Genomic DNA, 144,179 nt, shown 5'->3' with positions numbered 1-144,179 from the left:
TATGAGTCGGATAAATTGCTTGTCTAAGTTCAAGTTCTCAAATTGTTAAATACATATTTTCATTGTCTAAAAGACCTTTTGTAGGAAAAGGCAAGTTTACAACTATAGCGATTAGGAATTTCTACTATACTCGGTTTATCGAAAAATCACTTGGTATCGTATGCTACGTACATAACATAAAACTAAATTTTTTTTTTAAAGATTACGTATTGGTTTTAGATATGTGGCAGTCATATTTTCCCACACTAAAAAGCAACAGTTATGGTATCTGTAAAAAAACGGACTTGAATATAAGTAGCATTACACAAATAGAAATTATGTTTTGTATGTATATATACCCCCACAAACTTTCAATAGCTTATTACTTATCTGTTCCGCAGTTTCGCCCCAAGACGTGTGTTCATTAAATATTATTCCTAGTACTCTTACATTTTCTACTATATATATTTCATTTCCACCAAGTGGAAGGATAGTCATGTAGGTACAATTTGTATTTCGTGATGTGAATAAGACGGCTTTAGTTTTATTTACATTTCTTTTTAAGGAATTTGATACCGTCAATGCATTTAGTTTATATAAATATTGATTTGCCCTGTGTATAATTTGGTCAGCGCCGTTCCCTGAACAAAAGAGAGCTGATGTTCGGCCGCCACTCTTCAACCCTTCCATCGTCTCCAGGTGCATCGTCACATCGCGCGCACGTTCGGTCACCTGTTGAGGGATCTGACCGCACAAAGATGGCTCCACCATGACCAGCTTGACGTTTTTGCCGAAATGAGCGTCACTCTTTCTTTTCTATGAGAGAGTAGCTCTAAGTGAAAAACACCTAGATCCCGCGCGCGCATGCATGAGGGCTGCAAAACGTTTGAAGACCCGGCAAAACGACTATACACACGTTCCTAGAATGTTTAGGCAGCATAAAAGTTGTAAAAAGGCACGACATTTTTGGGAAAAACATCCTCTGTGAGGAAACATGCTCCCGAAAAACATCCCCAAGGAAAACATCCTCCGGAAAAGAAACAGGGACGACAAATGAGTTGGAATATAGAAATCCAGGACTCGAATTTATTATAGCTATCCTAAAAGATCCCCCTAAAGCCAGAATTGGTGAAAAGGGGAATAGACGATGATATATATCCTTTAAAGGGCTGCTCGCAACTCAGTATTTAATCAAAAGTATTCATGTGTGAATTGTGATTTTGAATTTGAAGCGAATAATTACTTCGGCCGAAGATTTTCGAATCGAATATCGAATAGCTTCTCTAATGGCGAATTCGGGTGGTTGTTCGTCGGCGCGACAGTGCCGACGGCGCAGGCAACCAGAAACACGCCAGCAGCACACCACGTGACCCTCAGCACCCGAATACAAATGCCAGAATGTGGCGGTTTGCTTCGCGTTTTGCCCGCCTAGAGCGCTTGTTTTATTTTCTCCGCTTAACTACCGATTCGTAGGTGGGACAAGTTATATCCCATTCCATTACCGCCTTAGAGCCAAAAAAAAATTATTCCATTCGTGCTAGCACTCCTTTGTTATGATGCTGCTTCTGCCGGTTTCCCTGCTTTGTGTTTGTTGAATGCTCAAATTTCAGCAAAAGACAAATTAATTTTAGAATGAGTACTGGGAGTACTACTACAGGACCCATCACCGCTGAGGTTTGTTGGATTCTAATGGACCTCACCAACCCGACCAGAAGTGACTATTGGGAGTTATTTATTCACTTCTGTGTAGCCTTTTGAAACCACAAAGCAAAAACTGAATAGCAAGAATCGTGTTACTTGAAAAAAATCAGCACTTTATTATAGGTATCGTGAAGTACAGAGCAACATTGGTACCAACGAGGTACAGGGCCATAGAGCGATAAACCGGGGTTCCGGTCTGTACTCGAAAGTGACCCACTTCAGGCCGCTGCCATTGTGCGCAAAACTGACTACTCGTCACATGACCAAACCAAATACGTGACGTCGCAGGAAAGATGGCAGCGTCTAGGCAGCGGGTGGCCCCAGCTGGGCTGGAGCATCGGCCGGAGCTTGTCGCATGCGTTGTTCGTAGTCGTTGGTCTGAGCGAGTTGACTTGAGATGCGGGAGTCGTCACGTGAAGCTGGTCGAAAGCGACTTCGGAGTTTAGCGTGGTCTCTCACTTAGGTAAGACGTGGAAATACGAAGGAACGTTATGCATGTCGCTGGCGATCGACGGAGATATTGCTGATATTGCCGCGGAAGAGACAATCCGCCCTGCATTGCTCGGACCCAGGAAGAATGCAGCTGAGTGGCTTGAAGAAATACAGTGGTTGGCCCTCCTCATAAACTCAACACCAAGCATCACGCGACTTCCCTTTGCCACACGTCGAAATACGAACGAACGTATGCTTTTCGCTGGCGATAGACGGAGATATTCGAGAGTTTTAGTAAACCGTTTTCGTTTTCTCGCTCCGCTCTATGGGAAGCGGAGTCACCATCGTGCATGCGCGACCCGCTTTGGCATTTCAGCGTGAAGCGTCAGCTCCGCTTTCCTCGCGATTTTAGGAAGCGCGTTTCACTCTCAGCAAAGCTTCAGTAGATGGTGTTTTTTTTTTCTTGGACGGGAATTCGAAATGGGTGCTCGCCACATGAAAGCATGTTTGGGAGCGCGCTTGGCCGTTATGAATCTCGCTGCACTAAAATGGCTGCGCAGACTTTGTTTGAAACGGCGTCCTCCAGAAAAAGTTTCACGGTGGTCGGAAACCTCTGGTTGCTTCGGGAAATCGTTGGCCGCAATCCTTTCACGGCCCGTGAACGGTGGGAACAGGTGCTGCCTTGTGTAAGCCAGCGGGCTCGATTTTTTTTTTTTTTATGCAAGCAGTCGGCAAACGGAGAGATATTTAGTTATTTTACTTTAGGCAGCAAGACATTGCAAATTAGCGAAAGTGGGTGCTCCATTTCTATCTCTGCTTTTTTGTTTTCCCAATGCAATGAGTTTTTTCTTTTTATACGCTCCGCTTTGTGATAGGGTGCCTTAGTGTTTATGTACACTGCGCGACACAGTTAGCGGGAACAATAAATCATATTTTTTTATCTTTCACCTTAAATTGGAGGGTCTGGCATCAACCTATTGGTGTGGAATAAAAGGCTCGTTTGGGGCACTAATGTGAGCCACAATATTTCAGCCCTCTCAATAGCTGTCAAAGATATAAACTGAAAATAAAATCGGTATTATCGCGTCTGCATTAACAGTGCAGCGCAGTGTACGTACCTGGCTTGGGGGATGACTTGAAACCATTTTGCTTGGGTACACTTCTTTTCACTTCTTTTTGTGTGTTTTTCAAAGTGCGTTTTTCGTCTCGAGTTCCTGTCTAGTTTCAGCTTCACTTGTGCCATCGTGTCTTCTTGCAATAAAAGGCCACGCAACACAGACTACTTTCGCAATGCTGAAGTCAACAGTAACACTGTAATTCGATTAGATGCAATATTCACAGGCACATCTGAGAAGCAAGATGGCAGTCGTTAATAAATGTTGATTTATTAAAATATTTCTAGATGCCGTTCAGCCTAGTTGGGCAAGTATTTCGCTCAGCACAAAAACTTGGATATGATTCACTGTGATCAGTTTACGCATTCTAATATTGAGTCAAAAAAAAAAAAAACATATTAGACCCCTTCCATTTTGCCCATGCCCTTCGCAAGGTTCGTCCAGCTAACAAATCATGCCGTCTGCGCACATCACTGCCTGGTACTTCATGACGAGGACCCTCTTGTGACCAGAAAAGTATGGCTTCTGTTTCTTTGATCAACTGCATATGGGCGTGCTGTGCGGTCAACGAAACCCCAACAGTTGTCGAGGGGTGCTCCCTTGTCTTTGACGGCCTGATAAAAAGGAGAAAAAGGCTCTTACAACACGGCAGTATTTAAACACTACCAAAACATGTGAGATGGCACTTGTTACCCAAATAAGATAAAGCGTATTTCCATGGTAGGGTTGCAAAAAAATGTGTATGGCAAGTGGAAACATAAAAAAAAAAAAAAAGATTTAGTTGCTCTTTAATTCCGCTAAGCTCTGTGGACGTCAAACTGTGCATGCGAGGCCCGCTAAGCCGGAATTCAGAATGAAACTTCTGAAAAGCGTTCTAATCTACCATTATTGATTTAAGTCCAACGTTGTGTTCACTAAATTCTACATTGTTTATGCCTGTCTGGTTTTCATCAGACAAAATCTTGACGTGGAATATTCTTTCAACCGATTTTGGTAACTTTTTTCAAAACACCGCCCGCCAGGTAACATATTCGGCCGCCATATTTTGGGCATCGCTTTGAGTGCGAGACTTGTTACTCGAACAGAGTTCGTATCCAGGGGCGCTATGTTGCACGTATTGGACTCCCAGGAGACTAGGGAGAAGGAAGTGACGGCAACACCGCTCTTTGGATGTTGATTGGAGGAGTCGCTGATGACGGTATCCACAGAAGAAAACAAAGAAAAAGTAAGCGGAAATCGGTAAACCGGAAGCTCCACCATTAACGGACGTGACGTCAAAATGACATATGAATACTTTGCTGTTACGTCGCTTCGACAAAACGATGCAAGATGTGGTGCAACGCGTCCGCGCCGTCCCGTCGAACCATGGACTGCACCCCAATATTTGAGTTGTTATATCCGGGAGAAAAGCGCAATCGGAGCCATCGGGATGCTTTTCAACTCCCGGAGCACGTATTTCGGAAGCAGTACCGCCTGGCGAAGACAGTGCGGTGGCTGTGTGACGAACTCCGCGAGGAGCCGGAACTGCATAGACTTCGTTCGTCAAGTACTGTCATTACTGTGGAGGACCAAGTGCTGTGCGTCCTTCGGTTTTACGCTACGGGGAGCTTCTAAGGCATGGTGGCGAGCGACGAGCACATAGCACGGGATCAAGGCACAATCAGCATCGCCTTGCGGGCCGTGTCCGTCGCTATTGTGCGCCGTCTGGGGATCCAACAAGGCTGGATACACTTTCTCCAGACGGCAAGCGAGAGGGACGACTTGGAGAGGGGCTTCCAACTACTCGGCAGGATTCCGGGCGTCATCGGGTGCATCGACGGGACGATGATCAGCATCGTCGGCCCGTCCAAGTACGACCCCACCGTCACAAAGGCTGCGTATTGGTGCAGGAAGCAATACTACGCCCTTAACGCGATGGTGGTAAGTAACCTGTGAACGAAACTTGTATTGTATGACGATGTGGATGCAGGGTAGGCATAAAGGGCTGCTCATTTTTTTTCCCAACAATATAAACGTAGGTTTCACGGGGGGAGGGGGGGGGGATGATAGTGGAAGGGAGCGAGCTCGACACAGCACCCCCCCCCCCTTTTTTTTTCTCTCTTCTTCCATGTTGTACAATATGGGCTGAAACAGCGCTCCGGATGCCGCACGTAAAGCCCCTCTATCCTGGAAAAAGTGGCGCCATTCTTTGAACTAGCCGCCTCACACACTATTGGCCGGTCGTCACGTGACATCTGGCTTTCGGTTTTAAACTTCCGGTCGCCATGAATTTCCCAAGATGTTGCTACGCCGCAGATGCCGGGCTGCTGCGCCTGTAGCGTTGGCCTGTAGAAAAGTCGGCCGAAAAGCTTTTCAGTGTTCTCTCTGAACGGAAAATGAATCTCGGAGGAAGATCTTGCTTCACCGAATCGGTCGAAAAGATTTCAACCCGACGGGAGCCGCAAAGTTATGCGAGGTGAGTGCTCTGTATAAAGCTAACTAGCATGCAAGAAGACAGCTGTTTAGAGCGAGTTATGCACTCCATTCCACGGTAAACGCGAGCGATGTAATAGCGAGCACAAGATTGCCAACTTGGCATGCACGGATGCCCGTGCCGTGGAAGTAAAGGCCTCTACGCACAGTTGCGTTTGAGAGCGTTTAACTGCGTTGCGTCGAGAAACGAAAGTGATTGACCGGCACATCTGCGCTTCGTACGAAGCGTGGAATCCAATTCAAGGAATTGCTTGGCACGCGACAAAAGAAGTATGGATGTCCTGCGTCCTCGGAGACGCAACACAGTGAAACGCTCTCAAACGCAACTGTGCGTAGGGGTCTTTGGCTGTTCTGAACGGCCTGCTCCTGCTCGTGCTTGTGGCAACGGCGTCGCTCCCGGGTGCATGCGAAGTACGCGCTCTCGTCAAGTGTTGCGTACGTGCTCGCGCACCATACTTTGTTTCGCACACACAGCTTGCAACGCTGCCGCGGCTGCGGACCCGAGCTTGTGGTTGTATATTCCGTTTTAATATAAGTGCGAGCTCAGCCAGTGCGACAAGCACAAGTATGTTTTCTCTGATGACGCTCTTACTGGACGAGCGTGTGTGCTTGCCCGCTCAAAGTGCGTCCGCTCTCGTAGTGTCAGTAGGGTCTCCCTCGCTCACAGTGTTATTGAAACAAAAACGCAAGCAAATAAAACATTTGAGACCAACGCCACACTCGCGGGAGCAGCTTTGTCAGCGCAAACTTTACGTGCAGGTCTTTGGCAGGCTAACCTAGGATCAGCAGAAACGGGCGTTTGAGGTGGCGTTACATGATGTGTTCTCGACTAAAATCCGATCTCTTCACTCTATTAAAGGACCACTGCAGTATCCACCAATTCAAAACACTAATCATGCGAAACAAAGGAGAGCAAAAAATTTAGGAAAAAAAGCTCTCCCAAATATTTCTTTTTTCGTTACCTTCAACCTGGAGAGTAAACCACCACTGCAAGGGAACTGGAAATGTAGGTGGCATGTACAACATCTCACAAACCATTTTTTTATTATTTTTTTCAGTAAGACACATTATCTGTTTTACAATACAAATTCAATGCACAAACTGAAAAATTGGGATGTCTCCTTTACAAAGTGCAGTTCCATTTATTTGTTTCGGTTGACTCCCTAATGTTCTTGACGCACCCCACCACAAGGCAATGCCCACAGTACTGAAACATCCCCAGAAAAGACTGCTGCAGCAACCGTAGCTGCTCTTTAGTTTGGCTGTCCGATACTGTTTCTTGGTCGACCGAGGCACACTTACCACTTGTGCCATCTCTGTCCATTCGAGGAGTGTGTGTAGTCCGGAGGGCCCCCAGCAAGGTTCAAGCGGAGCTTTTGCCTCGGGGCAATCTGCCGCAGTGATTGCAGCTGTTGGTAAGTTTGGCAGTAGGTCAACTGAGGCTCACCTATCACTAGTGCCGTATTTGTCGATTCTAGGCGAGTGTGTCCTCCTGAGGCTTCCCAGAAAGTTCCAAGCGGTGCTGTATAGAACCTGACTTTCCCAGCTTCCCTAAGCAGCCTGGTTCGGCAACCCCTCCGCCCCTCTCCTCCTTCAGTTGCTGGTGAGTTTAGCACAATGATAGTGTTTCCAAGTCGACCGAGGCACACCTGCAACGACTGTCGTCTGTGGTCATTTATTCATTCTAGAAGTCCGTACCATCCCATGGCTGCCTGAACAAGGTCTGAGCAGCGCCCTACGGGCCCTTGCTTCTCCAGCTTGTCCTGGACAGATTGCTACAGCCACAGCTGATGAGTTTTCATTTTTGACTGCTGTTTATTTCCTGGCAGAGTGCAGACAGTTACACACTGTTACTTACATTTTATCTTATTGTCTCACTGCAAGCCACTTGACAAGACTAAATTTTTTTTTATTTTTCATGCACACTGTTTACACTTGGCATCAGGCCGTATTATCAGACTGCCAGTTTTCTGGTGTACTGATAGAATAACAAAGAGCTACAAAGCAATTCAATGCAGATAAAACTGATATTGGCGTTATGGCAGGAGTACCAGTTACAACGTGAAGAGAACAATTTACAATGTGGACTTAAGCGCTTTCTTGTTGCAGATCAACTTAAGTGTCTCGAAAAGTTAACTATGAAGAGGACTGCATGGAGTAAAGGGATCTTCGAGAAAGTTATTAAGATTCATCTTTCTTGTGTTTCCCATGGTTTCAATGTGGTACTAGGGAATCGGAGTAGCTTTTGCCTGTAGAATGCACACTTCATTGGCATCTACAGGTGTCACAGAATTCAATTACTATTTTTGTCCTTCAATGGTTATGGTGTTGTTCGTTGCCGTGTTTGTGAGTGGGGTGCGCGAGCGCCGAGGACAGGAGCGCGAGCTTAGCCCGCGCGCGCGAGGTTTTGTGGAACACTTTGCGGAGCAAGGTTGCGACGGTGTGGATGGTCGGCGCTGAGCAGATCCACGTCGGTATGGTTCTTCGAACACTGAGAAGATAGTCGACGGAGAGGGTGTGAGTGCTTGTGAGTGAGTGTTGTGCGTCACTACGACACCCAAGCCACCATGGCTTGTCGACCCCGACTGGCGACGCAACGAACCGGACCTCCACCTGCACCTTGGAACGCTGACTCGGCTCTCCCCCTCCAAAACTGTATGACAACCTCGATTTGACTTTTGATATTTTTTTTTTCTTTCCTTCTTTCGACTGTGCGTACGTCCTGTGCGCCTTTCCTTACTTTTGAATTATTTTACATAAAATACTGTTCGTATCGTCGGCATGCTTTGCTATCAATCCCTCCAGCCTTTCAGGATGTCTATCGCCAAGGTGTGGTCCTAACACCTGGACAGCGGTCCAAGTCAAATTACACATTTGTTTGTTTAAATGGGATCTTTAACATCCGAACCTGTGACAAACTGGCGTCCGCGACAGGACCTGCTGTCCACTGTGACGATCTATCCTGAGAGGAGGAGGGTGAGCGAGTGAGTTTGCCACGCCGTAGGGAGCGCGTTGTCAGGCTGACGCCGTTGCGGGAGCACACAACCCGGCTTACCGATCGGGAGCAGAGGAGAGGTTCTAGAGTCAGACTATCCAGCAAAGGGTCCGCGCGACTTCAGCCATGGAGCTCCACGAGCTAATGGCCTGCGGAAAAGAACTCGGGCTCAAGGGTTCGGCCCTGAAGGAATGGGTGGACCAAGAGAGAGAGAATACGAGAGCCGCGAGAGCGCAAGAGCAAGAGAGGAGTGTCGAAGCGGAGCACCGAACCCTAGAGCTGAGGATCAGGCTGCAAGAATTACAGAACGCGTCGCCGATCCCTGTTACCAGTAGCTCCGCCGAAAATGGGACGGGGACAACGCTATGGAAGAGTCCTCAGCGTTGGCTGCCCACCTTCGACGAGAAGAAAACGAGTAGAAAGACGACCTTGATGCCTACCTGATGCGCTTTGAGAGACTAGCGAGCGGGCAGATGTGGCCCCGCGAACACAGGGCCACTGCGCTTAGCGTATGCTTGGCAGGGGAGGCACTTGGAGTCTTTTCTAGGCTAACCCCGGAGGATTCTGTCGAATACGATAACGTAAAGAAAGCGCTCCTGCAGAGGTTTCGGTTAACTGCTGACGGCTTCCGAGACAAGTTTAGAAGTGCTAAGCCGGAAAAAGGGGAAACCGGTACACAATATGCGGCGAGGTTGTCTAGCCTGTTTGACCGTTGGGTCGACCTGTCCGGGACGGCGAAGGATTTTGCCGCCTTACGGAATTTGCTGCTCACGGAGCAGTTCGTTCGGAGCGTTCCGTCAAAAATGTCGCTTTTCTTAAGAGAAAGAAAGAGAAAACAGCTAGGCGAAATGGCTGACCTCGCAGACCGCTATCTGGAGGCCCAAGAACAGGAGCCGGCCAGGAGACAGGAGGCTACATCAGACTCTGCGGCAAGTGGATCTCGACCGACATCGAGCGGTCAACAGTACAAGGCCAGTAAACTTCTTAAGAAATGTTTTCTTTGCGGCAGAAGTGGACACCTAGCCGCACAGTGCAAAAGCAGTCAGAAACCGAGCAGTCAAGCTGGGACCTGCCGAAGTTGCGGAAAGTTCGGTCACACGTTCAGTCAATGTTGGAACCGGGACGGAGGATCTCAAGTTTCCTGTGTTCAAGCTAGCAGGGAGGAGGTGGACGCAGTATCCGGTCGTGTGAAAGGTGGCTATGTCGAGCTAAGGGACGGCACCAAGGTGCCAGTGGTAAACGCACTGTCCGGGACTTCTCGCCTGATGTGGGACATGCCTGTAGCTGCCGGAAAACTACACGGACAAGCTGTCACTGTGTTGCGTGAATATTTTTTGAAATAAGGGGTAGAGTCACAGAATTCAATAGCTACTTTTGCCCTTCAATGGTTATGTTGTAGTCCGTTCCCGTGTTTGTGAGTGGGGTGCGCGAGCGCCGAGGACAAGAGCGCGAGCTTAGCCCGCGCGCGCGAGGCTTTGTGGAACACACCGCGGAGCAAGGTTGCGACGGTGTGGATGGTCGGCGCTGAGCAGATCCGCGTCGGTATGGTGCTTCGAACACTGAGAAGATAGTCGACGGAGAGGGTGTGAGTGCTTGTGAGTGAGTGTTGTGCGTCACTACGACACCCAAGCCACCATGGCTTCTCGACTCCGACTGGCGACGCAACGAACCGGACCTCCACCTGCACCTTGGAACGCTGACTCGGCTCTCCCCCTCCAAAACTGTATGACAACCTGGATGTTCTCTGCGATCCAGTCCATGCTCTGCGAGTGCTGCCCCACGTTCTGCGCCGGCAGCCCCACGTTCTGTGCCAGCAGGACCAACCGCTCCAGGAGCTCCCCATGCCGAGCATGATCTGAAATATGATTTGCAGATTTCTTGACTTTCAACATCTCATACAGGTTACGAAGACTTTGCTGACACCAACTATTGGTAGCTTATGTGTGAAGTAAGTCTGTGTTTAATCATGTTACAGTGCTTCAGGGATTTGTCAACATTACCTATCCCTGGAATCTTTCGTCCCTTGTGTCGCGGCCTACGTTGGCGTCGAGCAGGCGCTGCTGCTTAGCCACGGCCAAAAAGGCCGCCTCGTCCCGCCGCTCCTGTCGAGAGACTCGAGGGACTCGACGAGGCAGGCTTGGTCGAACCGTAGCTTGCCGTGCTCGAGGCTGTGGCATTTCTGCAGGAAAACATAGTTTAGATTAGTAATAAGTGTGGTCGATTATGTTCATGTTGTTTACGGTTTTAGTTCCCTTTAGTCAAGTAAAGTATCTTACGCGTTGAGGTGGACGCCTCCTGATCCGCGTCCTCCTCCCCCTCCGCATCGTCCTCGAGCACCTCCCCCGCATCCTGCGAAGCTGGGTGCTCCTCTGCCGGGGCGCCCACAGACTGCACCTACATGGCACATTTATCGTTACGTGTTTGCACTGCATGCACTGTAAGATGTGCAATCTCTTATGTTTTTTATGGAATGAAATGGAGATGTGCTCCAGCTTTAGATTCTACACAGGTTTGCCCCTGTAGTAACTTTTGTAGTTTGCTGTAAAAACAATACTGCAAATGAATGACTTGAGGTAAACCTCTTGTGAGCGCCAGGCAACTAGCTGCTCCCTGTCGTGTGCGTATTGCCCTATAAGAGTTGTACATGTTGCATTCTATCGGGAAAAACAGATAAGTAGATGATTCATTGCAGCAGCTGAATGTAGCTGGTAGAGCTGCGGCTGACGCTGGGATGTACCACTCCCATTTACATGTCATTTCAATCACCTTTTATGTAAACTAACCACCTTACTACAGCTCTCATCAATGTTTCTAGGTCTCAGCAAAGTCGGGGCTGAACCCAGGAAAAATCTTTGGCAGTCAAGGATGAATTTTGAAGCTCAGACTCCTCCTCCTCTCCTGGATATGACCCTGAGCCCAGGAACTATTTACATTCACGTCCCATAGTTTTTAATAGTTATCATACGTGCAGTCCTTTGAGGGTTAGCCTGTACAGGGACAGGTCAATTTGCTCTCTGTACACCCTAGGGTTGGCGGGATTTTGAAAGGGACCGATCAATAAACCACGTGTTGCTTATATTTATCACTTTAAACAATGACAATTGTAACCCACCAATAAAACTATCAACAAATGTTCAGAAAGTTGAACCCACTTTTGGGACCACGTAGGTAACGAAGTTCCAATACTGCTTTCTTCACTTCTTTCTCAGGTAAGTTCATTGAAATTTTAATGCAATGCTTCCATTAATTTTAGAATGCAGACTTAAGCGTTCACTTCGTACACTTGCTCCACCTCCTAGAACTCTGCAGAAATAAGCAATACATGTAGATTGTTGTGCTGTTCCCTGGTCAAGTACGTACCTCCTCCTCCGGAAAGTAGGGTACACGAAACCCGGGGGCGCCCAGGGCAGAGTCTACCCCGACAATGCGCAGAATGCGGGAGTAGGTCGATGAGAGCCGCGCCCGGGAGGAGCCTCCCCTCGTTTTGCGGCTGTGAATACAAAATATATATCAATAACTCTGTCCCGAGTATTTATCTGCTGCCTAGCTTACCTCTCAGCCTCGACGACTGCGCACCGCTTGCGGGCTTTGCACACGCGGTTTGAGTTAAACCTTCGTCCACCGCTCTGTGCTGCGCGGCGGCCCGAGGTGGTTCCGGCGGCAGGTCAATTCGGCCCATCACCTTGCCTTGTCATCTCTGGTCAGGTTAGGCAAGAGGTCAGAGGCCCCACGAGCCAGGTCGCGATGTGCAAACATAAAATTGTCCATTTCTTCCTTTTGTAATGAATTGACTGGCTCGTAGGGCTTTCTCTCGCTTACCTGATCAGACATGACACACATGATTGAGGTGGTAAATTGTCGTCTGCTGTCAGTTTTCGAAAAACGCGCGCATCCGCATCCCGGAATTGTTGCCGGCAGCTTTTACATCACATAACTTCGGTTTCACTTGTCTTTTCAGTCCAACTAAAGAAAAACGTGCTAATTTTATTAGCATTCAAAGATTTTTTTTTTTATTTACGACGTTGTGTAAAATAAATTATATGTGACGGTGAGCGTCGCACTCCCTTGGCTACTGTCGGCTCGATGCAAGCACGAGAGTCGTTGGCTTGGTTCGCTCGTTTGGCTTCGTGTCTTCACGGCCGTGCATCGGAAGTGTGTCGTAGTTAATTACTGCGATGTCGTCACGGCGTCAGAAGGTGAGTTTCTGCGATGCGTGGTGTTGCTAAGATATGTTCATTCACACCTACGTCACTTCCTTCTCCCTAGTCTCCTGGGAGTCCAAAACGTGCAACATAACACACCAGCAATGACACAGCATTCATGTCTAATACATTTAGACTCGCATCCGCGACAACAATGACGCAGCTATCTTGCTCCCTAGACGCTTGGCCAAAAAAAGTCGACCTCGAAGAATAGTGGCAGCATGACATGCACTTTAAAAAAAACTGTATTCAAGTCTCTATATTTTCTAAATCTACCAAGGAAATCCAAGGCAAACATTTCCAGAGGAAATTCGAACAATTTAAAGATTTCGCTCAAACATGAATAAGTAAAGTTGAGAGGAACGGTTTCTTTGGTGCGGTTGCAAGCGCTATGCTCGTGGACAACTTTCAGTGGCATTTTCGACAGGAGGGCGCATGCACAGGTGTAATCGGCGTTCAAGCACGCGCTCCCGTGCATATGACTGCAGAGCCATAAAAAGTCCACAAAAACGCGACGACTTCACCGACACCGTGCTGGTTGCAAATTGATACTCGTTCACTTCGTTCGTTTATGTTCTTTTGTTTTACATAAAACTCAAATGGAATGGTTAACGTTTCACGCGTGGGGCGTACGCTTTACTTCTTGATTCGGTCTCTTTCAGGCTGAGGTCACGGTGAAAAACATCGACGCGTATTGAGTAAGAGCAGCCATCTTGAGATCTAAGCGATCACGCAAAGGACGCTGAGGGAAGTTCGCTCTGCAACTTCTAAAGCGGAACGCACGCTCAGTCCGCTAACTATACGCTCCAACTCGGAGCGGGCCACGCATGCGCAGTGGGGATGATGCTTCTTGCAGAGCGTAGAGCATAGGGGGCTCATAAAAGTGGCCTACTAAAACTCCCAGATTACAAACGCGCTCGTCGTGACTTGTCCTGACACTACCCATGTACACCTTGTTGTTTTTTCGTGCCGAAACAAAAGTAAAGACGTAAATTATTGGCGTATCAAAAAGAGTAACTTTTTACCAGACAGAGCAGCTGCGCTAGGAACAACAGAAACGCGAAATTTACACAAACCATGCAGGGTCTCACCAGTGAGCACAGCTCCAGCTTAGCGAGGGTCAACCACCTATGTTTGTTCATGTCAGCGAGCAGGTGGCTGAAACTCTCGTTGATGTGACTCACGATGAGGCTCATCGTTGATGTGACTCACGATGAGGCTCACAATACTGGAGAACACCGACGAGTTCCGTCCAAACGCTCATTCAAGCTCGTACAGACGGTTGGGATAGGCCAGTCGACAAAGAATTATGCAAAGCGTCTCGCCAGATCGGCAACACCCTGCGCCGATCTGACTTGTGCTGGGATTTGGAGGCCCGCTTGCAGAGCAGCCAGGTGCTTCTGGAAGCGGGATTGCCTCCTAAAGGATGTCTCCTCTGCGTTAGCAATGTCCAGCAGACCGCGTTCGGAAAGGAAGTTTCGGCGCTTTATGGCATGAGTGATACAAATGTACCATTTGTGGCAAAAATAAACGAATTTGAATTTGAATTTGAATCGATGTATCGCCAGCTTAATCTGGTTAGTAAAAGTCGCCTTCCTTGAGAACTCCGGGGATTCACCGTGCAGGTGCCTTGCTACCCTTGTGCAACACTGTACTCGTACTTCGCAAACGGGTGTACTCACAAAGCGCAAACTTCGTCCTTTCCTTTTTCTACTTTGAATATGTAAATCCGTTTCATTTTTAATTCGAGTGGAGCAGAAGCTACAAAAGCGAGTGCCAACCTTTCAGCGTCCTTGAACAGCACGCGTGTTCGTGCAATGCAAGTACCGTTTAGAGCAACATTAAAGGATTAAGTTCTTACTCAGCCACCGACTCTACCTACAAAGCCCAAGATAACACAGAGATTCTTTTTGCGATATTGAAACTTGACGCGGGTTAGATAGGGGGCCTAACTTCCAAATTAGGTTAGAAGGTGGAGTGAGGCACCATGGAATGTGTACAGAAAATCCTGCTTGGCCACGTGAGCCATTTTAGTGTGCACCCTAAATTGACCTGGGTTAATTTCTGGAAATTTATTTCGGCAGCTAAGCTGGTTCCAGGTGGGTTGTGTTTGGTTAAAAAGAACTGGCCACATACAGCTCTATTCGAATACACAAGTGCCAAAAATGTGTGGCTTGAGTCGAGCATGTTTTATGTCTCAGCACCATTTCAAGTCATGACCTGGATGTGTTTAGCATCAAATGAAAAGTCTTGCTAAGATGTCTTCCACTGTACCAGTCTCAATTTGATTAGTGAGTGTATTTTACATGCAGGATGAATAAATGATTAACCTCAAAACCCCCTTAAATATTTTTTTTTGCAGTGACAGGAAACAGTGTAAATACCAGTAGTCTTACAAGCTTTAAATCGACACTACAATGAAAGTTTGGTGCTTATTTCTTGTTCTGTACGTGTTCAAAGAAGAAATATTGCATCGGACACACGAATCTCTTGTTGGAAAAGACACAAAAAGGAATTTTAACATGACTTAAACAAGTAGCAAAGGGCACCCAGTGGATGTCGCTCTAGCCACGTTTGTAATGCCCGTCTAGGAACCTTGAAAAGTAGTGACGATGCCTGCCTCCCCTTGAACTATACATGCCTTGAGCCTGACGTCCTCTCGCCAACTCTCCTGCCACCACGAGAGAACAGGGGATGGAGGAACTCCCCTCTTACCGGGACTCTCTTTTGTGTGTCGCAGACATCGCTATTGTCCCTGTGCAAGATTATATAAGATTAACCTTCACTCAAAATTTGTAGAAAAACAGCTTTGCGACTAGTTGCGGTAGCCTGGGGATCAGTGGCCGAGTGGGTTAACGCGTCTCAGCTCGGAACGTGGACCGAATGCTTGTGCTGCAAAACTTCCTGCCCGTTTCGATCTGGTTGTGTTTCGTACCGGCACGCGTTCGTGTAATCACTACTGCGTGATGCACGCAGTAGTGACGCAGTTTTAAAGAACCCAGGTTAGCGGTTGTACTGCAGTGCCTAAATGTCTCATCTACAGCTAAGAGACAAGTCACTCGTTGAGGTGTACTAGCATCAAGGCTAACATACAAGCAACACAATTTAGTTGCGGTGCCCCGATCGCTGGCGTGCTACGGCCACTTCGGTGGCTGGAACGGCTAGGGCATCCTGTAGACGATAGCCTTGCCGCACCTTTGCTCGTCCCGAGGCAGTTTACATCACGATTGCGTTGGTACTCACATGCTCTCCGCTTCCAGACTGGTCTGTTTATAACAAAAAATACAGCCATCAGGCTCCAAATACAAACGTGCGATTGTCATTTTCGGATATTGTGGATCACACTCAGCCCATTTTTGAACACGACGGGTATATTTCAAATTTCGTTGAAGTATTCCCTTAAGAACCGGGGATGTCCTTTCACGCATGCATGAAGCTTTGCATGGGCGCTACTGAGTGACGGCACTGTGCCACACTGACACTTAATGACCTTAATATCAATATCAGCCAGTGCCTCACAGCTAAAATAAATCACTTTTACAATCTGTGAACTACACACAGACCACTGCTCCTTGCACAGATGCCACGAATAAGCACAGTACACTAAGGACACATAGTAGTGGCACACTATTGATGAGAATGTCTGCAAGCAAACATGATGTGCATGTGCACCCACAGGCGATATGAAGGTGAACGCCGGAGCGTCGACCGGTGCGTGCTATCAGCGCCATGGCGCGACTGCCGTAACGACTCACTTTCTTATCGCTCGCTTCGCCCAGATTAACCCCCCATTCACACTGGAAGCGGATCCGCGTTCGCGAAGCGGTTGCGAAGGCGGTTGTATAAAGATCCAGTGCAATTGCACGCGCATTTGATGTCATCGTGTGCGCGTGCAATTGTACTGAATCCTTATACAACCGCGTTCGCAACCGCTTTGCGAACGCGGATCCGCTTCCAGTGTGAATGAGCCCTAAGCGCTTGGATCGAGCGCTGTTCTCAGCTCTGCTGCTACTCCCTGCAGAAAGCGTGGAAGTGGGTTTCGATTTCGGCATCGCTTTTTGTTGGCGCCGTGCCCACGTCATTGTCGGCAAATGATTTGCACATTGCACATGAAATAGAGCGGACGTTGTTCGGCATAGTTTATCAGTGACTCAACCGGGTGGTTTTTTTTTTTTTTCATGAGCAAACGCTAATAACTGCAAACTCTAATAACTGTTATTTTTAAGAAACGGGAGGTATAAGTTACTTTTTGATTTGTTCCGCACCCTTCCGGTTTAACACAGATCACAAAGAAACTACTAAATCACATTGTCTACCGATAGCTGTTGGGGTTGTTAGGGGGTTTTATGGCGCAAGAGCTTCGACGGCCATACTGCGCCAAACTAGGTAAGTTAAACAAAAACATTGGTAAAAGTACTCTGACTAGACTAGAACTTGACTATAGTTTGTTTAAGATACCTGTAGTATTGAGAAAAGCTAAAAGACGTTCAAATGATATGAGAGGCTGCTCCCCTAGAACAAAGACAGGGTGAAATGGGATGTTGTACTTGAAAAACTCAGGGAAATAGGTCTTGTATTGTTGTAGAAGGCCACGGCAGAGAAACAGAAAGTGCAGAACAGATAAAGTTTCTTCACAGTGCTCGCATATTGGCGGTTCCTCACCTATAAGCAGATATTGATGGGTCAGGAACGAGTGGCCGATTCTCAACCGGCACAGGAGGACTTCATGAAGACGATTTTTATTATATGAGGTTTCCCATGCACCAAGTTCTGGTTTGGTGGCATGAAGCTTATTATTATTGGCTAACTTCCATTCAGATTGCCATAGCTGCGAGAGTGAAAATTTTATGGACGTTTTAAGGTCTTGGTAAGGTACGCGGGCATTCGATGGTAAAAGGTTCTGTGAAGAGGCGGCTAGACTGTCTGCAGCCTCGTTGCCTGCAATACCCACATGGCTCGGGATCCAGCAAAACCTGATGTCCCTCCCACCAGCGAGTCCCTGTTGAGCTCTGGCCCGTACGAGTTGAGTCAACTTATTTGTAGTTGGTGTAGCAGAACATACTGCACTAAGAACACTTTGAGGGTGCACAAATATAATGGTTTCATCACTTTGCCCCTGATTATGTAGTCAAGTGCTGCCAGAACACCATATAGTTCGGCAGTAAAAATGCTGGCAACATTCTGAAGTCGAGTAACATGGGTAAACAAATTTGAATAAACAGCGGAGCCGACATACATTGAGGTCTTGGCGCCGTCAGTGTAAAACTGGTAGTAATTTCTGTATTTTTCTTGCAGAGCTAAGAATTCCTGTTGTAGAATGAGTGGAGAAACATTATGCTTATTGAATCTTGTAAAATACAACTTGCAAGCTATAGGTTTGATATTTCATGGGGCAGTATGATATGCACTTTCTAGAAAATGAACACCCTCGCTTGGCAGGTTAAGAGAGAGACGGAGGCTCTCAAAACGAAGGCACAGGGGCCGAACAACAGTTGGTTTATGCTCGAAAGTACGATAAAACTTAGAGTCTCGAATGCTAGTGTGGGCTGGATGGCTGGGTTCTGATAACACCTTGTAGGCATAAACCAGACTTAGATACCGCCATCTTTTTTCGAGTGACATTTCATTGGAGTCAGCATACAAGCTTAAAATACATGTTCTAAAAGCAACAGTTGCAAGATGCAAACCAAGGTGATGCACAGGGTCAAGAATTTTTCAGGTAGACGGCCGAGCAGACGCGAACACAACAGACCCATAATCAAGGCGCGACCGTACTAGAAGGAAATACAAACGAAGTAGACACCTCCTATCAGAACCCCAAGACGTGTGTGAGAGGACTTTCAGAATGTTCAATGCCTGCACACATTTCTGCTTTAGCCATTTGAGGTGGGAAACAAAGCTAAGCTTACTGTCGAATATCACCCCCAGAAACTTATGCTCAGTTCTAACTTCGATGGAATTTCCATTTAACATGAGAGTGGGCTCCAACCAGAGCCGCCGCCGCAAAGAAAAGGGGACACAAATAGTTTTTTTCTGGAGTGAACTTAAAACCATTCTCGTTAGCCCATTTAGTCAATTTATTTATGGCTAGTTGTAGCTGCCTTTCACAACTAGACATATTACATGATGCTAGAGATTTGAATGTCATCAACGTATAATGAATATGATACTGAGGCAGGTATGACATGACAGAGAGAGTTAATTTTAATTGCGAAGAGGGTGACACTAAGTACTCCGCCCTGAGGAACACCATTCTCCTGGAAAAATCAATTGGATACCGTTGCGCCTAACCGCACACGAAAGAAACGTCCACTAAGATAGTTTTTTATACAACGAAGCATCCTGCCACGTACTCCATACATGAACAAGTCAAGCAGGATGCCATGTCTCCAAGTGGTATCGTAAGCTTTTTCTAAATAGAAAAAGACAGATACGCAATGATGCCTATTCACAAACGCCTCACGTACAACAGTCTCCAGCCGGACTAGATGGTCTATGGCGGAACGTCCTGATCGGCACCCACATTGATTTACATCCAAAATATTGTGTTGCTCTAGGAAATAAACAAGACGCTTATTAATCATCCTTTCAAACGTTTTCCCTAAGCAACTAGTAAGTGCAATCGGCCTGTAACTTGTAGGAAGTGAAGGATCTTTTCCAGGCTTCAGCAGCGGAATTACTTCTGCCTGCTTCCGATCGGCGGGGAAGTGTGCATTGTTCCATAGTTTATTGAAATATGTCACGAGGGCTGTGAGTGACTCCTCCGATAAATGCTGGATCATCTCATAATGTATCCGATCAGGACCAGGGGATGAACGCTTCCGGATTTCGAGAGCCATTTGAAGCTCAACCATTGTAAATGGCTGATTATATGGTGCAGACGCTCCTCCTGCCAAGCTGACTTTCATTCTTTCTGCATCTGCTTTAAACTTCAGAAACCCAACACGTGAGAGGAGTTTGAAACAGCTGCAAAATGTGCGCCCAACACGTTTGCCTGGTCATGTAGCGAGTTTCCAGAGGGAAATAGAGGGACTGTAAAGCAGTGGTATTTGCCTTCGGCCATGTGCAGTCGGTCCCACACCTCCTTTGCTGGCACGTAGCAGCTGATAGAGGACAGATAGCCTCTCCAGGACTTCCTCTTGGCCTGCTTCCTGGTCCAACGAGCTTGGGCCCTATTTCGCTGAAACTCTAGTAAATTCATGAATGTCGAATATCTGCGAAATATACCCCATGCCTTGTCCTGTTTTTTCTTAGTGTTAGAACAATCATCATTCCACCACGGTTTAAACTTTTTGGGGATGTTAGAGGAGGCCTGAGGGATGGAGCGAAAAGCGGCATTAGTGATATGTTCTGTAATGTATGTGGTGGCTTTATCATGTGTTAAGGACAAGAACATGCAAGGCTTAAGCTCTGCATTTAGGTTGAATAGACCCAGTCTGCCTTGTCAAGTTTCCAACGAGGGGTGCGTTTCATTAGGCTTGAAGCAGAAACCAGACTCTCCAGAATGACTGGAAAGTGGTCACTTCCAAAAGGATTATCCAATACTTTCCATCCAAATAAAGAAAACAATGAAGGTGATGAGATAGCAAGATCGAAAGATGTAAATGAATGGGGAGCTGCAGTGAAAAAGGTTGGCTCTCTCTTATTGATAAGGCAGAGCCCAGATGTTAATAAAAACCGCTCAAGGACCCCACCACGTGAGTCTTGACGGGCACTACTTCACAAGGGGTGGTGAGCGTTAAAATCTCCTAAAAGTAAAAAAGGATGAGGAAGCTGTGTGACAAGTCTTTGGAGATCATGAAGATGCAGCGGAGTGTTTGGTGGAATATAAATGGAGACAACAGTGATAAGGCGGTTCAAAAGAAGGCCCACAACCACTGCTTCAAGAGGTCTGGAAAGAGGAACCTGCGAGCATGCGACTCCACTTTGAACAGCCACAGCTACTCCACCTGATGCATTTGATGCAGGGCGATCCTTTCTAAAAAAACTGATGGCGACGTAACATTGAATTATGGTGATCATTAAGATGCGCGCCTCTTGTAAAGAGAGGGCAATAGGACGTAATTCGTTCATTAAAAGGTTAACGTCATCAATATTTCGTAAAAGACCGCGGCAGTTCCACTGCATAAAAGTCCCCCGCAGGGGGCACCTGTGAAAGCAGGTGTTTGGAGAGTGGCGTCTCCACGGACCCCGAGCTCCGCAGGGGGCGCCTGTACCTTAGGTGCTAGGTGCTTGGTGAGTAGCGTCACCACGGACCCTAGCCACTTTGGCGACACCACAGACCCTGAGTAAAAGTGGCTAAGACCCACCCACGTCTGGCTGTGCGTGGCGAGCCCGTGTCCAGGGAAAAGGGCATCCTGGTGGTTGAGCTGAGCCCGGGGTAGGTTTGGACCCTTCGGGGCCCCCCGGGCGAGGCAACACACCACTTTGGCCCCTGCTTCCTGTAGACGGGTGTCCTGGCTTGGCCCGACCAGGATGATTCAGTCAGTCGCCATTTCTTCTACTATCTCCTCTTTTCTTTCTCTTTCCTCCTTTCTCCTATTCTTCGTTTTCACCTTCTTTGGCGGCAAGGGCTAACCTTGGGTGGCGACAGAACACTCTCTTGATCCACACTTGGTTATAGCTTCCTAGTAGCACTGGTAGAGTAACATACTCAGACAAGCCAGACCTGTTATGATATGTTACCTATCCCCTTGTTGGACTCCGCGGTGGGTGGTGCGCTACGGATGCCGAAGTTTCTGCCCTTCATATGGGTTCCAAGCAAAAAACCTCCCCCGATCGGACCCTGAAAAGGGTCCGGACCGAAGTATTTAGCAAAGAGACATCAGTTGCTGCCCAGAATAGCTTCAGCCGCTTTCTGGTAATGCACTCAGAAAATGGAAAACCACTTGCCAAACTTTCACCGTTTCTTATTTCAAAGACTTTAGAAAACCTAATTGGTAAAAACTTCAAAGCAAAGAAACTAGCATCTGGCGACTTGCTCGTTGAGGTGGAAAACGGAGTGCAAAGTGTTGTTCTTTTAGACTTAAACAAGATCTCGGACTACAAAGTATCTGTCACCCCACATCGCACCTTGAACAGCTGCCAGGGCGTCATCTCGGAGGACGACCTGCTGGAGTCTAGCGAAGAGGAGATCTTGGAGGGCCTTTCCGGGCAGGGTGTGGTTGCTGTGCGACGCATCTTCATACGCAGAGACGGACAGGAGAGACCATCGAAGCACTTAGTCCTCACTTTTGCTTCCACTGTGCTGCCCGAGAACATCAAGGCAGGCTATCTTCACTGCAAGGTGCGCCCCTACATACCAAACCCGAGACGATGTTTCAAATGCCAACGATTTGGTCACAGCTCTGTTACCTGTCGTGGGAAAACGACATGTGCAAAGTGCGGAGCTACGGACCATCCAGCTGACACATGCGAGGGTACACTTCTCAAGTGTGTCAACTGCTCTGGTGCCCACCCCACTTACTCTCGAGCCTGCCCAAAGTTTCAGGAGGAAAAGAAAATCCTAACACTAAAAATCAAAGAAAACCTCACGTACCCTGAAGCAAGAAAGCGATTTTTCTTCCTCCAAGGAGGCACCTATGCCGAGCCGGCTGCCAGGGGGGCAGCGCCGCCACTAAAGGCAACGGTGGGCACTCAGTACAGTCTTCGCGACTTGGAGTGCTCACCCAGCCCCCCAACCACCAGCGAGGCCTCTGTGGGTTCTCAGACCCCAGCGGCCCTGCCCAAAGCCCCACGTGCCAGGACGGTTCCCCATCGTCCTGGCCCTAAGCCCCGAGTGGTGCTTGACACCACTCCCTCTCAGAGCAGCGAGGGGCCCACTCCTTCTACTTCACAGCGGGAGGAGGAGGCAATGGAGGTATCTGTTGATCCAACAGAACCACCTCCACCCGCCAAGGGAGGTACAAAGCATACCCCCGAAAAGGGGGACCAGAAGAAAAAACCTCCTCGAGTCACTGCCCCGAGTGTACCATAACTTGTGTCCACTCACAGCTGTGAACCCCACAATTTTAACTATAATTTAATTAATCTGTGATGAGTCATTTTAGTTTCATGCAGTGGAACTGTCGGGGTCTCCTTCATTATATAGATGATGTTCACTTTTTACTTAATAAGCTACGCCCCATAGCTTTAGCATTACAGGAGACCTATTTGACGTCCACACATACCCAAGTTTTACGAAACTATCACCTCTTCCGGAAAGACCGCCCAGCTTCTCATTCATCCGGTGGTGTTGCCATTGTTGTGCAGAGTGGAGTGGCATGTGCCCAGGTCCCCCTTGACACGCCCCTTGAGGCTGTGGCAGCACGGGTTCTTACGGACCGCCTCATTACTGTTGTCTCACTGTACCTTCCACCACACACCCCCGTACATATTCATGACCTCCAGAAGCTTTTAACTCAACTTCCACAACCTTTTTTAATCTTAGGTGATTTTAATGCTCATCACACCATGTGGGGCAGTGCACGAGTTGATTCTCGCGGAAAAGTGATTGAACGGTTTTTATTGTCTTCAAATTTATGTCTTTTAAATAACAATGCCCCAACCTTTTTAGTGCTGCACACAACTCTTTCACTTGCATTGATTTATCTATTTTATCACCATCATTGCTTCCTTGCTTTTCTTGGAAGGTTTTACATAATCCATTTGGCAGCGACCATTTTCCAGTCGTTTTAGAGAGTGTGGTCGATCTCCCCACACTACAAAAGCGTATGCCTAGGTGGAAACTTGACAAGGCGGACTGGGAACGTTTCAGCCTAGCTGCTACACTTGATGCTTCACTATTGGCCACTCTGTCCCCTGATGAGGCTACAACATATGTTACTCAACAGATAGTCAATGCAGCTGAGCTCTCTATCCCACGTACCTCCGGTAATTTGCCAAAAAAGTGCAAGCCATGGTGGAACAAAGACTGTTCAACCACACTTACAAGACAAAATAGAGCCTGGGATGTCTTTCGTAGGTACCCCACCGTGGACAACAAAATTGAATTTAAGAGACGAAAAGCGCAAGGTCGCTGGACAAGAAAGCAGGCAAAAAAGAAATCTTGGATGAAATATCTCTCTTCTATAAGTAGTTTTGTTACGGCTAAAGAGGTTTGGGATCGTGTACGCAAAATCAAAGGTGACTACCGGGCTTTTACCATTCCAGTATTTAATCTGCCTTTGGGGTCAGTCAAAGACGTTGCTAATGTTCTTGCGAAGCATTTTCATAGTGTATCTAGCTCTCATAATTATAGTGCTGAATTTAAACAGTTTAAATCTCGTGCAGAGAGTTGCTCTATTTTTATGGGGGGGTCTAACTCGCAGCCATATAATGGGCCCTTTACAATGTGCGAGCTAGAACAAGCTCTTGATGTAAAAAAGATGTCTGCTCCAGGGCCAGACACATTGCACTATGCTATGCTTCGAAAGTTGTCACGTGACTCGCTCAGAACACTCCTTTTTTTTTCAACTCTCTGTGGGAGAAGGCATGCTTTCCCCAGGCATGGAAGCGGGCTCACAACATACCACTCCTGAAACATGGCAAAGACGCTACGCTCCCTTCCAATTACCGACCCATTGCACTCACTAGCTGCCTGGGGAAAACATACGAGAGACTGATTAACAGACGGTTAATGTACCTTTTAGAAAAAGAGATTCTTTTTGCAAATAACCAGTGTGGCTTTCGTCGCGGACGATCTGCAGTGGATCACTTAGTCCGCCTGGAAACAATGATCCGTGAAGCTTTCGTGCATAAACAACACTGTGTCTCGGTTTTCTTTGACCTAGAAAAAGCATACGACACCACATGGAGGTATGGAATACTTAAAGACCTTTACAACTATGGTATTCGGGGCCGGATGCTGAAGTGTATAGGAGACTTTTTAACGAATAGGACATTCCGGGTTCGATTGGGCTCTACTTTGTCTGATCCATTTGTTCAAGAAAACGGAGTTCCTCAAGGGGGCATCCTCAGTGTTACCTTGTTTGCAGTCAAGATAAATTCCGTTGCCACAATTCTCCCGTCTTCCATCTCATACTCACTTTACGTAGACGATCTTCAAATCTCGTGTTCCTCCTGTAACAGTTTTACCTGTGAACGCCAGCTTCAGTTGGCTCTTAAAAAACTTGGTACTTGGGCAGATGAAAATGGATTTAGGTTTTCTCCAGAAAAAACGGTTTGTGTGCCATTCTCCTTGCGCCGTGGGCTGCCTTTGAATCCAGACCTCGAACTGAAAGCCATGCGGTTGCCTGTTAAAAATGAGCACAGGTTTCTGGGGGTGATCTTCGACAGGAAGCTTAATTTCATTTCCCACTTGAAGTGTCTGAAGGAAAAATGCCTTAAAAGTATGAACCTCTTAAAAGTATTGGCTAGGAAGGCTTGGGGATCAGATAGAATATGTCTGCTGCGCCTAAACAATTCCCTTGTGCGATCCCGTCTTGATTATGGTGCAATAGTGTATGGATCAGCGCGACAATCGGCTCTGAAAATGTTAGATCCAGTGCACCATCTTGGATTACGACTCGCCACAGGCGCTTTCCGTACATCCCCCATTCTGAGTTTATACGCCGAGTCCAACGAGTTGTCGTTGGATAAAAGACGCCAATATCTAAGTATGACATATGCCTACAAAATATTAGCTAACCCTCGCCATCCAACATATGATTCCATAAAATGTTCAAGGTTCTCTCGCCTTTTCGAAAACAAGCCCAGCATTGTACGCCCATTAAGCCTCCGCCTTGCTGACTATCATACCTCTCTTCAGATTTCTCCCGATGGAATGTCCCTACTCTCACAAGTTGACTGTATTGCTCCCTGGGAGAGACTGCCGGTTTGTTGCGATTGGTCACTTACGAAATATAATAAGCACTGTGTTACTTCAGTGGTTATACTGCAAGATTTTCAAGAGTTGCAGACAAAGTATGCTGATTATTGTCAGTTTTATACTGACGGTGCTAAGGCTCAATCCTTCACTGGATGTGCCGTATATTCTGAGAACTTTTCTCGAACGAAGCGCCTTAATTCGATCGCCAGTATCTTTACAGCAGAACTGTATGCAGTGATGTTAGCAATTGACCATATTAGACTGAAGAGAAAAGTAAGATCGATTATATATGTGGACTCTCAAAGTGTGGTCACTGCAAATAGTTCCCTCAAAGACACCAAAAATATGCTTGTACAGCTTGTGCGTACCAAAATTAATCGCGCATTGCAGAACGGACATCGTATTATACTTTGCTGGGTGCCAAGTCATGTAGGTATATGGGGTAATGAAAAAGCTGATAAGATGGCTTCTTCCTCCAGGAATCTTCGGCAGTTAGCAGCCTCGTTACCTTACCAGGATATCAAACCGGTCGTGAGGGCATCAATTTTCCAGAGATGGCAGACAGAATGGGACGAAGAGTCCAACAATAAGCTTCACTTCACCAAGCCCATTCTTGGACTGTGGGAGAGTGCCTCTTTAAAAAATCGATTTCATGAGGTATTGTTATGTCGCCTTCGCATAGGCCATTCCTATATAACCCACAAATATCTCCTCTGTGGAGAAGAACCACCCCGATGTATACACTGCGGGGATGATGTTTCCATCCTACACATTCTATGGCTCTGTTCCGGTCTTGATGAAAAACGACGGCATCATTTTCCTGAATTGTTTAGATATTGTATACCTTTTCACCCTGTTCTGTTATTAGGAAATCACCCTCTTATCCCATTTGAACGAGTGCTCAGTTTTATTTCTAGCACTGGCTTTTTACACCAGCTCTAATACCCATGATAATGACGAACAATGTCCCATTTTATCTAGAATGTGATTGAACTACCTAGTTTGGCGCAGTTTGGCCTCAGTAGCATTTTGCGCCATAAAGCCCCCAATCATCATCATCACTGCATAAAAGTAAATTTAACCATTATCCGAAAACAAAGTTTAAAAAATTAGTAGATCAGTAAAAGTAGTAAAGACCAAGTAAAAGTAAAACCTCGACTATGCCGCGCAGGGCAAAAAATAATGTACAATGTCACTTTGGAGGGGTTACTGGTTTTTTGCCCTTATGCTTAGACTTAGCTACCTGCCAGTCCATGTCGTCCTGATCAGACGCAGGCGCAGACACCTCACTGCAATCATCCATTGCCTCCGCCTCTCGGGACGAGGCTTTGGGTAGGGCTTTGGGTAGGCTTGGGGCACGGGGTTGCAGGCCCCGGCCACGGCCTGACCCAGCAGAAGAGGCAGCAGGTGTGTTGGGCAGGGCACTGCCCGAATCAACTCGTTCCTGCCCCTTTGTCACTGTAGACCGACACAAGAGCCATGCCGCTCCTTGAAAGACGACGCTCTCTCCGACGAGTGCGGGCGAGAGCGTCGACTCCTTTCCCTGGAAGGGGACCGCGGAGTGCGAACGGGTACGACAGCTGCAGCTGCCGGCCCAGCCTGAGAAGGGGGAGCGGCCTGTGCACACTCTCCACCAGAACGTTGAGGCTGCTGCCCTGAAGATGCAGGGCAGCTAGCACTCTGGCTCGAGTGGCCGGACGACCGACCTGCTGAGAGTGCATGCCCAGGGAGCTGAATCTTCAGCTTTGGCATGGGGGACTGCAGTGGCTTCCCATTGTCTGGAAAAGACGTCTGGGTTGCCACTGCCACTTTCAGTGGTGCAGGCTCCCGCAGCACCACCTCCGCGAAGCCGCCTTTTTGCAAGAACGCAAAGCGACGGCGTGCCTCTGGATACGAGCGGTTTTCCTTCACTTTCAAGGTAAGAATGGCTTTTTCATCCTTCCATGTCTTACAAGACCGGGAATATGCGGGATGGGAATTGCTGCAGTTGACACATTTGGGTCGTTAGAGCATGTATCTGTTTGATGGTCAGCCTGACTGCACTTTGCACAAGTGGCTTTGCCTTGGCAGCTCTGGGATCCATGACCAAATCTCTGACAGTTAAAACACCTGCGAGGATTCGGCACATAGGGCCGCACTCTACAGTGAAGGTACCCAGCCTTCACGGCCTCTGGCAATGTAGTAGATTCAAATGTAAGAACGATGTGCTTCGTTTTCCGCTCTTGGCCATCGCGGCGCAAGGAGATACGCCTTGCAGCTACGGGTGGTTCTCATTTGAGCCCGTTCGCATTTTTACCTTCTCGTTTTTACCTTCTCATTTCAACCCAGCGCAAAACAACTTTCGCGTTTCTCCCTTTCTCATTTAAACCGTTCTCAAAACAAACTTTCGGGTTTTGACCCTTCTCAAAACGACTTTTCTCATTTTTACCTTTCCCATTACAAATTTTCTCAAAACATACTTCCTGGTTTTGACCATTGTCAGAAAGACTTTTCTCATTTTAACCTCTCTCATTTCGAACCCAAATTAATCCAACATCATGATCTCGAGTCTTTTTGCGGTATTTATGGCGGATTCGGATTATTAATTGCCTTCGAGCCCTTGCCTGTGGCGAAGGCGACCAAAAATGTGGCAGCAGCGCATCACGTGACCCTCTCCACCGGAATGCAAAGCACAATGAACTGGCGTTTTTATTTGACTGGGTCGCGAGTGATTTCTGTTAACTTCTTCTTCGATCATTCTATGGTACCATGAGCACGCTGCATACGCCAACAACATAAATTCCGACTCTTTGAGATGTGTGAAAACAGAAGCGGCTTCAAAAACTTTTCAAAATATTGCCATTACCACAGTCCGTACTGCTGACAGAATATTAAAATATAAAATCAATGAAAGGGCAGATGTATAAATCAGTGTTGTGCTGCCCGCACGCGCGTCAAATTTTAATAAACTTCGTTTGGATCTTCGATTAACTGTTGTCACGGAGGATTGCCAGCGTCGCTTTCCATATTCTGTTTACTGTTAGTAGAGAGTTTTAGTAGATCGTTCCCATGACTCCGATAACGATACCCAATACTCCGCCACCGCCTCCCTTGCGCATGCATAGTATCGTTATCGGGGCTATCAGAACGATAAACTAAAACTCTCTAGTACCTTTTTTGGAATCCTCAGTCTTCTCATTGCACCCACCCTTCCTGAAATTGTAATGCGTGTTCAAGTTTCAAACTGCATCGCTATGCATACTTTTTTTTCAGCGGTGTAATAACTTTTTGTTACAGAGTTGTAAAATAAATTTATGTATGACGCAGCCCGTGTCTCAGAGCAAACATACCTTGCTCAGGCTGGATAAATTCTTCCAAAAATGTTGACTTTCTTTGAAACATAATTATCTTTCTCTTCCTTGTTTTTGCTATTTTGTTTCAGAGCACAAAAGGGTGCCTGTCTCGATGACTTCGTTTGCCACTCCAACCGGCTAAATTCCGCCTCAGGGAGCATTGTTTCGTTTGGTTCCATATCCCGATTCGGATGTGACGATACCGGATACAGTCTGGCAGACAAGCTGCCCGACCTCTTGGAGCTTGGGAAAACTTCTGCTGGTAAATTGCCGGTACACGCCCGAGAAGCGCAACCCGAAAAGCTTGCACCCGCCAGCCTTTGACCACGCGAACGCCCTTGCCGAAGATATGGGAAAACTTTTTTTCTGGGAAAATGACTACCCGAATTGGCCATTACAAGCAAAACACACGATTAGCACAATGATCCATCCGCTCCACACGATGACATCTTAACGACATACAGCGACAGAAGAGAAATGGAGTACCGAATCTGCGCTAGCACTTTAGAAACCACGTCACCATGTGACCACGTAGCTACGTCAACAGACTCGGGGTGGCACGCAGGCATAAGGAAAATTGTCTCATGTGCTATGCAAGAGATGGTGCCGCTTCGCTTCATCTTCAACCTTCATCCTCAACTGTTTTCCTTTCTTTCTATACCTCACTACGGTGTTCAAATGACAACGGGTTTAAATGAGAAAGGGTCGAAACGCGAAAGGTTAAAACGCGAAGGGCGTTTTGCGAATGGGTTCCGACTAGAAGGGTTCAAATGAGAATGGGTTCGAATGAGACGGGTATAAATAAGAAAGGGTCGAAACGCGAAAGGTTAAAACGAGATGGGCGTTTTGCGAACGGGTTTAAACGAGAAGGGTTCAAATAAGAATGGGTTGTTTCGAGATACACCCGCAGCTACAACGCCTTGGTCGGACAGTCCCTTAACTATTTCAATGTCTGAGGAGTCAAAGAGGTCATCCTCAGAAATAACCCCCTGGATGGTATTTAGTGTGCGGTGAGGCGTAACTGTGATTTTCTGGTCAGATATGGAACTTAAAGCAATAAGGGCAGCACTCTGCTGGCTTGATTCGATTTCAACAAGCAGGTCGCCAGAAGAAATTTTCTTGGCCTTGAATTCGTTCCAACGATAGACTCATGTACCTTAACTACGAGAGAGGGAGAAAACTTTGATAGTTGTTTTTCAGTTTCAGAATGCAGGACCAAAAACTTTGGGAACCTAGCAGGGGTAGAGGCCGTGTTGACTGTGGTTGGAACTTCGGTGAGGACCCTTTTCGGGGGCCGATCGAGAAAGGTTTTAGCACGAGAACCCATAACATGGGAAGGAAAGTTCAGTGCCCGGGTGCACCGCCCACCACGGAGCCCAACAAGGGGGTAGGTAATGTGCCATAGCAAGATGGGCTTGGCTGACACAATTACTCTACCAGTGCTGCCCGGGCACTATACCCTAGTGTGGTTGCAGGGACAGGACCTGTTTCCACTCAAGGTTGGCCCTTGCCGCCTAAGAAGGTGAAAAAGGAGGAACGAGAGTGTAGAAGAAAAGAGAAAGGAGGGAGGAAAAGTGAAAGATGGAAGACGAGAGTAGAAGAGGCGACTGACTGAATCATCCTGGTCGGGCCAAGCCAGGACACCCGTCTACGACAAGCAGGGGTCGAAGCGGTGTATTGCCTCGCCCGGGGGGCCCCGAAGGGTCCAAACATACCCCGGGCAAAGCTCAACCACCAGGGCCCCCTTTTCCCCGGACAGGGGTACGCCACGCACAGCCAGACGTGGGTGGGCGAACCCACATGGCTCGGGGTTCGTAGTGACGCCACTCACCAAGCACCTACTACAGTAGGTGCCCCCTGCGTGCGGGTATGATGGCCCACGTATCTGGGGTCCGTGGTGACGCTACTCACCAAGCACCTAGCACCTAAGGTGCAGGCGCCCCCTGCGGGGCTCGGGGTCCGTGGAGACGCCATTCTCCAAACACCTGCTTTCACAGGTGCCCCCTGCGGGGTGTCTACCGATAGCGCCTGAAAGGCTCCTTCCTCAATCCTCGCGCTTTCTGCGGGGAGTAACAGCAGAGCTGAGAACAGCGCTCCATCCAAGCGCTTAATCTCGGTAAAGCGAGCGATAAGAAAGCGAGCCGCCACGGCAGCCGCGTCATGGCGCCGATAGCACGCACCGGCCGACGGTCCGGCGTTCACCTTCATATCGCTGGCGGGTGTACCATTTCCCATATTGTTGCATTTTACAGGTAATGCAAGACCACCTTTTAGTTGGCAGCTCTCTATGATGCGTATTACTTCATTCAACCTGTTTATGATGTCTAATTATAGCATTGTCTTTGTTGCAGCCCGAATTTCGGAAGTGCATCGTGATGATTGCAACATGCATTGCTGCCAACCTTTCTGTAGATAGAGCTACAAGCCAAGCTAATTGGTCACCTTGCAGAACATTTAAGATCTGAAAACGCTCCACTTGTTTTCCTTTTTCCCTGGATGTGTCTCGAAAATATGAACATCGCAGTCTCTCAAAAACCATGTCTCGAGGTATCATCCCGGAAACAGAGTTGGTTTACAATTCCATCGTGCATCTGCAGCTACGGCAGGGCCTGATAATGAACATGGTTGTAAACCTGAGACTGGGGCAGAAAGAGAACACAACACAAGGTAGTAAAAGAGGAGGCAACGTCTCAAACTCAGCTGCAAAGTTTATTTCGAACACGCTTTATATACCCCATCTCCAACGCCGTCTCTAAAAAAAAGACAAAAAAAAAACACACATGACAAGAGGACAATGACACTTCGGTAAACCTTCTCTTATTTCTCTTGACCTTGGCTGTGGGACACTCACACAAAGGGACACATTCTAGCATAACCACCGCTACCCGGCGAACGTAGGTGAAAACACTGCTGAACACAAAGAAAGGGTTTGACCTTCAAAGGTGCGTTCCCACTTACAAATCACTCAGTCCAAAGAAACAATAATATACACTGCTACCAGCCGGAACTGGGGCCATCTCCAAAAATGAGAACGACATTGCCCTCCTACCACGAACCACATTGCCCTCCTACCACAAACCCTCCTACCACGAACCTAATGAAGAAGTTTCAGGTCGGGACTTTCAAGAACTAGTTGAGGGTATGAGCCATGGAAGTGTGAGTGCTCATGGCAGTGAGCTTACAGACAGTGAGCTCTTACGAAAATGTTGCACTGTTTATGCTGAAGCTGGAAACAGTTTCATATCCCAGCAAAAACCGTGTTTCCAACGAGGGGTGCGTTTCATTAGGCTTGAAGCAGAAACCAGACTCTCCAGAATGACTGGAAAGTGGTCACTTCCAAAAGGATTATCCAATACTTTCCATCCAAATAAAGAAAACAATGAAGGTGATGAGATAGCAAGATCGAAAGATGTAAATGAATGGGGAGCTGCTCTGAAAAAGGTTGGCTCTCTCTTATTGATAAGGCAGAGCCCAGATGTTAATAAAAACCGCTCAAGGACCCCACCACGTGAGTCTTGACGGGCACTACTTCACAAGGGGTGGTGAGCGTTAAAATCTCCTAAAAGTAAAAAAGGATGAGGAAGCTGTGTGACAAGTCTTTGGAGATCATGAAGATGCAGCGGAGTGTTTGGTGGAATATAAATGGAGACAACAGTGATAAGGCGGTTCAAAAGAAGGCCCACAACCACTGCTTCAAGAGGTCTGGAAAGAGGAACCTGCGAGCATGCGACTCCACTTTGAACAGCCACAGCTACTCCACCTGATGCATTTGATGCAGGGCGATCCTTTCTAAAAAAACTGATGGCGACGTAACATTGAATTATGGTGATCATTAAGATGCGCGCCTCTTGTAAAGAGAGGGCAATAGGACGTAATTCGTCCATTAAAAGGTTAACGTCATCAATATTTCGTAAAAGACCGCGGCAGTTCCACTGCATAAAAGTCCCCCGCAGGGGGCACCTGTGAAAGCAGGTGTTTGGAGAGTGGCGTCTCCACGGACCCCGAGCTCCGCAGGGGGCGCCTGTACCTTAGGTGCTAGGTGCTTGGTGAGTAGCGTCACCACGGACCCTAGCCACTTTGGCGACACCACAGACCCTGAGTAAAAGTGGCTAAGACCCACCCACGTCTGGCTGTGCGTGGCGAGCCCGTGTCCAGGGAAAAGGGCATCCTGGTGGTTGAGCTGAGCCCGGGGTAGGTTTGGACCCTTCGGGGCCCCCCGGGCGAGGCAACACACCACTTTGGCCCCTGCTTCCTGTAGACGGGTGTCCTGGCTTGGCCCGACCAGGATGATTCAGTCAGTCGCCATTTCTTCTACTATCTCCTCTTTTCTTTCTCTTTCCTCCTTTCTCCTATTCTTCGTTTTCACCTTCTTTGGCGGCAAGGGCTAACCTTGGGTGGCGACAGAACACTCTCTTGATCCACACTTGGTTATAGCTTCCTAGTAGCACTGGTAGAGTAACATACTCAGACAAGCCAGACCTGTTATGATATGTTACCTATCCCCTTGTTGGACTCCGCGGTGGGTGGTGCGCTACGGATGCCGAAGTTTCTGCCCTTCATATGGGTTCCAAGCAAAAAACCTCCCCCGATCGGACCCTGAAAAGGGTCCGGACCGAAGTATTTAGCAAAGAGACATCAGTTGCTGCCCAGAATAGCTTCAGCCGCTTTCTGGTAATGCACTCAGAAAATGGAAAACCACTTGCCAAACTTTCACCGTTTCTTATTTCAAAGACTTTAGAAAACCTAATTGGTAAAAACTTCAAAGCAAAGAAACTAGCATCTGGCGACTTGCTCGTTGAGGTGGAAAACGGAGTGCAAAGTGTTGTTCTTTTAGACTTAAACAAGATCTCGGACTACAAAGTATCTGTCACCCCACATCGCACCTTGAACAGCTGCCAGGGCGTCATCTCGGAGGACGACCTGCTGGAGTCTAGCGAAGAGGAGATCTTGGAGGGCCTTTCCGGGCAGGGTGTGGTTGCTGTGCGACGCATCTTCATACGCAGAGACGGACAGGAGAGACCATCGAAGCACTTAGTCCTCACTTTTGCTTCCACTGTGCTGCCCGAGAACATCAAGGCAGGCTATCTTCACTGCAAGGTGCGCCCCTACATACCAAACCCGAGACGATGTTTCAAATGCCAACGATTTGGTCACAGCTCTGTTACCTGTCGTGGGAAAACGACATGTGCAAAGTGCGGAGCTACGGACCATCCAGCTGACACATGCGAGGGTACACTTCTCAAGTGTGTCAACTGCTCTGGTGCCCACCCCACTTACTCTCGAGCCTGCCCAAAGTTTCAGGAGGAAAAGAAAATCCTAACACTAAAAATCAAAGAAAACCTCACGTACCCTGAAGCAAGAAAGCGATTTTTCTTCCTCCAAGGAGGCACCTATGCCGAGCCGGCTGCCAGGGGGGCAGCGCCGCCACTAAAGGCAACGGTGGGCACTCAGTACAGTCTTCGCGACTTGGAGTGCTCACCCAGCCCCCCAACCACCAGCGAGGCCTCTGTGGGTTCTCAGACCCCAGCGGCCCTGCCCAAAGCCCCACGTGCCAGGACGGTTCCCCATCGTCCTGGCCCTAAGCCCCGAGTGGTGCTTGACACCACTCCCTCTCAGAGCAGCGAGGGGCCCACTCCTTCTACTTCACAGCGGGAGGAGGAGGCAATGGAGGTATCTGTTGATCCAACAGAACCACCTCCACCCGCCAAGGGAGGTACAAGGCATACCCCCGAAAAGGGGGACCAGAAGAAAAAACCTCCTCGAGTCACTGCCCCGAGTGTACCATAACTTGTGTCCACTCACAGCTGTGAACCCCACAATTTTAACTATAATTTAATTAATCTGTGATGAGTCATTTTAGTTTCATGCAGTGGAACTGTCGGGGTCTCCTTCATTATATAGATGATGTTCACTTTTTACTTAATAAGCTACGCCCCATAGCTTTAGCATTACAGGAGACCTATTTGACGTCCACACATACCCAAGTTTTACGAAACTATCACCTCTTCCGGAAAGACCGCCCAGCTTCTCATTCATCCGGTGGTGTTGCCATTGTTGTGCAGAGTGGAGTGGCATGTGCCCAGGTCCCCCTTGACACGCCCCTTGAGGCTGTGGCAGCACGGGTTCTTACGGACCGCCTCATTACTGTTGTCTCACTGTACCCTCCACCACACACCCCCGTACATATTCATGACCTCCAGAAGCTTTTAACTCAACTTCCACAACCTTTTTTAATCTTAGGTGATTTTAATGCTCATCACACCATGTGGGGCAGTGCACGAGTTGATTCTCGCGGAAAAGTGATTGAACGGTTTTTATTGTCTTCAAATTTATGTCTTTTAAATAACAATGCCCCAACCTTTTTAGTGCTGCACACAACTCTTTCACTTGCATTGATTTATCTATTTTATCACCATCATTGCTTCCTTGCTTTTCTTGGAAGGTTTTACATAATCCATTTGGCAGCGACCATTTTCCAGTCGTTTTAGAGAGTGTGGTCGATCTCCCCACACTACAAAAGCGTATGCCTAGGTGGAAACTTGACAAGGCGGACTGGGAACGTTTCAGCCTAGCTGCTACACTTGATGCTTCACTATTGGCCACTCTGTCCCCTGATGAGGCTACAACATATGTTACTCAACAGATAGTCAATGCAGCTGAGCTCTCTATCCCACGTACCTCCGGTAATTTGCCAAAAAAGTGCAAGCCATGGTGGAACAAAGACTGTTCAACCACACTTACAAGACAAAATAGAGCCTGGGATGTCTTTCGTAGGTACCCCACCGTGGACAACAAAATTGAATTTAAGAGACGAAAAGCGCAAGCTCGCTGGACAAGAAAGCAGGCAAAAAAGAAATCTTGGATGAAATATCTCTCTTCTATAAGTAGTTTTGTTACGGCTAAAGAGGTTTGGGATCGTGTACGCAAAATCAAAGGTGACTACCGGGCTTTTACCATTCCAGTATTTAATCTGCCTTTGGGGTCAGTCAAAGACGTTGCTAATGTTCTTGCGAAGCATTTTCATAGTGTATCTAGCTCTCATAATTATAGTGCTGAATTTAAACAGTTTAAATCTCGTGCAGAGAGTTGCTCTATTTTTATGGGGGGGTCTAACTCGCAGCCATATAATGGGCCCTTTACAATGTGCGAGCTAGAACAAGCTCTTGATGTAAAAAAGATGTCTGCTCCAGGGCCAGACACATTGCACTATGCTATGCTTCGAAAGTTGTCACGTGACTCGCTCAGAACACTCCTTTTTTTTTCAACTCTCTGTGGGAGAAGGCATGCTTTCCCCAGGCATGGAAGCGGGCTCACATCATACCACTCCTGAAACATGGCAAAGACGCTACGCTCCCTTCCAATTACCGACCCATTGCACTCACTAGCTGCCTGGGGAAAACATACGAGAGACTGATTAACAGACGGTTAATGTACCTTTTAGAAAAAGAGAATCTTTTTGCAAATAACCAGTGTGGCTTTCGTCGCGGACGATCTGCAGTGGATCACTTAGTCCGCCTGGAAACAATGATCCGTGAAGCTTTCGTGCATAAACAACACTGTGTCTCGGTTTTCTTTGACCTAGAAAAAGCATACGACACCACATGGAGGTATGGAATACTTAAAGACCTTTACAACTATGGTATTCGGGGCCGGATGCTGAAGTGTATAGGAGACTTTTTAACGAATAGGACATTCCAGGTTCGATTGGGCTCTACTTTGTCTGATCCATTTGTTCAAGAAAACGGAGTTCCTCAAGGGGGCATCCTCAGTGTTACCTTGTTTGCAGTCAAGATAAATTCCGTTGCCACAATTCTCCCGTCTTCCATCTCATACTCACTTTACGTAGACGATCTTCAAATCTCGTGTTCCTCCTGTAACAGTTTTACCTGTGAACGCCAGCTTCAGTTGGCTCTTAAAAAACTTGGTACTTGGGCAGATGAAAATGGATTTAGGTTTTCTCCAGAAAAAACGGTTTGTGTGCCATTCTCCTTGCGCCGTGGGCTGCCTTTGAATCCAGACCTCGAACTGAAAGCCATGCGGTTGCCTGTTAAAAATGAGCACAGGTTTCTGGGGGTGATCTTCGACAGGAAGCTTAATTTCATTTCCCACTTGAAGTGTCTGAAGGAAAAATGCCTTAAAAGTATGAACCTCTTAAAAGTATTGGCTAGGAAGGCTTGGGGATCAGATAGAATATGTCTGCTGCGCCTATACAATTCCCTTGTGCGATCCCGTCTTGATTATGGTGCAATAGTGTATGGATCAGCGCGACAATCGGCTCTGAAAATGTTAGATCCAGTGCACCATCTTGGATTACGACTCGCCACAGGCGCTTTCCGTACATCCCCCATTCTGAGTTTATACGCCGAGTCCAACGAGTTGTCGTTGGATAAAAGACGCCAATATCTAAGTATGACATATGCCTACAAAATATTAGCTAACCCTCGCCATCCAACATATGATTCCATAAAATGTTCAAGGTTCTCTCGCCTTTTCGAAAACAAGCCCAGCATTGTACGCCCATTAAGCCTCCGCCTTGCTGACTATCATACCTCTCTTCAGATTTCTCCCGATGGAATGTCCCTACTCTCACAAGTTGACTGTATTGCTCCCTGGGAGAGACTGCCGGTTTGTTGCGATTGGTCACTTACGAAATATAATAAGCACTGTGTTACTTCAGTGGTTATACTGCAAGATTTTCAAGAGTTGCAGACAAAGTATGCTGATTATTGTCAGTTTTATACTGACGGTGCTAAGGCTCAATCCTTCACTGGATGTGCCGTATATTCTGAGAACTTTTCTCGAACGAAGCGCCTTAATTCGATCGCCAGTATCTTTACAGCAGAACTGTATGCAGTGATGTTAGCAATTGACCATATTAGACTGAAGAGAAAAGTAAGATCGATTATATATGTGGACTCTCAAAGTGTGGTCACTGCAAATAGTTCCCTCAAAGACACCAAAAATATGCTTGTACAGCTTGTGCGTACCAAAATTAATCGCGCATTGCAGAACGGACATCGTATTATACTTTGCTGGGTGCCAAGTCATGTAGGTATATGGGGTAATGAAAAAGCTGATAAGATGGCTTCTTCCTCCAGGAATCTTCGGCAGTTAGCAGCCTCGTTACCTTACCAGGATATCAAACCGGTCGTGAGGGCATCAATTTTCCAGAGATGGCAGACAGAATGGGACGAAGAGTCCAACAATAAGCTTCACTTCACCAAGCCCATTCTTGGACTGTGGGAGAGTGCCTCTTTAAAAAATCGATTTCATGAGGTATTGTTATGTCGCCTTCGCATAGGCCATTCCTATATAACCCACAAATATCTCCTCTGTGGAGAAGAACCACCCCGATGTATACACTGCGGGGATGATGTTTCCATCCTACACATTCTATGGCTCTGTTCCGGTCTTGATGAAAAACGACGGCATCATTTTCCTGAATTGTTTAGATATTGTATACCTTTTCACCCTGTTCTGTTATTAGGAAATCACCCTATTCCCCAATTTGAACGAGTGCACAGTATTATTTCTAGCACTGGCTTTTTACACCAGCTCTAATACCCATGATAATGACGAACAATGTCCCATTTCATCTAGAATGTGAATGAACTACCTAGTTTGGCGCACTTTGGCCTCAGTAGCATTTTGCGCCATAAAGCCCCCAATCATCATCATCACTGCATAAAAGTAAATTTAACCATTATCCGAAAACAAAGTTTAAAAAATTAGTAGATCAGTAAAAGTAGTAAAGACCAAGTAAAAGTAAAACCTCGACTATGCCGCGCAGGGCAAAAAATAATGTACAATGTCACTTTGGAGGGGTTACTGGTTTTTTGCCCTTATGCTTAGACTTAGCTACCTGCCAGTCCATGTCGTCCTGATCAGACGCAGGCGCAGACACCTCACTGCAATCATCCATTGCCTCCGCCTCTTGGGACGAGGCTTTGGGTAGGGCTTTGGGTAGGCTTGGGGCACGGGGTTGCAGGCCCCGGCCACGGCCTGACCCAGCAGAAGAGGCAGCAGGTGTGTTGGGCAGGGCACTGCCCGAATCAACTCGTTCCTGCCCCTTTGTCACTGTAGACCGACACAAGAGCCATGCCGCTCCTTGAAAGACGACGCTCTCTTCGACGAGTGCGGGCGAGAGCGTCGACTCCTTTCCCTGGAAGGGGACCGCGGAGTGCGAACGGGTACGACAGCTGCAGCTGCCGGCCCAGCCTGAGAAGGGGGAGCGGCCTGTGCACACTCTCCACCAGAACGTTGAGGCTGCTGCCCTGAAGATGCAGGGCAGCTAGCACTCTGGCTCGAGTGGCCGGACGACCGACCTGCTGAGAGTGCATGCCCAGGGAGCTGAATCTTCAGCTTTGGCATGGGGGACTGCAGTGGCTTCCCATTGTCTGGAAAAGACGTCTGGGTTGCCACTGCCACTTTCAGTGGTGCAGGCTCCCGCAGCACCACCTCCGCGAAGCCGCCTTTTTGCAAGAACGCAAAGCGACGGCGTGCCTCTGGATACGAGAGGTTTTCCTTCACTTTCAAGGTAAGAATGGCTTTTTCATCCTTCCATGTCTTACAAGACCGGGAATATGCGGGATGGGAATTGCTGCAGTTGACACATTTGGGTCGTTAGAGCATGTATCTGTTTGATGGTCAGCCTGACTGCACTTTGCACAAGTGGCTTTGCCTTGGCAGCTCTGGGATCCATGACCAAATCTCTGACAGTTAAAACACCTGCGAGGATTCGGCACATAGGGCCGCACTCTACAGTGAAGGTACCCAGCCTTCACGGCCTCTGGCAATGTAGTAGATTCAAATGTAAGAACGATGTGCTTCGTTTTCCGCTCTTGGCCATCGCGGCGCAAGGAGATACGCCTTGCAGCTACGGGTGGTTCTCATTTGAGCCCGTTCGCATTTTTACCTTCTCGTTTTTACCTTCTCATTTCAACCCAGCGCAAAACAACTTTCGCGTTTCTCCCTTTCTCATTTAAACCGTTCTCAAAACAAACTTTCGGGTTTTGACCCTTCTCAAAACGACTTTTCTCATTTTTACCTTTCCCATTACAAATTTTCTCAAAACATACTTCCTGGTTTTGACCATTGTCAGAAAGACTTTTCTCATTTTAACCTCTCTCATTTCGAACCCAAATTAATCCAACATCATGATCTCGAGTCTTTTTGCGGTATTTATGGCGAATTCGGATTATTAATTGCCTTCGAGCCCTTGCCTGTGGCGAAGGCGACCAAAAATGTGGCAGCAGCGCATCACGTGACCCTCTCCACCGGAATGCAAAGCACAATGAACTGGCGTTTTTATTTGACTGGGTCGCGAGTGATTTCTGTTAACTTCTTCTTCGATCATTCTATGGTACCATGAGCACGCTGCATACGCCAACAACATAAATTACGACTCTTTGAGATGTGTGAAAACAGAAGCGGCTTCAAAAACTTTTCAAAATATTGCCATTACCACAGTCCGTACTGCTGACAGAATATTAAAATATAAAATCAATGAAAGGGCAGATGTATAAATCAGTGTTGTGCTGCCCGCACGCGCGTCAAATTTTAATAAACTTCGTTTGGATCTTCGATTAACTGTTGTCACGGAGGATTGCCAGCGTCGCTTTCCATATTCTGTTTACTGTTAGTAGAGAGTTTTAGTAGATCGTTCCCATGACTCCGATAACGATACCCGATACTCCGCCACCGCCTCCCTTGCGCATGCATAGTATCGTTATCGGGGCTATCAGAACGATAAACTAAAACTCTCTAGTACCTTTTTTGGAATCCTCAGTCTTCTCATTGCACCCACCCTTCCTGAAATTGTAATGCGTGTTCAAGTTTCAAACTGCATCGCTAGGCATACTTTTTTTTCAGCGGTGTAATAACTTTTTGTTACAGAGTTGTAAAATAAATTTATGTATGACGCAGCCCGTGTCTCAGAGCAAACATACCTTGCTCAGGCTGGATAAATTCTTCCAAAAATGTTGACTTTCTTTGAAACATAATTATCTTTCTCTTCCTTGTTTTTGCTATTTTGTTTCAGAGCACAAAAGGGTGCCTGTCTCGATGACTTCGTTTGCCACTCCAACCGGCTAAATTCCGCCTCAGGGAGCATTGTTTCGTTTGGTTCCATATCCCGATTCGGATGTGACGATACCGGATACAGTCTGGGAAAATGACTACCCGAATTGGCCATTACAAGCAAAACACACGATTAGCACAATGATCCATCCGCTCCACACGATGACATCTTAACGACATACAGCGACAGAAGAGAAATGGAGTACCGAATCTGCGCTAGCACTTTAGAAACCACGTCACCATGTGACCACGTAGCTACGTCAACAGACTCGGGGTGGCACGCAGGCATAAGGAATATTGTCTCATGTGCTATGCAAGAGATGGTGCCGCTTCGCTTCATCTTCAACCTTCATCCTCAACTGTTTTCCTTTCTTTCTATACCTCACTACGGTGTTCAAATGACAACGGGTTTAAATGAGAAAGGGTCGAAACGCGAAAGGTTAAAACGCGAAGGGCGTTTTGCGAATGGGTTCCGACTAGAAGGGTTCAAATGAGAATGGGTTCGAATGAGACGGGTATAAATAAGAAAGGGTCGAAACGCGAAAGGTTAAAACGAGATGGGCGTTTTGCGAACGGGTTTAAACGAGAAGGGTTCAAATAAGAATGGGTTGTTTCGAGATACACCCGCAGCTACAACGCCTTGGTCGGACAGTCCCTTAACTATTTCAATGTCTGAGGAGTCAAAGAGGTCATCCTCAGAAATAACCCCCTGGATGGTATTTAGTGTGCGGTGAGGCGTAACTGTGATTTTCTGGTCAGATATGGAACTTAAAGCAATAAGGGCAGCACTCTGCTGGCTTAATTCGATTTCAACAAGCAGGTCGCCAGAAGAAATTTTCTTGGCCTTGAATTTCTTTCCAACGATAGACTCATGTACCTTAACTACGAGAAAGGGAGAAAACTTTGATGGTTGTTTTTCAGTTTCAGAATGCAGGACCAAAAACTTTGGGAACCTAGCAGGGGTAGAGGGCGTGTTGACTGTGGTTGGAACTTCGGTGAGGACCCTTTTCGGGGGCCGATCGAGAAAGGTTTTAGCACGAGAACCCATAACATGGAAAGGAAAGTTCAGTGCCCGGGTGCACCGCCCACCACGGAGCCCAACAAGGGGGTAGGTAATGTGCCATAGCAAGATGGGCTTGGCTGACACAATTACTCTACCAGTGCTGCCCGGGCACTATACCCTAGTGTGGTTGCAGGGACAGGACCTGTTTCCACTCAAGGTTGGCCCTTGCCGCCTAAGAAGGTGAAAAAGGAGGAACGAGAGTGTAGAAGAAAAGAGAAAGGAGGGAGGAAAAGTGAAAGATGGAAGACGAGAGTAGAAGAGGCGACTGACTGAATCATCCTGGTCGGGCCAAGCCAGGACACCCGTCTACGACAAGCAGGGGTCGAAGCGGTGTATTGCCTCGCCCGGGGGGCCCCGAAGGGTCCAAACATACCCCGGGCAAAGCTCAACCACCAGGGCCCCCTTTTCCCCGGACAGGGGTACGCCACGCACAGCCAGACGTGGGTGGGCGAACCCACATGGCTCGGGGTTCGTAGTGACGCCACTCACCAAGCACCTACTACAGTAGGTGCCCCCTGCGTGCGGGTATGATGGCCCACGTATCTGGGGTCCGTGGTGACGCTACTCACCAAGCACCTAGCACCTAAGGTGCAGGCGCCCCCTGCGGGGCTCGGGGTCCGTGGAGACGCCATTCTCCAAACACCTGCTTTCACAGGTGCCCCCTGCGGGGTGTCTACCGATAGCGCCTGAAAGGCTCCTTCCTCAATCCTCGCGCTTTCTGCGGGGAGTAACAGCAGAGCTGAGAACAGCGCTCCATCCAAGCGCTTAATCTCGGTAAAGCGAGCGATAAGAAAGCGAGCCGCCACGGCAGCCGCGTCATGGCGCCGATAGCACGCACCGGCCGACGGTCCGGCGTTCACCTTCATATCGCTGGCGGGTGTACCATTTCCCATATTGTTGCATTTTACAGGTAATGCAAGACCACCTTTTAGTTGGCAGCTCTCTATGATGCGTATTACTTCATTCAACCTGTTTATGATGTCTAATTATAGCATTGTCTTTGTTGCAGCCCGAATTTCGGAAGTGCATCGTGATGATTGCAACATGCATTGCTGCCAACCTTTCTGTAGATAGAGCTACAAGCCAAGCTAATTGGTCACCTTGCAGAACACTTAAGATCTGAAAACGCTCCACTTGTTTTCCTTTTTCCCTGGATGTGTCTCGAAAATATGAACATCGCAGTCTCTCAAAAACCATGTCTCGAGGTATCATCCCGGAAACAGAGTTGGTTTACGATTCCATCGTGCATCTGCAGCTACGGCAGGGCCTGATAATGAACATGGTTGTAAACCTGAGACTGGGGCAGAAAGAGAACACAACACAAGGTAGTAAAAGAGGAGGCAACGTCTCAAACTTAGCTGCAAAGTTTATTTCGAACACGCTTTATATACCCCATCTCCAACGCCGTCTCTAAAAAAAAGACAAAAAAAAAACACACATGACAAGAGGACAATGACACTTCGGTAAACCTTCTCTTATTTCTCTTGACCTTGGCTGTGGGACACTCACACAAAGGGACACATTATAGCATAACCACCGCTACCCGGCGAACGTAGGTGAAAACACTACTGAACACAAAGAAAGGGTTTGACCTTCAAAGGTGCGTTCCCACTTACAAATCACCCAGTCCAAAGAAACAATACTATACACTGCTACCAGCCGGAACTGGGGCCATCTCCAAAAATGAGAACGACATTGCCCTCCTACCACGAACCACATTGCCCTCCTACCACAAACCCTCCTACCACGAACCTAATGAAGAAGTTTCAGGTCGGGACTTTCAAGAACTAGTTGAGGGTATGAGCCATGGAAGTGTGAGTGCTCATGGCAGTGAGCTTACAGACAGTGAGCTCTTACGAAAATGTTGCACTGTTTATGCTGAAGCTGGAAACAGGTTCATATCCCAGCAAAAACCGTGCTTTACATTCAAAAAAAGATTGTAAACCTTCATTCCCTTAGCCAAGAGTGAGTCCTACAAACGCTTTCTAAGTTGTGGGGTTTTTCTATGGAGATCCCTCTACTAATAATCGCCGCCCGATCGGTATGCGCTCCGCCCGTCACCCTGGGAGTTACACACTGCAACGAGAAGACAGCGAATGGGTTTACTGTACCTCTCGGTTGCCCGTCGTCGAGAGCCGGTAGTCCGGGCCCGTCGACCCTTGTTGTCGCCCGTCGATCAGAGCTCACAGTCGGGGTCCGTGTCCAGGCCTGCGGATCGCCTTTCCCACGCCAGCGCTGCGTAGGCTGGCTGTCCCGGGCTATCAATGCCCGAGTCTCGCTGCGGAACCGCCCCGGGATCGTCATATCCCAGGTCATATGGCCCGGGCTCGCCGTTTCCGCCGGTCTTGCTCCAGACCTCGCTGGTGCACCGCTCCGGGATTCGTTATGGGCCAGGCCAGGCCTAGACCAGGCAGCTTGGCTTCGAGGTTCCTTGTCCAGCTACCAGCCTCGCTCAGCACGCAATCTCTCGCGCCAGCTCGTGACTTCTCCGCCGACCGCCTGTCACGTGCAATCTGCCTCGTCGTTCACCCTCGGCTCCCACAAAGTCCATGCCTGAAGACGCTATGAAGAGTGTGCGGGTAGGTTTTATGAATGATGAGTTAAATTCTCTAGCATCAGGGGACATGAGATCAAGGCATATGAGGCATAAACCTTTTAAAACACACCTTGAATATCTAAAACCAGCTGAGATCTCTCTTCGGATTAACAGGCAAAACTCTTGCTCAGTATTTCATAATGTTAACATCGAAGGCTCGCTCAGACAACTGATGAAAGGTGGAACCACGCAGTTTTGTGCAAATGCTAGTGCCGGGTGTTTTTTCAGATTTCACGACTTGCTCTGCATTTTAAGACAGACATCAAGACACACTAAAATAATTTTATATCAGGATGCTTTTGAGCTTGCCAACCCTTTGGGGTCCGCGAAAGGAAATTTTAAACTGCTGGGGGTTTACATGACGTTGGGCAACTTGCCACAGCATTACAAAGGTGTTGCCGATAGTGTGCAGTTAGTGCTGCTTTGTCGAGAGAAAGATCTCAAAGACTTCGGTCAAAAGCGCCTGTTTCAACCTTTAATTAATGATTTAAGTCGCCTACAGAGCTCTGGACTAGAGTTTGAAGGGAAAATATAAAAGCTGAAGCTCAATTTCATTGCAGCGGATAACTTGAAGAGCCATGCCATCGGGAGCTTTACAGAACATTTTAGTAGCACTAAATATTTTTGCAGGTTTTGATAGGTCAGTAGCGCTGAATTTCAAAAGGGTGCAGAAGTGTACTGTCCAGTCTTACAAAGCATGCCTTGCTTACCTCGAGCAAAATCTTTGTGAACGTGAGAAACATGGTATAACATGCGATTCACCCTTCAACATCCTGCAAGATTTTCATGTTTGCAAATCTGGCTTACCCCTATGTGTTTGACATGATACTCTTGAGGGGATTGACCGGTATGACTTAGCATTGTATGTCAGGTATACGCTTTGCGAAAACAAGGGGCTGGTTTATACACGAGTACTTGAACAACAGGATCGCTACTTTTAAGTACAATACAAACGACCTGAAGAACAAAGCAGCAAAACTAAACCGCAAAGTTGGCAAAATCACAAGACATGCAGTCCAAAATTGATGTTCTTAAGGCTCCTGCTTTTGTTTGCCAGCTCGAAAGTGCTAGATGCCAAGGATAGTGTATGGCAACTCACTCTTGAGCTAATGGAGCTTGTAGAGTTGGTCATGGCCCCAAAGATAACAGAGGCACAAGTTTGTTATTTAAAGGTTTTAACTGGAAGCTACCTGTACCATCGCCAGGTAAAATTTCCAGAAATCAAACTACGGCCAAAACATCATCACATGACGCACTGCAGCGATCTGATTCGAGAAATCGGCCCCTTGTGTCATGCCTGGACACTTAGGTTTGAAAGCAAACATCGCTACTTGAACGACTGCATTCGCTCCATAAGCAACTTCAAGAATATCACAAAGTCTTGAAGTGAGAGGCATCAGCTGTACCAGTCATACCTGTCATCTCGGGGGTTGTATAAAACGGATGAGCATGATTACATGAAACCCCATGATGACACATCTCAACTGCTTCACTTCCAGGCCTTTGTTTCACAAAATCCCGAAATGTTTGAAAATGTCACTTTGTGCTATAAAGTGGCTATAAAGGGCACAACCTACGCTATAACTGACTAAGTGATTCTTTCAGGCACTCGATTTGATGTATGTTTCGGACTTGGCAATTGTGGATGACAATTTAGGTCGGGTAACCTTCATACTTCGGCACGTTGCTGCAACTTGTTTACCCTATGTTTCTTGATATAAGTTGCACAAGCAGGCAGGTGAGGTTGTTCACCTGCACCCAGATCAGCTGCTCGATCCAAGGCCTCACAGACCATACATTTTGGGTCCAATTCTGTAATAAGGTTTAATTTTAGTTTTCCTGCGCTTTTGTGACTGCTTCTTGGATTGTGTCAAGGGTGCACAGCTGGTAGGATAAGTTCCCCTGCATTGATATTATAATGTTGAAATACTGTTTTATGTTTTATTGTCTGCCTTGCATCAGCCAGTGGACTGAGTTTCCCTTGATTGATATTATGATGTAAATCTTGTGATGCCTGGCTATTTCAGTGTATGCATCAGACATTGCTTTTGGGGACATGCACATTGGGGGCTGGCTGGACGGAGGCCAAGGCAGCGGGAGCCAGGAGGTCCGGGCGGCTTGCCCTCAGGGTCTGGACCGCTGCCGCCACGTTGTCCGGGAGGGGCTGTGTCTCCAGCAGGTCACTATGAAGTCGACCTGCTTCGTGGGTTTCCAGATGTATTATCGGGACCCCGCACAGCCAGCAGATGTCAGGCGCTCCCAAGACCCGTGGCGCCGCCGGCTGCGTGTGGCCACGGAACGGCAGTGGGACTTGGTGGTCGGGCTGGCCAGGCGTTGGTCTGGGTTGATGCTTCCATCGCCGGCGGGAGACCGAAATAGACCACCCCTCCTTCCTCCCACGCCGTCCACGTGGCCACGGTGTGGCAGGAGGGCCGACTCCAGGCAGGTCCCCCCGTCGTAGACGGACCCGCTCCGTGGTGCGGGAGTTCCGTCGCGGAGGGCCCTGCCTGGTGCCGCGATGTTGCTGCGGACAGCCCTACCCCGTGCCGCGCAGGCCTGCCTGCTGCCGGGCTCGCGGTACCTGCGGAGCCCGGGCGGCGTTGGCCCGCTCCACCGTTCGGCCATCCTCGGTGTTGACGCCTCCCTGGGCGGCCGCCCCGAGGGTTTGGTCGACCATACCACTGGGGTCCAGCCGCCCCGGGGCCTGGCCCGTCCGGTAAGCCTCCTTGAAGAAACCGCCCCCTGGGGCGGTTTCTTCAAGGAGACATCCTGTGTAGAAAGAACACTGTCAGAACACCGGAAAATCATCACTCTCTGTGGCCGAATGTGGCGGCGGCGGTAGTTTTCATTGACTATGTTCCCCATCGCGACGGTAATACCCCTTCAAGTCCGCGATGTGAACTAGACCCGACTCCTCATTTGTATCACACCGAGTGAGTTTATAAGTAAGGCGTGACATTCGCGTCTTTACCTCATAGGGCCCTTCCCATCTATGAGCAAGCGATGCGGCGAAACCGCTAGCCAGGACCAAGTCACCAACCTTGAATTCCAAGTGCCTATGGCTCCTGTCATACTGCGCCGCTTGCTCGATCCTTGCGGCATCAAGATTCTCTAGCATCGTGCAGCGCCCCAGACAAGCGGTTCATTAGATGTTCCGCGTACCTAGAGAGCGGGCGTCCTGGGCCCGTTTGCTCGAAGCGCTAACCGCGGCTAAAGTTAGCCGCAGTACCTAGGAGAGGGATTTTGAAATCACGTGACTGGGCTCGGTAGGGATGCGGGGAAACATGGCGGTGCCTCAGTGAGTGAGCGCCGCTCGCTTTGGAACTAATATGTCGTTGTAGCTGCAATATCGGGCGCGTTAGTCAGCAACGAATGGTGCAGGAGGCTTTCGCTTTGCCTTACCTCACTGAAACCGCAGAGCATGGGCAACGACATCGCCGCATTTTTTAGATAGTGTTTCGATTCTGAGCATTCCTAAGCCTAAATGAACGCGATAATTGTCGTCATGGCAACGTCTTTGGAAAGCGGATTGTTGATAGCACACAATAGCAGACAGCGTCCCAACAGTCCTTTTTTCTAAATTATCCAAGCATCGCGAGGAGAACGCTGGAAGTGTAATTCTACGGTCCACGCGTGCTGGCCTTCCTCTTATAAAAGATTCGAAGTAAAAAAAATCATAATAAGGCTTTAACGAACGCGCGTGCAAGGCAAAATTTGTTTTATACTTTTTGCTTTCGAGCGGTTACTGCTGCAGACGCCAGCACGCGCAACGCGTGCAACTACACTCGAATCATGCACCTCGGTGCTTGGATAATATAGAAAAAAGGACTGTTGGGACGCTGTCTGCTATTGTGTGCTATCAACAATCCGCTTCCCAAAGACGTTGCCATGCCGACAATTATCGCGTTCATTTAGGCTTAGGAATGCCCAGAATCGAAACACTATCTAAAAAATGCGGCGATTTCATTGCCCATGCTTTGCGGTAATTAAGTGAGGTAAGGCAAAGCGAAAGCCTCCTGCATTATTCGTTGCTGACTAACGCGCCCGATGCTGCAGCTACAACGACATATTAGTTCCAAAGCGAGCGGCGCTCACTCACTGAGGCACCGCCATGTTTCCCCTCATCCCTACCGAGCCCGTCACGTGATCTCAAAATCCCTCTCCTAGGTGCTGCGGCTAACTTTAGCCGCGGTTAGCGCTTCGAGCAAACGGGCCCTGGTGTTCCTTGGTAGCTCCGTAACTCGTTCTCCAGCGGAGACGGGATCTCTTTACCCAGGTTCAGAAACGCTGGCGTGAAACCAGTTGATCTGTTCACGGTATTCCGAATGGCAACGCCCATCTCAGCGATGTGCTCAACCCAGTCTCGGTGTCCCTCCGCTAGCGCGATCAGCATGCTTCTGATATTCCGATTCACAAGCTCAGTGATATTGGCTTGGGGATGGTACGGTGTTGTCCTCTTGTGCTTTAAGTTCAGCGCCAAGTAGGAGTCTACGAACACTTTACTAGTAAAATAACTAGCGTTATCACTAATGAGACACCTGGGTGTGCCGAAACGCAGGAAAGTATCTAGTAACTTTTCCCAGATCCGCTCTGAAACCAGCTTCCTCAGTGGGTACAGCTCTGCCCACTTTGAGAAATGATCGGTAATAACCACGAGGTACTGGTTTCCCCGTGGATTTCTCGGCAGTGGGCCGATGATGGCGCAAGCGACGATCTCCCACGGGTAGTGACTCTCCACCGACTGCATCAAGCCCGGAGGCTTCCCCCCTCTGGGGTTCGCTTTCTGGCAGGCTGGACAGCTGCGGGCGTATCGGAGTGCGTATTGCCTCATCCCCGGCCAGGTCGCGGCGCGGCATAACTTATGAAAAGTCTTGCTGCCACTGCCATGACCTGCCAGAGCCGAGTCGTGGTCTCATTTTAATGTGGGGTTCTTTACGGAGGTCGCTCTACTAATAATCCCCGCCCGATCGGTATGCGTTCCGCCCGTCACCCAGGGAGTTACACACTGCAACGAGAACACAGCGAATGGGTTTACTGTACCTCCAGGTTGCCCGTCGTCGAGAGCTGGTAGTCCGGGCGGGTAGTCCGCCGACCCTTGTCGCCCGTCGATCAGAGCTCAAAGTCGAAGTCCGTGTCCAGGCCTGCGGATCGCCTTTCCCACGCCAGCGCTGCGTAGGTTGGCTGTCCCGGGCTATCAATACCCGAGTCTCGCTGCGGAACCACCCCGGGATCGTCGTGGCCTAGGCCAGATGGCCAGGGCTCGCCGTTTCCACCGGTCTTGCTCAAGACCTCGCTGGTGGACCGCTCCGGGTTTGTTATGAGCCAGGCGAGGCAGCTTGGCTTCGACGTTCCTTGTCCCGCTTCCAGCCTCGCTCAGCTCACACTGTCTCACGCCAGCTCGTAACTTCTCCGCCGCCCGCCTCTCACCTGCCCTCTGCCTAATCTTTCACCCTCGGCTCCCACAACCACAAAAGAAATTAAATACTTCTATGATCCTGCTGCTGTAGTGCTTATTGGTTTGTTGTGACGGGTGAAACTGGCCAGGAAGGCTTTGCTCGCCCACACATACAGGCTGCGGAGCATATGCAAGAAATACAATACAGGATGTGTTTAGATCAACAGACATTACATGTATATGCATTTTAGTGCTTTTTGGAGCACTTGTTTTTGCAAAATGAATATGAACAGGCTTGTCAACAAAAACATAAATTTTCAAATACAAATCACAAAAAGTGTCTTGGGTTGTAATGGCATGTTCTCTGTTTTTTTTTTTTACAGGAGATGCCTGTGGTAAAATAATGGAATCAGGACCTTACAATCAAAAAATGGGAAATGTGGCTACGCTCCATGACATCAAAACATTTTGGGATGTAATGACATGTTCTCTGTTTTTTTACAGGAGATGCCTGTGGTAAAAATATAGAATCAGGACATTACAATAAAAACATGGGAAATGTGACTACGCTTCATGACATGAAAACAGTTGCGCGTGAAAAAGATATCTGTGAGTCAGAGAAAGCAAAAGTAACGTTCTCACTTTTTTATGTTTATACACCTACTCGAGACAAAAAATAATTGTGTGCATTTTATCTAAACAGGTGTTTCTTCAGGACTGGACTGAGGTAGCTGACGAAATATTCACAGAGCTACTTGCAGAGCTATCAGTTGACCAGACAATTTTTATTCCATGTGAAGATGGTCCACAAGTAATGCCATCAAACACTGCAGCAGGTGAGTTTGGCTTTCTTGCTTATGGGCTACTAGAGAGCTACCAATTTGATCAGCGAATTTTTATTGAATGCAAAGATTGGCCGCAAGTAAAGCCGTCGGCCAATGTAAGAGGCGAGTTTGGCATTCTTGCTTTTTACGAGTCTTTCAACATTTTAGAATTTTTTAAAAGCCACTTGTTGATGGCTAGGTCTGAACAAATGCCCAATAGTGAAACAGTAAAAACATTTGATGACAAAAAGTGGCATTAATGTGGTATTTATAGGATTCCTACATTTAAAAAAAAAACGGTGATGATGATGATTGATGGTGTCTTCTGTTCGCCGTATGAAGGGCTTTCACCGCTTCTAACAGGACATGCGCTTGAAGGAAGTCTATTAATAGTACCAGGATAGGGCCAAGCCTATAAAACATTTATCACTAGGCTTAATCGTTATATATTGATTAATTTATTTTCATTTACACTGTCCAATATTTTCGCATATACGAGATGTAGTTTTTTACACTGCTCTTATCTTTACAGAATTTGCCATGAAGCTTTTTTAATTGGCATCCCCCGATTGAAATATTACTAGGCTAACGGCATAATGTTGTGCATGCCGAAAGGTTGCCGTGCCTCTTGCTAACTTAAGCAATTTTAATGTTAACCAGGATTTAGAAATCTTGCCTCGACAGGTACATCCGGTTTGCAAGATTCGCTTCAGAAAGGAGCTGCTCCATCTGCAGAACTGACAGCAAACTTCAAACTCCGACTCGACTCCCTGTCAAAGGCGGCCGTCAATGCACTCGAAGCGGGCAAGCCTTTGGCACCAAAGGATCGTCTTGAGCTAGTGAGAGTAGTTATGAATGACATACTGAAGATCACTTGTAGACCACAACGAGAGCTCAGTGTAGCCAACGAAATAGTGGAAAGGTTTCCAGCATCTTTGGAAGACCATGGGATCGATGGCAAGGTTATGGGCAGAGGATTTGACCCATTATTTCAACAGCTAGAGAGCCGTGTTAAAAATATAAATGGAGGAATCAAAGCTGCATTGCTTGAGGCAGGAGACTTCCCTGTTCCAAAAAGAAGAAATGGAAGGTCTTCCTATGGTTGTGTGAACTGGCAGCATAACAGCAGTGAGGGCAATGGAGAGGAAATAAAGAACACCAAAGAGTGCATGAAACAAGAAGCGTTAAAGTTACAAGAGAGGTTGACTTGACGTTGGCCAGAGAGGCAATGGATTTAACATATGCTGAGCTGAGAACACTCATAAACTCAAAAGAACCGCTGTGTTCTACGCAGCAGTTAAAAGAAGAATGACCGCTGCTGTCTCACAAGTCACTGTATCACCAGCACATTGATAAACGTCTTGGGAAGGACTTCAAGGTAAAATTGATTAATAGCCTTTTTTATGTTACTTCGACATTTTCACAATTTCAGAAGTGTTTTGATGAAGGGCTGACCTCCTGTGCATCTCTAATGGATCACCTCACAGCCAAGCCAAGCACGGAAAATGTGCACTGGATGGCACGTGGACAAGTTGCAGAGGAGCGTGGTGATGCCAGGGCTAAGGAGAGTGTTTGTACCCATCCTGGCATGCTACTTCAAGGAGGGAACGAGGTCGCTTTCTCACATCTTTGAGGTAAGGAGCCATAGCATCTAGTTGTAAAGTATCATCATAGCCTGAAATTTGTCTTTTATAAAACTAATGTCTTCAAAATATTTTGTTATAGCTCATGCAAGCAGTCATAGCGGCAACGTACTTCATTAATGGAGACTGGCGCTCTTCAACGACCATGGCTAGTTGCCAATGATCGAACCACAAGAGCACGAGCTCAGCTCGCGCGCCTCAGAGTTCACGTGCCGGTCATGCCTACCGGTTATGCAACAACGGCATTGTTGTACTATGCAACAATGATCACTATATTACATTCCGTCCCCCTCAGCTGGGACACTTCGGTAGCGGATAACTGGACGTCGCTCTCGTGCTAATCTTCTGAGCGGCTGTTCCGGCTGTGCCGCTGGCGATGGCCCAACCTGAGGAACAGGTCTTTCTGGGTTTCGCCTCGCAGGAGATTTGTTTGTTTGTTTGTTTGTTTTTGACACAATTGTCAGGGAGGTTGGGACAAAAGGCGAAAACGAATCACCTGACTAGGTCCCAACCCCCGTTACAGCACTCAGCAGTAGGGCACAGGAAATGAATCAAAAACAGCATAAATCAAAAATAAAACAATATCTGAGAAGATAAAAATATGAGACAAAAAATTTACAATCTATTTTGATGTGAACTATACTAGGAATACACAATAGGCACATTGAAGTATACCGTAAGGTATTTTTTGAAAAGAAACATTGACGCTATTGTCTGGGCTAATTCGAATACACAATAATTTCTGTTAAGAAGATCGGTTATCTGGTAGGATATTTTTTGTGTACTGTAATTAGTTCTTATTTTAGGTTTTGAAAACTGCTGGTGTCTCAAATTGTAATTTGTTTACTTGGATAAATATGTTTCGTAAAATATTGCGGGATTCGTGTTTATTTGAGTATGAACTGAAATTGCGACCTTTAGGCAAAAAAGATTGTCTAACATTAATATTTCATGTTTAATAAAGCTAGGGGAAGTCGATTCAGTCCAAGGTAAATTATCAATTGACCTAACTGCGCGTTTTTGCAATGTAAATAATTGCTTAATATTACTTGCTGTAGTCGTCCCCCAGACCAATAAACAGTAATGCAGCCTCGAGTGACTCAGAGATATATACAGTTGTTTTTTTAACCAGGCTGGAAGAAGGTATTTTAGCTTACAAATTAAACCAACTGATTTAGAAATATCCCTTCGGAGTTCGTTCACTTGACAAGTCATGTATAGATTTTCGTGAAAACGAACACCAAGAAACTTATAGGATTCCACGCGTTCAATATTCGAGTTTCGAAAAGATATACTAATTTCGCTAGTTATGGGCTTATTTTTTGCTCTAAAAATAATGTACTTAGTCTTTGCCGTATTCAGCTCTAACTGGTTTGAGCCTAACCATAAATGAAGTTGCTCCAGCCAATTATTTGTTTCTCTTTCTATGCTATTCAAACAGCTACCAGTAAAGAATACATTCGTATCATCTGCATATAAAATGATGTAAGGTGTTTGTGGGATGTTTACTATATCATTGATGTAAACAAGGAAAAGTAATGGCCCGAGAATAGACCCCTGCGGCACACCGTACCGAATTTTCGCTAAAGGAGAGCGCATATCATTGAGGACGGTATATTGAAAACCTGAGGTCATGTAACTGCTGATCAAGTTTAGCACACTGCATCTTATTCCATACAGCGGTAGCTTTCGGAGTAGGATGTCGTGTTTTATAGAGTCAAAGGCCTTCCTGAAATCTAAAAAAACACCCAGAGTATAGCACTGATTTTCAATATTGTCTATGATTTTGTTTTTGATATTTAGCAGTGCCATTTTAGTTGATTTACCTTTTTGGAAACCATACTGGTTGTTTGTAATAATATTATGTTTATTGCAGAAATCACTTAAACGTTAGTAAATAACGCGCTCCACTACTTTAGAAAAGACCGGAAGTACTGATATTGGTCTTTAGTTATTCATATTATTCTGGGAACCACCTTTATGGATCAGAGAGACTTTCGCTATTTTCATTTTTTCTGGAAAGATACCGGTACTTAAAATAAGGTTGCAGATATGCGAAAGCGGAGTAGATATGAAAAAGGAAACTGCTTTGATTGGCTTAGAATATAGCCCATCTTCTCCACAGGCACCGCTATTCCCTAAGGATTTAATGATAGTAGTTATTTCTAGTTCAGTGGTAGGTGCCAGAAATTCTGAGTTATGTAAAGGGTATCCAACATAAGACTCACATGTAGGCGCTCTCGCTGAGGGCATAGTAGAAGAACCGGATTCTAGAAAGTGGGAATTAAATTTATCTACAAGCGACTGACCCGAGTAAGTGACCCGCTCGATTGTAAGTTCTTTTGGAGCATGTGCACGAGGCCTAGAAGCAAGTTCATTTACGGCTTGCCAGACTTTCCGCGGATTGTTATATCTTGCATTAAACTTATTTTTGTAGTATTGATATCAGCGTTGAGCTTGTTCCTCACTTTCCTAAATTCCTGTAATATTGAGATATCTCTTGTCTTGGCGAACTTATCATATAATTTATTGCGCTCTTTTATACGCTGATATAACGGACTTGAGATCCAAGGTTTTTTTTTACTTTTTATATTTTTTAAACTCTTGCCATGGAAATGACTCCTCATAACACTTTTGTAGGAGGTCCAAAAATATACCATATGATTTATTTGGTTCCATTTCAGTTACTACCGACTCCCTGTTTATATTCGATACCCTAGAATGAAACGGCTCAATTGAACTATTATCAATTCTTCTAAATGTCTCAGCCGCATTATTAGAGCTCAATTTTAAATTTACTGGACCGCCAATAAAACTAAATATCGGAAAATGGTCACTTAAATCACAAGAAAAGACACCAGCAGCCTCGGTATGACAATTTGTGGTGTTCCATGTCCAGGCGCAGCCGTTGGTGGCAGCTTGACGTCGTAGTCAACGTCAGCTTCAAGGGTGTCATCCCAGTCAAGCCAAGCCTTCCTGAGGAGATCACGATGACGGCGATGAACTTCTCGATTGGCCAGCTGGACCTTGTAGGAAACTGGTCCCGTCACTGCAACAACCTTTGCTGCTTTCCATCGTTGTCCCGTTGCAAAATTCCGGGCGTAGACGGTGTCGCCTACGTGGAACCGCTTGACCTTTGGTTGATCCGCTCCTGGATCTCTCTGGAGGTCAGGATGCAGTCTGTCCAACGGAGACCGCAGCCTCCGGCCCATCATCACCTCTCCCGGAGTCTTCTCGGTGTCCGAGTGAGGTGTCGTGTGCTGTTTAAATAAAAAAAAAAGAAAAGAAAACATAAAATCTTGCACTGTGTATCGCCTTGAGTCAGCTTCTTTGAGGCAGACTTGACTTCCCTCACCATTCTTTCTACCCAGCCATTGCTCGCAGGATGGTACGGGGCTGTGTAGATGAAACGGACAGCATTAAGTTTCAGGAACTCTTTCATTTCTGCACTTTTGAAACCCGTTCTGTTGTTTGAAACAATTACGTCGGGCAACCCATGTGTCGCGAATAGTTTCCTCAGCGCCGTAATCACTGCAGCTGATTTCGTGGACGGCATAATCTCGACTTCGGCCCAGTTAGAAAATGCGTCCACCACAATGAGGAAACTTTCACCTCGAACAGGTCCAGCGAAGTCTACGTGCAGGCGATCCAGGACTGTTCTGGCTTTATCCAAAAGTGAACAGGTGCTTTGGGATCGCTCTGCTTGTTTTCCTGGCACTGTTGGAAATGGCGGACAAGGTCCTCGATTGCTTGATCGATTTTAGTCCACCAAATGTACGCCCTGGCCGACGTTTGCATTGCTGTCATTCCTGGGTGGTTGGCATGAAGCAATTGTAGTACCTTCTTTGTGGCTTGCTCGGGAATTACCACTCCATTTCCCCACAAAATACAATCTCGATGCAAGGAAAGGTCCGTGCGTCTCACCTCAAAAGGTGCAAAAGATCCTCCCAGGGTTTCTCGTGGCCAACCAGAGAGTATCGAATGCTTGACTCTTGCCAGCGAAGGGTCTTGCTTTGTCAGCTTTTCGATGTCTCCTACTTGCAGCGAAGGGTATTCGACGGCCTCGAGGAGGAGTACGTCACCCGGTGGCACTGGCTCGTCAACATCGCTTGGTGCTGGAAGGCGGATTGACCCGTCTGCGTTGGTGTAATCGATTCCTGGTCGAAACACAAGCTTGTAGTTGTAGTGCCAGGATGCGGCCGCGCCGCTATGACTCTGATAACGCGACCGCGGCTATGTTTGTATTCTTTGTTTGGTTGACACGCGACTGTATAATAGGAACGGTTGTGGAATAAAAAGGGGCTTTTTTCGCCACCAACAAGACATGGTGTCAGAAGTGGGATCCGACAGCGGATAGCAGCGCACCAAGGAGACTGGACGCATCGAGACCAACAGCGCCATGGTATCACTTAAGTCGCCGCAACCCTTCGACTTCGACTACGCGGGCGACTGGCCGGCGTGGCTCGAACAATTCGAGGACTTTAGCTTCGCCACCGGCCTCAACAAAATGGACGAGGAAATCCAAGTAAGGACGCGTCTTTACACTATGGGAAGGAAGGCTCGAGAAATCCTCAGGTCGCTTGATATAAAAGACGCTGATTTCAAGAAGTACGCGCTAGGGAAGTCGAAGCTTCAAGGTTGTTTTGTTCACAAGAAAAACATCGTCTACGACAGCGCTTGCTTTAATAGACGAAAAAAAAGAGCACGAAGAGACAGTAGACCAGTTCATGACCGCGCTGCACAAGCAAGCCGAGAGGTGCGAATTCGGGACGATGAAGGACCGACTTATTCTCGACCGCTTTGTCGTAGGGCTCTTAGACCAACGTCTGTCCGAGACTCTGCAAATGGACCCGGAATTGACCTAAGCTACTGCGCTTGCCAAGGCAAGAACCAGCGAAACCGTCGAAACCGTTAAGAGGCAGCAAGTAGATCTCAAAGGTCCGGCGCACCCGGGAGTTAACGTCGATGCGGTTCGACAAAAAAAAAAAAAAAAAAAAAAAAACAGAAAAAGTCTCTTGCAAGAGCGAACGACAAGCAAAGTTCACGCCAAAAATTTTGCGGGTACTGGGGGCATTCCGCCCATCAAAGGAGCGACTGTCCAGCTCGTCACGAAAAGTGCTTGTTCTGTCACAGAATGGGGCATTTTGAAAAAGTCTGCCGCAACAAGAAACTAAATTCCACCAGGCTAGACGGAATCGCCGTGGAAGCGTCAGACGAAGATAAGTTCCTTGAAACGGTCCACTGCGATATCCCAAAGTCTTCCACACGCGCCCGCTTTGTCGATCTGCAGATAAACGGCTGCGGCGTGCGAGCAAAAGTTGACACTAGCGCGGAAGTAACCGTCGTCAGCGAATCTTTTCCCGGTCGACCCAAGCAGCTTATCAAAGCAGAAAATCTTCGCGGCCCAAACAGCGAATCCCTGACGACGTTAGGAAAGTTCTAAGCAGAAATCACTTGGAAAAGGAAGTCGTGCGAAGCCACAATTTACGTCGCTCAAAACCTTCGAACACCGCTCGTGGGGCTCCCAGCCATTAACGCTCTAGGTATCGTCTGATTCATGGATGAAGTTGCCGTTACAGAAGTCGACTACGTCGCAAAGTACCCGAAGCTGTTTTCCGGCATCGGCTCAATATCGGGTGAACACACGATCCGGTTGGTACCTGACGCTGTCCCAGTAGCAGTGGCAACGCCGCCGAAAGTACTCATTCCAATGAGACCAGCTGTAAAGAAGGAACTAGACAGCCTGGAAGCGGAGGGCATCATCCGCAAAGTGAGCACTCCCACGGCGTGGAGCGCCCCGATAGTACCTGTCCAGAAACCTTCGGGGGCAGTCAGGATATGCGTGGACCTAACTCATCTGAACAAGTCTGTGCGACGAGAGCGACTCGTTCTACCAACGGTAGATCAGGTGATGGGCTGCCTAGGAACCCCGAAGGTGTATTCGAAGCTGGACGCAAACTCCGGGTTCTACCAAGTGCGCCTGTCCGAAGAATGTCAAGAGCTGACGACATTTATCATGCCTTTCGGTCGCTACTGCTACAAGAGGCTCCCGTTCGGAATTACCTCAGCGCCAGAAATATTCCAAAGGAAATTCTCGGAAATTCTCGACGGGATGGAAGGCGTACAAAACTACATGAACGACATCTTGGTTTACAGGAGAGACAAGAACGAGCATGATCGTCGCTTGGAAGCGGTTCTCAAGAGGCTCCAGGCAGCCGGAGTTACGCTAAACCGGGACAAATGCAAGCTTGCAGCCTCAAGGATTCGGATTTTTGCGCATGATCTTGGATGAAAAAGGAATCTACCTGGACCCAGAGAAGGTGCGAGCCATCAAGAACCTGCCCCAGCCGAAAACTACGTCGGAAGTCATAGGATTCCTGGGGATGATGAACCACGTGGCAATGTTTCTCCCAGAAGCCTCCGTGTCGTCGGAACCTGTACGTCAACTTCTACAGAAGAACAGAGACTTCGTCTGGGATAAACCCCAGGAAGAAGCGTTCAAGAGCTCAAAGAAGCCCTCAGCTCCGATACCTGCATGGCAAGGTACGACCCGGCATACCCGACCATCCTACCGGCAGACGCTTCTTCGTACGGAATCGGCGCAGTCATCATGCAAGACCAACCCTCGGGGAGCGTAGGGCTGTAGCGTACGCGTCACGGGCATTGACGAAACCCGAGATGAGGTACTCGCAAATAGAAAAAGGAGCTCTCGCACTAACATGGGCAGCGGAGCGCTTCGACAAGTACCTGAGAGTAACATTTCTTTTCGAGACCGATCACAAGCCATCGCTTCCTCTCCTGGGCCGCGATCAGACAGACTCATTGCCACCCAGAATTCAACGCTTTAGAATGCGACTCATGTGGTATTCCTTTAACATGACGCATGTTCCAGGAAAGAGTATCGCTACGGCTGACACCTTATCCAGGTCAAGGCTCACGGATGCGGGCCACCGGGACTCCACTCTGACGGACGCCCAAGTTTCGTCGTTCGTCGTGGGTTCTTTGCAAGCACTCCCAGCGACCGAATCTCTGCTGGAAAAGCTGCGGCTGAAGCAGAAGGCAGATCCGGAGCGCGCGGCCCTGTTCAACGTATGCCAGTCGACATGGCCGCCGAAAGATAAGCTCCTTTTTCTTCTCAAGCCTTATTGGTCAGAGAGGGGCAACATAACGGTCTGCGATGGACTCTTGCTAAACCGCGTTAGGCTGATCATCCCTAGGAGCCTCCGAAAAGAGATGCTAGCGCGCGTCCACGAGGGGCATCAGGGAATCGCCCGTTGCCGCGCTAAAGCAAGGGAGTCTATCTGGTGGCCTGGCGTTAGCGCCGCATTAGGGGAAGTTGTCGCAAATTGCTCAAAGTGCGCCGAAGTACGAGTGCAATTCCACGAGCCCATGCTTCCGACGACCACACCCGAACTTCCATGGCAAGAAGTGGGCGTTGACTTATTTGAACTCAAAGGTTTTCAATACCTGGTCGTCGTCCACTACAATCCCAGATACCCCAAGCTGGCTCTGCTGGGTAGAGACACAACATCGGCTCGTGTCATCGAGCGCCTCAAAAACTTCTTTGCACGACACGGAATACCAGGGATCGTTAAGTCCGACAACGGGCCGCAGTTCTCCTCGTCCGCCTTCGAGGGGTTCTCGAGAGAGTTCGGCTTTCATCATGTAACGAGCAGTCCTCGATACCCGCAGCCCAACGGAGAAGCAGAGCGCTCGGTAAGGACACTCAAAACCCTACTAAAGAAGGCCGACGATCCTTATCTCGCCCCATTGAACTATCGAAACACACCGGGTCTGTCCGGTTGCAGTCCTGCCCAGTTGTTGATGGGGAGACGTCCACGCAGTAGAGTTCCTTGCCATCCAAGTTTGCTCGGGTCTAGAAACGTGGACCACGCAGACTGGAGACTGCGTAATGAAAGAAATCGGAGAAAACAGAAAGCAGACTTCGATAAGCGTCATTCAGCGAGGTCTCTGCCTAGCCTTTCTGCAGGTCAGCGGGTATGGCTTCCGGAAACAAGCACCGAGACGAGAGTCGTCCAGGCGTTTTCGACCCCAAGGTCCTACTGTGTAGAGAAGGACGACAACCTTCTGCGCAGAAACCGACGCCAGCTGGTTGCAGTACCAGGGGAAACAGCCGGCCAGAACGTCTCCGAGCGCCGGGTTCCGGACAAGCCAACACCGGGTAGTCAAGACGGAAGCCTTCCGTCGGCTCCATCAGATAATCAAGTTCCCGACATACCGGACGACTCCGGAGAGTCGGGGGGTGACGCCTGTCCAGAGTCCCTAACGCCAGAGGCCGGTTCCAGTCAACGCGACGCCGCCTCCGCAACAACGGCAGTCTCGCTTCGGTCGCCAAATTAAAACTCCGAAAAGGCTCGGAATTAAGTTTAATTGTTTGTGTAAGCTAGCTGACTGTAAGAACGTACGTTGTTGTGAAAAGGGAAGATATAGTGTCATTATGCGGCCGGGCCGCTATCACTCTGATAACGAGACCGCGCCTATGTTTCTATTCTTTGTTTGGTTGACACGCGACTGTATAAAAGGAACGTTTGTGGAATAAAAAGGGGCTTTTTTCGCCACCAACAAGGCAGTGGTCGTACGCTCCCAGCAGCAAGCTCCACCGCAGCATCCTCGGTGACAGGATTTGTGGCATTGGCTTCTCTGTGTCGAAAATCTCAAGAAGCGGTTTATGATCGGTCACGATCGTAAATTCTCTTCCCGAGAGATACTGGTAAAAGTGCTTAACACCATAAACTACAGCAAGCGCTTCTTTGTCAATTTGAGCGTAATTGTGCTCACTTCGCCCCAATGTCCGTGACGCATAAGCTATTGGCAGTTCTGTACCATCATCGTTCTTGTGGGAAAGAACTGCACCAACACCAGCCGGCGAAGCGTCGCACGACAAAACCAGTGGGCGCGCTGGGTCGTAGCGTACTAGCATTGTGTCGGAGCTAAGAAGCTCTTTTAGGTTCCTGTACGCTTTCCCATGCTCCTGCGTCCACGCCCATTTTCTTTCTTGGTCTAGAAGGCGATGCAATGGCTCGGCAGCTTCAGCTTTCCCTTGAAGAATTAAATCTGCTGTAAAAGTTGACCAGTTCCTAAAAAGCTTGTAGTTCTTTTTTGTTCTTTGGGCTTGGCGCACTCTTGATTGCAGTCACTTTTTCTTCACTTGGATGAATGCCAGTGGAATCAATTCTGTGGCCCAAGTATTCTATGCTTGTTTTATAGAACATGCATTTGTCTTTTTTTACCCGCAAACGCGAGTCCTGCAACCGCTGCATGACTGCCCTTAATCTTTCATCATGCTCCGCCACGGTCGAGCCCGAGATAAGAATATCGTCAAGATATACGACTACTCCCGGCATACCTGACAGTAAGCTGTCTACAATACGCTGGAACAATCCTGGTGCGACAGATATACCGATAGGATGTCGGCGAACTTTGTACAGTCCTTTCAACGTATTCATGGTGAAAACTTCTAACGACTTGTTGTCAAGTACGAGCTGCTGATAGGCCTGGGCTAGGTCTAGTTTCGTGAATACCTTACTTGACCCTAGAGTGGCAAACAACTCGGTGACAGTCGGTAGTGGACAGACGTTGCTCTTGACTGCCTTGTTAGCTGTGTTACGATAATCACCGCACAGGCGTGAAGTTCCGTTTTTCTTTCTCACCACAACGAACGGTGTGGCCCAGTCGGAGTACTGGGTCGGCTCCAGAATGCCTTGCTTCTCTAGGCGGTCTGACTCCTTGGTCACATCCTCTCGAAGGGCGAACGGCACTGGCCAACTCTTTAAAAACTTGGGTTGCAAGTCGTTGAGCTCGATGTGGATCGGAGCTCCCTTGAATCCGGGCAAATCGGTGCGAAAAACCTCGCAGAACCACGCTGTTAGCGCTTTGTCGGACGTGCTGAGGTGTCGGATGCCGTGTAACTCAATGCCTAGCGGTGGAAACCAGTTTCGTCCCATTGTTGTGCCGCGATCATGATTGGCAAAACAACCTTGCGTCCTTTAAACATGCATGACGCTTACCATTGCTTTGCCAACTGTAGGCAATGTTTGTTTTGACCAGATTAGTAACTTGGTGGGTGTGCTCTCGATGGGAATCAGTCTCTTGCCTATCTGGCGAAACGTTTTTCGCTCATGATAGAGCAAGACGCTCCAGAGTCAACTTCCATGATTACTTCTTGTGACTCAATCTTTACTGGCACTAGAAACTTTTCTTCGGTTTCGTGCACCTCGCAGATCGAACAGAGTTCGACTACTTTGTAAACGCTGTCTCCCTTTTTTGTGTCTTTTCCTTTCTTTACTGTGGCGGTCTTACTTTGGCATGCCTTTGCTATATGCCCCTTCTTCTGGCATTTGTAGCAGACGGAGTCTTCAAACTTTCACATGAAAGATTTGTGCTTACCGGTGCAACGGTGGCAGTTTCCGCTGTCTGCTTGCTTCTGAGGTTTCATAGTTGTCGCTCCAATTTCACCATCAGGGTCATCTTTACCGCTCTGTTGCCGTTGCTTTCTGATGTCTCGCTGTTGCTGCGATGTTGCCTCTACAGTGACGGCCCAGTCGTAGGCAACGTCGAACGTCAAGTTGCGTTCAGCCAAAAGCCGTTACTGCACCCTCTCGGGCGCGATGCCGCAGACGAACCTGTCTCGCATCATGATTTCAAGTGGCAGTATTCTATCTCCGAAACGCAGTCTTCTGCCAGCTTTCGGAGCGCTTTCACGTAGTCTGCAACTGTCTCGCCGGCGTGCTGGTCGCGCTTGTAGAACAGGAACCTTGCGTAGAGTTCCGATGGCCTAGGGTGCAGTTGAGCCTTGACTGCTGCCCCTATCGTGGTATAGTCGGCAGCTGTCGGTCTCGTCGGTTTCACCAAGGAGTACGTTTCTTCTCCGCAGCAACTCAGCAGGACGGCACGCTTCTGCTGAGGCGTTGTCAGACTGTTCGCCACGGAGCACATTTCGAGTCGCTCTACGTACTCGTCCCAGGAAGCATTGGTGCTGAGGCGATACTCGTTCATACCGCCCACAGCCATCCTCGGAGTCCGGGCAACGGACGCTTGCCCGTTGTCTTCGTCCGCTTCGTCGCCAATTGTTATAGCTTATGTAAGCAGAGACATAGCGGCGACGTACTTCTTTAATGGAGACTGGCGTTCTTCAACGACCATGGCTGGTTGCCGATGATCGAACCACAGGAGCACGAGCTCAGCTCGCGCACCTTAGAGTTCACGTGCCGGTCACGCCCGCCGGTCATGCAACAACGGCATTGTCGTATTATGCAACAATGATCACTATATTAGATATTGTTTTCTGTTTATTCTATTTTTAGTAAGGCTGTCTCCTTGCAGACAAAATTGATGAGCTGCCCCCCACCCCAGTCGTTGTTGCTATTGGTAAGCTTAGTTTGAGATATGTGTAAAAACTGTATGCATTAATCTTGAGCGCCTCAGTCAGACTATTTGTAAGGAGCAAAGCCACCGCTTTTCTTCATACATATTGCCTGAGATATAAGTGCATAGTTTTTCAGGAGGCGTCTTCAAAGACAATTGCTTTCTTGTAACAGAGCATCAGACAATGTTTGATGAGCCTATGCCGTTTTTGGAAGCGTTATGCCTCCTGTTTGGAACCTTTTATGTCTTGAATCTTGCCTATCCAAAGGAAGCCTCGGCCACGCTCGAGTTTATTCAACGGTGAGAAAATCTCTAAATGCCTGAAGTCCACAGGATATGCCAACATAATCTATATCACCCTTTCATTCATTGTGTTGTAATGCCCCTCATCACCACTAGCACAAACATTTGAGCTGTTTTAATTTATGCTGATGCATTTTTATAACAAATTTATAACATATGAACAGTGGTTGTCGTTAGGCAGTAACTTCCAAGGCAGGGAAACATGGTTACCTTGTAGAGCCTGTGTGTCTGTTCAGTAGTCTTTCCAGCTTAGCATATTTAGCACGATTGTAAACTGATTTGAGAGTAGAATAAAATTGTCTTCGCCTGCACCAGGCTGAGTATAAAAAGTTAGGGGGGGGGGTGTATGTTTATACAGCCTAGAACTTGGTCTGCCTCAAGGGCGACGAGTCTCCCAGCTGTAGATGAGAAATTTATCCAGTGCAGTACAAGCACTAGCCTGGGGTAACGTGCACCACGCATGGAGCAGGAATGGCATTAATGTTAGATGATGACATATCTTCTCCTAGACAAATTGTCCAAATCAACCCTGACAGGGGGTCGAAGAGAACGGGGGCAGCGAAGCGGAAGACAGTTCATTCCAAGATACTAAAACTGCTGAAGGGTCTCAAATGAAGTTTCCGCAGATATCCCTTCCGTCGCTGTTTTTTTTTTAACAGGAAGTGAAAATTTGAGTCTCTACACGTCTAACATGCCGCTACGAGTTAGACTTAAATGGGGTTGATGCCACACTTGCGAGAAGTGTAAGAAAGGGATTTGGGAATATTCAAAGCTTTCGAACGTCGAATCGAATGCCATATTTCGTTTATACATGAATCAAAGACTATTCCAAAATGTTACACATTTTCAAAATTTGAGAATGCTGCAGGATATACAAGTATGAAAAAGCAACAAAAACTACTCGCAAAACCCGACACAGAAGTTAAGAAACTGTGCGCGCACATAAACAAACTTATTTTATATCAGCTCGCTTATTTAAAAGTAGGGGCCATCCCATAATTGTAACCAAAGATCGTTGATGTGTAAAATTGAGCCCACAGAGCTAAAGATGCTTCGCTGTGATACGCTGCTGTAAACCGGTGGAGGTCAATGCACGCGCGCAATGCGAGTGCTACGGCATCAAGGCAGATGTAGCCGACATGGCATACTATTCTGCTGTGTTATGAGGAGTCTGGATCTGTTTAATTACGGCAGCAGGCATCCTGCCATTTTATGAAGTGCCCCTCGCAACTTCTTTGCGCCTTGCCCTCGTACAAAATAAATATTTGCTTGATATTTCAATTTATTATTATATAATAGTAATATTTAACCTTTGAAATAAGTGGAACTTCATGTTTCTTTCTGTTTTGTAGAGGTTTTTCAGGGCACAAGTTGGCTGATCTCTGGCAGCCTCCTACAGACATGCTTGCACTGCAGGACTACTTTGCATATCCAGTGCCAACTGTGATTTAAGCTACGGTGACCACCCGTCCCGCGACTCGCGGGACTGTCCCGCATTGAGGGCCCGTGTCCCGCGTCCCGCAAGAAATTCCCAAATCTTCAAAATGTCCAGCATTTCATACCGTCGTAAACTTCACTCCGGAACTCATGGTGCTGCCGAACAACGGGGCACGAGGAAGCGCGGGGGTCGCTGGTATCGTCTGAATCGCAATGGTACGCTCTATCGAAACATTGCGGTAAGCGACCGTCCTCCTTGCGGTAAAACCGACGCGCATGCTCTGTTGGGCCTCTCCCCATGGTGGCAAAATATTGTAAGAAAACTTGCTCACCAAAAGTTTCAATATAAGATACTGTAATTATTTTCAAATCGCTCTGTCAATGGGAAAGGGTTGCCGCTGATTTTTTTTTAGTGAAGACAGCTACACAAGGCAAAAAGTCTGCAACTCACAACGGTCAAAAAAGAACATAATGTTAAAAATTTGTGTAGGACCATGTTGATAAAAGTAATCGTTGACAGGAAACAATAAGTCGAAAAAGATTTACTGTTTCTTAATTCCATTCGGTGCATTGAGTTCTTCTACAGTCGATTTTTGTGTTTTCAACTTTGACACATCTATAACACATTAGGCATTAGAAATATACCACTGGGAGTGGAAACTATTTGAGCTTAAATGCTGAAATACAATTAGCAGGTTTATAAACCGCACAGGACATTAAATTTGTTAACGGAGTCTCGGTTCGTCCTGTGTGTGTTAAAAATCCCCCCCCCCCCCCCCCTATCCCGCGTGTCCCGCATTTCGCTAGCAGGAAGGTGGTCACCCTAATTTAAGCTATTTTCCCTTTCTTAAATTGGAACCCTGACAGTCTTGTGTATGTCTTGTTTTTCAGAAAAAACAGCTTGCTTTTCGAAACGTCAGACATTCGATGATTGATTGATCTGAACGACTCCAGTACAGAGTCAGCCGTGCTTCGGTTTTTTATGGTAAGTCAAAAGTCTGAGTTGCTACAGATTGAACATGCCTCTGAGAGGAAGGTAACACTGATCTTGCTGATGTCACTTTTTCTACAAGTGTTGTAGCAATATCGGTAACATGTAACATAGATGTCTCCAAAACCCTACTTTGAGCATGTATTAAGCCTTTTTTTCCAATACATTATTTAGCAGATTATGAGTTAACTTCGAACTGGAACTGCATGGTTCTTTTTTGTTTTGTAGAGGTTTTTCAGAGCACAAGTTGGCTGATCTCTGGCAGCCTCCTACAGACATGCTTGCACTGCAGGACTACCTTGCATATCCAGTGCCAACTGCGATTTAAACTATTCTCCCTTTCTTAAATCGGAACTCGAACAGTCTTGTGTATGTCTTGTTTTTCAGAAAAGACAGCTTGCACCTCGAAACATCAGACAGCATTTAAGGATAGAACGATTTGAACAAGTCCAGTACAGAGTCAGCTGTGCTTGTGATTTTTATGGTAAGTCAAAAGTCTGAGTTGCTACAGATTGAACATGTCTCTGAGAGGAAGGAAACGCTGATTTAATTGATGTCGCTTTTTCTACAAGTGTTGTAGCAATATCCGTTACATCTAACATAAATGCCTCCAAAACCGCACTTTGGGCATGTATTAAGCCTTTTTGCAATACATCATTTAGCAAGTTATGAGTTAACTGCAAAACGGAACTGCATGGTTCATTTTTGCTTTGTAGAGGTTTTTCAGGGCACAATTTGACTGATCTCTTGCAGCCTCCTACAGACAAGCTTGCACTGCGGACTACTTTGCATATCCAGTGCCAACTGCGATTTAATCTATTCTCTCTTTCTTAAATTGGAACTCTTACAGTCTTGTGTATGTCTTGTTTTTCAGAAAAGACAGCTTGCATCTCGAAACTTCGTGCAACGTTTGAGGATTGAACAATTTGAGAGGGGACACTACCTTGAATTGCACCTTTTTCCCAAAAAATTCATATTCAGAACTGCAGAGTTTTGGCATGTATGGATAACAAGGAACACTCTCACAAAGTCTTGTCAATGTGACTGACAAACAGTGTAAAAAAAATATTCTTTATATGTTGATGAGATGTACTGCACTGCGCAGCACTCGTCATCCACAAGTGAAAATATCTGAAAGCAATGTTAGTATATCAGAAGGAAGTTTGAGGAAGACATCATCTACACTGCTGGAAATAATTTCTGTTAAGACGCAAAAATAAATTTTTAAAACCTCGTCTTGAAACTTCAAGTGCATTTATCTCAGCTTCACTTTTGGCAGCAATCCCACCTTAATAAAACTATCGTTTCAGTATGAAACTACCGAGAGACTTAATATTTGCGGAGTATATGCAGAAATTGTATTGAGCCGGTGGTTACTATGAACTTAAATTTTGCGTTTTCATGTTCCTTTATTATGAAATATTGTAATTTGCAAAACTTGGAAAATGTCAAACAAAAAACAAAAAAAAAAACTTTCATACATTTTTATATAAAAAATGCATAGTTTCTGAAATTTCTTTTCATAGTAACCGGCAACAAGTATTCCAGTATGCATTCCACCAGAAATATATATGGTGATCAACACCTTTTCTCAACGATAGCTTCATTGAGCAGATTCCATACAAAGCTATGCTCTGGGGGTATAGTACAGTCGGCCGTAAAAAAAGATTGACACAAGTAATTCGTGGCGGCTGCGGTGAAACCGCCACACGCGGCTCTATATTTCACTATAGCACGGGGAACGAGAGTGGCCGGAACGTTCCCACTCTTGAATCGCAGGGGTACTTCGAGACAGACATAGTTATCGTTTGTAGCAATTTTTTTTTACGTGCGGTTTGCTTTCGAGGGTGACAAGTCACGCGTGAGACGACGCTTTTTTTCGTTGTAATAGACAAAGTCTTCGCAGTGATATTTATTTTATTTGCTGTTTCAAATTTGTGCGTGGAAGAAGGGAGTATTTTCCTTATAAAAACGCGAGTCTTTCAAATCGCGACAGAATCAATAAGAGAAAGTATAGAAAGCTGTAAAAAAGTTTGAACTTGATCACAGTTCAGAATAATTAGGCGCTTAAGTAATATTAGTCCAATTATGATTCCAGAAAGACAACAGGTTGGTAGTCGTGTCGATGGCAGCCGCTTCTTTATGGACCGATGCATCAGGTCCAGTTCGGTTTGCAGTCTGTGTCAGCAACCGATTGAAAAAAATTGCAGGATACGATAGATATAATTTTCGTTCAAGTCGTTCACCCCCATAATAAAACGTCCTAACTACGTTTAGGTCGCTCTGCATAGATTTTATGGCGAATGTCCTATTTTAGGAATCGCGTCTCCTTGTTCAGCTATTTCCTTCTCTTATTAAAATTATCTGGAAAAGGAAGGGGTTTCTGTCTGGCTGAACCTTTGCTCTGGCTCCTAAAATCTTTACTCTCTCGCAGTTTTTCACGCTTTGCAGGATTAATACTGAAACTCCTGCCTGAAAATACCTGGATTTACACCCTGTTCTTTTTCTCAGATATGAACCGCAGTATGCGCAGCAAGTCGCCACCAGTGGACGCCGCTCTGTGAGCGTATGGGGTGCCATCACGCATCAAGGGCTCGGGCCTTTGCAAAGAATAGAGGGAACCCTGACGGCAGACGCATACGCCGATATACTGCAGAATGTTCTGCTCCCCTTCATTCTGGAGGGCCCGTTCCCTGATGGGTGCTTCGTATTTCAGCAGGACAGGAGCGCCCCATCCATACATCCAGGTATCTTTTTTTTTTTTTACCCGAGACCGGAGCACAGGGCTATAGTTTGTCCAAAACCAATTGAAAAGTTCTGCTGCAACTAGAATTGTGAAAAATAGTAATAGTATAAAACATCGACAGCGTAACCGCGCTAATTAGCAGCAGATACACGCTGGAGTGTAAGAAAATAAGATATAAGACTGATCAAAATGCCGCGAACATATCGGCGATATATTCGCAGCACATATCACGCGGCTTCGTAATTTGATTCTTGCCTTTCGTTTAACCAAATAATTACGTAACGTTTTACAGGCTTACTGTCTTGGTAGTGCACTGTTCAAAACCTTCTCAATGCGTATTTACAAACAAACAAAAATAATGAAAGCCTAGGCAGTATAATGCACTCATATTCTGATTAAACTTGTTCATAAGATTCAGGATGGTCTTCTTTTCTTCCCGCAAATGATGCAAAATGTTATATAAAACCGATGTTGACTGCTGGGTCGCTGAAAGCAAAGCTCTGTTTCTCCAAGGCGGGTGCGGGAACTGCTGGAGGAGCTGCGCATCCAGGAGCTGCCGTGGCCGCCCAAGGGAGCGGACTTCAATGTCCTTGAGAATATTTGGGGCCTCATGAAGAGGCGGCTCGCACGGCGGCAGCTGCATGGGGCGTTTCCGGACCTTCTTTGGGAGGTTGTTCAAGAAGAATGGAGCAGACTCCAGGCCCTTCCTGATCTTGCTGGCAACCTAAACAACTCTTTGCCTGGGCGCCTTCGACACGTCGTGAGGGTCGGTGGTGCGTTTTCACGCCACTAATCCAGCGGGTCTCTATCGAGATTGTTTTTTTGCTCCTACAGCAGCAACGCCTGTATTCAGGGTTACTTCTCCATTCTTGATCGCGGATGCTGCAAACTTTCTTTTATTTTCCTAAATGCACGAGCAGTGGCTTCCTTATGTTCTGGCATATTCTACCCAGTGACCGAAGTGCTTCTAATGTGAGTGTAAACAACTTAATCTTCCCGAAGCCTTTATTTCGCGAATTTCACGATTTAAGAAAAGTTATGCAAATCTGTTATCACGTGAATAAATCACCCCATGGTGACACATATCATATCACTCCCAATCGCGAAAAGGTTGTTACCGTGAAATATTCCCGGGATCAGCATATTCCTAAATTTGTGCAATATTGAGCACTCGTAAATAAAGTCGTTTACAATACATTCTCCTGTAATAAATATTTCCGTAACTTTGGCTTGAATCTGGGTTAATATGGTCAAACAGCTCTAATATTCTTGGCATCGTAGACAGCGTTACTCTCATCTGCCAGCCTTGCCAGTTCAGCGTCAAGAAAAGGTAAATGACGGTAGGCACTGATAAAAAAAAGGATAGCGCTGTTCTCACCGAGCGAGCAAAAACAGAACACATGTGCGCAGTCACGCTGTGTTGTTTCGAAAGCGCGCTTTGGGAACGGCTCCGGTGTGTCGACGTCCCCCGTGCATCCAAGAGTGGACTAATCCGGCAATCGCAACCCCAGCGTGCTTTTACGCTATCGAAGCGCTCCGTGTCGCCTTATCGCCGGCCAGCGTATTTCCAAAACCTGGCCATTCCAGATCTGCCGCGGAGCGGCGTGCTCTCATTGGCCAGATTACCGCCGCAAAAAAAATATTGACGGCGACGCACATGCGGCGCCGGTCGCCACGTAGGAGCGTCTGCTACACTCCGGTGGATACTTTGAGAAGTATGCTGTGGTAACTTAGTAGACGCGTTGTTGTGTGGAGTACGCGTTGTTTCATCTGCCAGTGCATATCTATTGAGTTATTCCGCATATCACGCGCATAAAAGTCGGCAGCAGAAGTTTCGAGGATGCCGATGTCCACAGTATAACTGCTGCTCCCAACCTTGGCGATTCTCTACGCAAGCTCGAGTGAAGTAGGCCTCGCTGCTCTGTTCCGTAATTGAAACCGCGTAGACGTGGAGTGCTTGCAGCGCTAATGGGCAGTGCTTTTCAACCGTATTTCAAGAAGCGCGAACGAGAGCCCTGCACAGCGTGTGTGGCTGGTGTCTACGTTTTCGTGTGGCTTTTGTCAAAATAAGCCTTGTCGCCTTCCTACGCTCCCTCGTAGCGCCCGCAATGCTGTCAATCGTACTGCTCAATTAATTGGCTGTTTTTCTTGCTCTGAAACGCTATGCAGACTTTATATACACTTCAATGCTTCGCAGCTGAATGAACACTTGTCGCTGAACAAAATTGCCATGAACGGATTTTCTTCAGCAGTTTTACGAAAAAGTGTTTACTTTTTCGGCCGTATTTTGACGTTTTATTGCAGAGACTGCTTTGATTTGTACCAGTTTTAGGCTATTTTGCGCATGATTTGCGCATACCAAGTTCCGTGAAATTAAAAGGACGCGAATTGGTTTCGAGCTGTTCGTTTCTTACGCCTATCATGATTTCACATCATGTTACTTTGATCAGCACTGGAGGTGAGCTAGGACTGCTCCAATACGTCTTTTTAGCCCCAAGGGGCAGAGAATGAAGTACAATATAAAAACCCATGCAGAACTCGGTTTCAAAAGATAGGGACCTTGTCCTGGTGTCTTTTTGTTCACTGTTCCCTTCTCTGCACTTGATACATAGGTATATGACCTGCTCAGTTACCTGAGATGTCACCTGCCCTTTCAGCTTGTGGAGGTCCATGGGAATTAGAACGAAAGCATTACAGCCATCTTCAGAATTATTTGTGCATCAAATCCTGTTACCCACGGGACATTCTTGTGTGAATCTGAAGTCCATGCTATTGATAGCTTCTCCATGCTAGTGATAAACTCCAGCTACAGTCTAGTTTTGTCATCTTTATTTCGGTCCCATCAATTTCCAGCTGCTGACGTCATTACTGTGTAATGCTGAAGTTCTAAAGGCCCCATAAATTACAGGCAGATCCAGACAAGATCCAGGACACTGAGCACAACGAATGCAATGCTGCTGGTTCTTACAACCAGCGACTTATACGCACACACCCCTACCATACCCCAGGCCGAGTCCCTAATAGCCGCGTCCCACTAGAGCAACAGCAACACACGACACCAACAGACAGCCTGTTTGTCAAAGTCCGCCGTCCCACCTGGCGGACACGATGAGGAACACGGGGACAAGGAAACTTGTTTCCTAGTGGGACTGGAGTTGTCAACAAAACACTTCAAAATACAGAGACAAACAGAGTATGGCGATGCGGTTTTCGTGTTTTGCTTTTTGGGCGTAACACGCGCCGACAAACACGGTGAAAGTGGAGGCGACTACTTTATTTCTTGCTTAAAGCTTCCGCTTGTCTTCATTTGCCGTTGGCGACTTTCCAAAAACTGTCGTGACAATCGACACCCAACGTTTTCCCAACTAGAATTCCTGAATCTTTCCTTTTTTGGGTCGTTTGAAGCATTCCAGGTGAGCGCCACGGAATTTCACGTCGATTTGAGGATGTTTTTAACTTTATATCCGAATGACCGAGGGCAGGCGTTTTATGGGGGACAATCGCAGAGCGGATGACAAGTCTCTCGTTTTGCCGGAATGGCTTGCCGCAGAACTGGTGGAACGTCGTGTCCTACTTTGTGGTGAGCGGTCTTACTTTGGTCAGTCCTCGCACATGGGTGTATACATCCTGATGCAGGTACATAGACTTCGGCATCTTGAAACACCACCTTGCGCACCAAGTTTTTGCGAGCAAAACCAACCACAGCAAACTCCCTTTCGCAACACTACCACTAGCAAGCAAGCCGCGCCCGCGACCACTACGAGCAATTCAGGAATCGGAACTGCGGGAGCAGGAACGATCAGTGGCCGCCAAGGACTGAGTCACGGGAGGAATGGGAGGAAGGGTAGAAGGAGGGTTGGAAAGACAGCAACAAAAGGCACAAGCGGGCGAGAAAATTAGGTTTGTCCCCGAGAGATGTTCCTCGGTGGGACTGCTTGCTGCGCTTCAAGTTCAACGACAGACAACAACTCGTCCGTCGTCGATGGTTTGTCGGTGCTTGTCACAGGTGTTGGTCATTGCAGTGGAACCGCATCAGCAACACAAAACTTTGTGGTGTTGCCAAACAAAAATCTGTGTTTGTCACTCCAGTGGGAAGACGCTATAAGAATTTTCTACTCAAAGTACACAAATCTATGCTACCCGAAGGAAAAATCCATCAATGTAACCCTGTTTGGCAGTCAATGTTTTCTAGTGGACCGCTGACTGTGAATGACTGTACGTCAAGCATGTCTGATTGGCCAACAAGTTACTCTGACCGACAGTCAAACTCCAGTCAGGCCCCGCTTGTCGGCTTTCTGATGGTTTCCTGGTGGCATGCGGCCGCCGCGAAATGCCATCAGGATGTCTTGGTGGTGATTCTGGCTGTACATCGATTGTCTCTGACTGTACGTCAGAAAGCTTTGATGTGCAGACAGACGTACGGTCAAAGGACGTAAAGTTCGTTCGGATACCACTTTTTCGTCAAATCTATGAATACGAAAAGTAATCTATGCACGAGAAAACGATTTCGGGACGTGAGCCCATAAAACCGCTGACGTTAGAGATATGACACGCAACCGACCGACAACCTTGATCAGAAGCCCGCCGAAGCGCCGAACACGACACTTCGCACTTCGATTGGCCCATCTAGGCTTCGCCGAGCTTTCATGAACGATCGCTCTCGACTCGTTTTGTTTGCCCGCTTGCTCCAACCTGTCGATACTGCCCGGGCTCTACAATGTCTTATGTTTTAGTAGAATTTCTACTCGACAAGACCCAACCTGTTGTGAGTTCCGACGATGTAAGGGACTTTAGCGGTGTAGTTGAAGACGACAAGGTGTACCAGGTCTACTGGGCCGGTGACGCGCGAACAAAAGGATCGTTCTACGACGCGAAAGTACTCTACATGGCAGGTGAGTAGAACTGAAGTACGGCGAGTGATGTACGAGTGCTTTGCATAATATGCTGACGGCTTAACTGCATTTGCAGCCGAAGCATCTCGTATAAAACGAATAGTCAAATCGAGTTTCTATAACGGTGGCGTAGCATAGCTGTTAAGGTGTCTGATTTGTACGCATGTGGTCGCAGGTTCAATGCACGGTGGTCCTGCTTTTTTTTTTCTCGAACATTTTGTTTTATCGAGGCATTTGGCGATATTTATGGGTGCGTATAGCTTTACTCTTGTATAAATGCTGCCCTTGTTGATGAAATTCCCTTGGCAGTGGCAGTCAGACGTCATCTGATGGACCATCAGGTGACGTCTGATGGTCTATCACGTTCCACCAAGGCTGCTGACTGGCATTCAGTGTCCCAATTACGTATCTTGACGAAATTTTCAATAGGGTATACACCCTACGGGAGGCCTTTACCATAATTAGCAACACCTTCCCAGATTGACAATTATGAATGAACCCCTGGTCTCAAACCTGACAGTAGTGGAAGGCCGGCACCGCAGATGCCTGTTCTGCTGCGGCTCACTAGCATGTCGGTCGAGGGATATTCAAAGAACCCCAAATTTGTATGTTGCGACGAAAGCAACATTTTCACCCCTCTGCTTGGTCTCTTTGCTTGAACTTCTAGAACGAGCCACGCCGGGATCAAGACAATCTTCACCAGTACATGGCGGCTCCTATGACGCATCTTGTAACGCCTTCATCCCAACCGCCATTCTCCAGCAGTTATTTTAGGCACAGTCTTCAGAAGGTAATCAAATAAGCATGCACAAGCTACGTCACAGTTCCAGGTGCAGTTCAAGGTCTTGCATCCAAGAAATGTTTTTCGAGCCATTCACCACATATGTTGATAAGCACCAGTGTTGCAGGCAATCATCTGCCAAGAAACCACACTTGATCATGCAGACGCTTGCTTCCGTAGAACTCTATGGTGCAGCCTCATCCTGCCGATCATTTGGCACGTTCCCTCTGACAGTGTAGCATTTCAGATGCTTGAAGTACTGTAGACTGCATGCCTGATGGGGTGGGGAAAGAAAGACCAAGCAGTCAATCCAAGCCACTCTTGAACCTATGTCCAAAAAACGAAATTCAAACGTGGAGATATGAAACATGCTGCATGCAAGACAGATTGTAGGTCGCTATGCTTGTTCTGGGTGCGTCTTGACCAATCCATTGAGTGGGAGTGGGGGACTTGCCCTATTAAAGGGCCCTTGAAAAGAAAAATTATTTTTTCAACAATCTAGTCGGGACACGCGTAACAAAAAACAATAATTTTTGCGAAAAAAACATTTTTAGAGCAATATTGACGGCGCGAGACGCAATTTAGTCGGCAGTCAAGTCCTCACCACTTGCTTTCTTTCTCGGCATTTCAGGTGCGTGGAGGAGAGGTCGATCGCCTTCGCCTTCACGACCGAGATGGTAATTTCGGAATGACCCGTAACGTCATGAACTTCGCGCACTATTTAAATTAAATTTCTTGCAATCAATATTGCTCTAATAAACTTTTTTTTTGCATCATTTTTTTTTTAAATTTGTGTCCCAATTAGACTGTTTGAAAAAAAAACTTTTTTTTTCTTTTCGGGGTTCCTTTAAGTTAGCCACAAAGTTACTTCCCAACCAGCAAGTTATCCCTTGAAGCCCTGCTGCATGCTACCTTAGGAAGAAAGTTGAAGATGGGGAATTTGGATCGGAATGAGCAAGAATGCCTTCCAAGGGGAAAAGTATTGATGTGTATGGTCCGCCAAAGTGCTTACCCTTCTACATTTCACCAAAATATGATGAATTTATGCCTACATTACACCAAAAGTTAATTTCACTTTATAACTACCGAAACTAATAGTTCACGCGTCGCAGTACGGCCAGATTGTTCCTGTAACATTGTGCGAATAGTTGAGAGCTTCCAGTAATCGCTTTGAATAACGTGTGATTTCATTCGATTCACACACCGAACATGACTCCGTACTCGGATCTTTCGTGATATCTCTCATTCTATGTCGTATGTTCGGGCAGTCTGATCATCTCCGTTGAGTGCGCTTCTCACACCACACACTGGTGCACTGCCGAGAAGCTACACCCGTGGAGTAGGCATTGCAATTCTGCATGTGCCGCTTTGCCGCAGCGCAGCCTTGTTTAAAGGGGCACTAAAGTGCTTTTTGAGATCCTCGTTTTATTCTTATAACTCGATCTACGAGCATTAACCATCCTCAAAAAAAAAAAAATTACATTCATCTGCGGCCGATTTTCATACTAAAAAAATTGCTAAAAATTCTCGACACTTAGCGTCAGCGTAGAATGACAAATGGCGCTACCGAACCTTGGTGAATACGGTCAAACAACGGACGGCGCGTGTCGGCTACTCGCGAGCGATGGGGTCCACCATGGACAAGCTGCCGACCAGTCGTGCTCGTCCACGGGGGAACCCATCGCTTGCGAGTGGCTGACCTGCGCCGTCAATCGTTCGACCGTATTCAGCAAGGTTTGGTAGCGCCATTTGTCATTCTTCGACGATGGTAAGTGTCTGGAACTTTGATCACTTTCTTAAGATGCGAATTGGCCGTGGATAAATGTAGGTTCGGGTTTTTTAGGATGATTAGTGCTCGTAGATTCAAGTATGACCATAGAACGAAACTTTCAAAACACGCTTTAGTGCCCCATTAAAGGGATACCGAACCGAATTTTGGATTTCGCAAAGTAGGGATGCATGAGCGTTGAACAAGACGCTAGGAACTCTAAAACATGACTCGTACATCAATATCTCAAACGGATGTCCGCACTTTTGGAAAAGAAGGGCGCGATGAAGCGAGGTCTTTGACGTCATTGTCCTCCGGCAGAATTTCAGAATGAGGGGAAGCGACGTCTCTTCTCTCCTCCTCGCTTCGGTTCACTAGCTCGAAGGGACGTAGCGAGAGGAGAGGGAATGGGAATTGAAACGTGACTTGTCTCGTCAATCCTGTTCACTCGTGCACTCTTTTCCAAAAATACAGCGATTCGTTAGAGATATCACTGCATGAGTGTTGTTTTGGGGTTTTGCAGCATCCCGCCTATCCATCCAGCCTTGTTTTGTGAGCTCAAAATTTCTGTTCACTATCCCTTTAAAGACCGACGACCAGTTCGCGCTTTCCACTTTTCGCCCGCTTCCTCCTCTCCCTCCTACCCTTTCCACCCACGCCCGCCCCTCTTGGTCCCTCCTTTCCATCCTTCGCTTCCCTCGCCCGAAGGCGTGGAGAGGAAGGTCTTCTGCCTTGCAGAATCTCGAGTCTGGTCGTCGGCCTTTAAGGACAACAAAGCATGAATTAGAAAAAAATATATAATATATATGTGAAAGAGAAGGGAACTTGGTGAATGCTGATGTGATATTTACCTTGCAGTAAACTTTGCTAAATAAAAATATGGTTAGTCTATATGATAGACTATGACACCTTGAAAATATTACACACAATTGCTTCATGAGGTTAGCACACATATTTAATGATGCTTGCATATCCAAGGTGCTCATCAGTGAGTAAATAATAAAATCGTCCCCCGAGCCCGACCTGAATTTCTGAGGGTGTGCTGTGTAGTATGTCATTTATATATGTCAAGACTGACCTCAAAACAGAACAGTGAGCTACAGCCGAATATGCTGGCAGTGGGTTTGCAACATTACCATTGCTCTCCACACTTTGGCTTCAATTTGTTAGGTGGGGATCATTCCAGTTAATTAATGCTGGTTTCATCCCAAATGTTTTGATTTTGGCCACAGGTCTCCAATGTGGCACTCAGTAAGAGGCCTCATATAAGCCTACAAATCATATAAACCTGCTCTTTGTCATTTAGTGCTAATGCAATGTAATGTGCTGTTTCCTATGCTCTGTACACCACCAAGCTGACAGTGTGGTGGGAGCTACACATTCACCCGATCTATCGACCGCCTTCCTGTCGTCACCGGACCCTGCTCCCGGTACATGGATGTGGGCAAGAGCGTGATCAGATGGCAAATGATAAGCGTACAACTGGTTCAGCAAGCACGTAGCTTCCACTGCACCGTCAGCTTAGGGGTGAATGGAGTATACCAGTTATGCGACTGTACATAGGCCAGGTCAGAACCCGTGACGTCTACATTTGTGGCGATTTAGCTCTGCCCTAACCCAGGAAGGAGCCATACATCTCATTTTTCTCTGACACGATTAACAGTGGTCCCGCTGGAAGGAAATGAGATGCATTTAATTCCCTCATGAGCTACAAACAATGAAACTAAATAGCCATAAAACCTTTACCCATGACGACACACACGCAGCACCCGAAACGAAGGTGTGGAACGGCGATAGGTGATGCCATTAAATGACAAAGCAGTACAACATCATGCTTGTGTTTAATATCTGTTAAAGTGTGTGGCGGTTCTGCAATAACCCGCACATTAAATTGAGAAAACTAATTTGCAATTAGCAACATGGTTTTGTACAAATCAAATATTGTTTAGAATTTTTGTGCGACGCTTGATGTACCCAATATTTAGGTTCATCAAAATTGAGTGCTGAAAAAACATTGATTAAAAGCTTTTACGGTACCTCTCTCCTGATTCCATTTCATTGAATGACAATGACAGCACCATAGGGATTGAAGAAAGAGTGAAATCTGCCACCTTGTTGACAAATCTACCTGCTGAAGGTGGCCACGAGATTCCCTTGTCGCCACTTGGTCACTTGAATAAGCCGTTAGCTGTTGTATCTAGTTGTACTGTGGCAGCAATATAGCTGTAATGCTCATGGGGCCAGGTCTCTTTCAGATGTGCATATTCCCATCGGGGAGTAGCCCATCACCATGGCAGCTGGTATGACAAGAGTATAAATACATTAGCCAAAAAACAGTGAACCGTCAGACAAGCTAGTTTTATGCCACACAGTTCTACACATAAAAAAAAAGCTTTCAGCCTTTTCACTCCGGTGAAGAAGGATGACCAGCGAAGCTGTACGATGATGGGGCGACCTATACAATACAATACAATAAACTTAATTTTTCCAGAAGTACTGGAGGGGTCTCCAGACAAGAAGCTGCTAAAAGCAGCTTTACTGGGTCCGGGTTACCCTTATACATGGCAGCAGCTCAGACAACAAACATATAAAACACTTTACTAGGATGATAGGAAAAAGAAATCAAGGTCACATAACATTGAAGTATCAGAAAAACAAAATTAGTTATGAATAGTTGAAACAGTAAGTACGCATCTTTTTTGCCAATTGTGTAGATATTTATGTTGTTCGTCAAACATTTATTTAACACGTACGGTACTTTGTAATGCAATGATTGGAGGTTGTAATTTGTGCGGCACTGAGGAAGGAGCCAAGTGTCTACACCGGGTGTGTTTATATTACTTTCACGTTTCTCAAGTTCAGAAATCAAATACAAAAAATCTATGAATGTTGGCGATGAGAAACAAAGGGTACAGAGTAAACGATAATCATATACGCAATTTACGGGAACTATTTGATATCTAGAAAATAATGGTTCTGTATGGTCTGTATATGAGACACCCTCGATATAACGTAAAACTTTTTTTGCAATAATAGTAGATTTTGAAGGTTTGTCTTAGTTGTCGTAGCCCATACAAAATGACAGTAACTTAAATTGGACTCAAATAGTGCGTAGTAAAGTTTTAACTTAATACTGATTGGTAAAACATTATGACAGCGGGCAATAATGTCAACAACTCGGGAAAGTTTGGCAGTTAGATAGTTAACATGGCAATCCCACATCATATACTCAAAAAAAAGTACTCCTAAAATTTTATGTTGGCTAACTAACTTCATGTTAGCTGGAAATTGGCCAGATGATAATGCCAAATTATATATGTGTGCTAAGCATGGGGCGATTATATCTATTAGATATTTAGCTGGCTTTATTTGTAATTGATCAACGTCACTACTTTTGCTGTTTTTTAGTTCTAAGAATATATTACATATCTAAATTTCGTCAGTTGGATTTAGAAAAAAAGTTTGGTTGTTATGCCTTAAAAATGAAAAGGCACTAGGCCCCAAGAAGTCGACCTCAAGGACGACTTCTTGGACAACCTCAAGTACGCCGCCTAGAGGACGACGTCTAGGACGACCTCAAAAACGACGTCTAGGACGACTTCAAGAACGACTTGTAGGATGACCTTGAGGACGATGTCTAGGACGACCTCGATGACAACCTCAAAGACGACTTCTAGGACACCCTCGAGGACGACATCTAGGACGACCTCAAAGACGACTTTTAGGACGACCTCGAGAACGGCACCTAGGACGCCTAAAAAAATTCAGTCTTTCCACTCTGGTGAAAACCAGTGTGAAAACCAGAGGGCTGGAAAGGTTGCTGCCATCTATGAGCGAGGCCGGCAACCCGGTTGTCTGGTTGCCGCCGTTGCTCATAGATGGCGGGAGCTGTCCAGAGTTTTGTGTCGACATTTGTTTGGTACCGGACACAATCCTCGGGAACCTAACCCTTAACAGCTCTGCTGTAGAGAAAAGAAAGGAATGCAACATTGTTGTTACAGAACTGTTTATCTCAAGTCTCTCTTCCCTGGCTTTGAGTTGACCAAGACGCAATGTGTGCATACCTGTAAGTTCAGACGAAATGGGACAATCTACCTACTGTAAAATACCGTGCATACACCTATTCCACATTAAGCGCCCATTCCCAAATTTGTAAGATCTGAGAAAATAAGCGCAGTAAATTTAGATGTAAAATTGATGACTGGACAAGCGCCCCTCCCCCATTTCTTTGCGATTATCTCCAAAGTTTGAGTGGGCGCTTGCCCGGTATATTACGGTAAGTCGGTCTCTACAGTTTGCATTGCAAAAGCAAACCATGTTTTTATGACAGCATGTGACAAGGAGACTACAGGCATAACCTGAGGTTCTTTTTTAGAACACAAAGCAATTATGTAAAGCAACCCACATTACAGCCAGTACCGTGTCCGAGTGAGGCAAGTTAAATTCTGATTTCTCTCCTGAATGACTATAATAAAGCACAATACACCTAGCAGTGATATAGCATTTCTTTGTCAAAGGCTACCCAGCAGCACGAAGCGAGTAAGGCACAGAACTTCAGTTTTCTAAGACCGGAGAGTGAACCTCTCACAGGGGTAAATGTGCACGAAAAGCACCGCTTAGAAACGTAAAACAATGAGTGTATTGTGGGCTGGACATAGATAATACGATACATATAATTTATGATGCCACCTGAGCGTATGTACAATATCTAGACATTTGAATTTGTTGTCCAGGCAAACATGTTCCCCACTGCTTCATTCTGAGTGATGAGTGCTACTCAATAACGTCATTGCAGCGTGGCGATTTCAAATGGTGCTGTGCCATTGGCTATTTTCACACATTAGAAACGTAGTAGCAGACTTGGAAAAACTACTGTCGCAACGTATACATCCATTCAGCCCAACTAACTGACCAGATAAAATCATAACTAGGGACTTCGCAAACCATCTGAAATTTGAGTTTGAAAGGTTTCGAAAATTTCGAACTTCGTTAACGTTTTAATTTGAAAAGTTGGAAAGTGTCAAACCCTGCTGTGTTTTGAATTTGAAACATTTGAAGATGTCAAGTTTCTGAAAGATCAGGTCCGAAGATTTAATTCTCTTCACAAATTGAATTCGAAGTTTGAAATATTTGAATTTCTTTGCTACTCAAGTTAGAAAAGTTTGAAGAATTCAAATTTCAGTTTGAAGTCTTTGAACCTCAAGGAGCGAGATCAAATGCCACAATTTCAAATAAAGGTTTTAAGGATTTATCTGGAAAAAACGTGAAAGTGCTACGAAGTTAACTGAAAGCGTTGAACATGTTATTTTGTGCCCCACACACTACTTTCTTCTTGGTACAGGGTACTTATGACGATTCTTCTTATTTATCACGATTTATGAAACAAGCCTCAAATTGGTTGGACCGTTCAGCGGCAAGCCTTGAGGCGGTCTGCTGTGCATCAGGAATGGCTACCTGTTTGCAAACTGAGAGCCATACGATAGAATCCCCCCTAAATCAGATGCTGGCATAAAACAACGAAATATACAAGATGATCCGTGCAGACAAAGTCACCATGGCAAGACACCTTGCTTCACGAAAGTTTGTAATTGCTCTGGGCGTTTATTTCCAGTGGGAAGGCCCGTGGGGCGGAGAAAACACTGCGCACAGGTACAGCACTTGACACAGCTCAAGGTCAAGGAGCATGCAACCAGACAAGCTTGCAGGTCCCCTGGCCTCCCCAAAATACAGCTGATCAGGTAACCACCGGTCGTGCATCAAGCTCACTACACTACCGGTTCCTTTGCCACCTCGGTGGCTCCGAGGCAAGGTGCCGGTCTACAGACCCCAGGTGGCAGGTTCTGATCCCGGCCCAGGTGCCCGCAATTTCACAAAGGCTTATTGTGGAGAAGGCCGTGTAACCCAGCTTTCTGTTGCACGTCAAAACACCCCAGGTGATCCAAATTAATCCTCAGCTCTCCGCAGAGATGTGCCAGATGCCCGACGTTGGTTTGGCTCGTAGAACCCCCAGATATAATTTTGCGCAGCCGGTTCCTTGTGCTTTCCTTCTTCGAAAACTAAAAAAGACAAGTGAAGATATTAGTCGCTTTAAAATGCAACCGGATACTAATGATAACAGCTCAAGTGACAATCCAGTGTTCCCTCTCACGAGTCGGTGTCGCTTTATTTCAGTGCGCGCTTTTCCCCGACCAGCCACTAATACAGGGAAATCGGGCAACCTGCATTCAAAAACAGCTAAGGTTATGAACAACACCCCAGCGAAGTGCCTTGGTCGGATTGCAAACCTGCAGACAAGGGACCTGCAGGTTACTTTGGGGCCACCTACCCAGTTCTACACGGTAAAGGCTGTGCGAAAGCCGGAGAAAAAACTTTCAGGTACGAGGCCACCTGCAACCCCAAAGCAAGTCGTTGGTGGCACCATCATATCCTAGTGTTATTTATATTTCAAACCTTAAACCATTTGGGTATAAATATATTCAAATTTCTTAGTGCAAAAAATTGGGAAGTTAAAAAATAGTAGAATATTCTTTTGTAATAAGTTCAAAACTTATCGAACCTTTTGAACTCCTTGGTTCGACCTCTAAGCCTCGGGCATGAATAACGTTTGCAGCACCTCCAATCGTAACTGTCTTGAACTGTTCAAAGAGAAGGACAAGACGGAAGACGGCAGTGAGGAAGATGAAGAAATTAAACGCCATCGGAAAGCCTAATTGAATCGACGCCAAAACATAGGTTGCCATCCTGTTTCTTTGCCAGAACAATGGACCTTCTTCAGAGTTTGGCCACGATCGTGGCACACCCTCGCGGTCATCGTTTGAAACACTTTTGGGGGCTCCGTCATCCGTGCCAGCGCCTGGCGTGTCTCCCGGCCTGTGTTTATGTGTGTTCTCTTGTTCTGTCTCTTACCATTGTCTACGATACGGGCAACCTCGTTCGTCTTTATAACCTAAAAGGATACTGAACCAAAATTTGGATTTCGCAAAATAAGGCCGCAGAAACGTTGAACGGGAAGCTATGAACTCCAAAACATCACTCATACATCGATATCTCAAACGGATGGCCGTACTTTTGAAAAACAAGGGCACAATCAAGCGAAGTTTTTTACGTCATTGTTTTCCGGGAGAATTTGAGAATGAGGGGAAGCGACGTCTCTTCTCTTCTCCTCGCTTCGGTTCACCAGCTCGACAGGACGTAGCGAGGAGGAGAGGGAATGGGAATCGTGACGTGAATTGTCTCGTCAGTCGTGTTTAATCGCAAACTTCTTTTCCAGAAATATGGCGATCCCTTAGAGATACCGCTGTATGACTGATGTTTTTGGGTTTTGCAACGTCCCGCCTATCCGTCTAGCCTTGTTTTGTGAGCTCAAAATCTCGGTTCACTATCCCTTTAAAAGATGGGCAGACCACCGGCGCCGGTCCATCGGTTACTACTGTCTACTCAGATTCACTTAATCGCCACTTCGGTGTCGCGTCGTGCAAGCAACTGAAAAAGGGGTCGGCTTTCAAGGCAGTGTTATGTAAGAAAAGTAATGGTGGCCAGTTTTGATCCCAACCCAATTAGCCACCTTGGGCGGAGCCTGTGAGCTTCGTTTATGAGCCCCGGCCACTACAAAGAGCTGATTTTGCTCTCCTTACGCGTCTAAGTTATTCAAGCTTATTGCGTGCAGTCACTTCGTCGTCCCGTGTATTACACGAGCGTACGGGGCATCGCCGTACCTGGGGCCATGTAAAGAAACTTGGATAGGGTGAAAGCCAGGCGGTCTTGATATTATGAAGGTTCGCTTGCACCAACAAACAGTAAGGAACGATACGTTAACCTCTGGCGAAGTGGGCCCTGCACACAGGGGAGTTCATAGTTGGTTGCCAGGGCGTTTTGTCAGGGTTCTGTCGGCGTAAGGCTTGCATCCATTTCGCTGGCTTTAAATTTTTTGCCAATAACTCGTTTCTTTGTTTTTACTTTTAATGCAGCGTACGCCTGGAGAATGGAAAGATTTATCCACTAATACTTTACTCAAGGGAGTCATCCCGAACCAGCGCTGTCTAAGCGACTGAGCGGATGAGAGAGACCCCCAAAAATGGCGCCTTTCCATTTCCTCCCCTCTCTCAGAGTCGGTGCATACAACGGGCAGTCCGTGGGACGAATGATTGCTACAAGTTTTTTTATTTCCCTTCGAGTGCAGGCATACGAGGTCTGCAAATGCAGATATGAGACCTGCAAACGTGGGTTGGGCGTGGATAACAAAACTGACACCTGGATAAGCATGTTTTCAAGAAAGTTGGTCTGAGCTACTAGTGTCACTCGTTCATGTCACTTCATTTTTTTTTTCTGGGAAATTGAATACGATTTATATACTGGCTCAGGCGTACATAGCGGTCACACATACATAAGGGTTGCAACCTTTTTTGCCTAGCCTCGCACGTTGTCTTGTACACACCAATCTCTTGTGGAAAAAAAAATTAAAATGACAATTTGTCATTGCCTCGAAATGTGCCCTCAGCAACATGAAATCAAACGGGGCTACATCAATTTTTTTCTGTCCGTTAGAAAATCTGCAACAAATTCGCAAGCTTAATCTTATCAAGGCTCGGAGGCTGATATTTGATATTTTTATTTGATCAGCATGGTAAACATGTTCTACGAATGTTTATGTACTCATTATATCGATTATATAACTAAGGTCAGGCTTGATGCTTGATATCCAAAGGTTACATCAAATTTCTCAAATATAGGAGCATAGAGTCACTACATAAGCTAAGGGAGCAAACTTGCCAAGGGACGCAGGCCACAGACACGGTGTCCGCAGGCGACGCAGGTTCGTGTAACCAGATGGTGGGCGCCACTGTGGTGGGCGCAGCCATGACACTTTCTGAGATTGATGCGGAAGGTTTCGTACTCCAACCTTGGTTATTTATTGTGTTCGTTATATACAAACTAACACAGAACATTTAACTAAAATTTTTGTTTAGTATTTATTATAATTTGTTTAATGCCTTTTACACGTTAAATTTGTCAGCGTTTCTGCGTACGGACCGCATGTACGAACCGAAACGGAATCGACAACAAGCAACATGGCTGCGACCAGTTGCCGGTGTTCAACGTTGCTGGATTTCGTTGTAAGTTCTTACATCGCTATAATTCGACAAGATATTTTTGAAAAGTCGACATACTATAAATAAATCTATAGCATGCCGTTCTATTTAATTAGAGCTGAAAAAAAAACAGTAAGGAGTAAAGAGATTTTAATCTGAGTGGTCGCCCGCTTCAACACAACGGTATCTATTCATCATTCTTTCTCGAAGTTTTGTTGTGAATGTATCAGTGGATATTCCTTAAGGCATGGATAACGGGGCATTTTCATCACCTTAAACGTTCTCCAAAGAGGAAGTAATAAAAGCTATGGAGGTAAATGCAACGTTTGGATCGAATGGAACTGTTACGAAGGTACCCAAAGGCAAAATTCAACGAGTTGTAATTTACGGAGTGCAGAAGCCTTAGCACACCAACTACGTTGTATTTTTCAACCCGACTAACGTTTTATGTTGATGTGGATTAATTTTTCCCGACGTAGCGTCGCAAACGCGGTTGTGATTTTTTTATAACGTTTTGCACTGAATTTTAATTAGAACACGTCTGAGCGCACTGTGGTGTCCGATTCTCGTCTTTGTGTCCTTGTGTTTTGAGCGCTAAAATCTATTCCAACGTCTGAAGGGTCCGGACAAAGAGTTTATATTTTACAATTCAAAAGACGATAACATGGAAGATCACGTAAATATCGTTTATTTATGCCATTTTTTATGTTATCATGTTTCGTATTGGTAAATCACCAAGGTATTTATGCATTTCTAGAGTTTACAGAAACACAAGAAAGAAGGTCCCAACGTTAAAAAAAAAAATTGTGACTCGTAATTTGGCCTTCCTCCGCAGCAACTCGAGACGGTCACTCAGGGCTTCCCTCACTCTGTTTTCTGCAGTCACATGCAATGACCACACAAACCTCTCTTCATCATTAAAAAAAAAGAAAAAAAAAGGATGTAGGTTTGGAGATGTATTGAGCTGTTGTGCACAAGGGCATCAAACCAACAAAAAAAAAAGGCCAAAGACCAGAAGAAAAAAAAAAGAAAGACAACCTTTGTTGTGGGCAAATTGGAATCAAACAGAAACATTATAATTTGTTTCATTCCGGAGTGAAGCCAAAAAATAATCTTTGAGATTTCAAGTTCAAGGGGAAAAATTGGGCATGTGAAACATACAAGGCGGAATACCATGTTGATTTATGACAGTTTCCTCCTCGCGTCAAATGCCCTTGCACTACGTGTTTGGCAGCCTTTTCACACATTGCTGGAACCACTTTTTGAAAGTGCCTCGTACCTTCGCCTTGACAGTTGCTTCCAGCTGAATGACTGCAAAATGACATCCTCGCAGGGATTTATTCATACCACAAAGTAGGTGATAACCACGGGGCCTGGTCAGGTCACATTCATGCGTGATCAAACATCTGACTGGTCGTACAACGTGCCAGAAAGAGGTTTGTACACGATTAGATGCTAGCTGATCACGGCCTCGGATTGACCGGTGCCTGATCGGGTTTGCCCATCTTTCTGACACATCGTATGTGTCAGAAAGCCCTTACTGGGCCCCCAGTGGTTATCATTCGTTTAGCAGCATGACGAAACCCTGCGAGGATGCCGAGGATGCCATTCCGCATTCATTGATAAGCTGGAGGCAGCTGTCCAAGCATGGGTACAAGGCACTACCAAAAAGTGGTTCCAGCAGGGCTTCGAGAGGCTGCCATAGAAGTGGTGCAAGGGCATTCGGCGCCAGGGGAAGTCTGACGAGTAGATGGATATATCTATCGACCTCTAAGTGACTGGTATCTGCAGAAAAAAAATTAATTGTAAATTAATATTAACCAAAGCTTTCTTACGTCGTGAAAAGCAGCGTAACATATATACCGTAGAATACCGTGCATTCGCCTATTCCACATTAAGCGCCCATTACCAAATTTGTGAGATCTGAGAAAATATGCACAGTATTTATTTTTATTTATTTATTTCAGTACCTTCAAGGCCCAGGGGGCATTACAGAAGGGAGTGGTGGAAAACAAAAACAAACAACAGGTAGTTAATTCAGAAATTTAACAGAGAATGAAAAATGCAGACAACACAGGTTATTGAGAAAGTACATAACACTCAATGGCGGATCTGAAAGTGAAATTGTCGGTAGTCGTTATGATGGAGGCAGGCAGGTGGTTCTATTCGTTACTAGCTCTTGGAATAAATGAATCAAAAAACAATTTAGTGCGACAATGTGGGACGCCTACTTTATTATGGTGGTCCGAACGAGATGAGACGTATGATGGCTCTGAAAAGAGTTCAGTTTTGAGGTGCAAGTTATAATGATATATTTTATGAAATGGCGTGAGTCGCAATATTTTTCTGCGCAGAGAGAGGTTTGCAAGGTTCGAGGTCGCCTTCATAGAGGATACGCTAGATGAACGGGAGTAGTTTGACAACACAAAATGCGCGCTGCGATTCTATATCGATTCTAATTTATTAATAAGAAATTCCAGGCCTGGGTCCCACACCGAAGATGCATACTCGAGTTTAGAGCGGACGAGAATTTTGTAGAGGAGAAGCTTTAAAGATGATGGTGCCATAGAAAAGTTACGACGCAAATATCCAAGCATACGGTTAGCGTTATTTACTATTTGTTTGACATGCATTTGCCAAGACAGATTAGCTGTTATGTGAACCCCTAGCTATTTGTATGGCGTTACTTGTTCAAGTGCACTGCCTGAAAGTTGATAATCGTAAATGCTGCCACAAACGGTCTGATGCATAATTCTTATTACTTTACACTTGCTAGTATTCAGACGCATTTTCCAGATATCACACCAATTAGAGATTTTGTTAAGGTCAGACTGAAGCACATAGGAATTGGAACTGGCAGAAATGACTCGAAAAATGACACAGTCGTCAGTAAACAACTTGATGGATGAGTCGATAGACTTAGGAAGGTCATTAATGTAGATGAGAAAGAGAAGAGGGCCAAGTACAGACCCTTGTGGCACACCTGAAGTAACGGGGGACAAGGATGATTTGAAGTCGTTAGCAACTACAAATTGGGTTCTGTTAGACAAGAAGCTTTCAATCCATGCGAGAATGTTAGGGTCAATAGTTAATCTGCTTAATTTTAAATAGAGTAGCTGATGAGATACGAGGTCGAAAGCTTTAGAAAAGTCCAGAAATATGCAGTCAACATGAGATGCATTATCTAAAGCAGCAAAAAGTTAATCTGTAAATAAAATGAGTTGTGTCTCACAGGAGAAAGTCTTACGAAAGCCGTGCTGGCATGATGTAAAAAATGCATTACTCTCAAGGAAACTAACAAGGTTAGAATAAATTATATGCTTTAGGATTTTACAAGGAACACTACTTAAAGATATCGGTCTGTAATTAAGGGGAGAATGCGAAATTCGTGATTTAAACGAAGGTACCACCTTGCCCACCTTCCAATCGCCGGGAACAATACAGGTATCTAGGGACTGTGAAAGTTTCGACAAAATTATGGAGGAGTATACTTCGGTGTTCTTCAGAAACTTTGAGTTAATATCATCAGGTCCAGATGACGAACAAACTTTTAATTTCGGATGAAATGCATCACACCAACCCAGTCAATCAGCACAGGATTCATAGGAAAAAAGCTTGAATCAGCAACATGAGGAAGACAAACGGAAAGTAGATTCAAGAACGGCTTTGCAAGCACTTCATTAAACACAAAGCAGCATTCAAACTGAGGAATAGTCACATCATTGTCGTCGTTTAGGTATATCTTATTCTATTTCGGACCACCACCGACGTTCCAGAACTTTTAGCGTTGTTAATCAGTAACGAAGGAAGTGTGTTATTGAAAAAAATGTTAGCTTCTTTCACTGCACTTTTAAACAGAGCTGTAAATTGACGATAAGCACACCAGTTGACATGGCTCTGACTTTGTTTGGCTTTGCAATATAATCGCTTTTCTTATTTGAAAGACGCTTTAATGGAACGTTGAACCAAGCGGCTCGATGCTTGCATGAGATTACGCGTAATGGTATGTATTTTTGTACTAAATAATTCACCTTGTCCCTAAAAAGATAAACATTTATATGTGAAATCGATGACCGGACGAGCGCCCACCCCCATTTTTTGCGATTATCTCCAAAGTTTGAGTGGGCGCTTTCCCGGTATTTTATGCCACACACGTTTTTCACATTTCTGTGTGTTTCTTTCTGACATGTTCTTATAGCGTGTCAACTCAGCCAATTTATCAAAACATTAGGGTGTTCTTGAGAGCTGTCACACACATCTTAGGATATGAGAACCTTCCTCTGTTTCTGACAAGCATTTATGCTCCCACTCACAAAGACCGACTTTATAATACATGCGGATCCTTTGTCTAGAACTAAAGGCTAACATTGATCAATTGAATCCCAGTTAAATGCCTCTAAGCAGAGAGAGTGCAATGTCATGCAGTACTTCACACATTGGTGCAATAGCCGTTGGCATTTCTGCGACCCTGGTCAGCGTGGAACAAGCTTTCTCTGTGCAAAAATTAATTTTAACGGCTAAGAGGTTAGCTCAAATTTGGAATATTATTTTTGTTCCGCACAATATATTATTAGTTTTCAGCTTTGCCCTTCTAATAATTAACATTTTGGTAAAACGAAATGTAGACTGTTTCTTACTCTCTTGAATTATTTTATTACTATGTTAATGTGAACCGGTTCGAACCGGCATGAGCTTCAATTTTTTACTACTCAGCTGATTAAGACCTGAACCGTTTTCCTTGAGCCGGAATGGAAAACATTTCTCTTCGACACCCTGTTGGGCGCACATCTCCATTAATAAAAAAAATGGAATTCATGAAAAATAATGTTTAGACTAGGGAAACACAGAAAATCGACTATTTTAAAGACACTGAATATATAGTCTTGGAGTGAAAATATCTGTGTCGGGCTGTGAGGGAATATTTCGTTGGAGTTAGAATGCAGATGTCATACCAAGAGCATCTATGCCAATGTCGGAGCAGACAGCAGAGGTCATCTACTCCAACATGGCCTTTATGCCATGGCCTTCTCAGGTCCGTGACCCCTAAAATACTGGAATGCTGTCCAACGACCCCTTCCTCCTCCCTCCCCCCCTCCAGTGCTTAAAAATTATCCGGCTTTCCAAGGCTGCAGTGACCTTCCCCCCCCCCTCCCCCCCCCCCTTGGCACATCTCTGGTAGAGGCTATTACGCTATTTTCTATTATATTGTGCGTAGTTCAAAATCTTAGTTCATCATCTGAAGTATGCCTACAGCCAGTATGTGTCTTGTTGATATATGATTATGCATATGCCACAAGTTGTTTTGCCATTCATCAAGCTGTATTTTTCTCCAGGATCGACATAGCTTTTTACAGTTAAGGTGAGCTCAGATTTGCTTTACAATTATGCACCCTTCTTCTTGTCATCAAACATTTGCTGCAGTGTTTGCATCAGTGGTTGTGGAATAATTCAACCCAGTATCTGTAGCTCAAAATCCTAAATATGTGATTAATGTAAAGGTGCAAACGAGCTGTTGTACATTAAACATGATTCAAAAACCCCGAGACTGCAGGCAACGACACACACACTCGAAAGTCTCAAACACAGCTAAAATTTTGTTTTCCAAAACCTAAATAAATAAAAAAAATGAATGAAAAGGGAGAAGGGAAAACCTTAAGAACACCTCTTTCCACAAATGTGCATTCCGAAAATAAGAGAGGAGGAAGATGTCACGCAGGTCGTCATTGTCCTGCTAACTGTTGGGATGCTCATTTGCGGAAAGAGGTTTTCTTGGGGTTTTCCCTTTCTCCCTTTTTTCCCCTATTTATTTAGGGTTCGGAAAATATAATTTCAGCTTTGTTTGCGACTTTTGAGTGTGTGTGTTGTTACCTGCAGTCTGTTTTCTTTTTAATCATCCTAAATATGTCTATGAAGTGCAACTCCTGCAACAGAATAGATTGATGTCTTTCCTGTGTTGGTGTGTATAAGGGTAAAGAAAATACTTTGTTTCACACAGTGGGCGAGAAAATAATGGCAAGCTACAGCTGTATCTCTTGCCTTCCTGAAATGCCCTCTGCTGCACAACCACTTTTGCGCAGAGCATGAATTGATGCTACTTTATCATCTCAATATTGCACACATTGTCACTTTAATACATATAACTAAAACTAACATTTTTTACATAATTTTTTTTTTTTACCAGTCGCGAGCAGTCTTTGCTTTTTGCTGCCCTAGGCAGTCCTTGCATGTGCCACGTGACCTACTTCCACGTGCCCCTCCAGCAATAGGAAACATACCTACACACATATTTCCCCACCCTGACTTCTAGAGGAATTTCGGAGAGGTTTACGATAGCCTTGAACTATTAATTACATTGGTGCATTACGCCGTCAAACAGTGACAAGTGCAGAACTTTACTCTATCGTGAGCACTTCAAAAGTCAGTTAAACCAGTCCCCAGTCTCCTTGGTGTGCATTAAATGGTTTATGTGTTTCAAGCACAAGGATGATTGTTGAATGCTACAGTTCCCACTGCAGGAGAACATGCTAAGTGCAGTGGCAACATTACGGTAGAGCATGCGGAGTCCATTGGTACTTCTAAAAACTTGCACGCTGTCTGGGGCATATTTATAAACTTGTTTTTTGTTCGTTCTTTTTTTCTGGAAGGCTAAGCATGTGCACTGAGAAATGCTAACATTCAGAAGGAAATCTATCCTTGATGTCGTTCGAGTAGTTATAGTGCAAAGAATACTTTTGCCAAGATCCGCCTTAGATCGTTTTCATTATTTCAGTCTGGTGACCCTTTTGAGTTGGGGAGTTGATCCAACTCAAAAGGGTTACATAATGATAAGCTAAATAATAAGCTGAGACTGATGGTATGAATTTGCTTAATGGCTGGACTTTGAGTGAAAATGCAGTTATTAACCAACAAACTTTGCCTGGTGGCACATTTGCTTGACATGTGGCACAACAGCTGCTGCTCGGACACCACACGCAGATGAAATTTCGTTTGATTTTCTCCAATTTAGTGGAAGAGATCGGTATCTTAAATTATACTCCATTTCATAGTTAAGGCTAAAATGCCTTAATGCAGCAAACATTGAATGAACTTTGCCCGGTGGCACATTCTTCCTGCGCAAGGCACAAGAGCTGAATGAAGTTGCGCATAAAGCGAACGCCAGCGGTTAAAAATTTATTTTTCGTAGTATATTTGCTTCACCACTTCAACAAGTCAGTCACGATGGCGTCGACAATTTTCTTCCTGATGGCAGTGTCCTATCTACATCTGTATAGTCGTCATTCATCATAGTGTCGTTCGTTCTTTGCTTCTTTCCGGCTGTTTGTGTTCTTTAGTTCTGAAATGCATGTCTGTATCACAGACCTGCCTAGTGTAGCACTCTAGGCTAGGTATGTGGTGTTGCTTCCCCGCAGGGGGCACCTGTGAAAGCAGGTGTTTGGAGAGTGGCGTTTCCACGGACCCCGAGCCATGCGGGTTCGCCCGCCCACGTATGGCTGTGCATAGCTCTCCCGTGTCTGGGGAAATAGGAATGCTGGTGGTTGAGCCGAGCCCGGGGCAGGTTTGGACCCTTCGGGGCCCCCCGGGTGAGGCAATACACCGCTTCGGCCCCCGCTTCTCATAGACGGGAGTCCTGGTAAGGCCCGGCCAGGGTGATTCAGTCTAGTCGCCTTTTCTTCTACTATCCCCTCCGATCTTTCGCTTTTACCTTTCCTGGTTCTTTCACTTCCTTCTCATTTCTTTTGCTCCTTTTTCACACCTCTTTGGCGGCAAGGGCTAACCTTGGGTGGCAATGGACCTCTGTCTTGACCCACACTTGGGTATACTTTCCCGGCAGCACTGTTAGCGTAACGTTTCCAGCCAAGCCCTTCTTGTTATGGTGCGTTACCTAACCCCTTGTTGGGCTCGGTGGTGGGCGGTGCACCGCGGATTCCGAACACTCTTTGCCCTTTTATGGCGCCCCACCCCTCCAAACCCCGTTCAGGGCACGCCCTTAAAAGGCGCTGCCCCGAACAAAAAACCATCGACAAAGAATGTGATGCAGAAACATTTACTAAGTTTTTCATCGTTCATTCGCTGGATAAACAAAGACCTGTTTCCAAGCTGTCACCTTTTATTGTAGCAAAGGTGCTAGAAAACCTTGTAGGGTTTTCCTACAAGGCTAAAAAACAGAACACTGGAGACCTTCTCGTAGAAGTGAATACAAAAAAACAAAGTGACGCACTTCTTAAACTGACTACCATCGTTGACGTGAAGGTGTCAGTGAGTCCTCATCGCACACTAAATACTGCCCGTGGAGTCCTCTCTGAGGACGACTTCTTGCACACTAGTGAGGAAGAACTCGAGGGACTCCTGGGTGCCGGTGTCGTCGCCGTGAAACGCATTATGTTTAGGAAAGATGGCGAACAAATTCCTTCGAGACATGATATCCTGACGTTTGCAAGACATACCCTCCCCGAGACAGTCAAGGCAGGATACTTGAACTGCCGCATTCGCCCGTACGTCCCCAACCCCCAGCGGTGCTTCCGTTGCCAGCGTTTTGGTCATGGAACACGCAGCTGTCGAGGGAAGGAGACGTGTGCGAAGTGCGGTAGTCAAGGTCACGTTTCCAATACTTGCGAGGCGGCTGCGGCCCTCTGCGCTAATTGCGGTGGACCACATCTTGCTTATTATCGTGCATGCCCCTCTTGGAAGCTAGAAAAGGAAATTCTTACCATCAAAGTTAAAGAAAACATATCATACCCAGAAGCCAAGAAGCGGTTCTCCTTTTTGTCAAAGGGGAGTTTTGCCGAGGTGGTGCGCAGGGGCCCTGCACCACGTTCGGAGTCAAGGGCCACCCAGGTCTCTCCCGAGATCTTGGCGGCCGACCGCAGGGTTCCAGCTCCCCGACAGGAGCAGCGGCTGCTTCCTCCAGCCCCTGGTGGTAGCACGCGTGCTGCTCCTCCTTCCAGGGACTGGCCGGCAGCAGCCGCGCCGGGGAGACGGAGCGAGCTTCTCGCTCTTGCTCGCTAGAGAGGGCCCCCATACCGAAGGAGCAACATGGTGCCCATGCAGCTCCTGTGAAAGGAGGGGACCAGACGAGCTCAGACGACCCGTCGCCCAGTTCGTCTGCAACCCCCCCAGCCGGTCGTGGTCGGGGTTTGCCCCCCCCCCCCCCCCCCCGCACGCCTGGCCGGACAAGTGCAGTTCTAAAAACAACGGACACCTCTCAGGAGGTGGAGATGTCAACAGATGCTGACAATCTGTCCACTCCTGGGTCCGACCAGGACAATATGGAGTGGGAAACGCCCTCCAGTAAACCTAAAAAGAATAAGAAGCCTGTTGTCCCACCCAAATGATGATCCCAATGTCTTCCACCTAGTTTGTGTTGACTTTACAGTCTTACTTATTTTACTAAGTTTATTTTTCAGTTTTATAGTTACATACCTTTTATAGATGACTAAGTTACATTTTATGCAATGGAACTGTCGCGGTATTTTAAGAAATATTGATGATGTCAACTATTTTATGGATCAACTTCGAACCATCGCTCTCGCCTTGCAAGAAACCCATCTTAACACTAATTCTTTTAACATTTTAAGACGTCATCAGGTTTTTAGAAAAGATCGCCCCTCCTCCACCCCTTCTGGTGGTGTTGCAGTGGTCGTACAGAGGGGAGTTGCTTGTTCTCAAGTCCACCTCTGCACGCTACTGGAAGCTTTTGCAGTACGTCTCCTTCTAGACCGCCTTGTAACAATTGTTTCCTTATACTTGCCACCTAATGCTCCTTTAAACCTTAAAGAGCTTCAGGGACTTATAGGACAGCTCCCACAACCGTTTTTAATTTTGGGTGATTTTAACGCTCATCATCCTATGTGGGGTAGTACCCGTCAAGACTCCCGTGGTGGTGTGATTGAACGTCTTTTATTGTCTTCGGGGTTATGCCTTCTTAATGGGAAAGAGCCAACGTTTTTTAGTGCGGCACACAACTCATTTACATCCATCGATCTTTCTATTGCTTCACCTTCATTGCTTCCTTGCTTTTCCTGGAAGGTTCTTCATAACCCTTTTGGAAGTGATCACTATCCAGTTGTTTTAGAGAGTACCGTTTCATTGCCTAATCTTTTAAAGAGGGTCCCTAGGTGGAAATTAGACAAGGCAGACTGGGCGCTTTTTAATCTTCACTCCACATTAGATCCTTCGCTTCTTTCGTCTATGTCCCCTGAGAACGCTACACTTTATGTTACTGAGCAGATACTAAAGGCTGCTCAGCAGTTCATTCCACAAACATCTGGTAATATACACAAGAAATGTAAACCTTGGTGGAATAAGGAGTGTGCGACAACCCTGGCGGACCAAAATAGGGCGTGGGGCCGATTTCGCAGATACCCCACTCCAAGCAACCTTGTTGATTTCAAGCGACGAAACGCCAAGGCTCGTTGGACTAGGAAGCAGGCAAAGCGGAAGTCATGGATGAAGTATCTCTCCTCTTTAACCAGCTTTGTCCCAGCTAAAGAGGCCTGGGACCGATACCGGAAAGTAAATGGGGATTAGAGGTGTTTTGCCATTCCAACATTGAATGCTCCTTCTTCATCACTAAAAGATATTGGTAACATACTCGGGGAACATTTTTATAATTCGTCTAGTTCGGCCAACTACAGTGTTACCTTCGGACAGTTAAAAACTCGTGCGGAACGACAAAAGCTTGTCATGTCGGGAGTAAACTCAGCATCATATAACCAACCATTTACGCAATGCGAGCTTGAGATGGCTCTTAATGTGACAAAGCTCTCGGCCCCTGGTCCCGATGGAATTCATTATGAAATGCTGCGCCGCCTTTCTCCGGAGTCCCTTGAAAATCTTCTCCTGTTTTTTAATCTTTTGTGGGAAAAGGCATGTTTCCCTCAGACTTGGAAACATGCACACATCATCCCCCTCCTAAAGCCTAACAAAGACCCCTCACAACCATCAAGCTACCGCCCAATTACACTGACAAGCTGCCTTGGGAAAACATATGAAAGGCTTATAAACAGGAGACTGGTCTACGTTAGAAAGCCAGAGGGTCTTTGATAAAAATCAATGTGGATTCCGCCAAGGTCGATCTACCCTTGACCACTTAGTTCGCCTAGAAACTGTGATACATGAGCATTTGTAAACAGGCAGCACTGTGTTGCAGTTTTTTTCGACTTAGAAAGGGCATATGACACAGCATGGAGGTATGGGATTCTCCGAAACCTGTATGCCTGTAATAGTCGTGGCCATATGCTGCGAAGCATAAAGGAATATCTGACAGACAGGACTTTCCAAGTTCGTCTCGGCAGCCCTATCTGATTCCTTTGTTCAAGAAAATGGAGTCCCCCAAGGGGGTGTTTTAAGTGTGACGTTGTTTTTGCTAACAATGAATTCACTCGCACAACTGCTGCCACCCTCAATTTCATATTCTCTTTATGCTGATGATATACAGATTTCATCATCGTCTTGTAACCTTTCTAGTTGTGAGCGTCAGTTGCAGTTAGCCATAAACAAACTGTCCAAGTGGGCTGACGAAAATGGGTTCAAGTTCTCTGCTTCAAAAACAGTCTGTCCCTTTTTCTCTGCGACGCGGGCTGTCTTTGGATCCATCCCTAGAATTGAATGGAACTCCTGTACCTGTTAGGAAGGAGCACAAATTTCTTGGTGTAATATTTGATAGAAAGCTTAATTTTATTTCCCACCTTAAAGCGCCCAAGCAAAAATGCCTTCAGTCAACAAACCTTCTGAAAGCTTTATCTCACAAGTCTTAGGGGTCTGATAGAAAATGTATCCTACAGCTGTACAATGCCCTTGTACGATCCCGTCTTGACTATGGTGCAGTAGTGTATGGATCGGCTCGGCCCTCTGCCCTGAAGATGTTGGACTCGGTTCATCATCTCGGCTTGCGACTGGCAACAGGAGCTTTCCGGACATCCCCCGTCCTTAGTTTGTATGCAGAATCCAATGAGCTGTCCCTGAACAAACGACGTACATATCTTAGTCTAACATATGCTTACAAGATTCTGGCCGATCCTCAGCATCCGGCTTAGCCCCCACTCACAAGGTGAAGGTTCTTTCGCCTTTTTGAAAATAAATCAAGCATTGTAACACCGCTGAGCTTCCGCATTGAACATCTTCGCTCCTCGCTGCATCTTTCTCTGGACCAGGTCAGCCTCGTTCGGAAAGTGAACGGTATTCCACCTTGGAAAACACAGCGAGTTGAATCCGACTGGTCTCTCGCAAAGTTCAACAAGCACGGAATTTCCCATGCTGTAATTAAGCAAGAGTTTGGAGAACTGCAAAATAAGTATTATGGTTATCTTCATGCTTATACAGATGGTGCCAAGACTTCATCTTTCGTCGGTTCCGCCGTATACTCTGAAAGCTTCTCCAAGGTTCAACGACTTGATTGTATCGCCAGCATTTTTACTGCGGAGCTCTATGCGGTATCAATGGCGATTGAATATATTATCAATAGTAAAATACTGAGGGCAGTCCTGTTTGTTGACTCTCAAAGTGCGATTCTTGCAGTTTGCTCTCTTAAAGATACTAAAAATATGCTTGTACAACAAATTCGATATAAACTTAACTCTGCTTTGCATGGGGGTCAAAATATAAAACTTTGTTGGGTGCCCAGTTACACTGGCATTCATGGCAATGAAGAAGCCGACAAACTTGCAGGGTCTGCCGGGAACCTCCCACAATCGCTCTCCTGTCTACCCTATCAAGATATTAAACCCTTGGTGAAGTCCTCAATTCTTCATTCTTGGCAATTGGAATGGGACATGGAGTGCGATAACAAGCTTCATGTTACCAAACCTGCGTTGGGAGTCTGGGAAAGTTCTTCGTGCAAGAGCCGACTTCATGAAACGTTGTTGTGCCGCCTGAGAATTGGACACTCATTTATTACTCATAGGTATCTGCTTTCGGGAGAAGATCCACCTGTGTGTGATCAGTGTGGTGACAGGCTCACTGTTTTGCATATCTTGTGGCAGTGTCCCGGCCTTCAGCCCAAGCGCCGCATTCATTTCCCTGAATTTTTCCAATATCATATCCCATTTCATCTTGCTCTCCTTGTGGGAGAGAATCCTCTAGTCTCTTTTGAACGAGTAATGGAATTTCGTAGCAGTATTGGCCTTTTACACCGACTCTAGCCTTTTAGTCAATCTTTTGTAAAACTTTTCCTTTAATACAATGATCCTTACAATTAGTTTGGCGCAAATGGCCTCGTAGCTTTTGCGCCATTAACCCCCAAAATCTTCTTATGGGGTGTTGCTTGGAGCTATCGTTCATATTTTTTCACCCCTACCAAATTCTGCTAGCCTAGGCAGCTGCCTACTTTGCATATTGGTTAATCTGTCCCTGACCACAGTCACTTGTTTTACTCTACCACCAGGTCGCCTGCACACTGTCTTTTTGTTAGTTCAAGCGCGGCTCTATGGCTCGCAGTGCGTGCAAATGTTCATGTGCAAATTGTGCATACAACTAATTTGCAAGCACACATACTTTCCGCTGTGAACAGGAGTAGGAGAGCTTCCAGGATGTCCTCTTCACAATTTTGCAAAGGGCCGGGTAAGCAAGTTCAGTTATAAAGACAGTGGTATGTTTGATTTCCACTGGATTATCCAGCGCATGGTTAGTACTGGGATAATCGAATACATATAAAGCACCCTCACTTTTTGTAATGTGCTGTAGAGCAGGGGGGCTAGACTAGTATTTATCTTTGAGTTTTCGGTGGCTCTTCAGGTATAACTGCGTGTATTCACAGATTTCATTTTGGCTGGATAGTTTCAGAGGTTTGGTGGTCTATCTACCCTACCTGCACGTGAACTGCTATCTTAAGGTGCCACTAGAATATGGATAGTACTACCTACTACAATTAACTTGACCTGATGGCGTTACAGATTCACCACTTCACCAAAGTACGCTGCACACACACAGGCTTTCAGGAAACATTTCAGCTGTCTAAATAAAGCTGTGAAAATTGGTCATAACATACTGTGTTGTACCCTGCATACATTTCCAAAATAACATCCAATAACAAATACCTTGATGTCGACCGCTCCTATTTTTTGACACAATGGTTGTCAAGTCTTTTGGTAATGCAATCGCTGAAAATGTGTACTCATAAGACATGGGCACCTCCATGTGGTTGGGTGCATGCACATCTTCACAAGTTTCAATGTTGCGGAGAACATCAACTATTGATAAACCAATTTCACGTCAAGGTTTGGTGCAGTGCTGCGCTTCTCATAAAAAATATGAAATAAATGACATGTTTTTTGTTGAAGCAATATTTTTAATGATTGGTTTCATAGCAAAAGGTTGTTAAGAACAGTGTGGCTGTAGTCTTATCCTTTGCAGAAACACATTTACAAACATTTCAAAGAAGAGAGCAATGCAAATATATATCCTAAATGTGCATCATTCAAACCGATTATAATTGTACCATACAAATGATAACTGTACAGCTCATCCTAAAAAAAAATTCACATCTTGCAATTCCGTACATGTTGGGAATTGGAACTGCTCAATTATACATTATATAAAACATGCACACTTTTGCCACCCTAATTTTTAAAAAGATGTTCCTGCAGCTCAGATATTTGCAATACAAGCAATTCTATACTAAGAAGACAATAAGGAAAATTAACATGGCAAGCACTTTCAAAAACTAGAAAAATGTTTCCAAAACACTCTGAATCTCTTTTTCTGCATGTTTGCAGAAACAAACTTGGCATTATTAAAAAAAACACAAACAAAAAAACATAGGTTTACAGGATATTTGTTATAACTAGTTCAGTCTTTCAAAAAGCCAGAACAAAAAGTGTCGAGGATTTGAGTAAAAACTTGTCAGGACAAAAGCCCCCCGGCACGGCATTAGTGTCCCTGACCGTGGGATTTTGCACTTGTCACGTTGCGCTTGATGCTGGCACTTAGAGAATGGGCCTGTTTCCTTGCCCTCTTTGGACCAGGCTGGCTTGGTGGTCGACCGGAAGGCACTCTCTTGGAGCCTCTACTAACTCCCTTGCGACGCCTTGCAATGTTTGTCGGCTGCACGCGAATGTGCCCTCCCCTTCTAGTTGGACCAGTTATCGCTGCACTTAGGGCAAGTAGGCCGGCCACCGCCTGACTCTCGTTGTGGATCTTCCGCAATCCGATTACAACCTTTCGGAAACACCTTGCATATGTTGGGTTGCCACCAGCAACGGTCGACAGTCGCTGACACTCTTCTTCCATGGCCTGGAGGTCTTCCTGTATGTTACAACACAGCATATGGTAATCAGCTTACATCCCCATGTGAACAGAAAGGGTGTACCTCACACATGGGTATTTTGAACATAATCATTGACATGCAGTGTATTATAAGCTGAAATTTAAAAATTCTAAGAACACCTAAGCACTTCTTATGAGTTATGAACGTGAAAGCATGAATGTCGTTCTTCTGCTCCCTTAGTTCGTCTGCGACATAGTGGCGTGGATGGCCACGTTTCACCGGCCGACAGCCGAGGGCGCACTCTCGTGAAGTGGCCGCGCTGTGCCAAGCTGGGTTGTGCAACTTCTCTGAAGTTTGCCACCGCTCCCTCTTAGCGGCGGCTGGGCCGCTGCATGCGCTGCGCCACCATGGAGAGGGCTTCTCTGGTGGCGCTTTTTGTAACTACGCTGCGCAAGAGCCAATGTGAGCCTCGTTCCTTGATGACGTGTGCCAGCCAATAGGAGCCTATCCATCAGATTTTTGCTACAGACGACATTAAGGCAGGGGAGGGTGCCGTTTGGCGCGACTTCAAAGCTGAAGACATTGGTTGGTCCCATGGGACAGTTAATGCTTCCGCATTAATAATAATCCAGACAAAGGAGGAAGTGCATAAGAAAAATAAGTTAGTGAAAATATATTTTAAAATACCCAGCAATGTGCCAAAATAATTTCTCCTACATTTCTTTGCAGGCATGCTCTATTTATGTTTAGTTTACCCACTCACTGGCTAATCCTAAAATTTCAGAGCAAGAAATAAACATGATCTTGCACTCATTCTTTGTCGAGGAAGACAACGAACTTGGCGTTCTGTATCACAAACATAAAAGGACACACAAAGCTGCCAAAAAGAAATTGAGCTAAAAAGTAATTTACAAGCTACTCAAAAGACTAAGTGCAAACACAAAGTACTAGACAAATTGGAAGGGCAAAAGTGAGATAGTATTGTGGGGTCATGGCATAAAATCTCCATTTTATACTTGACTAAATAATGTGAAGGTTCACCTTCTGCTGAACCTCAAAACTTTGGCACGCCATTCTGAGTTTACCAGAAGCTCTTTTTTCACATTCTTCTTCCAGCTTTGCTCCTCTTGGTGTTTCGTTTGGACTAAATAATAATATGGAGAACCTAGTGGATAATATTCACAAGCAAGAAACTAAGGTGGGCACATTATCCAAAAAAAAAATGCTACTATTGTTTCCAGCAGTACCTTCCTCAAGGACTGTGGTTCTCAACCACTTATGTTTGGGGACCCCTTTAGGATCGGCAGAAGTGATGCGGGGCCCCATCTGCCCGGTTAGGTGGGGGGGGGGGGGTATTGGATGATTACAGTGACAAATAGGTGAACGAAGAAAACTAAATGCGTGTAAACCAACTTTCAAGCTTCAAAACGAAGGGTAATCAACCCTACCGACTTGCCACACATGGTTTGGTCTATTTGACTTCCTGAAACAGCCAGCATCAATAAAAACACAGTTTTATTGCTCGGCTTAATTAATGGTAGTGGCTACATTTTTTTCTATCCCTTGTGCACCACAGAATGCTGTAAGATGACTGCACATTTAATAGGGTGTAAATATCTACTTGCATGCAACTACATTGGCACAAAATGTAGAGGAGTGCCCCCTCAAAATTCTCGACTGCTCCAAATTATATATTAATGTGACCCTACCATAATAAATTTTCAAAGGTCCCTTAGAGAAAAGACGAAGTATTAAAAGTTCAGCTGTAGCTGTAAAAGCGAAAAGGAAAGTGTGCCGCTGGCATTTCATGAAAGTCATAAAAAATGATGTCCTTTCCCCCTCTTTCTCTTTTGCATGCTAACATAGAAATTTCTGGCGCCTGCTCAGCCCATGTAGAATTGAATTGCCAATGTTCCGTAAACAACTTACTTTTCGCATAAAAGTAATTACTGTAAACATCTCATTTTTACGAATTTCGTGACTTCAAAAATATAGTGAAAAAAAGATCCCGTAGATATGTTTCTCTATGGTAACAAATACATAACATACCAACCTGATTTGGGAAATGTCATGCCAGCAAAATATTCTCGAATATTCTCGGAAACCACATTTTGTCAAATTCGAGAAATATGGAGCTCTCAAACATAATGTTGTTTACAGTATACATCAATATGAATAATGCGCACCTGTGTGAGGGCTTCCTTGTTATCCAGATTGGATTGGAAGCTTGATGTCGATGGCTCAGCATCCAGGCTTTCTTGAAGACTGGTTGCATAACCTGAGTTGTCACTCGTGTCCGGCGTGACGGCTTCGTGGATATCTGCGTAGAAGCTTATTGGAGGTGCATTTTCCCCCAGAGCCAGCCTTCCAAGGTCACGACGGTCCCGGGGCGTCAGTACTGGGGCATTGGGCAACACCCCTCCGACAGTCCTGTGCACCACGCCTTGGTGTCTACAAAATGCCCCTTGGCCACCAGCCCGGCACGTGCACAGCCCAACGTCAGGAAACACTTCGTATGCTTTTGCATTGTCTGTTGAACTTGTCACAGTGTAGATGCCATCCCCATCAGTCAGCATTGTTGTTTCCTCGGGCATCTTTTTAAGTAGTTTCTCGTAGAAAAGATTGTGCCCGGCAACCCCGTTGTTTGCATGCTTTAAAAGTCTTCCTTGGAAGTAGGACTCCCACACATGGGCCACGAAGTCCACGAGAGCTGCGGCATTAAACGCACGAGTGCGGCAGAGCACAATGTCTTTTAGTATGCGGATGCATGCCTCAGCAAAGTTATTAGTGTTGTGGTTTCGTGTTGTTATTGACTTGCGAAACAGCAGGACCCATTCTTTCTCTTTTTGAAGGAAGTCTTGAACCCTTGCAATGTACCTTTCATGTGGTACACATTCAAGTTTTTGCTTTGCCTCAGCCAGCTTCTCGGCAGTGTCTGCGTAGAGGATCTAAAATATAACATTAGGGTAGCAGATAAAAACAGGGATGATAACTGCAAACTGTAAACAACGTGATCTGTTCGAGAAACTCGTTTTTGCAAAATGCACAACTTGAAAAGTATAGCAAATACTTAGTTATGCAAATATATCACCCCAAGGTAAACCATGGGGTATTTTCACCGTCTTATCTGGTCTCTGAAGAGGAAAAATAAAAGAATATGGAGATGAATGAACTGTTCCGATTGAATGGAATAATCGTTATTAAGCTAACAAAATACAAAACTTTTGGCTAAAGATTTTTTCTTTTAGCGGCTTCATAACTTCAATCGGTATGAATCGTTGATCTACATGTTTTTGATTATCACCCCATGGTATAGATTCCATGGAATATCACTCCCAATCGCAAAACGTTGTGCTTGCAAATATTCCAAAAGTCACACCTTTCACAACTTGTAAAATATTCGGTCCACATAGTCTGGTTATAACAAAAGCCATATGGGAAGCAAAATACTTTTCCATATAGAAAATGTGAGCACAGTTTATATACATGCCTTGTTTTATGTTTTTAAGCAAGACCTGGCATCTCCTGGTAATTACATTGGAAGCCGTTCTGAGGCACTCAAGTGAATTTGACTTCCCTCCATGTCTTCACGAAACAGCTGTAGCTAGGTAGGAATATCTAATGAAGCTAAAAGTTTTATTGTCTACTTTTTATTTTTTATATAAGGGAGAAATATACTGCAGTATTTAGCCACTTTTGCATGAAAAATATTCGGAATGATTTCAGTTATCAAGCGACACAAGCTTTTGTCCTTCGAAATTAAAAGAAATGCTAAATAAAACAGATTCCTCCTCCTTTCCGGAATAAAATGGACAGCTTTCTCCTACTCAATTAAACAAAATATACTTTAAAAAAAAGAATTTAAGTACTGCTTGTATTCCTACTCAAATAAAGTGAGGGGACACCCCCTGAATCCCTGTAAGAGCCATATTCAATCTGTCGATTATTTTCCTGGTGTTCACAGGTCCGTGCGGTGTCTGACCGGCCTTTTGTAGACAAGGCGGGGGGACTAGTTATAAAAAACCAACTGCTTCCTAAGAGGACAAACTGCCTTGTTAATGAATGTATCATACTATTCTTAAGAAATGGTATACCGTAAAATACCGGGCAAGCGCCCACTCAAAATTTTGAAATAATCGCGAGAGAATGGGGGGTGGCCACATGTCCGGTCATTAATTTTACATATAGATGTACTGTGCATATTTCCTCAGATCCTATAAATTTGGGAATGGGTGCGTAATGTGGACTGGGACGGATGCGCGGTATTCTACGTTAAGAATGAAAAATTTCAAGTGAAGTATGGTTGCTTGTAAACAAGATATACATGAAAATCTGATGCATTTAGGGATTTAACTCTTGACCTCAAGATTGAACTGTGTCAGCACTGTGTGGCCCAAACTGTAAACATTAACTGGTCTGGATACCGCGTCGTCTCCTATAGACACTCCTTAAGAAGTGTACATGTCAATGACGAAAGCTTGTTTTTGGCTAAGGTGCACTAGTATCTTAAATAACTAACCTCATCGTGTGAAATAACATAACTTATTTGCAAAGATTTCTGCTAATTTATGAGCATGGAAATGCAACAAAGCAAATATCAAGTCTGATACTTTCAATAATATTGGTAATTTGTTTTGTAAAATTGCTAGCTTCCTTGGTAAAATGAATCTACATTAGGGTTTTCTGGTGACAAAAAAACAATTAATCATCATGGTTTACTTCAGTAATTAAATAATTAAGAGTTGATTGGTTTACAAGCATATTATATAATAAAGATAGAAACTATCCATTTTGCTTTAACTATGTTTACTATGTAATAAATCATACGGTTTATGCTCAGTGAAGTTCGGTGACAAGACTCGGACTCGAGCAGGAATGCCGTTATCCTTGGTGTGACCCCATGAGACTGTCTTGCTGCCTTTGCTGGGGTTTATCTAACTGAAGTGCCTGTACGAAAAGTAGAAGAAACACATGTCCATAACACTTATTACTCACAAGAAAATTTGTCAACGTCCAAAATAACCAATGGAGAAAATTATGCGAGGAATTTCTCGGCCGCGTTGGCCAAGTTATCTCTCGTGGCCAATGTTTCATTGCAACTCTAATTGCAGTAAACAATTATAGGGTATATTACAAAGAAAGTGCAATTTCGTTTTGTATGAAACTACACCACACAAAACGGCACTCGAATACAGTATGTTGAGGTACCTCTGAACAAATTCCAGGGTTTCATGGCGCCTCCTTAAGCTACCTGATGTTGAACATGAAATATGTGCACCAAGGAGTGAGCAAACAGTGACTTCCAATTTGTCTCAAACACCAGAGACATGTCGACAAGGTGTGCAACGTGTAGAAGGTCGTCTAGAAGTGTGCCAAGATGAAAAAGCAAGATGTAACGAAATCAGAATAAGATCACACCAAAGAGACACTGTTGTAATGAGACTATCTACGATCTAGAGATAGTAATGGGGAGTCAACCAACGTACAGCCGCGATTTACTTTGCGTTAAATGAGGTGGAAAACAACAAAAAAAAACGCGTTTTTTTGTTTTTGTTTTTTACATTATTTGTTGAGCGCAGCCGGTAGCAGAGCAGTTGGGCGGCGTCACGAAAATCCGACTGACTCGCTAGCGCTTCTCAACTTCGTTCGGCGCCATTCGGCGCCACAGATCAGTGGTCGGCACTCATAGTCTACCAGGGAAGAAAAAAGTACGAGCTCAGAGCCGAGCGTCGATCGCGACTTTCGTACCAGGGAAGAAAAAAAGTACGAGCTCAGAGTCGAGCGTCGATCGCGACTTTCGTAAAGAGAAGCTCCGGTAACACTTCGGCGACTCGTCAGCTTCAAACAATGCCTGTTCGAACGAGCCCAACGAGCCTTTGCGCCGGCAAGCACGCTGGGAGCCGGGGGGCTGGAGGTTGAATATCCGAAAGAGAGAAGACGCTGGTTTCTACGTCTATTTGGCACATGAGATAACAAGATAGCGAAGCTAGCCGAGCGTGAACACTGACTGACGTTACATCGGAATACACGCAGTCGAAAGAACGCCTGCAACAGAGCACAGCCAGAGGCTTTCAACAGGGGACACGTGCGTTCAAATAAGCTGCGATTTCAAAATATCATGTCTGTTTTCTCTCCTTCTGTGTTCACTTTGATCTGTGTATACCAAAGCACTCAATGCTGCAAGCAATAAAGTCGTGTGTACGTACCTTTTGAAGCGATTGAAAGTGCGTTGGTTTGACTTGGAGCCCACAAGCAAAGTGCGCGACGTACTTGACGAACTGTCATCCGTCGGTCTCGCCGTCCCGCCGGGTCAGTCGCTGCGCAGGCGGCGTCAACGGCTCGGCCGGGCTTGGCTGGGCCGCTGGGGCCGCTGGGCTCGGACGGCGGCTCGCTGGCTCGATGGGCTACAGCGCAGGCAGCGCATGCGCGCAGGCTCGCCGGCCCACTGGGCTCGCGGCGAAGCGAACTGCCTCCGAACGTTCCAAAGCGAACTGTTTCCGAAGCTCGAGCTTTTGCACGCGCGGGTTGACAATGGAAACTTACCTTCTCAAAAAACGAGTCTGTAACGTATCGTTTGATGGCGCAAATGCACGTAGTTTTCACGTCGTTTTTTACAGTTTGGGCATCTCGCGAAACAGGCGATGAAGAGTGGTGGGTGAAATGTGCTCGCATGCGGTCGTGGATTTTGTGTATGACTTAGGATTACCCAGAAAGGTGGGTCAATATCGATAAATATGCGGGTAAGAAGCAACTACATGCACGTGACCTTTCAAGCCTATTAACCCTCATTATGTTATCGTGCGAATGGACATCGTCACGTATCGTGTTCGATTTGGGTTTCAACACAGGGAACCTAACTTTTGTTGCATTACAACAACTGCAATAAACATTTGTTTGAAAGCGATCACTCCAATAAGCACGTCGTTATTGGGCTTTCTCATTAAAAGGTAGGTCGCGGGTGTTCCAGCTAGATATTCTGAATGGTTTGGTGGTTGTCTAGCATTTCAAGCGCGCGAGGCTGTCTGTTCTGTGTGCCGTACCAGCAGCCGTACGTAGTACTTGCGCTTTCGATCCATGTGAATGTGTTTGCAACGCGGAACTTTCGTGTTTCTGTGTGCATCCACCTCCAATATCGTTCTCTCTCGTATTGCCGTATGGTAACTCCTGCTGTTTTACGGTATCATTCACGCGATGTCGAATATGTGGGCATACAGATATCCGCATGTTCCCTCACGGACGATCAGTATTGTGTTACGTTTCCTCTTAGTCCGCGGTAGATGCCGACGTAATTCATGTTGGTAACTTGGAATTCGTTCTGAGATTTATGCACGCGATATCATATTGCATTCTCCCTTGGGCCCGTGATCGACGACCGATATTTATATATCGTGTGGCCAGTGTGGCCGCACAGTATGCCCATGTCGCTCACCAATATGCACGCGATGTCATATTCTATTCCAATAACCGTAAGTTCTGTCGGGATATTGTGCTCCGATATCCTGTTGTATACCAATAACCGCAAGTTATATCGGGATATTGTGCTCCAATATCCTGTTGTATACCAATAACCCCATACTATATCGGGATATTGTGCTCCGATATGAATTCACATCGCGCGTATTGGGTTAATCGGATAACAATAAGGTTTTATTGGTTTCCACCAACCTCAGTGGAATACAATATTTCCAATAAGCCGAGTTCATATTGGCCTGTTTCAATAGGGCCCTTTGCTTTTTCGGGAATACTTCGCAGGAGCACCTTGCATTCGTCTCCCGTTAGTGTAGTGAAAGCTTGCCCCTTCTTATCGTCTTTCCAGACATCAAACCTCGCCCGAAGACTGTTAATCAGTGCTATAAATTTAGCCATGTGCTCGTTTTTTGAGGTCGGGTTTTGGACTTTGGCCTGGCAATCAAGGTCATCAAGTTCGATTACTAATGTATCTGAAAGACGATGGCAAATTTTTTATTGTCATATGCAATGTATCGGGGACGACAGCGGAGAGTTCAATATCAAAAAGAGGTGAGAACTGAACTCCGTGTTTAAGCTCATCGCAATCCGACTTCATGTTGTCGCGAGTACTAGCAATAGGTGGCGCATTTAAATGGGTGATTTCCAAGTCAATGTTTGTTCGCTCATTTGCATCAGCGATGCAAAACGGGCAGGGGAAGTTCAAAGAGGCTGACTGCAAGCCAAGCGCTAACAAATTAAACTTCAGGTCAGCGCCTAGACACACCTTCACTCTGAAAGTGAAGCCCTCCAAATAATATTTTCTTTCTTAATCATGTTATTGATTTCACTTATTAGTGATCGGAATGACTCCCTTATGGCAAAATAACACTCGTGCGTTTCGACTACTGCGAGCAAGCGATGCCACCTAGGGCTCTGCAGTTGGTTGTCGGAGCGAATGACAACAAAAGAAAGTGTCCTCCAGGACGTTTTCTTGCTGTCTTTGTAGCCGTCTCCTTCTATCTTGATTACAAGACGCTGGACACTTATAGCCGTAAGCTTTTTCTTTTCGTCTGCAGCAATTTCTTTAATTGCAGTTTCCAAGTCTCTCAAAAACGAGACTTGCGCACCTTTGGCGTTTCCTGGAGTTTTAAAAATCTCTATGTGGATGGTAAGTGTTTCTCGGTAGCTGTCGAGAAGTTTTACCGAAGGTAAGTATTTTACTGTTCTACACAGCTGCTGCCAAAATGTGTTGCTAACTGCTTGCTCGTCTAGAAGCACTGCTATATCGCGTACCATCTGCTGGTCTGAGGGATCCAGGTCACTGTAGGAAATCTTACTACAACCACCATATAACCGATTTGCTGCGTGTTGGACAGACACGCGTCCTTCATCGAGATATGTAATATAGTGAAGTAAGCCCTTTAGATCACTTACAAAGCTATCGTGAAGGTTCAACCCGAAACTGCGTAAGAAATCATTCACTGCGTCATCAATGCTGGCTCCGGCAGCTATCAGCTTCCTGCAGTCGTTTTTTTTACATCCCTCGCCCATTTTTTTTCCATAATTCAATGTTCCCTCGTGAACTTCTAGGGCAGCTTGCAGGGCCGCCTTCTCTTTTTCGAGGAGATCACATCTCTGTTTTAGTTTTTCAACTTCACGGCCAAGCTTTGAGACTACCTCCTTTACTGTGTTACTGTCATCGGCCTTATCTGCAAGTAGTTCGTGCACAGAACCACTCCCTTGATCTGGAATGAACTCGTCTTCCAGAGGAGCGACATTGACGTTTTCGGCACTTTGAATCGTAGGAGAAGGGATCGTGACTGTTATGTAGTGAGTCTTTAGCAAAAAGCTGGCCTTGCTCCGTCCTTTTTGCTTTGCGTAGGCATGTTTAACTTTCTTACAAAGCGCCTTCACCCGTTCCTCAAGACGTTGGCGGGCACCTACGTCCAGCATGTGGGGTAGCTTTTCTTCAGTCTTCCCCCGCAGGGGGCACCTGTGAAAGCAGGTGTTTGGAGAGTGGCGTCTCCACGGACCCCGAGCTCCGCAGGGGGCGCCTGCACCTTAGGTGCTAGGTGCTTGGTGAGTAGCGTCACCACGGACCCCAGCCACTTTAACGACACCACAGACCCTGAGTAAAAAGTGGCTAAGACCCACCCACGTCTGGCTGTGCGTGGCGAGCCCGTGTCCAGGGAAAAGGGCGTCCTGGTGGTTGAGCTGAGCCCTGGGTAGGTTTGGACCCTTCGGAGCCCCCCGGGCGAGGCAACACACCACTTTGGCCCCTGCTTCCTGTAGACGGGAGTCCTGGTAAGGCCCGGCCAGGATGATTCAGTCTAGTCGCCTTTTCTTCTACTATCCCCTCCAATCTCTTACCTTTACCTTTCCTGCTTCCTTTATTTCTCTCTCATTTCTCTTCCTCCTTTTTCACCCCTCTTTGGCGGCGAGGGCTAACCTTGGGTGGCAATAGACCTCTGTCTTGACCCACACTTGGGTATAGTTTCCGGGCAGCACTGTTAGCGTAACGTCTCCAGCCAAGCCCTTCTTGTTATGGTGCGTTACCTAACCCCTTGTTGGGCTCGGTGGTGGGCGGTGCACCGCGGATTCTGAACATTCTTTGCCCCTCTTATGGCACCCCTCCGTTCTAAACCCTCTGATCGGCACCTGAAAAGGGGTCGGACCGAAGTAAAACTGAATGATAAGTCTTCACCGGTACAGAACACTTTTAGCCGATTCCTTGTTATGCTCTCTGAACAAGACGAAAAACCTCTTGCGAAGTTGTCACCTTTTCTGATCGCAAAAACCCCAGAAACCCTTGTAGGCAAAAACTTCAAAGCAAAGAAGCTAGTATCTGGTGACTTGCTTGTTGAAGTGGAAAATGGCACACAGAGTGCTGCCCTCTTGGACCTAAACAAGATTTCTGAGTATAGAGTCTCCGTCACTCCTCATCGAACACTAAATAATTGCCAAGGAGTAATTTCCGAGGATGATTTGCTAGAGTCAAGTAACGAGGAGATTTTGGAAGGTCTTTCCAGTCAAGGAGTAACGGCAGTACGACGAATTCTGCTTCGTAAAGACGGAAATGAGCGACCAACAAAACATATTGTACTTACATTCTCTTCCACTGTGCTGCCCACTGTAAGGTGCGCCCATACGTCCCGAACCCGAGACGTTGCTTCAAGTGTCAACGGTTTGGTCATGGCTCTGCCACCTGCCGCGGAAAAACAACCTGCGCAAAGTGTGCATGCACAGACCACCCAACAGATACGTGTGGCAGCTCAACCCCTAAGTGCATCAACTGCACTGGTTCCCATCCTGCTTACTCGCGATCGTGTCCAAAGTTTAAAGAGGAGAAAGAAATTTTAACCTTAAAAACAAAGGAAAACTTGAGCTACCATGAGGCACGAAAACGCTTTTCGTTCCTTCAAGGAGGAACATACGCCGAGGCGGCCGTCAGGGGGACTAGGTCGCTGTCAAAGGCATCAGTGGGTACCCAGTATAGTCTTCGAGACACTGAGTGCCCACCCAGTCCCCTCACCCCTACAGAGACTTCTGTGGGATCTCAGACGCCTGAGGCCCCACAGAAGCTCACGAAGTCCAAGGCGTTTCAGCAACGCCTGGCCCCGAAGGTTCGGGTGGTGCTTGACCCCACCCGTTCCCAAGTCCGAAAGGGATCCCCTCCTTCCTCTGCACAGGGGGTGGAGGAGGCCATGGAGGTCAATGTCCCATCCACCGAGGGTAGCATGGAAACTGCCACCCCTGTGCCTTCATGCTCGAAGGCAGCCAATGTTTCCTCTGCACCCCAAAAACAATTAGCGCAGGCATCCCAGGTGCCTGCCGGCTCGTCAGGCAGAGGCCGGGCACAGCCCACTCGCCTGACCGACAATGCGAGAAAGCCGGGTCACTCTGACGAGGCAGTCTCGTTGAGGGGCCCAGAGGTATCAACGGAAGAGAAAAAAGGAAGAGGCCGGTCTAGCTTCAGATGACGACTTGCTTCCTTCGGGAGCGGAGTCCTTGTCGTCTTCCGCGGGTGAGCCTGCAGAACGACAGAAAGACAATGCTAGAAAGAAAAGAAATATTCCTCGGATTTTAGCTCCGAAAGAAAATGAGCTGAACTATATATAGGTATCTTTTTACCTTTTTTATACGTTTTTAGGGGATTTCACTAAAAGGCAGCCACACCGATATTTTTATGCACTTTTGCCCACAACTTTTTATCGATTTTAAATAATTTTTATGGGTCATCTTTCTTTTATGCAATGGAACTGTTGAGGTCTCCTACGCAACATTGATGACATTAGTTTTTTTCTTAGTGAGCTACGACCGATAGCTCTGGCTTTGCAGGAGACTCATTTGAATTCTAGCCATACAAATGTTTTACGGTCCTATCACACTTTTCGTAAAGACCGCCCATCATCTCATTCAGCCGGTGGTGTGGCAGTTGTTGTGCAGAGAGGGGTGGCATGTGCCGAGGTGCCCCTGGACACTCCGCTCGAGGCAGTGGCTGTGAGGGTTCTGATCGACCGTTTAATCACCGTTGTTTCATTGTACCTTCCGCCACAGATCACAGTGCACATGCGTGAACTTCAAAAGCTCATTGCCCAACTACCACAACCCTTTTTAATATTAGGCGATTTTAATGCTCATCACACCATGTGGGGCAGTGCACGAGTTGACTCACGTGGAGAACTCATAGAACGACTTTTATTGTCATCGAATCTTTGTCTTTTAAACACGAAATCTCCAACTTTTTTTAGTGATGCTCATAACTCCTTCACCTGCATCGATTTATCTTTATCATCGCCCTCTCTGCTTCCTTGTTTTTCTTGGAAGGTTTTAGAAAACCCATTCGGGAGCGACCACTTCCCGATTGTCGTAGAGAGCCTAGCTGCTGTTAGTACGCTTTTAGAATGTACGCCGAGATGGCGCCTTGACAAAGCGGATTGGGAACTCTTTTGCTCATCTGCAACATTTGATATTTCTTTATTATCAGTCTTGCCTCCAGATGATGCTACAGCCTATGTTACTAAGAAGATAATTGAGGCTGCAGAACAATCTATTCCTCGCACCTCTGGGAAATTACCAAAAAAGTGCAGGCCCTGGTGGACTGAAGAATGTTCCACGACAATGAAGAAACAAGACAAAGCTTGGGGCATATTTCGACGGTACCCCACCGTAAATAACAAGATTGAATTTAAAAGGCGAAAAGCTCAAGCCCGCTGGACTAGAAGGCAAGCAAAAAAGAAATCGTGGACGAAATATGTCTCCTTACTGAACAGCTTTGTCCCCGCAAAGGAGGTGTGGGACCGTTATCGCAAAATCAAAGGGGATTACCGCTGTTTTATTATCCCTCCATTGTTCAAGAATGTTCTCACATCACTGAAAGACTTAGGCAATACTCTTGGCGTTCACTTCCAGAGCGTTTCGAGTTCTGAAAACTACAGTGCCACTTTTAAACAGTTTAAAATGAAAGCAGAATGTGAGCGAATAGTTATGTCGGGGGCAACCTCTACACCATACAACCAGCCCTTTACGCTCCGTGAACTGGAGTTGGCTCTTGACATCAGGAAACAGTCTGCCCCAGGCCCTGATTTCATCCACTATGAGATGCTTCGTAGGCTGCCCCTACAACATCTGCTTAGTTTTTTCAACCTTCTCTGGGAAAAAGCTTACTTCCCTGAATCCTGGAAAAGAGCACATGTTATACCCCTCTTGAAAGCTGGCAAAGACCCCTCTCTTTGCTCGAGCTACCGCCCGATTCCCTTACGAGCTGCCTTGGTAAGACGTACGAAAGACTTATCAACAAACGGCTGGTGTTTTTTCTTGAAGAACAAAACCTATTTGATAACAATCAGTGTGGTTTCCGCCAAGGCCGGTCTACTCTAGATCACCTCGTGCGCCTCGACACAAGAATCCGGGAGGCTTTTGTAAAGAGGCAGCACTGTGTGTCTGTATTTTTTGACCTGGAGAAGGCGTACGACACGACCTGGAGATAGGGAATCATGCGAGACCTTTATGCCTGCGGAGTACGGGGCCGCATGTTGCGTTGTATAAAAGCTTTTCTGACTGGGCGGACCTTTCAGGTTCGACTAGGCACCACATTATCAGACACATTTGTTCAAGAAAATGGGGTTCCTCAGGGGGGCATCCTGACTGTCACATTATTTGTTTTAAAGATTAACACCCTAGCTCAAATACTGCCACCTTCCATTGAACACTCATTGTATGTCGACGACCTACAGATATCATTTTCCTCTTGTAATCTGTCCAGCTGTGAACGCGAGCTGCAGCTAGCAATTAATAAGATCAGTAAGTGGGCCGACGAAAATGGCTTCAGGTTTTCATCCGGAAAAACGGTGTGCGTTCCATTTTCTCTTCGACGAGGGCTGTCCCTTGAGCCAGTGTTGGAATTGAACAGAGCACCTATACCAGTTAAAGCCGAGCATAAGTTTCTGGGAGTCATATTTGATAAGAAATTGAATTTTATCTCTCACTTAAAGGAATTGGAACAAAAGTGCCTGAAATCCCTAAACATCTTGAAAATTTTGTCACATAAACTTGGGGCTCTGACAGACTATGCCTGCTACGCTTGTATAACGCTTTGGTACGATCCCGTCTTGATTATGGTGCCGTCGTGTACAACTCAGCGCGACCATCCTCCCTGAAGATGTTGGACCCAATACACCACCTTGGCTTGCGCCTTGCTACGGGTGCATTTTGGACATCGCCTGTTTTAAGCTTGTACGCGGACTCTCACCAGATGCCCCTTTCCAAGCGACGGCAGTACCTGGGCTTGAGCTATACTTCCAGGATTTTGTCTAATCCTCACCATCCAACCTTTTTTGCTCTCCAGCAATCTCAATTTGCCCGCCTTTTTGAAAATAAACCAAGCATTGTGCGGCCATTGAGCTTTCGTGTTCACAGTGATCAGTCATCTCTCGGTCTCGACCTTCATGGCATTAACCTTCTCCAAAAAGCCGAGAGTATTTCCCCTTGGAAAATGCTTCCAGTATCATGCGACTGGTCATTCACACGGTATAGCAAGCATAATGTCTCCCCTCTGCTTATTCAACAAGAATTTCTTGGCTTACAGAATAAATATGATGACTATACTCAATTTTATACAGATGGCTCCAAGACTTTTTCTGCAGTGGGATCGGCTGTTTATTCTGAGGTTTTCATACAGGCCCAGCGGCTTAGCTGCATGGCTAGTATTTTTACTGCGGAGCTATATGGTGTTCTCCTTGCAATCGAGTATATCACCACCAGCAAAACAATGAAGGCAATTCTTTTTGTAGACTCCCAAAGTGTCATCGTTGCCCTTTGCTCTGTAAGAGATACAAAAAACATGCTCGCTAAGCTAATACGCTATAAAATCAATTGCTGCTTAGAGCGTGGGTTCGTTATCAAATTCTGCTGGATCCCAAGCCATGTTGGGATCAAAGGCAATGAGAAAGCAGACCAGCTGGCTACCTCCGCAAGCAATCTCCTAGAAATCCGACGGGGCATACCCTTTCAAGATATCAAACCCCTCCTTAGGAAAGCTCTCCTCGATGCTTGGCAATCTGAGTGGAACCTAGAGAGTGCAAATAAGCTGCATGCTATTAAGCCAGTTTTGGGGTTGTGGGAGAATTCATCTCGTAAAAACCGTTTTCATGAGGTTCTCTTGTGCCGTCTTAGAATCGGCCACACCTTCCTGACTCACGGACACCTTCTTTGTGGAGAAGACGCTCCAAGCTGCGAGCATTGCGGTGAACCTTTGACAGTTGTGCATATTTTGTGTTCTTGTCCAGGCTTTGAGCAGAACCGGCTTGCCTGTTTTCCAGAGCTTTTTACATATCAGATTCCTTTCCATCCAACACTTTTGTTAGGCGAGCATCCCATCATTCCATTCAATCGGGTCCTCAACTTTTTGCAAGCAAGTGGCCTTCTACACAAAATTTAAGTACTGCATTTTCTGTTCACCATAAATATATAAAACATCAGCTTCATGTATGCTCTCAATTACCATTACTGTGAGTCGCATTAGTCTTGTAGTCTGGCGCAGCATGGCCTTCGTCACTTTTGCGCCATTAAACCGTTAATCATCATCATTTCTTCAATCTTCCTAGCATAAAACTGCGTTGAAAGATGCTTTTCATCGTCTATTTCAAGAACGCTTTGATTGCTCAAAGTTAATGTGAGTGCATTTTCTTTTAACTCAACTGAAGGTTCACAGTCACGACCTGCCATCTTTATTCTGTTTTTTGTCCCTGTGTCACAAAGTACACATGCAATCTCTCCAGAGGAAAGCCGAGCGCAAATTTTCTGGAAGATTTCTGGCAACGCAGAGTTCCTTTTACCCTCACTGGGAAAACGATGCTCACAGCTTCACCAAACTTATCCTCTCTGCTGTCCCACCCTTCTGGCAGGTCGAGCCTGTCAAAGTCCTTTCTCTCGCATAAAATCCAGTAATTGGCTAGCTTTTTCTGGTTTTGAAAAACCCAACGATATATATCGAGGTCAAACTCTACCCTTATGAGGCCATTGCTCTTACGGCAGTTTGCTAGCTTTTTTTTTTTTGCACTTCAGACAGTAGCTTGTTTGCGGCGTCTTGAAGGCCCTCCGGGGATGGCTTCCTTGACTGCTCCAGTTCCTTAAGACAGGCCGCATTCAGGTGGCGCCGAGGCTCGAACGTGCATTTCCACTTTGGATATCCTTTCCATTTAACCAGTATTCCCTTGCGCTGCCAACAGAGTAGGAACATGATTTATATAACACATTGAACACTGTAAGCACGCGAACGGTTGCTTACACTGATTTTGTGTAAGCGCGCAAATTGTAACACAATTAGGTTTCCGGTTTTCAAATTTACCTATAAAAAACATCTTCACAGCTGGTTGGCGTTAGCTTTTCAGCTTGAGGCTAGAATGTAGTTTGCGGGTTTTATGGATCAACAGCGACGGAGGCTATACTGCACATGTAATTTGCTGCTTTGGGTCAGAAAACCCCTTTTATGAGCGCGTAAATTTGACTTTCTTTTCATGCTTGCATTATTGCTATATTCTCCCACTGCACTGCTGTGTAAGTGGATGTCCGTGGACACGACAATTTCACAGCCTGATCTGTTCCCTCGCCGAGTCATATACAAACAAGTGATTTTCAGCGGTTAGAGTGCAAAACAAAATATCAGAAAGCATAGAATCACAATTATGCTGATCATGTAGCCATCTACAGGGCATAGAGATGCATAAAAATTAACAAAGGCTTAATATGAAAATAGCGAACGGCGTAACGGTCGCATACGGGAACGCAAGCGCTAACCGCCTGTGGCGTCATACCGGTAACACTACTAAATGTATGCTGAATGCTATTATGACAAGTGGAAGGTACAAAAAATATTTTAAAAAGTATAGTCGACCATTTTGTACTTTTTACAGTAAACTCCATTTGAGACGAACACGAATGGACCATGCAAATTTGTTCGGCCTATCAGAAGTTCAACTTAAATGAAGTCTCCAAAATATGCCGGGTATTCTAAATTGCCTTTAGAAGAGAAACACAGCATGAAGCAAAACACAGGCTTAAAATAAAAACAAACACTTTCAAAGCTTGTCTAGTTCGCCATAAAAAATATTACCGATATGTTTCATACGCCTCTTGCTGGGAAACAGATAAATTCTATGATCTGATAGTCTCCGCTGGGTAAATCGGTTTGACGTCAAGAATCACGACGTATTTCCAATATTTCTCAGAAACTCCTCGGAACCTTCAAGTTCTTAAAAAAGAGTAATTTTTGGAACACAAGTCGAGTTGCCTGCCCATATTTGCTCATTGGTCGATATCGAGACGCAAGCATGACAGAAAACATACAACGGGAGCGGGAGATTGGTCGCTGTGGGAGACAGGCACGCGAGCGGGCGGTAACTGGCGACCCTTGCCTCAAGAGCCGTAGCCGGCGTTTTTAGCCTACTCGCATCGCACCACCCTCCGCCACAGAACGCCAGCATTTTTTTTTTTTTTTTTTGCTCCACGCAAAATGTTTGTTTGCGCGCTTTTCCTCTCTCCGTCCTTTGGCGGCCTTCGCTTGCCGTCGCTCTTTGCTTCTCCATTTCGCGCTGGCTAATAGCGGCTATGCAAAGTTCGGGTACGTGTTAACCGTAGTGCACGCTCGAAGTCATTCCTGTTAAGCGAATTTTTTAGAACACTGCGTCTATGGAAAACCAACCAAACGTTTCCTTAAATCGAACGTTTTATTTATCGTATTAATTATCGCACTTCTTGTTCTTAAAGAAACATCAATTTTAACGCGCTTTATCTGTGTTATAAGTACAAGCGCATAATAGAAGTTTCATATGAGCCACCAGTTTCAAAACAAATAGCCAGGGCACTCACGCTACCCATAACTTGAAACGCTGCGACAGCCGAGGTTAGACATTGTGGCCGCTAGGGTGTCATTACGGAGCCGATAAATTTAATGAACGGTAATGGGAGAGCGCGCACACTAAAGTTCACATAGGCGGTTCATCTTAAACCGATTAACATATTGAACAAAATTCCATAGCGTTTTGAAACCAATGAGGATGGAATATTTAGAAAGCATTTCGTCAACCTTTTAAACAATTTTATTGGACCCAAACTAGGGCTTTGTGGTGGTAATTGAACAAGGCTTCGAAAATCACGCGCCCAAGTTTGAAATCCAGGAACCGACGAAACTGCATGCGTATGCATGAAGCGTTCCCTGTCGTTGGTGTGGCTGCGTGTACGCCTTATGAAATAATGTTGGGAAGAATCTAACACCGTCTTGTTGTCACCGAAGACCACTTCCGAAATCGCGCACTCATCTTGAAAGCGTTTGAAAGTGATTTCGCCTACTTTTACGCTCCTGGTATCGCCGGCTTAAAACCCACCTAGCCGTATCGGCTTGATCGCCCGAGAACGTTTCTAGAATAATTAGCGAAAATGCTTTGTTTATTGTTGTCATTATTAGTAGTGTCATAGTTATGTTTTTCGTGCCGCAATGGAATCACGTTACGATCCATTGTTGCGTGACGTCATCACGTCACGTGACTCACGGTGTCACCTTACGTCATTAATTTGCGCGGCGTCACTGTGATACGTGACTTGATATGACACTGCCACATCATGACGTCAGCTGACACGAGGTAACAGGTCATGTAACGCAGGGCGTGACGTGAAAGTCGTATACGTGGCTTGCATATGACGTCATTTCCGATGACCTCCAGAGAAAAGGGGAAGAAGGAACTCCCCTCTTATCAGGATCCTCCTTTGTGCCTCCCGGATTTGCGCAGGCGTCGCCATTCTCCTCCCAGAAGATTATAGAAATTTAACCCGTCACTCAAAATTCTTACAAAAGCAGCTTCCCTCTCCTCCTTTTACATGGTGGTCAAGACTCAAAAGTATACGATGTGACGTCAGTGCAAGGCGCCTATACAGCGCCGAGACGTCAGCGGCGCTAGGTCAGTGTAGAAGGTTTTGGCGGAGTTTTGAAAATCGCCACCGTTGATATGGAGCGCGATCGACGGCGCGAAACCCGCGAAGTCTCCCGCTATAGTCAGTTACAGGTTAAGAAGGTAGCGGCAAATGCCCCTCAAAGGGAATCAGATATCCCTCCGCCACCTCCGCATCCAATAGCGTCCCACCGTTTCCTTGACGTCGCGGCCAACGCGCGAGGAGGGTCTTGCCTTTCTGTACATATTTGCTTTATTTTTCTACTTTGACTTAGCATTGTGGAAGCCACGAGAGGGAGATTAGAGTTCTCCCCCACCGACGGAAACAAATACGACTTTCGGGGATTAGCTTCCCCCCCGATGGATACAAAGGCTGCTTTCAGGGGCTCGGTTCCCTCTCCGATGAATACAAAGGTCGCTTTCTTAAAAAGTGGGATCGGAGACAACTGGGAATCCATTGAAGCGGAACAAGGAGCGTTTCCAGTGAAGTCTTCTTTCGACTGCGGAGAGATTTGAGATGGGCGCATCACACTTGTGGGAGGAGCTTCTACTACCTTCTTGACTTGTAACCAGACTTGTACACGTTACTGAAAAAAAGTAACTGATTACAATTACAATTACTACAGTCAAAAAAGTAACCGATTACCGTTACTGATTACTACCTCCCAGAAGTAATTGAACAATTACTGCAAAGTAATTGATTACTTTTCAAGTTACTTTCACGTTACTTCTTATTGCGATGACAGAAATACACAAATACACAGTAAAATATTGCGTACACAATTTTGTTTGGTTATTGTTCCCTTTTTTGTTTTCAGACCCGGACCTTGTCAGGTAGCTGACGCGTCGACCTAAGGAACAAAGCCCACTAAAAAGTCAATAGCGAGTTCCCGCTTCCCGTCGACTTTATCAGCAATCTGCAACGAGATCCGGAACTCCCCAGCCAAGGCTGGTGGCGCGCTTGTAGAAGAGCGTGGCGTAAAAGAAAAAAGGATTTGCCGACTAATCCAAGCTTTATTTTTTTTTAGATGTTAAAAAAATGTCAATCATTTTTGCTCCATGGCTGAGTGACTATGCTGATTTTTGTGAGAAAAAAGAATTGTGGGATGAAAAATGTAATTGGTAATTGTGTAATTGATTTTGTAATTGATTACAGAAAAAAAGTAATTGAATTACTCCGAGCGTTACAGCTTGACAAATGTAATTGAAGCGTTACAAAATTACACTTAACTGTAATTGATTACAAGTAATCAATTACTTGTAACGCGTTACGTACAAGTCTGCTTGTAACCGACTATAGCTACTATAGCGGTAAAATATATTCTTCGCTTTCTTCAGAGGCGTCTACCTAATGCAAGTGTTTGCGGGAATACATTCGGGACTTTTTATGTGGGTTTGTTTTGTTAAATATTCCGGATGTTTTTTTTGTTATTCAGCTGGTCGTTTCGAATTCACGTGACGTAGGGAAGCTTTTACGGCCTTCTAAATGTTTAGCGGATGCCATTCGACTTTTTTTGCAGAAATATAGGTTTCTGTATTTTGGGCGTGGATGATTTGATTTTAGACGCGTTAGAAACTTTATTGTGCACCCCCCTACCCCCCCCCCCCCCCCCACACACACACACGGTTACATTTAATATCCTTGAAAACTCATTTTTCAACACAAATGTAGTTTTTTATTTAGTGCAAGAAACGACTACAAACACCGCCTCACAAGTTGGAGTTGCCACGTCAGTTGCAGCTTTCGTCATACATAATGTATTTCTCTCGCACACCGCAAAGAAGATCGAAAACAAAATCGCAACCGATGGAGTGATGACCAAGTTCGCTCTCGGGGACCAGAAGAGCACAAGCAGAATCTGCAATGAATGCAATAAATAATTTATATGATCCGAATAATTTCATATGAACTGAGTTTGAAAACAAACTGTTCCTTGTAAAGCGAATTAAAAAGTAAGAGCAAAAACAGTGTCCAAATGTATACACTTTTTAGATTCCTCTTTGCCACTATGTGGTGCAAATAGAGGCTAGAAAAAGAGGCTGCAAAGAGGGAGCGAAGAATTCGACTGGATGGTCTGTTCGTTAAAACTCGGGGAGAGCATTGGACCTGAAAATATAATTATAAGATACGTTCATATTTTTGCCCTGATAAAACTGTAAGATATGCCTTAGAAATTTTCAAAGCACTTCACACGAGTAAGCGTTCATCCTCGCTACAGAATGCAATCTTACCGTCTACATAGACGTTTCTGAGTAGAACACACTTCTTGCAGTCCAGGTAAGCGACGTATAACAGGTTAGAAGTATTTCCTAAGGAAATAAACGACACCATCTTCATAAATTTTCTCATAAATAAGCAGTAATCGTTTTTGTAGTATATTTTAACCTATTAAAAGCAGATATGTACAAGTTACTCAGAAAAAGTAATTAAGTTAAGTTTCTGAGAATTGCCTTCAGGAGTAATTTGAGTCGAGTATGATAATACTAAAACAACTGAGTACATTACCGCTACCGTAAAAAGTAAAAAATTACATTTGAAGCTACTTTTATATTTTTTTTTATGGTGACAATAAAGTGCATATATATAAAGGGGCTTGTGTTTTCACAGAAATGCATTAATGGCTTGTTCTGCTTGTTCGTACCGAATAGTTTTGATTTTTTTTTCAAAGATTATGTACTGTGGATGCATCATTTACACTTAAAGGTTGAGGCCTGTCTGAGCTTGACTTTGCAGAGAGTGTTTGATTTTTTACAGTGCGAGTAATGTACATTTAAAATGTGCTCGAAATAAGTACAAAGTAAATAAGAAGTTATGTACTTCAAGTGCATAATCTCAAGTACACCGAGTGCAATGTATCTGAAGTGAACTGCTGTAAACACAATATGCTTTCACAGTAAAATAGAAGTACTTCTTAACACAATCTTTCATGATGCCCTTTTGTACCCTATGCAGTTTTTTAGCTGGTATGCGCTTCTCCAGGAGTAATCGGAGGTGCATCAATTTTTGTCTTAAATGGCAGCAAATATTGGATAAATTTGAGTCCCGACAGAGTAGCTGTATTACTATAGCCGACAAACTATTTAAAGGGAAGATGGGGCACTTCTACTTTAGAGAAAAAACACTTGAATTGCGTTCATTTGGCCTTTAGAATAACATATATCACAATTATATTTCAATGCGACGCGCCGGAGAGCCATGCGAGCAATTTTAAAATATGGCTGAAGCGCCGCCTCCCTAGCCTTGGGCAGCCTAAATATCCGTCAATGACGTCACGGACAGCGACTGTCTTTTGCGTTTTTCTCGCGTTCAACAATACTTGCGCAGCAAATGGTTTGGATATTCGGATTCACGGGGTAAAAATACACTAGAATCCACTTCTAACTCATTTTTTTCAAGAAGCTCCGTAGCTTCCCTTTAATACGATCAAATTATAAGGCACTTATTTGTATCGGTTTGATAGCCGCCATTACTTCACTCAGAGAATTTACCGAATCACGTCTCGAAAGACGATAGAGCGTTTTTAGATGGCGATACGCCATTTTATTTCTTTTTAAATTTGGGGAATGTGGTTTGAAGTCGGGGGTTCTACTTTCATGTGAAAGTACCGGAAATATTTTTTTAGTGAAGTGCTACATGCTCAGGGAGTGTACTTCAAGCAACGTACCAGCTTTCTAAACACTCTTAAAACACTAATTTAAGTACCATGTACATAAAGTACTTCCCAACACTGCTTGTTTATTATTATAATTTTTTTTGTAAACACTTTGGGAGAATTACGAAGGTTTCTCGAACGATCTTTGAATCTAAAAAAACCTTTATATTCTGAGTCTTTGGAGGTAAGGCAACGCAAAGAGGTCACCTTTGCGTTGCTTTTTAGCACGCGCTTGTTTAAAGGGCCCCATGAAACGAATTTTGGGCTTGAATAAATCAATTTATGTTCGGATTTTACTAATAGCGCAACGTTCAGTGGGCCAAAAAAAGGTAGAGAGTCAAAAGCCTGACTTTCGGTACCAAAATTTGAAAATACAATGGACTATTTCGTACATCCTTCCCTTCTTAAGCTCTCTGCCTTTTCAATGTGATACATCTGCGGTCCCCGCAGCACGTCACCGGGCCCAAAGGCACGTCACACGACACCGGACCTTACTTAATCCCTTCATCCCTAAGCTGACATTGTGGTGGAACCTACGCGCTTGCCGGACCTTTCAGCCACCTCCCTTGCATCACCTGCCTCATTTTCTGCGCCTGGGTATGCGCGAGAGAGCGTGATCACGGGGCCAAACTGTGGCTGGCCCAACGAGCACGTAGCTTCCACAGCACTGTCAGCTTCGGGCTGAACGGGGTGGGGAAAGCAACCTTTGTCTGAAGTTTGGGCGACGGGCTAATCTTCTAGGGGGAGAATGGCTGTGTACGGGTACACAAAGACTACGAGCAAGAGGGGACTCCTCCCTTTTCCGTCTTCTTGAACTGTTTGGTAGAATGCGCGATTTATGAGTTGAGGGCGGAATCTAAAGAGGAAAGAGTTGGAAAAAAGTTTCATGACTCCTATGAAACGTTATGAAATGAAACGAAAAAGTACAGCACACACCACATGAACTTCAGAGCGAGTGCTCCAATTTGTTACCTCATTTGAGTGAAGATGCAGTGTGTACGCTTCCTGTAGTGCGCGAGGGTTCCTACGTTGCGGAGAAAGGGGGACAAGCCCTTTCTTCAAACGCGTCGACAAGAAAGGCCAGTCGTCGACGCTAATCACGTAGTTACTGGGACTCACTTGCGACATGTCCTGTCCGCTCCCCGCGCCTCGTAGCAGGTTTGTTGCAGTGGGGGGCTTGTTGTAAATTTTAAGGATTGTCGGACCCTCAAAACATTACCCCAATGCCTATGCCTTGTCTTGTCGCGCTGTTTTAAACCAAGGTGCTCATTAACCAGCCAGCCCAAACATACCTTTTTAGCATGCTTCCCACCCTATTGCAAATGGCAGCTGATCTTCCAACATTGTAACTTTTTTTGCGCAATTATTCAAAAGTATTTCGTTATTTGATTAGAAGATACGCGAAAAAAGTAATTAAAGTAAACTACTAATTACCGAAAAAAGTATATTTGAAAGGTACTAAAAACCTCTGAAATGTAGTTAAAGTATCGTGACTTGAGTAGAGTAGCTGAACTACGTACAAATTTGATGAAAAGTTAACATATTTACACACAATCAAAAAATCAAAAACATTATGTACAGCAAGTTTTAGTTCGGAGTTTCCTCGCCAAAATAGATTATGTTAAAAAAATTACTAAGGCTCATCATTTTCGTTGAGAATGATGCGTTCTGTTTAGCATCCGACAAGTCTGTTAGGTAGATTTAGTTTTCTTTATTATAAAACAAGTGGTTCTGTTGAGTTCTGAATGTGAATAGAAAATAAAAATAAACGCAACATTAAACTGTGTAAAATCTATAGTGTTGCCAGCATAAATTAGAAATGACAAAAAGTTGCACTTAATTTTGACCCATAATTTTTCCGGTTATTTAAACTTCCAGAAGCTACTAATATTTTAGTTGGTAACGAAAGACCGACTGACCATAAATTTTTCTTACCTTCACCTCGGATATTAACAATGTTTTTAGCGGTATATCCGTCAGATGAGTCAAGAGTCACCATCGAATTTCTGCAATAAAAGACGCAGAAAAAAATAACAACTAGGTTAATCTGCACCAGACAAACATTCAGAAAACTCCACCACAGTTCTACTCCATCAGCCAGTCAGATCTCGAGAATAAAGAACATATAGAGTTACAAACCTTAACAAAGAGGTGTCTTGAGCCCATATTTGAGAAAAAGAGAACTACAGCATAATATATAAAAATTAACCACATTTAACTTTGTACATTGAGGGCGTACACCTAATTCTCGCATACATGAAAGAATAGCCACAAAAATATTGTCAAAGCTAAAAAACACAACATAAGTTTTCTAGTTTTATGTAGTGAAATCATTTCTAAATAATTACAATGGAATACCCGGCAACATCATTAAAATATTTTGGCAACCCTAACGAATTGGGCAAATATTTTAATAAATTGTGTGGATCTATGAAAAAACGTTTTATCGGTCGTGTACAAAATGGTTTCATTGTGTTCCTAAACTATTTTTTAGGTTAGGAACAAACCTAAATTTAATATGTGATTTGAGATGATTATGCTATGGACTTTGTACTCTAGATATTGGGTGAAACTAAGGGAGTTAAACATCAAAATGAGAGTTGCAATATCAGTATAGTTTAGATATTGAAGCTTACAAAGAACTTATATGTATTTCCATGCATGCAACCAATACTATTATCATGCTTTTGATTAGTTATTGCAAATATTATTCCAGGAAGAATTAAAGCATTAAAAGTGGAATTGGCTTGACTGGTAATATAGTTTCTAGTAATCAAGCAGATCGAGTTGTACAAGAATAGAGCATCAATTCTCCAATTATTTACTATTACCTCCATAGAAGAAGTACTTTTTTTTCGTAGTAGTAGTAGTAGTATAAATATAGAAATGTGGTATTATTTTATATTTTCGGGATAGAAAAATGTTACAAAGTGTATTCTGAAAATTTTATTTTTCGAGCTTTAATAATATATTTCTTATCGGTTATTCTTGTTCATTCACGCTACACCGAAGCCCACACAGGCCTTTACGCGTTGCGTGAGCAATGCCTGGTATAAAAAAGACTATGTAGCAGCCAAAACCGAACACAGCTCGCCATTATTGGCATAGCAGAGACTACTGCATTTTACGGTACCCAATTAACAATACCCAAAACATTCTAGAAAACCATAGCTAACTGTTCAGTTATCTTGAATCTGCCATTACACCAGTACAAGCCTGGCAATTATGTTACCGCAAAAGCGTACCGCCCAACGCGCTCACAGCTCCGCATACCCTCTCCCTTGCGCACACCCTCTTGCTCCGCGGGCCGATCTTGAGAAAGCGCTCTTGTCAAAATTTACGAGGAATTGAAGTTCCCGTAATTTCACGTATTTATTTTGAATAGCTCGTACTTACACAGTCTGATTTCCAAATTTAAATATTGTCGGGAATGCACCGTCTACTTGTTCGTCCATTTCATAATCATAGATGCACTTAGCCGTGCCCCCAAGAACTGGATCAAACTCGTAATTTCTGTACACTGTATACCAGGACTCTTCTAGTGGGAAACACTGGACAGAATGAGGGTAAAAGCAAATGTAGTTTTGCATATTAGAATAACTCATTGTAATACGCATATGCAATCACAGCTATTGCTTTGCTCAAGCAAAATCCAAATACAGGTAATGCATAAAGTGAAAAAAATCTTCTCAAGGAGTTACCGTTATTAGAAAGAAAATGTTTGAAACTATCATAATGCATGGACACGTCCTACCTGTGGTATCGTTAATGCATCATTTAAATCATAATCTCACCACATATATAAACAACGACTATATTCAGTGCTCAGTCACCAAACCCGAAATGAAAATAATAATTCCATTATTGAAAATTTCTGCTGACACTACTTCAGTCATCAATAGTCATTGAAACTGAATATTGCGTAGAATAGACACAAACACTTTTCAGACCTAACTTTGACTAAGTTTACTCGGTTAGTCAAAGATCAAACCACGTGATAATCCTTTACATATGATCATATTTGGCTGGTTGGCTTTACTTAATATTCTTTGAAAACTTACAAGAAAGTTTATGTTGCATGATTTGAGTAAGTCTGCACTCATGTCAGTACAATTGACTTGACCACGAAGCAAATTTTTGTCACACTTATAATAATATACCACCAGAGAACAAAGAAACTAAAAACGCCCGAAAGCCTTCCCTTCGCTCGAAATTTCATTCTCTGCTTCTATCATGTGGATCAGGTGGAGCATTGGCCCATGAAAGTATACCCAAATGGATATTTTTATTTACATATCAAGCTGAAACTTTGAATGCATATTTAAAAAAAAATTGAGCTTGTAGAATTTAGGAGTAGAACATCAAGGGGGGTAAATTGTTTACGTTCGATGACCATTGGCAAAGAAGGTATCAACGTTTAGTTTCCTCACACACTCGAATAAATTAATTGTTCGAAATTTTGAAGCTCGATTGCCAACACCTTAGGTTAATTTTGAATAAAACAATGACGCAATGCGTGGGCAAATCATTCCTACGTTCTATTGAAATGTTCAACAACCAACTGAACTCACGTAGTATTTGTTTTAAAAGTACTGTTAGCCGGTGTAAATATCTACAGGACACGACACTTTAAATAAGTCATAAAACCTCTAGCTTGGGTTGGGACCACATGCTTTCAATCGTTGCTCTGTCGAGAGGACTCGAATTTTCCCAAAACGTTCATTACTCAACAAAGTCCATCTCAAAGATGTGAAAAAAAAATAATGCGATACCATTCTTTAGCTAGTTCAACCAGTTTTCGCGATACGCTGTCTGACCTCGTATGCGCGTTGAGCGTACGCGCCGCGCTTATGCGTAAGCGCAGCGCGGTAGAGCGGCGGCTCCGCATACCCAAGCCGTCCGCATACGGAGGCGCCGCGCGTACGCGGACGTCGCCCTCGACGTCGTCCTAGAGGTCGTCCTAAACATTGTCTTTGACGTCGTGTTCAGCGCTGCCCTGGACGTTATTCTGGAGACCGTCCTAGAGGGCGTCCTTGAGATCGCCCTAGAGTTCGTCCTAGTTGGCGTCCTTCAGACCGCCGTAGTGGTCGTCCTAATGGTCGTCCTAGACGTCATTCTGAACTTCGTCTAGGTCCTCGTCCAAGACGTTTTCCTCCCAAGCAGATAAGCCCGCGCCCCGCATAGACGAAGCGGCAAAACGCACAGGTTCACCTCTGCGGCCAAGCTACGAAGGAATTATCGGTTTGAGTTGAGCTATTTGCCACATGGTCAATGATGGTGGTGAAATTGTTTGAACATTAAACGATTGCACAGAATGAACAGGAGACAGACACTAAACTGCAATGATTGTAGGGAAACAGCTTGAACATTAAACGATTACACGGACACAAAATAGTAAACAATTACACATAAAGGAACCAATCACTGAACTTCGAAATCACGCGCTACAGTCGCACTGACGTCAGTGATTGCGTCGTAAACTATTCATAAAATACACAGTTTACTTAAAATATGCGTCGTCGCATCCACAGTGAGCTGCGTCGTGAGCATCATGACGAATGCTATCGGAATTTATAAACAACCAACAATAGCGGTTCATCTGGCCCTTTTAACGCTTCTTATCAAGCGTTAAGTTAACCAAGATTGATGATGGGAACATACCCAATAAAATACTGACACAAAAGCCTGATTCAGTCGGCTAAAAGAGGTCTCCGTTATTGCGCTGCACATTCTAGGTTACTTTGTACCATGAGTGTTCCAAAACGCTACACAAAATTAGCAAGGCGAATGAACGCGCTCCGCATTCTATAAATTAGTTACTGCTGTGGTGCTTTATACTTCTGAAATCTTTCTCAAATATAATTGTTCAAGAAATAGTGAAACTGGTATGCTTTGGATATTAGACCTCCTGTTACAAAATGCAATGAAAGAAAGTTTCATTAATATAATGTTTTATTTTTTTAAATATTATAATATTAGTGAAATCACCATATCTTTCAACAGTGTTCAAATATTCTTGCAATATTTGTTTAAAATGCACTACTCATGCAACGTAATGCCCTATTCTTTTGGACCTATATTGTTTCGTATGTGAAAAATAGTTCATATCACGGAGCATTACCATTATCGCGTAGTGTTGATTCCACCTTTCAATTTTATTTTCTATTTCAATATTTTGTTGTTTACAATATATTCAGAGCCCAACTTTATCCGTAGCGTGCTAAGTAAAGATCCTCTTTTTAGTCGGGCTATTTGTTTACGTACCATCGTGCTTCGTATTTCGAAGGCAAGTTCTACGGAGTAAAGAAGGGGATACTATGTCCTGAACATAGTTAAAAACTTGCAAAGCCATAGTGTCTTCTCTACTCAGGAAATGAGGAAGTAAAATGTAACGCACAAAAATTGATCTATATTTACTCTCGGAAAATCGTTACTGTAAATATTAAAAAAAACAAAAAAACGAGACATGCTGTTTGGATATAGAGTAGTTGATAAACTTAAACACCCGTGCTAGGACATTTCAAATAAAGCTATTACCGGCACTGTTGCTCCTTTGAGTCACCGGAGAGACACATCCGTTTTAATACTAGGTAAATTTTACTCGAAACATACATCAAACTGAAGACAAAAAAGTCAAACCGCAAATATTACCTTAGATTCGTCTTGATATTTCTCAAGAGCTGGATTTAACTCTGGCCATGTGGGAGTTCCACAGGATACGTGGACATAAATTAAAGTGATTCCTGGAAACAAATATTGATACATGCTTGAAGCAGCAATTTTGACTGTTAATGAAATTCAACTGCCGTGTAGCCGTGGCTTTGCGTGCTATCACTCCCGATTTATAAAGGGGGGAATTTTGAGCCTTCGGTTTTTGTTTAACGCTGCAGCTGCTAATTTTAGTCTGAACCTACACAAAAGCAACAGTGCCATCTAGAAAGGCGTATGACCTTTCCACGCGCTCTTCAACTTTATAAACAACCTTAATAGCAGTAATTACTTTTGCCAAAAATATGGGCATTTATAAGCCCTGTGCTTTTTCTAAACGTTTCTCTTTAATTAGACCTTTCCAAAAAAAAAGAACTGCATCGTGTATATAATTACCAATTATCTTAGAAGACGTGCCTCGACATAAAGTACTTTTATATTTATGATTATAAAGGGTTATGTTCAAACATATGAATCCCACAATACAACGCTGGAATTTTGTTCATTTGTAAACAAAACGCTTTGCTTTCGACGGGATTAAGGGTATTTCAGAAGCAAGTAATTTTCCTTCATTTACATTCATGTCATTTGGAGGTGCGTATTGACGTCTAGTGATTAAATATTTCAATCACTCACACCAGGGTAACAATACTACAAGCGTTTCAGATATTAAGTGATACCTAACAAAAAACATGCATCAAACGTTTCAACAAAAAGCTTTTTGAACATCCGATATATCCTTGCTTCATGCATAAGGACACAACACAAAGGGAATATACGCGTACAGCTGTTTTACTAAGTAACAATGTGGTGTTTAGCTTGCATTAAGGCGACACTCGTCACTTAACGTCTGCCCACACCACAGTACAGCTGGCTGTCTATTTAAACCACCAAGCGCCTCCCCAAGCACCAGCCATCACTGCTAGAACCCTAGCATCATTGTCTAGATTGTGTGGAGACGGAACTGGTTCTATAATACTTAGTTTCTCAGCTTGTGCTCTCTTGCAACATCTGGAGCAACGAACAGTGGCAGTAACGCTGGAGCCACAAATTTGATGTTTAGGGTATTCCAAAAGAGCTCATGAGAATGTAGCCTGACCTTCAATTATTGTCATCATTAAATTTTAACTACCTACTTTGATTTATTTTATACGTATTGCAACGTATGATTGACAGACCGAATAAATACAAATTTAACCTCATGCATCGCTTTGTGAACCGAGAAGGTTATAAGTTCTCCACTCAATAAGGAAATATAGGAATTTGGAATTAAAATGGGGATCAGCCGAGACGTGCTCAAAATTATTTATGAAGCAGTACTAGGGAGGTCTTTTGTATTCCGCGCAATCATTGACATCTTAAGATTTGGCAAGTGAGCACCTCTGACTTCTTGACCGATGGTCACACGATTTATTAAAACGTATACCTAAGTAACTGCCCATCACAATTTCAAGCAAAACGACAGTAAAAAGACAGCAGGCAATTCAAGGCAAACATTGAAGGCTGATCACTGCACAGGGAACAAGAACTGCTGTTTCCAAGTGCATTGATCAAACGTCGACAAACCAAAAACAATTGGCTAGGCTACAGGCGCCAAGGATGGCTCAATGCCAACAGTTTGTAAACTAAAATATGAAGTTGTAAAAAAAAAAACAGGCATTATTTTAAAACTAATCGCGGTACGCTTGCATTGTTTCACGAGGATGAAGCTCCAAACTAATTGTTACTAAGGTTGGCACACACCCTGAAACCTATACCTTCATATTTCAGGGAACCTTAAATACTGCGTTAAGATTAGTACCAGACGAAAAAAATATTTTTTTCATGCGATGAGCATGCTGGACAATTGATTGAATAATTGGAATGTGTTCATAGACATTTTAATTTTTAGACTGGTTAATCGATAAAAAAATTGGCGAAACAAAAGAATGTAAAATTAAACACGTTCACCACATCAACGTGGGCGGAACACCTGTCTGAAGAGCGAACTTTTGGTAAACTTTCAACATAAAGTAAACTGTACAGGCACGATGTGTATCTCCAGAGAAGTGCAGAATGTTACACAAATCCCGACCACTTTAACGCCGTGCGAGTTTAGCCCCGCTCTAAAGGGATACCTCAACGAAATTTGAAATATACCTTTCGGGTTGAGAAATGGATGAATATGACCCACAATATTCGTAAATGACAATCGTACGTTTGTATCTTGAGCCTGATGGCTTTATTTTTCGTTAGAAATGGCCCACTCTGGCAAACGTGCGGAGAGCAGACAGCGGAGAGCATGTTTCTCTCGGAACCATACGTCCCGACGCAGAGGACGCTCACAGCTATCATAGCCCATCCCGCTCTGTGGACGTAACCCGTGATACGCTTTCCGCGTGTCGCTGTGCCCACTCTCCAAGGTCACGTGACAGCCACACGGTCTTCGGTAGCCCCGGATGGCTCGTAGCTTCCTCTTAAAGCAGCCGAAGCAACACCAGCGATCGGTCCACCGCAAGTAACCCCAAATCTATCTTTGTACGACTTTTGAGTGCAGGGTTAATCTTCTATAGCGACTTCTGGTACGCACGAAGAAACGTCTCGAGGAGAGGCCAGTTCCTCCTTTAGCTCTTCTCTCGTCATGGCCGGAGACGAGGCAATTACCGTCACTGCCTGTCAAGGTTCCTAGACGGGCATTACAAACGACGCATTAGCGGCATCCACAAGGTGCTCTTTGCTGGTCGTTTATTCGTCCTAAATTTCCTTCTTGTGTCTCTTTCTACAAGAGATTGTGTGTCTCATGTGATAATGCTCCTTTGAAAGACCAAGATATGAGCGCCAAAAGTTCGTTGTAGTATTCCTTTAACGCCGTGAGGTTTAGCGCCATAAAGGCTTTTGTGAACGATCAAAAGAGGTCCAACTTGTCAGAGAATATCAACGATTCGCTTTGCCTCGTGCAGCTGAAGTGTGAGTACTTGCAACATTTGTGAGTGTGAGCGTCTTTGAACTGTTCTCTATGACACGTGGAAGCTCATTCATAATCAAAATTTTATATTACGCTTTTAATCGCATACTCAGCAAAAGCAAACAAAAAAGGTATTTTTTAAAAATATGATGCATGGGAATTAACGAGAACAATTTTTCAATATTTGGTTGATTAAATATCCGCGATTAACTGGGCAAGCTTTAAATCGAGGCCCAGTCCTGGCAGTAAGAGTTCCTGATACTCATTTCCAGGGAGGTATATTGAGGGAGAAATATTTTACATGCACTTGATAAATGCAAATGAGTTTACAGTGTTGCAACCCGAGACTGGGGTATAAAACAGAAACTTAAGCAGGTTAAGTTGCAGCATGGTAAACATCCACCACCTCGCCTGTACTTTATCCTTTTTTTTTCACAAATAAGTTTGCAAGGCACGTGTGTCTTTGGAATTATAGGTGCAGTTTCTCGAGGGGTCATATGAATTATATACCACAATCGCAAATCACATAAAGTCAGAACAATTTCCACAAAAACAAGTCAGTGTTAATAGACATAAGCACCGTCCACGATGTTTTTTTTTTTTTACCTTTTTTTAATTTCTGTAGACACCGGTAAATGCACTAATCACTGGAGCAGTGATATAAATCTGGGACCAACTTGAAAAATTGTACTATTTTCCTCTTCGAATGTCACGAGGTAGAAAACCGACGGTAATTTCTAAATATAAATGGTGCCAAGGGAGGTGAGAGTTTTTTTTTCTGCACAGTTAGAATGGAGACATATTTTGTTGATTTATACAACAATATATAAAGTAAATATCATATTACGATCTGACTAGTGATCTAAGACCTAGGCCTATATGGTACACATAAAATTGATTTTTCTTAAATTTTAACATAATGTGTACTCGCATAATATTTTTTGCAAGAAGAAATTTTTATTTTGTGCTGCACATTATTATGGCAGCGGCACTTTAATTTCATACAGCGAAGGACGAACTGGTATCGTTCTTTTAAAATTGAACACGCGTTTCGAGTGGGTATTTGAATTACCTAAAAATATAAACATATATTTAGCCCCATTTCCACACTGAACAAAACCACTTTTTTTAGAAAACATTTGTTTCTACAGATATTTTCAAGTGAAGCACCGTGAAAGGCTACATTTTGGCTGCTTCCTTTTTGTACCAGTTCAGTCGATTGTTAAAAGTAAAAACAAAAACACTTACACTCTTTATTTAAGAGTATGGCGCATGGCCGATTTCATTCTTTAAATTCAGCTGTTTTGGAACATTGCGTGCCAGAGATAAAAAATCCCAAACATCGCATTCATGACGTTTTTATTACATCTTCCGAGCCTTGTATCGTAGAGTTCATCATACAGTTTGCTTATTAAATACTATATATAGTTAGGCCTATACATTGTCTTATCGACTGGTACCATGTCAGGGTAATTTATTATCACAAAATTATACAAATGCATATTTATATTTGGTAAAATAAAGTGTAGGCTTAATTTGAACCCGCATTGTAAAAACAGTAGTGTTTACTTTCAAATGTGTATATACTGCTCTCGATAATGCTAACCTTCTTTTAGCATAATCAAACTTCCCTCCATTTAATGCATTCTCTGTACTAGTGCTCAAATACAGATGCACGCACCTCAATCGGCCAAATGCTGGTTAGTTTCTGATAGTTTTTTTCACTGCAAGCTTCTTAGCCTTCAAATGCTTAGGGCAGGGGGTCGGAAGTGTTTTGAAGGTGAAGGGGCAAAGAAAGTGTCGGTGTAGATGGGAAGGGAAGAGAGCGTATGACGTGCCCCCCTGAGGCAAAATGGTCTGCGCCTACCCCTCTGGCATTCCGAAGCCGCAAGCTACCTAACTGCTGAAGGATAATCATCATGGTTCTATTCCATTTTCAAATATGAAACATGCTGTGAATGTAAAAAATGATTTCAACAAAAAGGTCGTTATATGAATATACATGACAACGTCAATTTTGGAGACCTACCGCGTATTTCTGAAAGTCAAAACTTAAATTTCAGCACTTTATTCACTCTGTCTGAAATTAATAAAGGTTATCATAAAGTGAGCCGTGTGGGCTTACGTGTGATGTACCGATTCCTTTCTTTGTTTTTGTATCGATCGAATATAAATTTGCAAATCAAGAACTGACCTCCACGAGCTTTTTACAAAGCTGACCTCAGAAGATCCACGCTGCGGTGTTTCATACTGGGAAAAAGTTAATTCTGATATATTGTCAGTGTGCAAGCTCGACCTAATTTGTGAACGTCAGCCATTGTTAAAACTGTGCATATGTAAGTTTTAGTGTAAAGCCGTGGAGGAGCTAAGGCACTGGAACGCCAGCTACAACACCAGGATTTCTGGTTGCAGAATCGCTTAGTTCAAACAACCCTTAAGATTGAGTCGGTGCACTCTTCGCGACGAACAGACCACGACAAACAGAAAAACACAAACAATATTAAGGATAAAATATGTAAATTAAACTGAGATAAGACCAAGATGACCCCCGATGCTAGTGTGCTAACTTTAATAATAATAAGAAGAAGAAGAAGAAAAAGAAATTTTATTGCACACACATTGGAATTGAAGTATTAAATACGGGCACATAGAAGCCTGCAAATCGCTTGTATGATGACACCCATACAAAATTAAAAAAGGCCGTTATCGTGATTCCACAATAATAGACAAAATGTTGAACTATAAAACAAAAAAAAAGTGCTAAGGAAGAAAAAAAAAAAAGAAGAAACAGGCACGAACGTCGTTGAGCGAAAACAGAGTAAGAGGGGAAAAATAAAAACAAGCTCGAAACATGCAGACCTAGCAAAGAGGTGCTAGATGAAATCAAAGTTAGTGTACTTAAGTGCCTTCTTCAGTTGTTTCAGGAATGTAATGTCAATGAAAGTGTCAGGGATGGCGTTGATCACATACCGAACGTAGTAATTCCGAGTGCATTTACCTGGTCGAACAAATTGGCACTACAAAACAAGGAACGTGACGAAGTATTGGGGGGGACTGAAGTAGTATTTTGAACTCATTTTTTCAAAAGCTGCGAAGCACTACCGTTTGTATAAAAAGAGAAAGCAGATTGGGCAATTGAAGACTTCGGAAAATATCATTGTTGCTGGAGAAGTTAGAATTATATATAACGCTTATGGGATTCCTTTCAATAAAGAATTAACTTTGGACTGCCAAGGACCCGAACAGTTGCCAAACACCGTAACACTGTATCAAAGGTTACTGTAAGGAAGCGCATGGACGATTATTATTCTGATACCGACTGGCATAAAAAATGCAGAGCATACAAGACACAATTCGTAATTTGCTACAAATATATGACGCGTGTGCGTTCCAAGACATATCAAAATCAAAATGCACACCTAAGAATGTCACGTGATCGACAGACTTGATGGATAAACCGCTGCATTGAGCCCAACTGAAAGGGTGAAGCAAAAACTTTACTTAAGCCTGGCGTCTTTTAAGAAGGTTGTGAAAACAAACCAGCTTTGTTTTAGTACGGTTTGTGTCTAGGAGGTCATCACTGAACCAATCCATGATATGAGTGGCGTTTATTTTGAGTGTGTGGAGTAAGTCAGAAAAAGTAATATGACGTGACAAAAGGAGAGTGTCATCCGCATATTGGTAAATTTTACACACGTTGATAACCTGGGCCATGTCGTTCACAACAAAATTGAAAAGTAGAGGAAAAAGAACAGAACCCTGAGGCACTCCCGCCAGTAAAAAAAGCCGAGAACTTTTAAAGTTTCCAATTAGGACAAGCTGGGACCTTTTAGAAAAAACGTTTTCCCGTAAAGAATAAAACTGGCCGCGAAAACCAAGCCGAAATAATTTTTTTAGGGGCAACTGATGGCTGACAACGTCGAAAGCCTCAGACACATCAAGAAAAAGAGCACATGCAAATATATTACTTTTCAATGTTGAATATATGCAATCAGAAAAATCATCAAGGGCCGGTTGCGTGCCTTTCCAGTAATGAATCCGTACTGAGTAGAAGAAAATATTTCATTGTTATCTAATAAAAACCGCTCATAGCAGCCTTGAGTTCATCAGGTATGCTGCCAGACGTATTGAAGCCGTTCAGCATTGCGAGCAGAACATTCTTAATATATAGAAAATTTCTCTGAAGATCATACGCTCGAATACCGTCAATACCGGGAGATTTGCTGGGTTTGAAACTAAATAAAAGGGTTGCAGATCGTTCTCGTCCTAGCAAGGAAGGAAAGCTGACGCCGAAAATTCATTATTTAGTGTGCATGAGTTCACAACAGTGGTTCTTGGCACGCCAGAGTATTTAGCAAAGAAGTCGTTAACGTCGTCTGCTAATGCTGAGGTAAGTGACCCAGAATTTCGTTCCAGGGTTTGGTCAATAGAATTTCCAGAACCAGTGCCTCGGAATTGATTAATCAGTGACCATGTTTTCACTTAACTAAATCTGAATTATTTCAATCGTGATTTAAAAAAAAAAAAACTGTCTCTTTACAGACCGAGTGCCCTTACTAAAATATGTATGGACACTTCTAGGACGTTCTATAGACCAGCGTCCATAGGGAGGACAAAAGGCATCTATAGGCGGACCACGACCTCTGTTGCCTCCGTGAAGTCGTCCTATGGCTGGACTATAGAATATTGGCCAACGGACGTTCTATGGACGTCCTATTCTATGGATGATGTGTGGTCATCCTATACCCTCTCTGTGGCAAGGCGCCATATGGAGTCCATAGGGACTCTATAGGGTGTCTACACAGGGTCTTTACGGTGTCTATAGGGTGCCTCCAGAAAACCCATACGAAGTCTACAAGCAGTCCCTAGGGAGTCCACAGGGAAGCCATACAAGGTCTACACAGGGTCCTCATGGGGTCTGCAGAAAAGCCAAACAAGGTCTACAGGGAGTCCCTACAGGGTCCGCAGAGAAGCCACTCAGTCTGCAGGGGGTCTGCTATGGGGTCCGCACCGACCAACGTTTCTAGAGCAAGTCAGTTCGGAAACTGCTAAAGAGCTTGCTCTGAAAAAGCGGCACCCGATCTGTACTCGAAAACCAAACTAATTGCGATCGCAACGCCACCATTCCTCCCGCAGCGGCCACTCGGATAACTGCACGACTGCGTGTGTTGGTTTGGGACTATCGATATTCGACAGCATGTGACTGTTCTGCTTTGGCTTTAATCGGCCACTTTGGCGCCGAAACATATACGGTAGAAGAGGGGTTTCAGGGTTTAAAGAAAAGTTTATTGACACTGTAAACTGCAAGACGTAAATCACACCGGTATACAATAGGAACATGTACGCTACAAAGATCCAGGGACGGAGGTAACGAAAAAACATAACTTAGCGAACCAAATATGGCCGCTGTTTACATCTCATCAGCACACACGAGGAGGGTTCTCTCCTTTACCTAAGAAATGTCAGTGTAAGCCAGGCGTAGCGTTCGGCTGGCTAACGTCATATCCCCCTCCCCCCTTTCACCCCACCCCACGCCTCTCACACCTGTGCGAGAGGCGCGAAAAGCAAGTGGATGTGACCACCGACCAGCCGGACGTAGCGGCAGGACCACCGCCTGAGGAACTCTTCCTCGCCCAACCAAAAGAGCTCGGAGTCTAGGTGACGGAGCAGGGTACCCCGCAGTCGAGAGAGGACTGGCCACATTGCACGAGATCGTCGTTGCTGGCCAACCGCCGCACAACGATTCTGCCAGAGGACCAGTTGGCCGACTGCCAACAGGAGCAGGGCGAAGCCCCCGCGGGGGCACCTACCGCCTGACACAAAGTTCCAGATGCCGATACCCCGGAAGCCATGGTGCACCAAACGCCAAAATGAGCGCGCAACGGGACAATCAAAGAAAACATGGGTGTTTGTTTCTACCTGTCCACAGTTGGGGCACTTAGGGTCGGGAACAATGCCCCAGCGGTGGAGTCGTTGTCTTGTTGGAAGGACACCCCAGCCCCGACGCCACTCAAAATCCTCCACAGGTCCGGGAAGGCGGCGAGAAACCAACCAGGTCCACGGAAAGGCGTTCGCCCGATCCCTCTGCTCACGAGTGATCCGGGTCACGCAGAGCTCTTCGACGACGCGAGCCGGTGGCACTTCGCGCACTTCAAGGTCTGGTAACGCCCGCCTCAACTCTTCTTGGCAAGCCACCACCGCTTGGTAAAACGGTGGCGTTGCTTCTGCGCTCGGGTAAAGGTTGCCCAACGCGCGAGGAACAAGCACTCGGCGCGAGGGCCCTAGAAAATAAAGAGCCAGGGACCGTGCCGGGTGATCCGTGTCATCTAACACCCCTAGAACAGTGCGGAGGGAGAGCAGGCGGCACACCGTGCTGACGCAGGGCATGCCCCTTCCGCCCAGTGACGTGGGAAGGCGGAGCACCGACCTTGTCACTAGCTCAGTGCCCCTGCTCCAGTAAAACCGGAAGAGACATGAGGTGATGCGGCTAGCGAATCGAGAAGGGGGAAGTGCAATGTGGGCAACATAGAAAAGTTGCCCACAAAAAACAGCTCTTACTAGGTAAGCTCTGTCGCGGAGGGAGAGCGTAAAGGTCCCTGCAACAGCCACCTGACGTTCAACGGCGGATGCTACAACCTCCCACGTGCGGGGTGCCACTCCACGAGAGTCAAAAAACACGCCGAGAACTCGGAGCTCGTTCACAATCTGGATATCCGCAGGTAGAGCGGGAGGGGAGCCTCCAAACTCCAAAGCCTGGCTCTTGGTAGTGTTTAAACAAGCCCCAGAGAGTGCGCCATACTCCAAGAACAGCTGTCCAGCCGCCTCAAAACTGTCAGAGTTGCGGACAAACAAACTGACGTCGTCTGCGTAGGCGCTAACCACGACTGAGTCCCGGCCGGGCAGCGGAAAGCCACAAATCCGGGAGCAGGATGCAAGACGTCGGAGAAGCGGATCAAGACTAAGAACGTAGAGTAAGGGAGACAACGGGCAGCCCTGTCGTACTCCCCTACTTACTGGAAAAGGCGGAAGAAGACACCCGTTGACTTGCAAATGGCCAGTCAGTCCGCTGTATAGGGACTGAAGTAACGAAATGAAAGTCTCGGGGAAGCGAAAGGCTCTCAGGACCTCGAACAGATAACTATGCTCAACCCTATCAAACGCTTTCGCTTGATCGAGGGAGACACAGGCCCCCGACAGATGGGTAAAATTCGCCTACGAAAAGAGGTCTCGTGTGAGTGACAGGGACGAAAAAATGTTTCTCCCAGGCACCGAACACGTTTGAACTGGGCTCACCACATGGGGCATGACCGTACGGAGGCGCGAGACGAGTAGAGACGCTACTATCTTATAGTCTGCGTTTAACAAAGTGATAGGTCGCCAAGCCGCAGGATCCGATGAAGAGCCACCCTCCTTTGGGAGGAGGATGACGCGACCTCTTCTGAAGGATGGTGGAACTTCGCCTGTCTCCAGAAAGCCGTTCACAAGCTGGACAAGGGGATTCGCGAGGACATCCCAAAAAGTGACATAAAATTCGGCTGGTAAGCCGTCGGGGCCTGGGGCAGACCCGACTTTCATAGCCCGGAGGACGTCAAAGAGTTCCTCGCGTGTTGTAGGACGGAACAGAGAGGAGCCGAGATCATCAGGGCAGGCCGGGAGATCTCCGCAAAAAAGGCGAACCCGCTCGGCGAAATTCGAGATGTTTACGGCGGGGTTCGAGCAAAATAGGGACGAAAAGAAATTTCGGAACACCGCGCCAATTTCACGGGGGTCCTCCGAAAGGCTACCGTCCGCGAGATGTACATTGGGAACGTACGAGTACCCGTCCCCACCGGCCCGTGTGGCACGGAGGCACCGGAGCACCTCCGGGTCTTCCACCGGCTGGTCACGCAGCCGCTGCGCCACAGCACTTCGAGAGGACATGCTCAACAGACGTTGATGGCGATCGCGAAGAACCGTGAGGTACTCAAACATCAAGGAGGTGCGCACACCACCACGCTGCACAATGCGAATGCGACGGACAACCTCATTGAGGGCCTCCGTCGTGCGGCGCCGAAGCGACTTCCCAGCTGCCGTCGCGAAAAACCGGCAGTCAGACTTCAGCGCGTCCCACTGGGCGGGGGACAAGGCAACGGCCGTCAGTGACGCCCGAATCGATTGTCGTAAGCTAGAGATGGACGGTTCGTCCCGCAGTAGCGAGATATCTAGGCGCCATGTGTCGCCGCGTGGGTACAAAAAACCCGTCACATCAAAAACCGCTGAAACCGGGCGATGATCTGAAACATAGCCTGCAGCTGATGGAAAGGAAAGCACCTCGCAGCTGAGGAGACGCAATGCAAGATGTTTCTGGACATAGACGCGGTCCAGCCGGCTCGACGACGTGCCCCGCGACCACGTGGAGTCGTACGCAGCGCCGTGTAGTTCGACCCAGGCATCGCGCAGGTCGTGCAGCCCGAGAAGCCGAACCAGCTCCTGAGCGTCAGAGGTATTCCGCCCGCGACCAGGCCCGCGAACGTCTCGAGAGGAGTCTATTACACAGTTGAAGTCCCCGCAGAGGAAGAAAAAACCGTCCTCGGGCACATACTGCAGAAGGCTTCTAAAAAGTCCCTCGCCGGCGTGTGGCCGCCACGAACTGGAGCGTAAACGCTTATAGCCCGAAACTTGGCATGACCGATAAAAAAACTGTACACAAGGATGCGACCGTCCGGGTCGCACAGTGAAAAAGCACCTCGCAAAAACGAAGTGCGGAATATTAAAACGCCAACACCACGCGCGCAAGAAGGTGCGAGACAAAAATAACAAGGAATCGAAAAACGGGCCTTAAATTCTGCCACATCCCGGGCAGAAAAAAAATTAGTTTCTTGCAAAAAGAGCAGATCGCAGTGATTAGACTGGGCAAAGTGTATCACCTCGCGCTGCTTGTTCGGATTCCGAAAACCCTGCACATTTAACGTCAGAATGTGTAGGCCCATGAAAAAAAAGTAAAAGAAAAACATGGCGGACAGTCGATTAGAATTCCAGCGATTCCGCGTAGTCAAAATTGTCCGCGCCGAGCCGCTTCTTTTTAGCTGACGAGGCGGGAGACGCGTCCGAGCCGCCGCTAGCAGGCGAGAAAACGCGTTTGGCATCGGAGCGGTCGTCCGGCATGTCGGCGTCGGGAGATGTCGACTCTGCGGACGACTCACGTGACGTCGTTGTCGTCGAAACCTCTGGCGTGGGTGGCGGATGTCCCTGGCCTGGGGTCACGTCGCCTTCCTCGGCGATGAAAAGGCGGTCGGAATCGTCGCTCAGATCTTCGGAATCAATGCTGTGAGATTCGAGGATGGCGGCCGCATTCGACGAAGCGTCTGAGGTTTGGCAGTCGGGTTTAGCGGCCACGTTCGATGGAACGCGCGAGGCTTGGCTGCCGGCCGCGTTCGATGAAACGCGCGACGCTTGGCTGCCGGGGTTGGCGTCCGCGTTCCACGGAATGTCCGAAGTTTGGCCGTCGGTAGGGGCGGCCGCGTTCGATGGAGCGCCCGAAGCTTGGCTGTCGGAAACTCCGGCGTTCGACAAAGCGTCGGAATCTGAGACAACAGGGGGAGGTGGTGGGGTCCGCGGGCGGATGGACGGGTCCGAGTCGTCACCGGAAAGCTGGGGGGCTGGGTCGGAGACGGTGTCGACAACTCGCTGCGAAGTGCGTGGACGGTCCTCCCTGGGTTGCTTGGCGGCGGCGGCATACGACTTTCGCTGGACGCAGTCCGTGGTCGCGTGGCCGTGGCCGCACCGCTGGCAAGGAGCCGTGCAACCTGCCGTCGCATGCCCAAAAACGCCACATCTGTCGCAACGTGGGGTCTTGCAGGCGGGTCCGATGTGGCCTTCCAGCCCGCACCGGCTGCAGACGCGTCGCAGACCACGGTAGTCCACCATCACCCGGTGTCCCTGGATGTGGACGAAGTTGGGGACCGGCTTCGACATCTCCATCTTGACCACCCGGGTGCCGGTCCTGACGTCCGGGCGGTCTCGAAACGTGACGTGGTTGATCGCCTTCACCTTGCCGTACTGTGCGAGGACTTGCACCAGTGCCTCCTCCGACACGTACGGGGGAAGGCGGTACACCGAGACAAACACAACGTGGGCTCCCACTGGCTCCAGGGGGACTTCCACGTTACCCAGCGACAAGAAACCTTGCGCTACAAGTCGTTGTGCGGCGGCCATGGTGCTGACCGCTGCCATGAACCTTGCTCCACCGTGGTGTTGCAGGTACGACATACCATCCCCGCCGGCGACGGCTTGAATGCTGTCCATGATGGCATCTACCGGAGTGTCCGCCGGAACATTAAAGGAGAAACACTGTGCCTTCGTAGGCGTCGACATGGCGGAGGCTTCGAACCCCGGGGACCACAAATAAACTGAGGTCCCTGGGCGCGTGCAAAACTAGAGACGCTTCGCACGAACGAGCGACCGCAACCCGACGACAAGCCAACCCCCGTCTCCCAGGCGGACACGCCGCGAATTGCCACCGAAGTTAGGACTGACCCAAGTCGGGACGCGCTACCTGAAGTCGCCGGTGAGGCATGGCTGTAAAAAAAATATTAATTGTTCCGCAAAACCCTGTAAGCTAAAAGTGTATGCAAACATCACGCTCTTGTTATTTTGTACTGATCTCCAATAAAGGGTTCTGCAAAAAGAGCTTTTCCCCATTTGTTTTTACGCAAAAACGTGCTCTGTAAAAGTCATTTTAAAGAGTGTAGGGTCCTTAGGGGTCTGCAAAGA

General features: G+C 45.7%; 1 protein-coding gene and 2 long non-coding RNA genes across 3 annotated transcripts; 1 reads left to right on the top strand and 2 right to left on the bottom strand.

Moving 5' to 3' along the window:
- The first annotated feature begins 86,009 nt into the window (after positions 1–86,009).
- On the top strand, positions 86,010–103,665 carry LOC121836791. Its single transcript, XR_006077998.1, has 3 exons — positions 86,010–86,051; positions 101,470–101,691; positions 103,587–103,665. It is a non-coding gene; the product is annotated as an uncharacterized LOC121836791 (long non-coding RNA).
- Positions 100,190–103,823, bottom strand: LOC121836790. The gene is made up of 2 exons (XM_042291997.1): positions 103,416–103,823; positions 100,190–101,267 (listed from the first exon to the last, which is right to left on the bottom strand). Exons 1-2 carry the CDS (start codon positions 103,821–103,823, stop codon positions 100,893–100,895), a joined length of 783 nt encoding a protein of 260 aa, XP_042147931.1. The 3' UTR covers positions 100,190–100,892.
- Positions 103,824–121,903: 18,080 nt separating this feature from the next.
- Positions 121,904–125,841, bottom strand: LOC121836789. The gene is made up of 3 exons (XR_006077997.1): positions 125,711–125,841; positions 122,355–122,432; positions 121,904–121,981 (listed from the first exon to the last, which is right to left on the bottom strand). It is a non-coding gene; the product is annotated as an uncharacterized LOC121836789 (long non-coding RNA).
- Between the last annotated feature and the right edge of the window lie 18,338 nt (positions 125,842–144,179).

This window comes from Ixodes scapularis, unplaced genomic scaffold, assembly GCF_016920785.2.
Source record: "Ixodes scapularis isolate PalLabHiFi unplaced genomic scaffold, ASM1692078v2 PGA_scaffold2__306_contigs__length_199485367, whole genome shotgun sequence".
Taxonomy (NCBI): domain Eukaryota; kingdom Metazoa; phylum Arthropoda; class Arachnida; order Ixodida; family Ixodidae; genus Ixodes; species Ixodes scapularis.
Note: the sequence above shows the minus strand (reverse complement) of the source record. Positions and strands in the feature narration are given on the sequence as shown.

Bases quoted from the DNA above. Each gene is read 5' to 3' on its own strand.
- LOC121836790 (XM_042291997.1), bottom strand. From the start codon at position 103,823: ATGCCCGAGGAAACAACAATGCTGACTGATGGGGATGGCATCTACACT. The intron at 101,268-103,415 runs GTGCGCATTATT...TGTAACATACAG, and splicing joins ACAAGGAAGCCCTCACACAG to GAAGACCTCCAGGCCATGGA.